This window comes from Camellia sinensis, chromosome 7 (assembly GCF_055761805.1).
Source record: "Camellia sinensis isolate YWXY chromosome 7, ASM5576180v1, whole genome shotgun sequence".
Taxonomy (NCBI): Eukaryota; Viridiplantae; Streptophyta; class Magnoliopsida; order Ericales; family Theaceae; genus Camellia; species Camellia sinensis.
Genome location: NC_138967.1, coordinates 145,873,989 through 145,995,000, shown reverse-complemented (window position 1 = coordinate 145,995,000; position 121,012 = coordinate 145,873,989). Strand labels below are relative to the sequence as shown.

General features: G+C 36.9%; 3 protein-coding genes across 3 annotated transcripts; 2 read left to right on the top strand and 1 right to left on the bottom strand.

Moving 5' to 3' along the window:
- Nucleotides 1–24,732: 24,732 nt before the first annotated feature.
- Nucleotides 24,733–60,943, bottom strand: LOC114258815 (F-box/kelch-repeat protein At3g23880-like). The gene is made up of 4 exons (XM_082881193.1): nucleotides 60,857–60,943; nucleotides 57,589–58,944; nucleotides 52,530–52,597; nucleotides 24,733–25,072 (listed from the first exon to the last, which is right to left on the bottom strand). Exons 1-2 carry the CDS (start codon nucleotides 60,941–60,943, stop codon nucleotides 57,607–57,609), a joined length of 1,425 nt encoding a protein of 474 aa, XP_082737319.1. The 3' UTR covers nucleotides 24,733–25,072; nucleotides 52,530–52,597; nucleotides 57,589–57,606.
- On the top strand, nucleotides 49,634–51,622 carry LOC114315924 (cucumisin-like). Its single transcript, XM_082879526.1, has 5 exons — nucleotides 49,634–49,826; nucleotides 49,920–50,159; nucleotides 50,264–50,361; nucleotides 50,479–50,637; nucleotides 51,209–51,622. The coding sequence occupies exons 2-5, from the start codon at nucleotides 50,074–50,076 to the stop codon at nucleotides 51,289–51,291; spliced, it is 426 nt and encodes a 141-aa protein (XP_082735652.1). The 5' UTR covers nucleotides 49,634–49,826; nucleotides 49,920–50,073; the 3' UTR covers nucleotides 51,292–51,622.
- On the top strand, nucleotides 54,586–55,209 carry LOC145796159 (receptor-like protein 32). Its single transcript, XM_082881194.1, has 2 exons — nucleotides 54,586–54,859; nucleotides 54,962–55,209. The coding sequence occupies exons 1-2, from the start codon at nucleotides 54,586–54,588 to the stop codon at nucleotides 55,207–55,209; spliced, it is 522 nt and encodes a 173-aa protein (XP_082737320.1).
- Nucleotides 60,944–121,012: the final 60,069 nt, after the last annotated feature.

Below are 121,012 nucleotides of genomic sequence, written 5' to 3'. Positions count from 1 at the left end.
TTGTTTATAGGTTTGCATAGTAGAGAAGAATTATTGATGATTATGGTTGAAAAGTCAAGAAATCCCATAGATTTTGATTTGTGATTATGTATCAATTTTAAGCAGAATATAACAATCCCAATCAAACAATCAAACAATCAAGACAAAGAGACACAACGATTTAACGTGGAAAAAACCACAATTGGACACCTCCAACTGTGATAAAAAAACCACGGGCAACAGCCACAAGACAATCCACTAAGAAGAATTAAAGGAATTACACAGGTATACTCTCAATTACCTAGCGAATCCACAACGCCTAATTGAACCAACCTTTATGTGCCTCTTCCAACCCCATCTTCACCACAGAATTGTCTTTCTGATGAGCCACTCTGGATTCCACCACAGCTTCAGGCTCGAATTCTTCAGAATACACAACTGAAGAACAACACTCTCTTTTGTAGAACAAATCACAACCTTTGATGTACTCTCTTTAGAACATGAGTTGAATACTCAATAAAACATCAAAGAAAACTAGCAAAATCTCTCCAGATATAAACCTTAAGATCCAAAAATAAGATCTGGAGAAGTCCCCCTAGTGTTGGGAGAAAACCAATTATTTATAGAAAACCAAAGCAATCCTAATTTCAGAAGAAAACCAACTCTTTAATCAAATCTGGAAATCTGGGATCGCGCGGTCCGCTCGAGCGCCCTTTTCCCCGCTCGAGCGGAGACTTCAAATTCTGTGATTTCATACAGGCTCCACGCTCGAGCGTCGGTTTTGCCGCTCGAGCGGCAAATCACACTATCCAATACTTTTGCAGGCGACTGCAGAGATGCTGAGAGCTTCCAATCCCCGCTCGAGCGTCCCTTTCCCCGCTCGAGCGGACAGGCCAATACTGGCCCCCTGGACCCCCGCGAGCTGACCGGGCAGCTCGATCCCCGTCATAATCAGCGAAGTGGCAATCTTGAACGCTTTATCATCACAAACTTCTCTGAAAGGCACAATTCGGGTTGGATTCGCATCTAAACGCTCATAGCCTTACTGAAATAAAAGTGCGAATAAAATTACAACTCAAAGGAGTTTTGTCAAACGGGATTGCCAATAAATAAAACCTAACAATGGTTACAATTGAAGTATCTATGTTCGTTCCATGCCAAGGATTTTGATCGGATTTTATTTTTTTCAGTGAAGACCATAAAATTGAAGTAAAAAAAATGGGCATCAAATTTTTTATTTTTTATTGTCATTTTATTTTATAAAAAATGTTAAAATTTATTGAAAATTCAAGATTTTACTATAGCATTAGATTTTTGTACAACTAAGTAAATTTAATTTTAAATATTATTGTGTTCTTTATTTTTATCCTCTTTCTATCCCATTAGACCATTACTGCTATTTATTAGTTTGTTAATTATAATTCAATTAATTAAAAATGAAAACTTAACATAACTTTTCATATATATTATAATTAATTTGTTACAACTATAATTGTATGTAAAAGCATAATATTGAAGGATAATCTCTAAATATAATTTTTATTTTTATTATGTCATTAAAATAGTCCATCTTAATAGTATATAGAAGATATGGTTTCTTTTATCTCTAAAAAATTCAATCTATTTTTTTTTTTTTAAATTGAAACATCAAGTGTTTATGTCCATAAAACAAAACTAATAAACATGTATAAAAAAGCTACACATTTTTTTTTTAATTTTTTAATATGTAGGATATTTACAAATGAAAAATGTTTGACACTCCAAATTTTTTTCATAATCCAACTCATAATAATGTAATCATAAGTATCAAATTATACATTTCAACCAACCACATACTCAAATTTTGATTATTTCAAGATATTATTTCACTATAATTCTAATTAAGAGAATCTTTAACCCTTAATATATGTTTTTATCAAATTATAATTTGATAAAAATTTAAAAAGATGAAACGTTGAAAATTATTGTTTTTTCCATCAAAATTGGTGAAAAAAAAAAAATTGGAATAACAATGAAAGTTCTTTTAAAAATTGATAAAAATTTAATGAAAAAGTTAAAGTAATTCATATCAAATCAAAAATTTTATTCAAATTTAAAATCAAATTAGATAAAAAAAAAATTAAAAGAAATGATGAAAATTTGAAAATATTTTGAAACCTTCTTATTCATAATGACTACAAATTCGTGTGTGTATTATATTCATATTGTATTTTTAGTTATTAAATTGAAATCAAAAGAAATATAACTTAAATTATTGGATTAATAATATAAACATCATATTAATTATTGTTAAATATCACTTCACTTTGTATTTAATAATAAAATTATATATTTGTTTTAATTATAACTTTTAAATTTGTATATTTTCATAACAAGAAGAGGTATGTCATAACTCAATTAATCTCATTTAATTATGTTTAACTTTTTTTTAATACAAATTATCAAAATTACACTAAATATATATATATATATGTATTTCAATTTTTTTTAAACTAATAATTTAAAAAGTTATAAATATAAAAGTTAATTTATAAATTTCACGTATACCGCAAGATAAAATATTAAATTACTTCAAAATAATTATAATAATTTTTTTAATTTATAAAATCTCGTGCATAGCATGGGTTACCACTAATATTATATAATACTAATTTGCATAGATATAACAAAACTTATATATTCTTAAACATTACCACCTCATATCTAAAATATTTTATTTTATAATGTAGAGGTGGGACTTAATATACCACAATTGCTGATTGTGACGATGAATAGATTATGAGAGTGAATGGTACTATTTGTTTGGTAGTGATCGTTTTAATTTTGATTTTGATTTTTTTTTTTTTTTTGGTATTACAATAATGCCTTTCCATGTAGAGATTTTCCTCTTTCATGGTGATTTTCTTCTACTTGCGTAGTGGTGGTTTACTTTTTTTTCCTATGTTAAAACTAATATACTTTGCATGGAGGTTATCTTTATCTTTTTTAGAATCTATTTTATATTATAGTGTACTTTATCTAACAACTAGCTATGACTCTTGCCTAAAGGCACTTGTCACATAATATTGACATGCTAAAAATATGGCACATCACATTAAAATTTTATTTGATAAATTTATATGTAAGAGTTTTGTTAACAAATATCCTTAGAACACTTATTAAGGATGCATTAAATTATCTTAACTAACCTCATTACCATAGAAAACTGAAAAAATTATAAATGTTATATTCTTAGAGGCCAAACTACCATTTTCTTTAGTTATCTCTATTTTAGTATTTTTATATAATGAAATATTTTCTTAACATTTTTTTATTATAAAAGCGAAATCCCTTTATTTTTTAGATGTCGTGTTTTTTTTTTTAAATTTTTAAATGCCTTTTATTTTTTATATTTGTTATAATTTTTAGATTTATTTTCTTTAAATCATATAGTTTAATTATAATTGAAAATAAATCAGTGTGTTTGGTTTAAGTTTTCTGGATTAAGTTTTTTGAAAACTGAATTTTTTGGTTTTTCGTATTCTTTTATTTTTAGTGAATATTTTTAAAATTTTAAACATTTTTTTTTTTACTTTTTTAGATGCACCTTAGTTAGATGTATCTAAAAAGTAAAAAATTTATGAAAAAATATTTTAAAAAATTAATAAATACATAAAAATATAAAAAAATGTACTAAATTCTTGTATTTTTTTTTTTGTATTTTTGGTATTTAGCGAATTTTTAAAAGATTTTTTTTACAATTTTTTTACTTTTTAGTGTTAGGGAAAATATATAATTCCCCACAAGTAAATCAATTAATGGGAATAAAAATTAATGCGGAAAAATTAAATCAAAAGCAACACAATAATTTTACGTGGTTCCCTCAATGTGCGATATGTCCACGGGATCGAAATCCGATTCCACTATCAACCAAATAAGTTTCCAAACGATTCCAAACGAGACACGAATGGTCTCACAAAATCACCCTTAGGTGAATTCCAAATAATCACAAATAAACAAGGAAAAATCTCACCAAATAGATAAACAAAAGTCTTCGAAACTAAAGTTGTAGAAGACAATTAAACTATACCAAATTTGTGACCCAAACAGTCCTTTCAAACACACCACATGAGACAAAAAATTTACCCAACCACAAGACCCCTTCACAGGTTGATTGGTCAATCAATCTTCGAAAACAAAGCACTAATTTTCCCCCAATCTCCGTTCCTCACACCGAATTGATTAATCAATATCTATGGCAGCCACAGCACACTGCTCCGGAAAACAAAACAATATATCTAGATATATTGTTGAATCTTGAATTTTGTAATCAAACTTTAATTGTTACCAAACTAAATTAGGTTTCTAAAAATTAGATATAATATATATAAAATATATTATACCTAAACCAAACCAAATTAGAATTTTTTTAACAAACTAATTGGGTCTCAAACTCCAATAAATAGATATACCCTAACAATTCTCCCCCTATCGACTTAGGCGGAGACATCAACCATACCCGCCAAAGTTCGACACTTTAAATGTTTGTCCCTCGACAAAGTCTTTGTCAACATATCCAAAATATTATCATCTGTGTGAACCTTTTTGAGTTGTAACAATTTCGAATCTAACACATCACGAATCCAATGATATCTCACATCAATGTGTTTCGATCTCAAATGAAAAGTAGAATTTTTACTCAAATGAATAGCACTTTGACTATCACAATAAAGCACATATTTTTCTTGCTTCAAATCCAACTCTTGCAAAAATTTCTTCAACCATAACTCTTCTTTGCAAGCTTCTGTAATAGCAATAAATTCAGCTTCGGTAGTTGAGAGAGCAACACATTTTTGTAATTTAGATTGCCATGCCACAGCTCCCCCTGCAAAAGTCATCAAATACCCCGAAGTAGATTTCCTAGAATCAACATCACCGGTCATGTCAGAATCCATGAACCCATCAAGCATCGGCTTACCATCCCTAAAACACAAACACACCTTCGAAGTCCCTCGAAGATACCTTAGAATCCATTTTACAGCTGCCCAATGTTTTTTACCTGGATTAGAGAGAAAACGACTCACCACACCAACGACGTAAGCAATATCCGGCCTTGTACAAACCATGGCGTGCATCAAAGAACCAACTGCTAAAGTATAAGAAATTTTCAACATCTCTTCGTTGTCTTTCTCACTTGTTAGGACATTGATTCGAACTAAGCTTGAAGTGACCTGCAAGTGGACAACTTACTGGCTTTGCTTTATTCATGTTGAACCTCTCAAGAACTTTCTCAATATAGCTTTCTTGAGACAACCAATCAGCCCCTCTTTGCAATCACGAACAATTTTCATACCAAGTATTTGCTTTGCCGGTTCCAAATCTTTCATAGCAAGACTTGCTTAACTCCAATTTCAACCTGTTTATCATGGTAGAATCTTGACCCACAATTAACATGTCATCAACATAAAGTAAAAGAATAATAAATTTACCATCCGGAAAATTTTTCACAAGCACACAAAGGTCCGAAGTGGTTTTAGAAAAACCATTATTCATCATGAAAGAGTCAAATTTTTTGTACCGTAGCCGTGAGACTTGCTTGAGGCCATACAAACTTTTCTTCAATTTGAAAACAAACTTGTCTTTCCGTTTCTCTACAAAACCTTCCGATTGCTCTATGTAAATTTCTTCTTCAAGGTCACCATGAAGAAATACGATTTTCACATCAAGTTGTTCAACTTCAAGATTCATACTTGTAGCCATGCCAAGTACAACCCGAATAGAAGACATCTTTACAATCGGTGAGAAAATTTCATCAAAGTCAATGTCTTTCTTTTGCCCAAAGCCTTTCACAACAAGACATGCTTTGTACCTCAGATTCTTACTATCATTCTTCAATTTGAAAACCCATTTATTTTTCAGAATTTTCCTCCCCTTAGGCAACTTCACTAAATCATAAATGTGATTTTCAAGTAAGGAATTCATCTCATTTTCCATTGCCTTTTTCCAATCATCTTTCTTTGTATGCTCAATTGCTTCTTGGTAGCTCTCAGGCTCCTCTTGATCGGAAATCAACACCAATTCATTAGGAGGATACTTTCTTGAAGGTTGTCAGTCTCTTGTAGATTTCCTCAACTCAAGTTGTGGTAGCAGTTCTTGAGTTGGATGCTCTTCCTCAATTTCTAGCTCAACTTCATTAGGATTAGCATCATCCTCTACATCTTCAATGGGTGGCTGTATATCTCTCCTATTTTCATCATCAACTGAAGATGAAGGAGATGGATCCATGTTAATGAGATCATTAGTTTTTGGCTCCGGTTGATCACCTTTGACAAAGTCTTCAATTGTTTGGTCTTCAAGAAACACAACATCACGGCTTCGAATGACTTTCTTGTCGACCGGATCCCACAATCTATACCCAAATTCATCACGCCCATAGCCAAGAAAAATACATTGTCTTGACTTACTATCAAGCTTAGACCTCTCATCCTTTGGAATGTGAACAAAAGCTTGGCAACCAAACACTCTCAAGTGCTCGTAAGATATATCTTTACCAGTCCAAACGCTTTCTGGAACATCACCATTCAAAGGATAAGAAGGAGATAAATTGATTATGTCAACCGCTGTCTTCATTGCCTCACCCCAAAAGGATCTTGGCAATTTAGCTTGTGAAAACAAACACCTTGTTCTTTCCACAATGGTACGGTTCATCCTCTCGGCAACGCCATTTTGTTGAGGAGTCTTTTTAACTGTCCTTTGGTACCGAATACCTTGGCTGCGACAATACTTATCAAATGGCCCAATGTATTTACCACCATTGTCTGATCGGATGCACTTCAATTTCTACCCTGTTTTCTCTTTCAACCATGGCCTCAAAATGCTTAAATACTTCTGGAACTTGATCTTTAGTTTTTAGTAAAAAAGCCCAAACTTTCCTTGAATAATCATCAATGAAAGTAACAAAATAAAGTGCACCACTATGTGTTCTAACTTTTAAAGGACCACAAACATCCAAATGAATCAACTCTAAAACATTTTCTTTTCTAGAAGCAACATTTTTTTGAAAAGAAACTCTACGTTGTTTACCCGCCAAACAATGAACACAAATTTTAAGATGTGTACCTTTCAAACCGGGTGTAGACGTCCCCGAACATCCTGGGAGAGAATCCTGTTTTGTTCATTTGGGCTTACTACAGTTCAGGACTCAATGTCACGGTCCTGTATCTAATCTCGCAGAGTGCAATGCAAGACCGATGAATCATCAAAGAGTCCAAATCTGGCAAATCGTTTTGAAAAACTGATTTTTAGAAAGAAATGCCAAACATGGACTGCTTTTCCAGATACATAGTCGCCACCTAAATATTTTATTTTGGGAGAATTTAGAAAACACTGACTCGTGCCTAAGGCCACGTGTCCGTCATCACCAAAGTTGCCTCGGCTCGGGAACTTGGGTACGATTGGGGAAGGTCACTTCGTGAGCACCCCCGCTCGCCTGATCAAAGATCGGCCTCTACTAACCATGATATCAAGCTTTTGAAAACACATGTGCTCTTATTCCGGTTTTATTAGCCTGGAATTACTATGTGATGCGCACAACATACAAGTATAGACTGGATTGCCTAAGTCGGAACAAAGTATTGCATATCCGTTTGTTTTGAAAATGGATTGAAGTTTGTTACTCGCAAGTAGGCTAAAACACGGGTTTCGACGAATTATTCCAACTTAAGCAACCCAACCTTCACCCACAGGCATTCAGGCAGTTATATCACATAAACACATAGCCTCATGGTAAGCATGCTATCATGGCAGTCACTCACACACATGCAAGAATGCTAAAGCATAAATACTTACCGAGTACTCCAAGCCAAAACAGAAACTAGTTAGTAATCAATGCATGATCCTAGTTCAGGTTAAGATGGCTAATGCAACACATGCAAAAATGCAACTAGGATAGGCTCGGCTATTCTAAACATGGCATATGAAATGCAATAGATAACATGTATTCAACTTAGAATTGAAATACAATGCAGTTAGTATGATGCGCCGAGCCCGGTGCATGCAATACAAATGAATGAATGCAAGCATGCGAACATATAGATGCTAATTGAAACATGCCCTAAAACTAACCATCATAAGCAGGTAAATAAAAGGGGAGAAAGACGTGGGGTTGGAAGACATACACCGCACACACGCACACTTATTACAACATTGCCCTCCTCGGAGGGTCCGAATAAATAATATACAACGAAATGAATAACTAACTACAACTAATTATTACACAACGCTAACTAATTAACAAATTTAACTAAGCAGGCAATGAAACTATCATGCAAAGTACATGAAATGGACTGCCTCAGCTCTGACTTGGATGGCAATGAATGCATGCATGCTCGAGTCGCCTTGTCGAGAAACCCATCGCGATGCCTCGTCTCGCCTTTGTGTGCAATTGATTTCAGAAACTTGCAAGAAGCTCCAAGAGGCTGAAACTCCACTCTGGGAAGTTGTGGGAGGGCTGCCGACCAGCCAATGGCATGGAGACCACCTGCCAACCACCCCTTTGTGGTAAAGACCAAAAAGGGTGGTCGGCCTTCCAGAAAACCTGGTCGGCCGACCACTTTCTGCCCCTGGATTTTGGTTTTCTGCAACACAAAACAATAGGGAAGCATGGCAAGGTATTTTCAACAAATGTGTGCTCGACTACTCTCCCTATCATAGCATAGGCTCTAGGGAGTGTAACCCTCGATCCTCGTGCCATCAATCACGCATCCCGATGCATGATGGCCGAGGAGTCGAATTGCACGACTTGATATGGAATGAATGCACATATGAACACATAAATGCCTAAACTCCATCATGTGTTAGTCAAGAGGGTCGGCGACCGGAAATTGAGACACGTTTCGTCACTTTGAGTATGAAACGCCCCTCGTTTCCTGTGTTTGGACTAACCCTACTCCAAACACAATGCAATGAGATGGCATACACAATGGGACTAATATGCAACCCTAAATGCAATGCAACCTAATCATGCTGGCATGCGAGGGATGATATGCACACATGCAACCTAGCATACGCAATTCTATGGACTAAAATGGCACACACAATACACATGAGCTATATGGCATACACAATGCACACATACGAAGATGGACATACACAAAGGCATAATCAAAACATACACAATGCGATGGTCAAACATGCAACAACATGAACCAAATGGCATACACAATGCAAGGTGGACTTAAACCAATATGAGTGGACCTCATCCACACTCAAATCAGTGGCCATATGATGAAAATGAGGCAATAAGATACATACAAACATGCACGAATGCAAATGACCGATCCTAAGGCACAACATGCAACTCTAACAAAGAATGGAAAATGATGAAATAAGGCATTGAATGGCACATGATCCAACTCTGAAATGACATGCTCAATGGCCCCAAAACATGCAAACACCTCACATAATGCATGCTAGATGACCCAGATACCGAAATTAGTGGAGTGGATTACACTATAGGTATACAAAGCGATGCTCAAATGATGAAACCAACCCCAAATAGTCCCTATGCAGACCAAAATCAGTGGCAAAATGTGTTGGGATGGTGGCTCGGAATGCATTCAAATGAAGCTCATGCAATGGCCGGTAATTGAGGCATTCAAGCATAACTCTCAAACGCATTTAAAGAGTGAAAATCATGGGAATATGGCATATATGTAAGCTCTGAAATATGACGTGCAATAGCCCCAAGACATGAAAACACCTCAGTATATGCATGTAATAGACCTCGAAACTCAAAGCTAAGCATGGATATTGCACTACAAGTATGCAAAACAAGCATCATTCGACCATGAGACCCAAAAATAGAGCTAAGGCAGTCCAAAATATGCACAAAATCAGTTTAAGGCATGGCCAAAAAGTGCTAGAATCAATGGTCAACATAGCATGCAATGTAAGCTAGTTAAAGAGGATTTGCACTACAAGTATGTGAGACAATCAAGAGGTCACCGAACCAGCAAAACTCAGAAGTATGCCATGTCAAATAATGCCCCAAAACTCATGGAAACAAGGTCAATGCATACAAGAATGATATGTTCCTTTGGAAGGCCAAAAAAAGGGTTATTCTACACATGCAAAATGGACACCCCACATGACAAAACCACCTCTGGACAGAGGTTATGAAGGCCCTAAAACTCAATGAAAAGGGCCTGTAATGAGGCTAGGAAGCATACAAGTAAAGGCTCCTTTGAAAGGCTATGATAAGGGTTACTCTACACATGCAAGAGGGACACCTAATATGGAAAAAAAAACTCTGGATAGAGTTCAGGCAGGTCCTAAAACTCATCAAAAATGTCCTGAAACATGCTCAAGAAGTGTGCAAATATGGGCTCCTTTGTAAAGCCAACAATGCTAGTAAACAAAACAAGGGGTGAGAGGGTCACCCCTCTCTGATTTTGGGGCTCAAAACAGCACACTAGCCACTGAAAATCCACTGGATTTTAGTGGCTAAGAGGTCAAACGAAGGCCAATGCAAAGGCCTAGATGCATGGCTCACGACAAAGTCAAAACAAGCATGCAAGGGGGAAGATGACCCCCAACAGAAAAATAACCTTAAACAAACTTCAAGAGGAGCTCAAAATAAGACTTTTTTCAGTTTATGACAAAGCCCAAATATGCTTTCAAATGGAGCTAAGATGTGAAGCAAAATGATGCTTAAAAGGGGGAAATGAGTGTTACCCTTGTAGAGAAGACCTCCAGCAGCTTCTGGACCAAAGTAGCAAACCTTCAACCTCTGAAAACCAGCTCCAAGGTGCTTGGATGGGTGGTGGAAGGGTTAAGCTAAGGGTTGGTGTGCAAAGGGCCAAGAACTATGGAGTATTTGAGCATAAAAGAGAGAGATATAGAGAGGTGTATATTGTATGCCTTAGAAGCAAAGTCTGAACCTTTGCAAAGGAAGAGGACCTCTTCCTTTATAGAGGAGAGGGGCTAAAGCTTCCTCAAGAAGCTTAAAACCAAGCTTAAAGATCCTCCATACACGTGTATGGAGGATCAATTCTGAGGCTTCCAGCTGGCACAACTGGTTAACACTCAGTGAGACAAAAAAGGAGAAAGCTGGCCGACCAGTTCAGGTGGTTGGCCGACCCCTTGCCCTGGTCGTCCGACCAGGTTCAAAAGGTTCAATCATCAAAAGCTGGTTGGCAGCCCTAATTGGTGGTCTCCCAGGTGAAAGCAACTTAGTGGTGGTATGGGAGACCAGAAAATGTGGCTCAAAAGTGAGAGAGACCACTTACTTGTCAAGAAAAATCGGCCGACCGGGGAAAAGTGGTCTCCAAGAAGAAAAGGTGGTCTCCCACCCTTGTACCACTTTCCTAACAATGAAACTAGGTCTATGCCAAAAATGAATCAAGACGGATGCAAAGCGAGGGTTCGGGGGCCAAAACGCGCAGTCGGGTGCCTCGAAAACTGACTGTTAAGCATCAAAGGTGGCGTGCGACCAAAAAGGTGGTCTCCCGGGCCATAGTGTCCCTCTAAAGAGAGGAAACAAGGTGTGTGCCAAAAACCGGAGCAAACAGAGGTAGTTAAGCGGTCCCGAATCGAGGCATACGGCCGACGGCTCCGAAAACCGGAAACTAGTCTCCAAACGGGAACAGTGGTCTACGACCACGAAAAGTAGCCTACGGCCACTGAGAGATGGTCTACCAGACCTCTCCTTCCCTTCGGGAAGAGAGAACAGAACCTGATTCGCAAACCGAGGCGAAGCACAAAAGAGTTCTGGAATCCGAAGGCAAGGCTCTCAGTCGAGACTCTGTAACCTCAGAACGAGCACAACATGCGTCATCACCGAGCGCTCAATCGATGACGTCTGAGTCTTAAGGTCAGTCAAAAATGGGGTGTCTACATCGGGTAGAAGCTCTTTCTTGAACAAAACTTGCAGCCCCTTTTCACTTATGTGCCCAAGCCGCTTGTGCCACAATTCAGTAGAAGTATCATCTTCAAGTGCATTGACGACACCTTTACAAATTTTTCCTTCTCGAATAAAGTGTATGAGTCTTCTTGCACTTAGCCACCACCAAAGAACCCTTTGTGAGCTTCCATATTCTATCACCAAATTTGTTGTTGAAGCCTTCATCATCTAGCTTTCCAGTAGAGATCAAATTGAGGCGAATGTCAGGAACATGCCTCACATCTTTAAGCAACAACTTGTAGCCCAAATTTGTTTCCAAGCAAACATCACCCATACCAATAATCTTGGACAAACCTTCATTACCTATTCGAACAGAACCATAATCTCTTTCGGTGTAGGTAGTGAAGAAATCAACTCGAGAAGTCACATGAAAAGAAACACCAAAATCAATCACCCAATTGGTCTCTTGGTCCACAAAATTGATACAAGCATCTTCACAAACGACCATGAGATCATCGGTAGTAAATGCCGTTGTGTCTCTTTACTTCTTATCCACACTTTTGTCACACATTTTCTCATTGTTCTTGAGCTTTCGGCATTCCCGCTTCATGTGCCCTTTCTCATGGCAATAATAGCACTCAATGTCTTTCTTTGAAAAAAAACCATCTTTTGATTTGTCAGGGCTTTGATCACAACCACGAGGAGTCTTACTTCTCCCCCTTGTTTTGCTTCAGCCCTCTCACAACAAATGCTTCTGAATGAGAGGAACTCGCTGATTTTCTTCTAGTTTCTTCATTTAACACTCTACTGGTGACTTGGCCCATTGTAACAACTCTATCGGGCGCCGAATTACTAACTGTCACAACCAAAGTCTCACAACTTTCGGGCAAAGAGCTAAGTAGCATCAAAGCCTGTAACTCATCATCAAAAACAATTTTCATAGAAGTTGGTTAAGAATACTCTTTATTTCATTCAAATGTTCTGGAATTGGGCTGCCATCTTTATATTTTGAATTAACCAACTTACGAAATAGAAAGGCTTTATTTGTGACTGATTTTCTATTATAAAGACTCTCTAATTTTTTTCCATAAATCATGTGCCGAAGTTGCAGTAGCAACATGATGAAACACACTGTCATCAATCCATTGACGGATAACACCAACGACTTTTTGATTAAGCCTATTTTATTCATCATCTTTCATACCCTCGGGTTTGCCGCTATCACCCTCAATGGGTCCATACAAATCTTTACAAAATAATAGGTCATCCATTTTAGTTTTCCAAGTTACCCAATTACTTCCATTGAAGATAGACATGCGACCCACATTCCCCTCCATTGATTTACACAAATAAATAAACCCAAATAAACCGTAAGCTCTGATACCAGTTGTTAGGGAAAATATATAATTCCACACAAGTAAATCAATCAATGGGAATAAAAACTAATGTGGAAAAATTAAATCAAAAGCAACACAAGAATTTACGTGGTTCCCTCAATGTGAGGTACGTCCACGGGATCGAAATCCGATTCCACTATCAACCAAATAAGTTTCCAAACGATTACAAACGAAACACGAATGGTCTCACAAAACCACCCTTAGGTGAATTCCAAATAATCACAAATAAACAAGAGAAAAAACCTCACCAAATAGATGAACAAAAATCTTCGAAACCAGAGTTGTAGAAGACAATTAAACTGTACCAAATCTGTGACCGAAACAATCCTTTTAAACACACCACATGAGACAAAAAATTTACCCAACCACAAGCCCCCTTCACAGATTGATTGGTCAATCAATCTTCGAAAACAGAGCACTAATTTTCCTTCCGTCCCTGTTCCTCACATCGAATTGATTGATCAATATCTATGACAGCCACAACACACTGCTCTGGAAAACAAAACAATATATCTATATATATTGTTGAATCTTGAATTTTGTAATCAAATTTTAATTGTTACCAAACTGAATTAGGTTTCTAAAAATTAGATATAATATATATAAAATATATTATACCCAAACCAAACCAAATTAGAATTCTTTTAACAAATCAATTGGGTCTCAAACTCCAATAAGGAGATATACCCCAACATTTAGGTATATTTATGTTAGGTGTGTCTAAAAAGTAAAAAAATTGCTTAAAATATTAAAAAAATTCAGTAAAAACAAAAAAAACATGAAAAATAATAAAGTAAAATTTTCTGAAAAGTGTTTTCTGAAAAATGAAAACAAACAAGCTGAATGGTATTTAATTTTTTTTTTAAAAAAATCTGTGTCATTTAAAAATAAAATTCTTTTGTTGATTAATATTATGAAATTTTTTATATTTGTTATAATTTTTAGATTCATTTTCCTTACACCACATAATTTAATTATGATTGAAATTTAAAAATTATAATAATAAAAAAAAGTTACAAAATGTCATTTAAAAAAATAAAGTGCATTCACTTTTATGATTAAATGTTTAAAAATTCCATTATAAAAATTATATAAAAATAGAGGCAATTAAAGAAAGGGTAGTTTGGCCTCTAACAATACACCATTTATAACATTTTGAGTGATTTTACTTACGTTATTAGTTTACTTCTTTACACTCTGCATCTCATTACACTGCTAAAAAAAAAAAAGAAGCGATTCTCATTACACCTAATATATTATCAAAATTAACCCTAAACTAAAAATCCTTCAAAATCCTTTCAGTTTTATCTCTTTACACATAGTTTTTAGTAATACAATGCTAAAAAATTTGAATTACTCCAGTGTCATGTTACCAGTCAAACCAATTTTTTCCAGCCATTTGTTGCCATTCAACTGGATGATTACTTTACTTTAACAAGAAACTAGTTGGAGCTCATTTGTGAAGTGTCTGTTCAATGATACATTGCGATACAAATTAGATTACTCTAATTTCATATTGCCGAACTAAAATAAATTTGTCCAACCACCTGTCGCTTTACGTTTGTTGTAGATTGTCTTCATTATTGTCACATTAAAGGTATCCTTGCGTTTCAATATAATCAATATCGTTTTTTATTATACCATACTCTTTGACATGTCAACTAATAAGGATGTTTCCTCCTCAGCTAATTTACTTTCAAATTAGTGCCCTTCAAGATATTTAGTAGCCAGATAATTGTACTTACATTATTACAATGAATAGAAGTATAATCCTTCCAAGCAATAAAACCAAAAAAATATATTTAAAGAAAAATGAAACTGGAAATGTACGGTAATGATTAACTAAATAAATTAAAAATGTTCTGCCTTATGTTACCGAAAATGTATCTTTTATTCGACAGTGGATTACCAGACATATATTTTTTATTCAGCAATATGACTCCAGACTATTTTATTTTGTTCAATTTTAACACATCAAATAAGTTGAAGAACTCTCTCAAAAAATGAAACAAAAACCTACCAAACAAATAAAAAAACTCACCATTTCACTTATTTTATGGTTCATCATTACTATTTCTTCATCTATTGCTTTCTTTTATGATCAAAATACTATGATTCTCACTTTTTGAAAACAGATATGCAATAGAAAAGAAAATCTGAGAAGGGAAAAATAACAGTAGGGATTGAAGAGCAATGGGTGTAAGGAGATAATAAAATATATTTAATTTTAGGGCTGACTTGGCATAGACTATATAATCCATCTTTTTATCTTTTTATCTTTTTTCCATCACATCGCCTCTCTACTTTTCTTCACATCTTTTCGTAAAAAGACAAAAAGTGCACTTTTTTAGGACACCCCAAACCAACCCTCTTTTATCTTTAAAAGGAATTTCACACATGAGTAAAAATAAAAAAAAAAAAAAAAAAATCTCTCATATAGAGAGTGCAAAGAAATAAACTAGTAGTGTAAGTAGAATCACTCTAACATTTTCAATTGTCCATAATAATGGGATTGGTTAAGATGATTTAATACATCATTGACAAGTGCCCTAAGTGCACTTATTGACAAAACCTTACGAAAAAATGAGTTGGGTGAAACCTTAAAAGAATTTCATGTTTTCTATGTAATAAAACACAAATGCATCACATTAGAATTTAAGTAAAAATTAAATAAATAATAATAATTATATAAAAAAAGTGATGCTACTTAGATCCAGAAAATTAAAAAGTAAAGGATTAATAAATCTTAAAATGTGATCTTATAAATTATTTAATCCTTCATTTTTTCTTATGAACTCAAAGGTCTCATTAAAGTAGAAATTACATAAAAAGGGTAGTTATTTACATGTTTAGATTTAATTTTTGAGGAATAAAAGTGGGTTTCTCTAAAGGTGAATTACATATTCGGGAAATCTGCACTATAGGGGTTTTGGGTTTTCTCTCCTTCTAGAACAAATTTTACATTACGAATAAGAACGTAGCACTCCAATATGATACACTAAAAAACACCTTTAACAACGTAACACTCCAATCCAATAAATGTAACACAAAAAAAAAAAAAAAAATTCTTAGAATACTTTTTCCAAATGTAATACTCCAATGTAATACACTAAAAAACTCCTTATTGTACATTTTTCTAAATGTAACACTCTAATCAATTTAACACACTAAAAAAACTCTTTAGTGTGTTTTTTCAAAATGTAACACTCCAATTAATGAACTCTAATGTAAGACACGCACACACAAAAAAAATCTTTAGTGTGTTTTTACCAAGTGTAACACTTCACACGTATGTATGTGTAGCTCGACTTTTTCGCGCCCCTTTTCGAAAGTTGAAATAAGCCCTACAGTTTGGACTCTCGCAGTTCTGAATCTAATCTCACAAGTGCAATGTGAAATTGATAAACACTAAAGAGTCCAAATCCGGCAAATCTTTTGGAAAATCGATTTTGAATCAAAAATGCCAAAATTGGACTGCTTTGCCAGATACAGAGTCGCCACCTAAATATTTTTATTTTTGGGGAAATTTAGGAAACCCATGACTCATGCCAAAGGCCACGTGTCCATCATCACCAAGATTGTCTCGGCTCGGGAACTTAGGTACGAGAGGGAAAGGTCATGAATGAATTTGAGTACCCCCGCTCGCCCGATCAAAGATCGGCCTCTACTAATCATGATATGAATCTTATGTACATTATATGCTCTTGTTCCGATTATTAGGCTAGCATTACTATGTGATGCACACACACACAAAAGTATAAACTAACTTGCAATAATTGAAACATTTCGATTCATGTTTGTTTTGAAAGTCGCTTCGAATATGTACCACTTGAACGCATATGAACATTACTGAAATTATTCCAATTCAAGCAACAAGTCTTCATCCACAAGCATTCAAGCAATTTATCACTTAAGAAATTAGCCTCATGGCAAGCATGCTAGACATAGCAACATCAACATTTATGCGACATGCTAAAGTGAGTAAAGGCTCACCTGGTACTCCAAGCCAAATAAGAAAAGAGTTAGAAAAAATACATGATCCCTAACTATGCAATATGACTAATGCAATGCATGCAAAATGCAACTAATAGGCTCGGCTACTAAGATGGCATATGAATCAATTCAATAGCATGCGGTCTAAACATGTATTCAAAGAAGTATTTAAACTAACAATACAAGTTAAAATGATGAACTGAGCCTCAGTGCATGCAATACTAGTGGATGCAAACATGAAGTATACTAAATAAAACGTGATGTCCCTAAACTAACCATCGTAAGCAATAAATAAAGGGAGAAAGATGTGGGGTTGGAAGACATACACATTATTACATTGCGCTCTCACGAATGAGAGTCTAAATAAACTAAGCTAATTAACTAACTAATTAAAGCTAAGCTAATTATTACAAAACAAATTAAATTAGCTAAACTACTTAGCTAATTATTACAACACTTGAATTAACTATTCTAGCTAACTAAAATAATTACGAAACGAAATCGAATAACTAGTTAGCTAACTAATTAATTACAAAACTTTGCAAAATTAATTAGATACAACTAATTAATTACAACAAATAGCTAAGCTAAGTATTTAAACTTAAATAGGCTCAGTATGCGAAGAATGCTCATGCACGTGCTCGGTTTTTACCTGAAAAGCCACTGTTTTGTTTCTAGAAGGCCTCTATTGCACAATAGAACACTAACACCTTTATCCACTTCCAAAATGGCTCTGCTCTACTCTGCTCAAAAAACACACTGCTGAATTTTGCATCAGTGGCCGGTCGGCCACCCAGCCAGCCAGTAGTGAGAACCTGCTGGCTACCAGTGATAGTCAGTCGGCCATAAAAGGTGGCCTACCAGCCATAGAAAGTGGCCTACCGACCACTGCTGCCCAATTCACCTTGCTGCAATAGAGGACAAACAAAGCATGCATAGGGTATTCTCAAGGGTTTGTTTGCACAACTCACCCCTCCTTTTCATGAACAAATCAAAGGAGTAGTAAGCTTGGTTCACAAACCATCAATTCAAGCAATTTCATTGCATGATAGCTCATGAACCAAAGTGTGCAAGTTCAATGAATGCAATAAAATAAGACTCTAACCTCCTCCCTTTCATGAATTGATCAAGGGAAGTGGTGACCTTGGATACTTAAGTCATTTCGTCACTAATGAGTATGAAATACCTCAAGCTTCCATGTGTTCAATTAACTTCCTATTGAACACAAAACCAAGTTATTATCTTGCTCACTTTTAGTCCCATTTTAATTACCAACCATTCTTTAATTCATTGAGTCCAATGGTGAGTTTAAGTCCTCTAAATGGAAAGAAGGCAAAACCAAGTGTTGTCTTAGGCATGAAAGAGATATTATACCATTGGTAATGAACCCTCTAAGGGATTAAACCATTAAGCATGACATCTCAATCGCTTGCTTTAGACAAACAAGTTATTTAAACCACTTTTAAAGCAAAACAAAAGCCAAGAAATGAGGGAGGTTGCAGAGATGATTAAGAGTGATCACAAGTATGGAAAGCCATAAATAAATGCAATCAACTCAAATAAGATGGTGTCTAAGGCTTAGAACACCAAACTCATGAGGACAATTACACTACAAGCATGCAAAACAAAGCTTGAATGCAACTATCAACCAAAAAAAGTGCTAAAATAGTCTAAAATAAGTCCTAAAACATGTTAGACTTGAACTAACAGTAGCTACATTAATATGCCAAAACATAGCACAAACTAGACTAGTAAGCAAGACACAAGGAGGGGAGACTAATCCCTCCAAGTTTGGACTTCAAAACATGATTTTGCCCACTGAAATAACTCTAAAAATCAGTATTTAAAAGCTCAAAAACAAATAGTAAAAGGATGGGAAACACTAGGGCAAAGGCCTCCAAAACAAGGTATAAAAAAGAGTGAACCACCCTTCAACCTTTAATGGCCTTAGAACCCAAGTTTCAGCTAAAAAATACAGAGTTTTATAGCCCAAAAACAGTTTGACAATTGTAAGAAAAAGAGTAAATCAAGCTAGCAAAGAGGCAAAGCCTTATACCTTTGAAGAGAAAAAATAATTCCAAGCAATAATCCAAGACAAACACACCCTTAAGAGCTCAAACAAAGCTCAAAGATACCTCAGCTCAAGTATGGAGAGGTTTGGTTAAGAATGTATAAGCAAAGGTTGAGGATTTGTAGGCTAAAATGTAGAAATTTGGAAGAGAGAGAGAGAATTGTAGAGAGAGAGAGAGTAAAAATTTTGCTCCAAAATTTTTCTAATCTTAAAACATGAGAGAGAGGCCCTCTATACATAGAAAACATGAATTCTCTTCAAGAACATTCAGCCTTACATGTAACGCCCTAAAAATAAATGCATAAATCAATCATTTTTAATATCTGTAGACATAGAAAAATAAAATATATTCATTCATTAGAGTATTATTTACAAAAAGTATTACATGTTGTCAACAAAAGTAAATGCCCTAGGGGCTTACAACTTTCCAAGTCAACACTTGGATACAACCAAAAGAGGGTCAGAAGCCCTTTACATATAAAGCCCTCGGCTTTGAAATAAAAACATGTAAGCATAAATAAAACAACAAAAAGGAGAGACTTCGGCCTCGAGACCTCCCAAGCTATAACCTTGGAGGCGACAAGTCACCTGTACCTGAAAATGGTATCCCAAGTAGGGTGAGCCAAAACCCAATAGAGATATGCTAAACCAAATATAAGAAATAACTAAAACATTAGCACTCAACAAATGGTTAACACTTATAAGCCAATTACACTCTTTACAAGGTCATCAACAAGTACATCCATATCTCGAATCCACTTCTGTTCATTTATCCAAGTTAATTCACAAGCGTGGGTCATTATTCACTCAAGTAATTCAAAATGAGGCTACAATTCATATTATTAATACTTCAATCATCAACAGTTCGAAATGAGACTACAACTCATATTATCAACACTTCACATATTCAACACTTCGTATATTCAACATGTCAATTATAAACATCATTCAGATATACATAAGCTTTCAGGACTTTCACCCTGGACACTTTGGCCAACTTAATTATCAATGGAGTCCATCCCCTATCTCCTTCCAAACAATGGAGTACATCCTCTATCTCTTCTCATACAATGGAATACATCCTCTATCTCCTCCCAAATAATATACATATACAATGTATTTAAACAAGTTGTTATATACAATGACCAATTCAATCACATATTCAATGTTATAATCCATTCGTCATATTCAATGACATATTTCAATCGATTAGTTTCAATATACCTAATCGTCATGCAGTTCTACAACAATCATGACTATCCTCCACCGATAGTCCAAACAGTTATTTCTAAACAGATAATTAAATTTATCAAACAGATAAATTAATACATTTTTCATAGGTAAGAGATCTTCAATCCAACTATACCAATAATCAAATTTTCCTCCAATTTCATCATTTCCAACTCAATTATGCATTCCCATAATTAATTTCATTATCTTGACAAATAATACATCTAATCCCAATTAGGGCATTTTTCCTTCTTTCTCAAATAATACTTCTAAGGCTCAATTTCATTAATTGTACACCCACAACCCTATTTCAAAATCTCACATTCACAATAGAGTCCAAAATCAAGAAACCCCTCTTTTATAATCCCAAATCAAACCCTAACTTTCCCAAAATCCCTACATTTATACAAATGCCCAACATTTATGTTAAAACTCATAAAAAGGAGTAGATTATCCCTACCTCAAAGTTAAGAGCCCAAAGGAGATGAAGAGTGAAACCCAAGGTGCTCCAAATCCACAAATTTTCGGATCAAAAGATAGCCCAAGCCAAACTCTAACTTTTATACAAAGGGACTAGGGTAGAGAACCACTAGAACAAGGTGTATTTATAGAGAGAATGAGCGTATAGAGAGAGAGAGGGTCGGATCTAGGGTTTAGAATGAAAGAGGAGATGAAAAGTGTTTATAAACACGCTGCTGCCGACTGATATATTCGAACCTCGCTCGAGTGAAGGAGTGGTCGCTCGAGCGACCAGACACAAAAGAACCTCGCTTGAGCGCAAGAAGCGTCGCTCGAGCGAACAATGCGAAGCTTCAGGTCTGCAACCCAGAAGCACGCTCGAGCGCAAGAGTTCTCGCTAGAGCGAAGAAACACAAAACATAGAGCTAGCTCGCTCGCTTGAGCGAAGAATACCAATCTTCAGGTCTAACAGAGACGCAGACGCACGCTCGAGTGCAAGACTGCTCACTCGAGCGGAAGCTGCATCTAACAAGAAAACCTGAAGACCCACAATACTAGCTTGAGCGCAAGAAAGCTAGATCGAGCGACGAAGCAAATACCCAGGCCTCGCTCGAGTGCAAAAAGCCTCGCTCGAGCGAATAAGCCAAATTTTGGGTAGCAACCATTCGTTTCAATTCACCACCAACCTGTTTCAAACCTGCCCAACGCATCCCAAAACTCAAATACAAGGAATTTAAAGGACGAAAATGAGATATAGACAACAACAACCACCCACGGAACCGAGTCTGGAATACAATGAATAAAGGAGGAAAAACCGGGATCACTATAACCTCCCCCCCTTAAAGAATTTCGTCCCCGAAATCAGATATATAAGATTCAAAGTTGTGAGACACGTGGGGGCAGATGCATGCATCTGTACAAATAACTAGCACAACTGTCACAAAATATCTGCAAAAGACACTAGTGACCAACCTGCCATCACTGGCGGACGGCAGGCCACATCAGTGGCCGGCAACCAAGAGTGATGGCCGGCAGCCCAAAAGGGTGGCTGACAAGCCACCGAGGGTTGCAGGCTTGAAGAACCAAGGTCTGATCCAAGAATGAGGCAACAGGGGTATAGGGTTTTAAAGGCTCAAAGTTGTGGCATTCCGCTGAGGACCTTGAGTACTTGACAAGCATATAGGCTCATCATCGGGTGTATATGCAATGATGTCCAAGTCGTAAGGGCCGTCAAAAATAGGGTGTCTACAATATGTAACATTCTGGATTTGTCATATTGATGTAATTTTACACCCAATATCGATGTGGTTTTGGGTGTGATTTTTTTGATGTTGTTCTTTAGTTGTAGTTCTGGATAATGATGTTAGGGTGGTCATGGTGGTGTGGATATTCAACACATCTTGCTAAACATTTACTAGAAGATAGGGATCACACACCAATCAAATTTGTGAATCCCCCACCGAAATCCCACGAAATTTTCCTTCTTGTTCCCAAATTTCCTTTTTCAACCAGAAATTCAAAATGAAATCAACATGGGTCAAGGCCATCAACATAAAAACGATCAACCAACATTTATCGAATTTGAAAAAGACACTCCATACAATATATAAAATCCATCTTACCAAAATTGATGAGACTAATCGAATCATAAGAAATTTCATAGGACTAAATGGACCACAATTCCTCTAGATGGGAATTACCCGGTAAATTTTTCAAAATTGAACCTATTTTTCAAATCCAATTATATGGCTGTCTATTAGAATATTTAAGACAATTCTCTCTTTTATATCTTTTCTAATTGTCAACCAATCAATTCACTTACACTTCATTAAATTTAGAACATTAGTCTAAAAAATGAGCTTGTATATCAATTTTCTTTTTTAAAAAAAAAATCAATAATCCAATGATTTATTATTGGACCTTAGCTATTTTCAAAATTTTATTTAAAAATTATGCATTGTAACTCGCCTTTTCTATTCAAATGCATATCGAAAATGATGGAGGGAGAGAACATCAAACTAACCATTAATTGAATTTATCTCACCCCATGTACCCAATTATATCTTTATTCAAAGTATGACAATTTCAACCATTAGATTGAACAAATCTTGATCCTTCCAAGTGACATGTAGTACGTTTTTTGGACTTTTTTTTCTCAAAAACCTAGCTACTTTATTATGTAGATAATAGTTTGAACAAATTTTAATTCTTCAAGGTGAATGTATGACATTTTTGGACATTTTTTTTTCTCAAAAACCTAGCTACTTAATTATGTAGATATAAAATTTTTATTCAACAATTATGCATTATAACCCACTTTTTCGTTTCAAATGCATAAATAAAATGATAGAGAGAGAGAGAATATCAAACCAACCATTAATTGGGTTTAACTTAACCCATGACTCTAATTATATCTTAATTCAAAGGAGGACAATTTTAACCATTAAAAGTGACATGTAGGACATTTTAGACATTTTTTCAAAAATCTAACTACTTTATTATATAGATTTACTGTTAAATGTGTAATGTATTAAGTCTCATATTTTTTCATTAAAAACAAATCTACTAATATTATAATGTCCTGTTTAGTTTACTAGAATTAAATTAATTCCTTAACCTTTCTACTCAAGACAATAATTTCATGCCAAATTCTCCCTAATGTGCCATTGGCATATTAAAAATAAAGAAATATATATAAAAAGATCCACAAATTGTGACAAATAAAGTTGCTGCACCTTAACACGAATAATGCTAAAGACACCAAAATATTTACTAATATTTCTATCAAATGTCTCACAAGGGTATGAATCTCACACTCATGTGAGACATTTAGTAAAAATATTAGCCAATTTCTTAGAATCCCTAACATTTTTCTTAACAAACCCCTCGCATCATATAATCATCCACACAAAAATAATGCATTAATGACCAAAATTGTATAAAAAATGAGAAATGCCAAGTGCACAGAATAGTGCATTCTGTACACCTAGCCTAGCTCATAAAAAATTATTTGTTGACATTGTATTATTAGTCAATGGAGTTTTCTTAAGTGTGCAAGTGCACACCATGTGCCACTTACACAAAAAGTGTAAGTGTAAGGTGTAAGTATAAGTATAAGGTGTAAGTGTAAGGTGTAAGTGTAAGGTGTAAGGTGTAAGTGGGTTGCACATGGTGTGCAACCTCAAAAAAGGTGTAAGTGTAAGGTTTAATTTTTTACAAAAGGTGTAAGTGTAAGGTGTAAGTGTAAGGTATAAGGTGTAAGGTGTAAGTTGCACACCATAACCAAACCCTTAGTCAATAATTGGGCATCATAATATCACTGTCCAGCACAAAATCGCATGCCACTTTCAGCCATTAAATAAATAAAATAAATCTGACTAATTTGTAATAGTCACGTAATTAGATCATAATTAACATTAATTTCGATTATAACTAAATGTCACTTTCATCATAATCAATACCACCGCAATAGATTGTACCTACTAGACCTAATTAAACGTTTAAATAATTTGTAATCAACACCAATTCAGACCTGACATCGCATTCCACAACTTAGCACAAGTAAGTGAAGCCGAGCTAGTGAAAAAAAAATTCAATAAAGATGTCATACTCCATGAATGTGTAAGCTTATGATCTTAGCATATCCAACTTTTAGCAAAATTTTAAAAAAGCCACAATCGGCATACGATTTGGCTATAAACTTTGCTAATCTACACAAATAAATTCCAACAAGTGGCTCAAATGAAACAATTGAAGAAAGAGAAACCAGATATTTAAGAATAATAAAAGAAAACTTCATTAACCTTCAAAGGGTGCAAAAATTTTGTCGATAAACAAAATTGGATTATAAACTAATACTGTTCTACTCTTAAAAGTTAAGACGATCTACTCCAAAAATAGAAAAGAAAAAGAGATATGTTTTGTTGTTTGATTGATGTCTCCTCTTGTTTGTGCCTTGCCGATTTATAGGCTCGTGTCCACAGTTTCCTTCAACTGCTCAACAACTGCTCTTCCTTCTACAGCCACATTACCACAAACATCATCAAAAGTTACTTCATCATCCACTACAGGAAATATTAGATTTGGCGGCGTATTTTTAACTGCGTTTTTTAAAACGTTACTGTTTGCAAGATTTAACGGCGTTTCATAAGCGTCGCATTTTTCTCTAATCAAAACGGTGCCGTTTCATGAATAGAAGACGTTTATCAACGCCTTGAAATGGTTTTGGCCCACACGCTCCTCTCCCTGTTTCACCTTTATTTTGAATCTGACTCTCACTCTCCCTCTCACTCTCACTCTCACTCTCGCTCTCTCTCTCTCAAAATCGAAATCGTTTTGGATCGGTGATCTTACATCGGTGATTCATCAGAAATCTTTCAAAATCGAAGTCAGAACTTCGAAGTGTTAACATAAATTTCAGAACTTCATGTTTCGGATCATTTACCATGTGTATTATCAAGAAATCAAGACAAAAAACATACCTGAATCCATCGATGAACGGTTAAACGGAAGCGTCTGATTGTCAATAAAACCTTTGATATTGACTATGTTATTGCCTTCTAATCCTTTCCCCTTTGGTGCCTTATGTTTCTCCTTGAGAGGATTTAGAAAAACAAAACAGTATTCTTGTTTTTTCACTCTTGGGAAGGAATAGGGACCATAACCTTTTAAAGGTTGTAATTGGTTTTCATAACTGAAAGGTAATGAAAACCAATAAATTAACCATTATTGGTTTCATAACTGAAAGGTAATAAAAACCAATAAATTAACCATTATTAGTTTCATAACTGAAAGGTAATAAAAACTAATAAATTAACCATTATTATTATTGGTTTTAAAACTGAAAGGTAATGAAAACCAACTTTAACCAATATGTTTTAATTTCTATTTCTGCCCCTCATAGAAATAGAAATTATACAACTAGTATCTACACATTAGGTCCATAACACATATATACCCTTAAGCCTATTAACTAAATTGAATCACTTAAATTGTAGGCTTCTTATAAATGATAAGACCACATTTAATTATGTGGTCCCATTGAGACATTATCTAACAATCTCCCACTGGACCACATATGTATCCTGAAAAATGTGCTTAACTTTAGTGAGCTCAGAAATTTGTTATCATAACTTGAGGGTATCCAAACAATCTTGTCCATCAACTATATTAATATAGGATCAAAGCGGTCTTCGTTACATTAATCGTAACTTGACCCACCAATGGTCACGTATACGAATACAGCTAAATGACATAGATCAATCATGGATGCGTAGCATGGAAATTACATGTGATGTGATCCATACATGCCTATTTCCAACTGGTCCTACTTAACTTTATTGAGATCAATACTTCACAGTACATAACAGAGTGTAATAAACTGAATACCTCATTTCTGCAGAAATTAATCTAATTACATAGATAAAACTCAAGGCTGACATAAAGCAGTAATATAAATTCAAACTCCCACTAAACCAGAATGTTCTCAAATAGAACAACACCCATATGAGCAGTGTGCTCATGAAAGACCTTGGGTGGTAGTTTCTTCGTAAGTGGATCCGCTATCATGGAGTTTGTCCCAATGTGCTCTATGGAAATCTGTCCACTATGCACTCTTTCTTTTACAACTAGGAACTTGATATCAATATGCTTTGATTTTGTCGAGCTCCTGTTGTTATTGGAATATAAAACTGCAGACTTATTGTCACAATATATCTTAAGTGGTCTTTCAGTGCCTTCCAAAATACGCATATCCCTTGGTTTGATGCCTCATAACATGTTACAAACTCTGCAGCCATAGTGGATGAAGCTATGAGCGTCTGCTTTGCAGACCTCCAAGAAATTGCTCCGCCAGCTAACAGATAAATATAGCCTGATGTGGATTTCCTACTGTCTTGGCATCCAGCAAAATCGGAGTCGGAATATCCAATGACCTCTAACTTATCCGATCTCCTATATGTGAGCATATATTCCTTTGTTCTCTGTAAATATCGCATAACACGCTTGACTGCTTTCCAATGATCCATGCCAGGATTACTTACATATCTGCCTAACATGCCAACTATAAACGCAATATCCGAACGCGTACATACTTGAGCATACATTAGACTCCCTACAGCTGAGGCATAAGGAATCTTCTGCATTTCTTGAATTTCAAGACTGTTCTTCGGGCATTGGCTGAGACTAAACTTGTTTCCCTTAGCAACCGGGGTTTCACCTGATTTACAATTTTGCATGCCAAATCTAATGAGTATTTTTTCGATATAGCTCCTTTGTGATAATCCCAGAATACCCCGAGAACGATCTCGGAGTATTTCAATTCCTAATACAAAGGAAGCATCACCAAGATCTTTAATTTCAAAATTCTTAGATAGAAATCTCTTGGTGTCATGCAATAAGTTTATATCGTTTGTGGCAAGCAATATGTCGTCAACATATAAAACCAAAAATATGTGTTTACTCCCACTGAACTTGTGATACACACATTCATCAACAACGTTAGTTTCAAAACCATACGAAGTGAGAACTTGATGAAATTTGAAGTACCACTGACGAGAAGCTTGTTTGAGTCCATAGATGGATTTAGTCAATTTGCAAACCATATTCTTTGGGTCTCCTGACACAAAGTTTTCTGGCTGCACCATATAAATTGTTTCTTTAATGTCACCATTAAGAAAAGCTGTTTTGACATCCATCTGATGCAACTCAAGATCAAAATATGCAACAAGCGCCATAATTGTCCTAAAAGAATCTTTCGAAGAAACTGGAGAGAAAGTTTCTTTAAAGTCAATTCCTTCTTTTTGAGTAAAGCCTTTGGCTACAAGACGTGCCTTATACCTCTCCACATTACCATTTGAATCCCTTTTGGTTTTAAATATCCATTTACAACCTACGGGCTTCGCACCAACTGGTAATGAGACAAGTTCCCAAACTTTATTGTCTTGCATAGACTTATATTCTTCATTCATGGCTTCTATCCACTTATGAGAGTTGGAACTTTCCATGGCTTGACGAAAGTTGATTGGATCATCTTTCGACATTCCATTTTCTACCTCATGTTCCTGGAGATATACAATATAATCATCTGAAAATGCAAATCTCCTTTCTCTGGTGGATCGCCTTAATGGCACAGATTCTTGAGGTTGAGGTTGTAGAGTTTGTTCCTCAGGAACAATTACCTCATCTTGAATGGGGGTTTGAACTATATTATCTTGAACAACATTGTCAGGTTCTCGAGCAATGACAGGTATAGGAATAGGAACCTGTGATTGGTCAAAAGTAGTAGGAAGTGGGATTACTCCTGCTTCCTCCTCAAAGACAATATCTCTAACTGGATTTCTCCCCCCAAACTCAACATCCTCAAAAAATGTTGCAATTCCCGTCTCAAATATTGACCTATTTGTGGGATCATAAAACTTGTAACCCCGTGATCGTTCGGCATAGCCAATAAAGTAGCTGCTAATGGTTTTAGAGTCCAATTTTTGTTCATGAGGTTTATAAGGCCTCGCCTCAGCAGGACACCCCCATACATGCAAATGTTTTAGACTAGGCTTTCGCCCAACCCAAAGCTCATAAGGTGTTTTTGCAGCTGCTTTAGTTGGCACCCGGTTTAAGATATAAGTTGCTGTCTTTAGAGCCTCACCCCAGAGGGACTCTGGTAAAGTAGAATGACTGATCATACTTCTTACCATATCCTTAAGAGTCCGGTTTCGTCTCTCAGATACACCATTCATGCTAGGTGATCCTGGCATGGTGTATTGTGGGACGATTCCACATTCCTCCAGGTATTTTGCAAACGGTCCTGGACGTTGTTCACCTGATCCATCATATCTGCCATAGTATTCACCACCATGGTCAGACCTGACACTTTTAATCCGTTTGTTGAGTTGTAACTCAACTTCGGCCTTAAATTTTTTGAATACGTCCAAAGACTGTGATTTCTCATGGATAAGAAATAGATACCCATATCTGGAATAGTCGTCTATGAATGTGATAAAATAATGTTGACCATTCCAAGACGCCATAGGGAATGGGCCACAAATGTCCGTATGAATTAATTCTAAGACATCTGTAGTCCTATGGGCACCATATTTCTTTATTTTGGTCTGTTTTCCCTTGATACACTCAACACAGACATCAAAATCTAAAAAATCAAGAGAGTCCAAAATTCCATCAGACACAAAAAGCCTACAATAATTAAATGTCCGTATGATTATATTGTTAGATATTGTCTCAATGGGACCACATAATTAAATGTGGTGTTATCATTTATAAGAAGCCTACAATTTAAGTGATTCAATTTAGTTAATAGGATTAAGGGTATATATGTGTTATGGACCTAATGTGTAGATACTAGTTGTATAATTTCTATTTCTATGAGGGGCAGAAATAGAAATTAAAACATATTGGTTAAAGTTGGTTTTTATTACCTTTCAGTTATGAAACCAATAATGGTTAATTTATTGGTTTTCATTACCTTTCAGTTATGAAAACCAATTACAACCTTTAAAAGGTTATGGTCCCTATTCCTTCCCAAGAGTGAAAAAACAAGAATACTGTTTTGTTTTCTAAATCCTCTCAAGGAGAAACATAAGGCACATAAGGGAAAGGATTAGAAGGCAATAACATAGTCAATATCAAAGGTTTTATTGACAATCAGACGCTTCCGTTTAACTATTCATCGATGGATTCAGGTATGTTTTTTGTCTTGATTTCTTGATAATACACATGGTAAATGATCCGAAACATGAAGTTTCATGTTATGAAATTTAAGTTTACAAGTGGTATCAGAGCGGTTATATCATGTGTATTATCAGAATAGATATGCTTTTATTCATCCTATTTAGTTTCTTGGAATCAGATTCTGTTTTTTGTATTTCTGTTTTTCCCTCTGCTGCAAATTCTGTTTTGTTTTCTGGAAATGGAACATAATTCGGATGGGTGGTTCATTTTTCAAATGGATAACATCATGTGTTTAAATATATATATATATATATATGTATATAATTGGAATTGCTGCAGATTATATAACATATACGGGGTCACAAATTTAGAAATCTTTAAATTTAATGTAATTTCATACAACGTCTACAGAAATTTAATTTTCTAATGTTCTCAATATAAGTCAATTCAAACAAGATGTCACAAAAGTGATCTCTCTTGTCTAGATTGTTTTATATGGAATGTTTTGATGTTCATGTCTGTGTATCTCATGCGGGTATTTATCGGTCCAAAGACATTATTAAGACTTGGCAGAATTACACACACATTTTGTGGTGATAAACATGTGCCAATTGTCAAGGAAACCTAATGTGAATAATAAATCCATCCAAAGATAGATTTGTTATTTGACATAACTTATTGTCAATGTTTGATCATTACAACAAGAATACCACTTACAGTTAATATCACTGCCCAAAGGCTTGGTATTAATGTTGTGCTAGGTATCTTGAGATGTTGTTATTAAATTAATTTATTTAGAGATTATCTGTTTGGTAACTTAAGGTGAGCATAATTGTTTAAAAGGTTATCCTGTTGAGGCGAGGCCTTATAAACCTCATGAACGAAAATTGGACTCTAAAACCATTAGCAGCTACTTTATTGGCTATGCCGAACGATCACGGGGTTACAAGTTTTATGATCCCACAAATAGGTCAATATTTGAGACGGGAATTGCAACATTTTTTGAGGATGTTGAGTTTGGGGGGAGAAATCCAGTTAGAGATATTGTCTTTGAGGAGGAAGCAGGAGTAATCCCACTTCCTACTACTACTTTTGACCAATCACAGGTTCCTATACCTGTCATTGCTCGAGAAGTAATTTCGGATCCTCGACCAGACAATGTTGTTCAAGATAATATAGTTCAAACCCCCATTCAAGATGAGGTAATTGTTCCTGAGGAACAAACTCTACAACCTCAACCTCAAGAATCTGTGCCATTAAGGCGATCCACCAGAGAAAGAAGATTTGCATTTTCAGATGATTATATTGTATATCTCCAGGAACATGAGGTAGAAAATGGAATGTCGAAAGATGATCCAATCAACTTTCGTCAAGCCATGGAAAGTTCCAACTCTCATAAGTGGATAGAAGCCATGAATGAAGAATATAAGTCTATGCAAGACAATAAAGTTTGGGAACTTGTCTCATTACCAGTTGGTGCGAAGCCCGTAGGTTGTAAATGGATATTTAAAACCAAAAGGGATTCAAATGGTAATGTGGAGAGGTATAAGGCACGTCTTGTAGCCAAAGGCTTTACTCAAAAAGAAGGAATTGACTTTAAAGAAACTTTCTCTCCAGTTTCTTCGAAAGATTCTTTTAGGACAATTATGGCGCTTGTTGCATATTTTGATCTTGAGTTGCATCAGATGGATGTCAAAACAGCTTTTCTTAATGGTGACATTAAAGAAACAATTTATATGGTGCAGCCAGAAAACTTTGTGTCAGGAGACCCAAAGAATATGGTTTGCAAATTGACTAAATCCATCTATGGACTCAAACAAGCTTCTCGTCAGTGGTACTTCAAATTTCATCAAGTTCTCACTTCGTATGGTTTGAAACTAACGTTGTTGATGAATGTGTGTATCACAAGTTCAGTGGGAGTAAACACATATTTTTGGTTTTATATGTTGACGACATATTGCTTGCCACAAACGATATAAACTTATTGCATGACACCAAGAGATTTCTATCTAAGAATTTTGAAATGAAAGATCTTGGTGATGCTTCCTTTGTATTAGGAATCAAAATACTCCGAGATCGTTCTCGGGGTATTCTGGGATTATCACAAAGGAGCTATATCGAAAAAATACTCATTAGATATGGCATGCAAAATTGTAAATCAGGTGAAACTATTGTTAGATAATGTCTCAATGGGACCACATAATTAAATGTGGTGTTATCATTTATAAGAAGCCTACAATTTAAGTGATTCAATTTAGTTAATAGGCTTAAGGGTATATGTGTTATGGACCTAATGTGTAGATACTAGTTGTATAATTTCTATTTCTATGAGGGGCAGAAATAGAAATTAAAACATATTGGTTAAAGTTGGTTTTCATTACCTTTCAGTTTTAAAACCAATAATAATAATGGTTAATTTATTAGTTTTTATTACCTTTCAGTTATGAAACTAATAATGTTTAATTTATTGGTTTTTATTACCTTTTAGTTATGAAACCAATAATGGTTAATTTATTGGTTTTCATTACCTTTCAGTTATGAAAACCAATTACAACCTTTAAAAGGTTATGGTCCCTATTCCTTCCCAAGAGTGAAAAAACAAGAATACTGTTTTGTTTTCTAAATCCTCTCAAGGAGAAACATAAGGCACATAAGGGAAAGGATTAGAAGGCTCTAACAAAGTCAATATTAAGGTTTTATTGACAATCAGACGCTTCCGTTTAACCGTTCATCAATGGATTCAGGTATGTCATTTTGTCTTGATCTCTTGATAATACACATGGTAAATGATCCAAAGTGTAAGGTTTATGGTCTGAAATTTTATGTTTACAATTGGTATCAGAGCCAACATATCATGTGTCTTATCAGAATTGATATGCTTTATTCATTCTATTTAGTTTCCTGGAATCAGATTCTGAATTTTCTTATGGATGTAAATTATGTTTTTTCCTGTTTTGTTCTGTGAAAATGGCAATCTATTTTCTGGCATTGTAAAATGATTCGGTGGGCAGTTTTTTTTGGACCCGTCAATTCTATTTATATATGTATATATATAATTGGAATTGCTTCAGATTATATAACATATACGGGGTCACAAATTTAGAAATCTTTAAATTTAATGTAATTTCATACAACGTCTACAGAAATTTAATTTTCTAACATTCTCAATATAAGTCAATTCAAACAAGATGTCACAAAAGTGATCTCTCTTGTCTAGATTGTTTTATATGGAATGTTTTGAAGTTCATGTATGTGTATCTCATGCGGGTATTTATCGGTCCAAAGACATGATTAAAACTTGGCAGAATTACACACACATTTTGTGGTGATAAACATGTGCCAATTGTCAAGAAAACCTAATGTGAATAATAAATCTATCAAAAGATAGATTTGTTATTTGACATAACTTATTGTCAATGTTTGATCATTACAACAAGAATACCACTTACAGTTAATATCACTACCCAAAGGTTTGGTATTAATGTTGTGCTAGGTATCTTGAGATGTTGTTATTTTTTTATTTAGAGATTATCTGTTTGGTAACTTAATGTGAGCATTCCTTTTATTTTCTTGTCTATTCAGCTTTAATGTCGACTACTTCAATCTCTGCCAACATGAACAATGTTCCAATGTTAAATGGAACAAACTTTAAGGACTGGAAAGAGAACATATTGATTGTTCTCGGCTGCATGGACATAGACTTGGCATTAAGAATGCCAAAACCGAATGCTCTCACTGCACAAAGTACTCCTGAGGAAACTGTGTACTTTGAAAAGTGGGATCGTTCTAACAGGCTAAGTCTTATGATCATGAAGCGTGGGATTCCAAAAGTTTTTCGGGGTGCAATAACAGAGGATGTTACCGTTGCCGGTGAATTTCTTTCAGAAATTCAAAAGCGTTTTGCTAAAAACGATAAGGCTGAAACAAGCATGCTTTTAGCAAGCTTGATTTCAATAAAGTATAAAGGCAAGGGTAATGTTCGCGAGTACATCATGGAAATGTCTCATCTGGCTTCAAAACTTAAGGCACTAAAGCTCGACTTATCTGATGATTTGCTCGTGCATTTAGTTCTCATCTCTCTTCCTGCACAATTTAACCAATTTAAGGTCAGTTATAACTGCCAGAAGGAGAAATGGACTCTCAATGAGCTCATTTCATTTTGTGTGCAAGAGGAAGAGAGATTGAAGCAAGAAAGGACTGAAAGTGCTCATCTGCCAAGCACCTCCAAGCATACGGGCAAAAGAACGCATAAGGGAAAGGAAGTTGCTATTCCTCAGGGTCCGGAACCAAAGAAACAGAAAGTGCAGGATGGTTGTTTCTTTTGTGGCAAGCCCGGACACAGAAAGAAGGATTGTGCCAAATACGTCGCCTGGCGTGTAAAGAAAGGTACATTTCATGTTTTGGTCTGTTCTGAAATAAATTTAGCTTCAGTACCAAGAAACACTTGGTGGGTAGATTCTGGTGCTACTACTCACATATGTGTTTCTATGCAGGGTTGTCTGAACTACCGAAAGCCAACTGATGCTGAAAGATACATCTTTGTGGGTGATGGCAAGTCGATAGAAGTGCAGGCAATAGCGCACTTTAGATTATTACTAAAAACTGGTTATTATTTGGATTTATTAGACACTTTTGTTGTACCGTCCTTTAGACGGAATTTAATTTCTGTTTCTGTATTGGACAAATTGGGATATTATTGTTCTTTTGGAAATATGAAGTTTAGTATGTCTATTAATTCCAATGTTGTTGGTACTGGTTTACTTAATGTGTTTGATAATCTATATTTGCTCGAAACTATTGCATCTTATAATGCAACCTTGCACGTGGAATCACGAGGTACAAAGCGTAAATTAACTAAGGAAAATTCAGCCTCATTATGGCACAAACGCCTAGGTCACATCTCTAAATCTAGAGTTGAGCGCCTTGTGTCTGATGGAATTTTGGACTCTCTTGATTTTTCAGATTTTGATGTCTGTGTTGAGTGTATCAAGGGAAAACAGACCAAAATAAAGAAATATGGTGCCCATAGGACTACAGATGTCTTAGAATTAATTCATACGGACATTTGTCGAAAGATGTCTGTGTTGTGTTGATTTTATGTTTTCTGGCTGCACCATATAAATTGTTTCTTTAATGTCACCATTAAGAAAAGCTGTTTTGACATCCATCTGATGCAACTCAAGATCAAAATATGCAACAAGCGCCATAATTGTCCTAAAAGAATCTTTCGAAGAAACTGGAGAGAAAGTTTCTTTAAAGTCAATTCCTTCTTTTTGAGTAAAGCCTTTGGCTACAAGACGTGCCTTATACCTCTCCACATTACCATTTGAATCCCTTTTGGTTTTAAATATCCATTTACAACCTACGGGCTTCGCACCAACTGGTAATGAGACAAGTTCCCAAACTTTATTGTCTTGCATAGACTTATATTCTTTATTCATGGCTTCTATCCACTTATGAGAGTTGGAACTTTCCATGGCTTGACGAAAGTTGATTGGATCATCTTTCGACATTTCATTTTCTACCTCATGTTCCTGGAGATATACAATATAATCATCTGAAAATGCAAATCTCCTTTCTCTGGTGGATCGCCTTAATGGCACAGATTCTTGAGGTTGAGGTTGTAGAGTTTGTTCCTCAAGAACAATTACCTCATCTTGAATGGGGTTTTGAACTATATTATCTTGAACAACATTGTCTGGTTGAGGATTCGAAATTACTTCTCGAGCAATGACAGGTATAGGAACCTGTGATTGGTCAAAAGTAGTAGTAGGAAGTGGGATTACTCCTGCTTCCTCCTCAAAGACAATGTCTCTAACTGGATTTCTCCACCCAAACTCAACATCCTCAAAAAATGTTGCAATTCCCGTCTCAAATATTGACCTATTTGTGGGATCATAAAACTTGTAACCCCGTGATCGTTCGGCATAGCCAATAAAGTAGCTGCTAATGGTTTTAGAGTCCAATTTTCGTTCATGAGGTTTATAAGGCCTCGCCTCAACAGGATAACCTTTTAAACAATTATGCTCACATTAAGTTACCAAACAGATAATCTCTAAATAAATTAATTTAATGACAACATCTCAAGATACCTAGCACAACATTAATACCAAGCCTTTGGGTAGTGATATTAACTGTAAGTGGTATTCTTGTTGTAATGATCAAACATTGACAATAAGTTATGTCAAATAACAAATCTATCTTTTGATGGATTTATTATTCACATTAGGTTTCCTTGACAATTGGCACATGTTTATCACCACAAAATGTGTGTGTAATTCTGCCAAGTCTTAATCATGTCTTTGGACTGATAAATACCCGCATGAGATACACAGACATGAACTTCAAAACATTCCATATAAAACAATCTAGACAAGAGAGATCACTTTTGTGACATCTTGTTTGAATTGACTTATATTTAGAATGTTAGAAAATTAAATTTCTGTAGACGTTGTATGAAATTACATTAAATTTAAAGATTTCTAAATTTGTTACCCCGTATATGTTATATAATCTGCAGCAATCCCAATTATATACATACATATATAAATAGAATTGACGGGTCAAAAAAAAACTGAATCCATTTGGAAAAATGAACCGCCCATCCGAATTATGTTCCATTTCCAGAAAACAAAACAGAATTTGCAGCAGAGGGAAAAACAGAAATACAAAAAACAGAATCTGATTCCAAGAAACTAAATAGGATGAATAAAAGCATATCTATTCTGATAATACACATGATATAACCGCTCTGATACCACTTGTTAACATAAATTTCAGAACTTCATGTTTCGGATCATTTACCATGTGTATTATCAAGAAATCAAGACAAAAAACATACCTGAATCCATCGATGAACGGTTAAACGGAAGCGTCTGATTGTCAATAAAACCTTTGATATTGACTATGTTATTGCCTTCTAATCCTTTCCCCTTTGGTGCCTTATGTTTCTCCTTGAGAGGATTTAGAAAAACAAAACAGTATTCTTGTTTTTTCACTCTTGGGAAGGAATAGGGACCATAACCTTTTAAAGGTTGTAATTGGTTTTCATAACTGAAAGGTAATGAAAACCAATAAATTAACCATTATTGGTTTCATAACTGAAAGGTAATAAAAACCAATAAATTAACCATTATTAGTTTCATAACTGAAAGGTAATAAAAACTAATAAATTAACCATTATTATTATTGGTTTTAAAACTAAAAGGTAATGAAAACCAACTTTAACCAATATGTTTTAATTTCTATTTCTGCCCCTCATAGAAATAGAAATTATACAACTAGTATCTACACATTAGGTCCATAACACATATATACCCTTAAGCCTATTAACTAAATTGAATCACTTAAATTGTAGGCTTCTTATAAATGATAACACCACATTTAATTATGTGGTCCCATTGAGACATTATCTAACACGAAGATCTTACATCGGTGATTCATCAGAGCCATTTCGAAGTTCTCTCTAAAAATCGATTCAGATCGGTGAGCTACTCTCTCTCTCTCTCTCTCTGTGTTGTACAGGTGCCATAACGTAGCGAGTAGTGACAGCAAACTCCTACTTAGAGTAGACAATGTGAATGTTGCTCTTGGATTTGAGGAATATAAGATTCTTGTGACAGATGATAACCTTTAATTTGTAGCACCGAATGGCCATTTTATCTAATTTTAAGGGCCATGAATGTTATAAGCTTAAAAGCAATCAAAGACACAAAGATTACTTAACACAACATAATGGAAAGAAGTTAAAACAGAACATCTGATGGATTTTTTTATTTTTTATATCGTCATTGACATCATTTTTGCTACTACATTGAATACTTTTGTTAGATTTACCTTCTCTAAATACGTCTAAACGTTTCAGATGCTGAGGGATTGATTTTTTGTTTTTCCTTATTGAATTATAAGTTTGTCTCTCTATTGAGAACTACTGTTAGTATAAATTTCTACTACTTGGCTGAACCTTTGCTAAATACATTAGTGTTGTTGTTGCTCCTATTTTAGCATTTTAGCCAAATCTGCTAATGCATGAACATCTTTATTATATTCAGAAGTGTGTAGATTTTTTTCCTAATTGATGGTAATTGTTTAGTAATCAAGTAACATGAAGTTCGTATAGGAGATAGAATTTTCTTGCAATGAAATTAAGAAAATTAGTGCTTCATTAGGTTAGTTGGAATAACAATACTTCAGAGTTTAGACACATTAATTATACAAGTGGGACTTGCTTGTGCCACACATATTCTTTTCCCCCCTTCCATTGTGGCTTTGTGAGAAGAAATCTGAGATAGTAATGATGTTTAGTATGGTTTCTGGTCAAACAGAACTGGACAGTGATTACTGAAATTTGAACTCATCGTAGTGCTGTTAATTGTTTTGGTAGCTATCTTTAAGTTCAAGTTCTGGAAGACAAAATGAGAAATGGATTGACCAATGGCCATTCCTAGTAATCTAAAAAATCAGTGAATCAGTTGGTTGTAGTCAAAATTTTCTGCATGATTTTAGAGTGAATCTATAGCGATCCCGGGTTTACCCTTGTTGTACAGTGATCTGGACATGTGTCCGTGGATGTTGGTAGTTGTTTATTATCTTGTTTGCATCCTTTTTACTTCGTATTGAGTTATAGGATGTGTTGGGCAGGTTTGTTACAGGTTGGTTGTGTTTGGGAGCCTAGTGTTGCTGCCCAGATTTTTGGACCCTCGCTCGAGCGAGGAGTTGGTCGCTCGAGCGAGAGTTGAGTTGTGTCTGGTGGGTCGAGCCAGGGTGGCTTCGTTCGAGCGAGTGTTGCGTCTGGTTCTGGACCTGAGTGTTGCGTCTGGTTCTGGACCTGAGTGTTGCGTCTGGTTCTGGACCTGAGAGTTGCCTTTCTTGGCTCGAGCGAGCTTCCTTCGCTCGAGCGGTCTGGGTTTTTCTTCGCTCGATCGAGAACTTCTTGGCTTGAGCGAGAGTTTCTGTGTCTGGTCGCTCGAGCGACCAAGTCTTCGCTCGAGCGAGCGTGTTTTATATCAGCGGACAGTAGCGATTTTGAACTTCAGTTTTTCACTTCTTTTTTTTGATCAAACCTAGATCCGAGACCCTCTCTCTCTAAACTTATATTCTCTCTAAGATTTGATCTTCCTAGAGTGTGAATCTAGCCTAGGGCCTTTGTTAAAAAGATAGAGGGCGTTGAGAGCTTTGATTTAATCTGAAAAAGTTTGGATTTGGAGCAAGTTGATCTTCGAGTCTTCATCTCCTTTTTGGCTTAAACTTCGAGGTAGGGATATCCTACTCCTCTCTATGGATTTTGTCTTTAAATTTTGGTATTTTGAGATGCTGGGGTTGGTTTGGAAATTTTGTGAAAGTTTGGGGCTTTTGTGCAATTTTACAAAAGTTGGGGTTTTATTCATAATAAACCTAGATGCATGTTTGGAATAGAGAAATGGAATAAATGTTGAATCATTGATGAAAATGGGACCTAAGGGTTGAAATGGTAATTATGGATAATGACCTAATTACATTGTTTAATTAATTGGGATAATTAATTGTGAGAAATGAGGAAATGAAATGTTGATTGAATATCCATTGTGCATTTATTTTCTGTTTAGAAATAACTGCTTTGGGCTATCGGTGGAGGATAGTCGTAATTGTTGTAGACAATGCATGATGATTAGGCAAACTGAAACTAATCAATGGAACGTGTCATGGAACTTGACGGTTGATAGAATACATTAATTATATGTATTGAGTGATTGTATATAGAACCAATGTGTTTGTATACGTTATGTGTAGAGGATGAGATGGGGGATGTACTCCGCGGTTTAGGGGAAGATAAGGGATGTACCTCTAAACCGGATAGTGTTGGGAGAAGATAGGGGATGAACTCCGTAGATACAGCTCATATGCTTGTCTAGAGAAGTGAAGATAGAGCTCATATGCTTATCTTTGTGAAATGTGGATATAGCTTATATGCTTATCGGTGGATATTGTTGTTATACATATCTGTTGTAGAATGTGGATATAGCTTATTTGCTTATCTGAGAATGTGGATATTGTTGTTATACATATCTGTTGAGAATGTGGGTAGTGCTTATATGCCTATCTGTTGAAAAAGGGAAAATGAAAGGAAACTTGGACTCATAAGTCGTATGACATAAATATGTGATTTATGTGATTGTATCAGTGTTGACCATCTATCAATTGCTAATATTTTAGTCATTGTTCATGGTTGGTTTAGTGTATTTCTACTGGGCTATGGCTCACCCTATATGGGAATATAATTTTCAGGTGCAGGAAGCATGCCACCTCTAAGGACATAGCTTGGGAGGCTTGAGGCGGACATAATGTTGTCGTTTTACTTTTTGATGTATTACATGTAAATACAAGCCAAGGGCTTAATGTGTATGAGTTAGTACTCTTTTGTTGTAACCAAGTGTTAACTTGGAAAGCTGTAAGCCCGTAGGGCATTTTGTTTTGATGCTAACATGTAATACTTATGTAATGGAACTCTAATGAATAAAGAATGTGGTTAGTTTATATGTAAATGCATGTTTTATCTGATGGGTTTAATGTTGTTATTTTGAGGGCGTTACAACTTGGTATCAGAGCGTACCGGGTTCGAATACTTTGGGTACGTGGGAAGTGATTAGGATCACAGTGGGTTTGTCTCGCTTGATAGAGACTTAGATGTAGTATCATATGCTATGTGCTTAATTGATAACATGCTTATGTGACTATGTGGGTATGGGATTTAATTTCTAGGATGTTGATTGGATCCTTGGGTTTCTGGGAGTCTTGTTGGAAAAGCACTTGATCAATGCTATTTCTAACCGGAACTCTAGTAACGCCTCGGGACTATCATTATCCAGAAATGAAATTCGTAAGTGCTTATGTGTTTATGTGCTTACGTGGAGTGAATTACTGTTGTCCATGCATTAGGACGTGAGTGTTTAGTTTCGGCACATTTATGAATGTGCTAATGTTCTGTGTTACCTTTATTAGGATGTCAGGACGAGGAAGAGGTGCTAGGCGTGGTAGACCTGCGAGGCAGGAAGTACCGTTACCGGGTGAGATTCCGGCAGTACAGGAGGGAGTTGGTCAGGCCAATGTGGCCGAGCCAGTGGGTCAGCAGGCCATGGGTGCCTTGGCCAGAGAGATAGCAGGAGCTTTGGGTATTCTTAGAGCTGGGAATCAGGCAGCTGAGGCAGGGCCTTCTTTCTTGAAGAGGGAGTTCTTCCGGTCTAATCCGGATGAGTTTATTGGGGATCCGAAGGAGCCACTGAAGGCTGATGAGTGGCTAGAGCAAATCAGTAAGACGTTCGAGATGCTTGGCATCGAGGATGGAGCACTGAAAGTGACCTTGGCATCCTTCCAACTGAAGGGAGATGCGGGTCAATGGTGGAAGTACGAGAAGGCTCGTGTTGGTAGTACTTGGGAGGTGTTTGTGAATGCTTTTCAGGAGAGGTTTTTGTCTGCAGCAGCTAGGGAGAAGCTGAAGGATCAGTTTAGCCGGCTTAATCAGCAGGGCTTGTCAGTGGCCGAGTTTGAGGCTACTTTTACCAGTCTGTCCAGGTTTGCACCTGAACTGGTGGCGTCTGAGGAACGCCGTTGCTATGAGTTTGAGCGGAAGTTGAGGCGGGGCCTCAAGTTGAGAGTTGGTGGGTCTTATATCCGAGAGTATAGACACCTGGTAGATGCAGCAGCTCATATGGAGCTTATGATGCAGGAGGAGGATGAGGGGCAGAGAGGCTCCAAGAGGAGCCAGGATAGTCAGGGTGATGGCAAGAGGCAGAGGGGTTCTAACCCTCAGCAGTCGCAGGGTGGTGTTGCTAGATCGACCTTCCCAGTGCCGAGTGCAGGCTCCGAGAGAGGTGGTCAGGGGGATTTCACCTGTTACAAGTGTGGCCAGCTGGGCCAAAAGGTTTCTGTTTGCCCGCAGAAGGGTGGGGGTCAGAGAGCTGCTTCTTCTTCAGCTAGACCGCAGAGTCAGAGTTTGGGCAGGGGGCAGCCCTTGACTTGTTATCAGTGTGGACAGCCTGGGCACCTGAAGAGGTTTTGCCCGCAGTTGAGTGCCACTTCGGGAGCGTCTGGTTCTAGGCAGACGCAGGGTTTTCAGCCAGCTCAGTCTGTGCAGGCCTCGAGGGCCAATCCGGGAGCTTCGTCATCCCAGTCTGTGCAGCAGTCTTTTGCTCCGAGAGGTGAGCAGGTAGACCAGGGGCCTACGGGGCGCGTGTATGCTGTTACCGCGCAGGATTTAGTACCGGCTCCATCTGTAGTGAGAGGTACTTTTCTGTTTTGCAACTCGGTTGCTAGTGTGTTGATAGACACGGGTGCATCTCATTCTTTTGTATCTGCTGCATTTGCATCTGTTTTGGAATTGGAGTTAGCACAGTTAGCATCTCCTATTTGTGTGGTATCACCTTTGGGTGGTGAGTTGATCCTGAAACAGGGTGTTAGAGGTTGTGATATAGAGGTCGCCGACTATAGACTTCCTTTTCCGTTTGTTGTCATGTCCATGAAGGGTTTTGATGTTATTTTGGGTATGGACTGGCTATCGTCATACCGAGCTGTTATCGATTGCTACCGCCAGAGGGTCACGTTATGTACCTTGAGCGGGGAGTGGTTCCATTTCTTGGGAGACCGGGTTGGTAGTGTTTTGCCACCGGGGTATGATTCGCGAGGGCGAAGTGAGCTTAGTGGTTTACTTGCTAGCTTTGAGAGTAGTGAGTGTGTTGAGACTCAGATTGTGTTGCCGAGGGTGGTTTGTGAGTATTCGGATGTCTTTCCCGAAGATCTTGTTAGTTTGCCACCTCACAGAGAGATAGAGTTCTCTATTGATTTAGTGCCCGGCACGGCGCCGATTTCTATGGCACCTTACCGTTTTGCTCCAGCAGAGTTGGTTGAGTTGAAAGTTCAGCTCCAGGAATTGCTAGATAAGGGCTTTGTTCGCCCTAGTGTTTCGCCGTGGGGAGCACCGACCCTCTTTGTTAAAAAGAAAGATGGTGCCTTGAGATTGTGTATTGACTACCGGAAGTTGAATCAGGCTACGGTTAAGAATAAGTACCCTATGCCCCGTATAGATGATTTGTTTGACCAGTTGAAGGGTTCCCGTTGTTTCTCTAAAATAGACTTGAGATCGGGTTACCACCAGTTGAGGGTCAGGGAGGAGGACATTCCTAAAACGGCATTCCGTACGCGGTATGGCCATTACGAGTTTCTGGTGATGCCATTTGGGCTTACCAATGCACCGACAGTCTTTATGGACTTGATGAACCAGATTTTTCGGGAGTTCTTAGACCGATTTGTGGTCGTCTTTGTGGACGACATCCTTATCTTTTCGCCTTCAGAGGAGGAGCACGAGGAACACTTGAGAGTGGTGCTTGAGTTGCTTAGAGCCCATAGGCTGTATGCCAAGTTTGGGAAGTGTGAGTTCTGGCTGAGGAAGTCAAATTCTTAGGCCACGTGGTATCCGGGGAAGGGGTGTCTGTTGATACATCCAAGGTTGAGGCAGTGCAGGATTGGGCACAGCCTAAGAGTGTGTTTGAGATCCGCAGTTTTCTGGGATTAGCTGGGTATTATCGTCGGTTTGTGAAAGATTTCTCCAAGCTAGCGTCACCGTTGACTAGACTGACTCGGAAGGGAGTCAAGTTTGTGTGGAGTGAGACTTGTGAAAATTCGTTCCAAGAACTGAAAATTAGATTGACCACCGCTCCGGTGTTGATTATTCCGGAGAGAGGGTTGGGTTATGCGGTTTATTGTGATGCCTCACGAGAGGGTTTGGGTTGTGTGTTGATGCAAGAGGGAAAAGTGGTAGCTTATGGTTCACGTCAGTTGAAAATTCACGAGAAGAATTACCCCACACACGACCTAGAGTTAGCGGCTGTGATCTTTGCCTTGAAGATTTGGAGGCACTACCTTTATGGTGAGAGGTTCGAGGTGTTCTCGGATCACAAGAGTTTGAAGTATCTGTTTACACAGAGAAACTTGAATTTGAGGCAGAGGAGATGGATGGAGTTCATCGAGGATTATGATTTTGAGTTGCACTATCATCCGGGAAAGGCCAATGTTGTGGCCGATGCCCTTAGTAGGAAGACCATTAGTGATGTTGCTAGTATAGCCATCCGGGAATGGGAGATGTTGGGAGCACTTGGCGAGTTTGATTTGCTACTGGGCGAATCTGTTGAGGCTGCGGCCTTGTTCTCTGTTGTTGCGCAGCCTACACTTGTGATTAGAGTGTTAGAGGCACAGAGAGGTGACCTTGAGGTAGAATCCCTCCGAGAGAAGATCTCCAGTGGGAAAGTTGAGAAGGGTTTGACGGTGTATCCCGACCTGAGTGTGAGATACCGAGACCGTTTGTTTGTACCGGAGTCTTGCCGTGAGGAAGTACTCCGAGAGTTTCACCATTCGCGCCTTGCGGTGCATCCGGGAGGTACTAAGATGTATCAGGATTTGGGTCGCCAGTTCTGGTGGCGGGGTATGAAGAGAGATGTGGCTGTTTTCGTATCGAAGTGCCTTACTTGCCAGCAAGTGAAGGCCGAGCATCAGAGGCCAGCGGGTTTGTTGCAACCCTTGCCTATTGCCGAGTGGAAGTGGGAGCATGTCACTATGGACTTCGTTGTAGGTCTTCCGAGGACTCAGCGGGGTAGTGATGCTATTTGGGTGGTTGTAGACCGGTTGACTAAGTCGGCGCACTTTATTCCTATGCGCGTGAGAGATTCGGTGGATCATCTTGCCGATTTGTATATTCAGGACGTAGTGAGATTGCACGGGGTTCCAGTGACGATCATCTCAGATAGAGATCCTCGTTTTACTGCTAGGTTGTGGCAGAGTTTGCAGAGTGCCTTGGGCACTAAGTTGACCTTTAGTACGGCTTATCATCCTCAGACTGACGGGCAGTCCGAGCGTACTATTCAGATCCTCGAGGATATGCTTTGGGGTTGTGTCCTGGACTTCAGTGGGACGTGGGAGAGGCACTTGCCCTTGGTAGAGTTTGCCTACAATAATAGTTTTCAGTCTAGTATCGGTATGGCACCGTTTGAGGCCTTGTATGGCCGACCTTGTAGGTCTCCAGTTTGTTGGGCCGAGGTGGGTGATGCACCTTTGTTGGGTCCGGAGTTGGTTAGGGAGACGACGGAGAAAGTTGAGCTTATCCGTAGGAGGCTTGTTACAGCCCAGAGTAGGCAGAAATCTTATGCTGACTGTAGGAGGAGGCCTTTGGCGTTTGAGGTAGGTGATCATGTCTTTCTGAAGATATCACCTAGGCGAGGCTTGATGAGGTTTGGGAAGAGTGGGAAGTTATCCCCTCGGTTTATTGGTCCTTTTGAGATCCTTGAGAGGATTGGTGAGGTTGCGTATTGGTTAGCCTTACCGCCGCAGTTGTCTGGAGTACATGACGTGTTTCATGTGAGTATGCTTCGGAAGTATGAGCCAGATCCATCACATGTGTTGGATTGGACCGATTTAGAGGTAGATGAGGATGCCTCGTATGAGGAGAGACCGGTTCGGGTCTTGGATAGGCGGGATCAGGTCCTGCGTGGCAAGACCATTCCTTTGGTGAAAGTCTTGTGGAAACATCACGGAGTGGAGGAAGCCACTTGGGAACGTGAGTTGGAGGTCCGCGAGAAATATCCGGACTTGTTTGTTGATATGTGATCTTGTATTTAAATTTTGCACAATTGTTGAACTTAAGAGCTTTCATGTATGTCTTAAGTTGTGAAACATTGAAAATGTTTTGGTTTATTGGAAGTATGTTTTGGAACTTGCCTCATATGGAAGTTGAATGTAACATTATATGTGTTGAATGTATTGTTGAAATTGGAAAGTTAATGCATAATGTTGATGCATGTTGAAAGTACATATGTTGTTTACATATTGTGAAATGCCTCTTGTTAAAGGGAGGGGGTGACCGGTAATGGGTCGAATTGTTGAATGTTAAGGTGTAACATTGTTTAAAATGAAGAAAAACTTGTTTTTGCAAACTTGTGCTTAATTTCGGGGACGAAATTCTTTAAGGGGGGGAGGTTATAGCGATCCCAGGTTTACCCTTGTTGTACAGTGATCCGGACATGTGTCCGTGGATGTTGGTAGTTGTTTATTATCTTGTTTGCATCCTTTTTACTTCGTATTGAGTTATAGGATGTGTTGGGCAGGTTTGTTACAGGTTGGTTGTGTTTGGGAGCCTAGTGTTGCTGCCCAGATTTTTGGACCCTCGCTCGAGCGAGGAGTTGGTCGCTCGAGCGAGAGTTGAGTTGTGTCTGGTGGGTCGAGCCAGGGTGGCTTCGCTCGAGCGAGTGTTGCGTCTGGTTCTGGACCTGAGAGTTGCCTTTCTTGGCTCGAGCGAGCTTCCTTCGCTCGAGCGGTCTGGGTTTTTCTTCGCTCGATCGAGAACTTCTTGGCTCGAGCGAGAGTTTTTGTGTCTGGTCGCTCGAGCGACCAAGTCTTCGCTCGAGCGAGCGTGTTTTATATCAGCGGACAGTAGCGATTTTGAACTTCAGTTTTTCACTTCTTTTTTTTGATCAAACCTAGATCCGAGACCCTCTCTCTCTAAACTTATATTCTCTCTAAGATTTGATCTTCCTAGAGTGTGAATCTAGCCTAGGGCCTTTGTTAAAAAGATAGAGGGCGTTGAGAGCTTTGATTTAATCTGAAAAAGTTTGGATTTGGAGCAAGTTGATCTTCGAGTCTTCATCTCCTTTTTGGCTTAAACTTCGAGGTAGGGATATCCTACTCCTCTCTATGGATTTTGTCTTTAAATTTTGGTATTTTGAGATGTTGGGGTTGGTTTGGAAATTTTGTGAAAGTTTGGGGCTTTTGTGCAATTTTACAAAAGTTGGGGTTTTATTCATAATAAACCTAGATGCATGTTTGGAATAGAGAAATGGAATAAATGTTGAATCATTGATGAAAATGGGACCTAAGGGTTGAAATGGTAATTATGGATAACGACCTAATTACATTGTTTAATTAATTGGGATAATTAATTGTGAGAAATGAGGAAATGAAATGTTGATTGAATATCCATTGTGCATTTATTTTCTGTTTAGAAATAACTGCTTTGGGCTATCGGTGGAGGATAGTCGTAATTGTTGTAGACAATGCATGATGATTAGGCAAACTGAAACTAATCAATGGAACGTGTCATGGAACTTGACGGTTGATAGAATACATTAATTATATATATTGAGTGATTGTATATAGAACCAATGTGTTTGTATACGTTATGTGTAGAGGATGAGATGGGGGATGTACTCCGCGGTTTAGGGGAAGATAGGGGATGTACCTCTAAACCGGATAGTGTTGGGAGAAGATAGGGGATGAACTCCGTAGATACAGCTCATATGCTTATCTAGAGAAGTGAAGATAGAGCTCATATGCTTATCTTTGTGAAATGTGGATATAGCTTATATGTTTATCGGTGGATATTGTTGTTATACATATCTGTTGTAGAATGTGGATATAGCTTATTTGCTTATCTGAGAATGTGGATATTGTTGTTATACATATCTGTTGAGAATGTGGGTAGTGCTTATATGCCTATCTGTTGAAAAAGGGAAAATGAAAGGAAACTTGGACTCATAAGTCGTATGACATAAATATGTGATTTATGTGATTGTATCAGTGTTGACCATCTATCAATTGCTAATATTTTAGTCATTGTTCATGGTTGGTTTAGTGTATTTCTACTGGGCTATGGCTCACCCTATATGGGAATATCATTTTCAGGTGCAGGAAGCATGCCACCTCCAAGGACATAGCTTGGGAGGCTTGAGGCGGACATAATGTTGTCGTTTTACTTTTTGATGTATTACATGTAAATACAAGCCAAGGGCTTAATGTGTATGAGTTAGTACTCTTTTGTTGTAACCAAGTGTTAACTTGGAAAGCTGTAAGCCCGTAGGGCATTTTGTTTTGATGCTAACATGTAATACTTATGTAATGGAACTCTAATGAATAAAGAATGTGGTTAGTTTATATGTAAATGCATGTCTTATCTGATGGGTTTAATGTTGTTATTTTGAGGGCGTTACAGAATCGTTTTGATTTTGCAGAGAAAAGTTTAAAATCATGGAGACCCAATAGATCTGTGCTTGTTTATCATGTCTACGGAAGCATCAACAAAACAAGACTGTGATTCATACACAACTCATACTGTTTGCTAGTTAGTTCAGTCAGTGATTCATACACAACTCATACCGTTTCCTAGCTCATTTCTGTGTTGTAGAGAATTGAATATTTATCATTTTCACATAATGATGTAATTTGATCAAGTTGGAAATTATATTGACTGAATAAAATAATAGGAAGGCTTTTAGCATCCTAACAACAATTAATCTTGAAATTATTAATTCTCTCTCTCTCTGCCTCTTTGTGTGTTTCTCTCTGTATTGGTTTCATCAGATCAGCCACAAATTTGAAGCATTATTTACAGATTTCAATTTACAGATAATTTAGATTCCATCACTTTTGGCATTGGTCGCACAATCATCTCTGTTTGTTTGCTGAGAAAAACAAAGGAATGAAATCAAAAGGAGGTTGATCTGTTTTGGTTATAATTTGGTTTTCAAGCGCAGTGTACTATGTTATTATACAAAAAATTTGAGACTTAATTGGTTGACTAGGAAAATAGTTTTCACATTTCAAACCCTGTAGTCCTGTAGAGAATAAAACCAGCCCTTGAAATTGCCTTGGAATGCCATAACAATTGAGCCCAGCTAACTCAAGATGATCACAAGTTTCAAAGCCGAAGCAACAGTGATCTTATCTTTAAAAGGATGCAGCCCACTTAAGCCTATCGTTTGTAGAAAATTTAGCTGAAATGTGAATAGCACTTAATTCCTAATTTTCGTAAGCTGAATTGCATTTGCAGATGGCCATCTCAATGTACCATTATCAGTAATAACACTTTACTATTGCAGCACATGACAAACTGAATCATTGGTTACTTTTCTCCATCTCTCTAGCGGCTGTAGAAGATGCCAGTTATTGAAACCAAAATGGAAATGGAAAGTGGATAATGAGGTCACCCTCATGGTCTTTGTCACGAGCTCTCCTTTAAATTGGTCCACCTAGGCAATGAAACATTCCACATGCGCCATGTCCTTATCTCCTCTCAGAAGAAAGCACCCAAAAATGAGGCCACATGTGCTTGATTAAATTGCTGAGATTGTTGATATTTGACATGATGTCTGCTTTTATTGAAAAATTGAATACAATATAATAATTATAAAATCAATTTTTCATATGAGCAATTCTTGAATCTCTATACCTTAATTACACTTCTATGCCTTGAAAAAAATAGCAGTTGTGTTATTGTTTTCTACAGAGATTGAATCAACACAAGATTGCTCTGGTTCATACATAATAAAAATCTTCTTTTCCATAGCAATTGCAAAATGGGATACGGAATTCTATGTAAAGGTGGATGATGATGTTCATGTCAATTTGGGTATGTGCTTCCCCCCCCCCCCACTTTTTTTTATTTTTATTTTTTTTAATAAATTTTGCCCTCACCATTATTTAGAAATTATATATTAGTTTAAAAGTTAGTGCGCAGTTTACTTTTTAATTTTCTAGTAGGTCCTACAAAAATTTCATTTGCAATATCAAGTCTAAACTGCTTATGTTGCCCATGTGCTTTTCCTTTTCACACTTGATATGCTGAAGTGTGAATGCTATAGTTTTCCCTTTCTATGAAGTATAGATACGGATACGGGACACATGCATAAGATATTAGATACATCAAATTGATAAATTATGAAAAAAAGTAGGGAAGTATCTAATACATATCCACAAAGTATCCGATATTTTCATTCATGAACTGAACCACCTTTTCGACTTTCTCATTTCCGACTACTTGTTTCCTCCATAGGAATGTCAAGTATCATGAACCCGAATATTGGAAATTTTGAGAGGAGGGGAACAAATACTTTCGGCATGTGTCATGCATGCTTTTTTTTCTTAAAAGACTACGTTTTATGTCTCTTATTTTATTAATAATAAACTTATGCCCATGTGTCATGCATGCTTTTTTTCTTCTTATTTCACATAAATTGAATTTGTGTTATTGGCAGCTTAGGACACTACTAAAAATCTCTTTCTAGTGCAGGTGTTAGTTTACCAAGATCTACTAGGAATGATGCAACACCCACATCATGCCAAGGTCAATTCCATTGTTGCCACTCTTGCTTAACAATCTCATGTTCTTCATATGTTATATGTCCCACTAAAACAAAAACTGCTTTATCTTTTGCAGGTAACCCCCAAATTCTGCAAGCAGTATGGGCAAGTTGGAGATGTCATTAGTAAGGCTCTTTCAGAGTACAAGGAAGAAGTAACAAATGGTTCATTCCCAGGCCCTGCCCACAGCCCGTATAAAATTAGTGCCACCGATGTTGATGGTTTTTTAAATGAGCTGCAAAAGTTGGGTTTGGACAAGGCTGCATCAGCAGCTGCTACAGCGGCTGAGAAGATTGAGAATGCTGAATCACCTGATGTAGGGAAATCATTCTGAACTGAGAAATCATTCTGAACTGAGAAAATTAAATTATATTCGACATGGCCTAGGGAAATCATTGAATCATTCAATTGGTGACACAGTGTTGAACAAGCCAGGGCATCTCATGTCTACAGTTACAGACATGGTTTCAGAGGCTTTGCAGCCAAGTTGACAGAGGACCAAGCTTCTGAAATTGCCAGTATGTCAATACAATAGTAGTATTTACTATTATCTTTACCATTTCTCATCATAATTGATTGATTTATATCTATGGCTCTGAAAAATCAATGTCATGGTTTTAAAAATTGAAACACAGAGATGCTTGGAGTGGTGTCGGTGTTTCCAAACAACCGCAGGAGGCTTCACACGACTCATTCATGGGATTTCATGGGTCTTTTGGGAGAAGAAACCATGGAAATCCCTGGGTATTCCACCAAGAACCAAGTTAATGTCGTTATCGGCTTCATTGATACCGGTTAGTTGTCTTTCCCTTTCTATCGAGAACAATTGGTTTCATTGATTAGTATCACTGTATGTGTATGCATAAATTAGACAATGTTCATTTATTAGTTCATTATGGAGACATGACCTCTGGGCTCTTCCTAGGATTAGGAGTAGAAAACAAACTGACTCTCTGTGCTCATTGAATACAACACTTGCTCATTCTTTAATGAGTACCCATTATCATTTTCTTTGATGCCCTGTTTGTTTGAAGTCACAAGTATGTGAGCTAACAATGCCCTTCCTCACTCTTCATTATGATTTCGAACTAAAATGAGACTTTTCATTATGATTTTAGAAATTATAGGTTCATTTTGTTTAATCAAAAAACACTCATCATTCTAGTCCACTTTTCTTTTTAATCCTCTTTTTGTCACTGTTTTTGCTAACAAAGGCGTGCCGGTCTCTCTTGCCACTATTAAGATTGTAGTAGAGTTCTTTTTCACACACACAACTCTCAAATTGTTGTGAAACATATTGAATTGCAACATATCTCTCTCACACTCTATGAAATTGCAATTAATTTTAAGCACGGCTTAAAGCAGGAATTTGGCCTGAATCCCCAAGTTTCAGTGATGCTCACATGCCTCCATCGGCTATTTATTTAGGTATGTATTTTGTTTCCTGACTTTTATTGGGTTTTTGATATTTGTTGATGTCTTTTATTTTCTTGAATGGTTGCTTTTGAGAATTTCATATCAATAAATATTGTAGATTTTGGTATTTTTTCCATGCTATATACCATCTTGAGTTTTAATTTAATGTTATCATTCTTTGAAATGTCCTAATTTAGAAAATATTGAAATTGCAAAGCTCTTGTTGAAGTTGAGAGATTGCTAACATTGTCTGAGAATAGGGAGATACATGATGTAGAGAATGCAAACTAGAAAGTGAAAGTTTGGAATTTGTAAAGGTTTTAGTGCCTAGGGGCCTGATCCAAGCAAATTTTTGGTCAATTTGGGTCTCATTTTACGTCCTTTACAAGTTATTTGATGCTAGTTTGGTTTTACTTATGTGTTATCCGGCTTTGGGGTATGTATTAACAAATTTAATTTTTTTTTTTTTTTTGTATTATACTTCTTGTATTATTAAACTTATTTTTCATTTTTGAGTCTTTCCAGATGTTTAATTCAATGCTTTATGTTATCATATTGTCAATGTTATAGGTTTTGTTGGTGAGCTGCATCGTGACAAGAACAGTGATAACAAGAAGCATGTGCTTTACGCACATAAAAACATTATTGTAAAATACAAGGATCAGGTCCTTTGCTTATGAATCATTTGATTTTTTGGTTGAGAATTGTAAATTCAATTTTTGGATATGTTATTTTGTGAGTAATGTTAAAACATCATTTGTGGATATGCTATTTTGTGGGTCATGATGATTGGATATTAAATTGAATGGGAAAGTGAATTAATGCTACATTTACTATTTGAATGCAAGTTATTATTTCATATTAGTGCTATTCAATTTTATTAAAGGTATTTTTTTAGTTCAATCACATAAAATTAGCACAATTTTTATAAAAAAAAATTAAAAAAAAAGAGGATATCACGGCGTTTCGAGAAATGCCACCTAAATTCTAAAGCTAATGGTCAGCTTTTTAAAAAAGATATGACGGCGTTTTGAAAAAGTCGCTAAATCATAGTGATGTCAAAATGTTGTTAGGGTAGGACATTTGGCGGCGTTTTTAAAAACGCCGCCTATACTCAATATAGCGACGCTTTTAAAGTGTCATAAAGCTATGGCGACGGCCGCATCTTCGACGTTTAGTACTAAACGCCACAAAAACAATTAGCGGCGTTTTTGATAGATATAGCGGCTTTTTTTAAACGCCACTAAAAACCTAATTTCTAGCAGTGATCATCCAATATGATAGCCATGGTGCCACACTTTCACAACTTCCTTAAACCACTTGATGCCTTCATGGCTCCTGCACAAAGCATAACAAAAATAGTAAATAATAATAATAACAATAATAATAATAATAATAATAATGTGACCATAGTAGGTCTTTAAGGATGGTCATGGTCTCAATTGACAAATCATAATTGATACGTCACAATCAACATATCTGGATTTGGCCATAATTGATAGGCCACAATCGGTACGAAATATTTTATGGTGCAACCACCAACACTCAAATCTTGTCTATAAAAGCTCTTGATTAACATTGTCTTGCTCATCCAAGAGTGCTAGAGACATCTTTATAGTTAAGAGAATAGGGGTTCCTCTTTGTATCTCCTTGTGTTCATGCATTTACTATTCTTATTTTCTTGCTTTCATTGTATGATAACAGCTGACTCTCTTCTGCACAGCCACTATGCCATGCAGATGAGAGCTCCGCCCTGTTGCAATTCAAGCAAACCTTTTCAATTGATAAATTGGCTTCTCCTGATCCTTTTGCTTATCCAAAGGTTGCATCATGGAAGCTCAAAGGAGAAAGTGGTGATTGCTGCTCATGGAATGATGTGGAGTGCGATGAAGATAAAGGTCATATGATTGGCCTTGACCTCAACAACAGTTTCCTCCACGGTTCTATCAATTCAAGTAGCAGCCTCTTCCACCTAGTTCACCTTTGGAGTCTTAACCTTGCTCATAATGACTTCAATTACTCTCAAATTCCATTAGAAATTGGCCATCTCTCAGGGTTAACAAGTCTCAACCTTTCCCGAGCTCTACTTTTCAGTAAAATCCCTCTGAAAATCTCAAAATTGTCCAAACTGGTTTCCCTTGATCTTTCTTACAATGTTGACCCATCAAATTTAGGACTATTGAAACCTGAAATCCCTGATATGAGAAGCCCACTTTAAAACTTGACTAACCTCAAAATGCTTTATCTCATATGTTCTGAAGTACCTGACATATTGGCCAACTTGTCTTCTAAGACAACTCTCGCTCTGACAGATTGTGGGTTGCATCGTGAATTTCAGTAGGCATATTCCACCTACCAAAGCTTTAAGTTCTTAGTGTGTGCTTCAATGAAAATTTCACTGGCCATTTGCCCGAATTTCACCCAAGAAGTCCCCTTCAAAAACTGGCACTTACTTCCACCAGTTTCTTGGTTAAGCTGTCCGACTCAATTGGAAATCTTAATTTCTTGAATGTGTTAGATTTTAGAAGATGTGACTTCTCAGGGAACCTTCCAGCTTCACTTGATAACCAAAGCCAGCTCACCCATCTGGACCTCATGTTGAATAATTTTAGCAGTGATATTCCTTTTTAGCAGGACTATCACAACTCCATTATTTATCACTTTCCTTCAACAAATTCAGTGTAGGGACCTTGCCATGGCTTGGTAAGCTAACTGAACTCACTGAATTGTATCTTCGTGACATCAATCTATATGTTTCAATCCCATCATTTCTTGCAAACCTAACTCAACTTACTTCTGTAGACCTTTCCTCCAATCACTTAAGTGGTGACATTCTATCTCAGTTAACGAACCTAACCCATCTAATTGCTCTAGATCTTTCAAATAATCAATTGCGAAGCCCAATCCCAAGCTCATTCTCTGAGCTAAAGAATCTTGAAACTCTCTTTCTTCCAATTAACTCTGTGGCATGAAGCTTGAAATTTTTCTTAACCTCAAATATATTATTGATCTCTATTTGTCTGGTAACAAATTAACAGTGATGACCTAAAACACTACGAATACCACTCTACCAAAGTTTAAGAAGTTAGCATTGGATTCATGCAACTTGAAAGAAATCCTAGATTTTTTGCACTTCCAAGATGAACTTCAGGGGCTATTTCTTGAGGCAAACAAAACTCACAGCTAAATTCCGTCGTGGATGTTAAACACAAGTAAAGAAACTTCGGAGATTTTATCCCTTAAAAGAAAAATTTCTAACTGGCTTTGACCATCATCCAAATATTATTCCTTGGGTTAATTTAGGCATTTTAGACCTTGGCTATAACATGCTGCAAGAGCAACTACCAATTCCACCACTATCCACCCTCCTTTATTATGTCCCAGACAACAGATTGACTAGAGTAATTCCACCATTGATCAGTAGATTGAGTTCTCTTTACAGACTTGATTTGTCTAATAACAACTTGACTGGAACTATTCTTGCATGTTTGAGTAACCTCAGCGATTGTCCGTCAATCCTAAATCTCAAAGGCAACTACTTTCAGGGCCCCATTCCTCACTCGTACAATAAAAGAAATAAATTGAAGATGATTGACTTCAGTCAGGGGAAGGTGCCGAGATCATTAGCAAGTTGTACCGTGCTTTAGATTCTTGATCTCTCAAATAATCTTATTGAAGATACATTCCTCTTTTGGTTGGCAGTTCTTACAGAGTTGCAGTTTCTTATCTTGAGATCCAACAAATTCTATGGTGCAATAGGAGGTCTTGAAACTAAGTTCGTGTCACCAAATCTGCGAATCATTGACTTCTCTCATAATGGTTTTACAGCTGATTTGCCAACTAATTACTTTCAAAATTGGAACGCAATGAAGTTTTTTGACATGGACAGGATGGCAAATATGTATGCAACCACAAAATTCCCAGCGCATAATCATATATTGATCGAATAAAGTTATTTATAAACAATGAACATAGAAAACAAAGGTGTAAATACAGAGTATGAGAAGATCTTGAACATCTTCACTGCCATTGACTTCTCAAGCAACAAATTCAAAGGGGAGATTCTAGAATCTATTGGAAAACTCAAAAGGCTCCAGCTGCTCAACCTTTCCAACAATGACCTTGGCGGTTAAATCTCAGCATGCTTAGGAAACCTAATAAAGCTTGAATCATTGGAATTTTCTCAAAACATGCTTTCAGGGGAGATCCCTCAGAACCTAGCACTTCTTACTTTCCTTGCATTCTTAAATGTCTCAAATAACCATCTCATTGGACCATTCCACAAGGGAAGCAATTCGATACATATGAGAACAATTCCTATGGGGAGATCTAGGATTGTGCGGAGATCCTTTGTCAAGGAAATATGCAAAGGCAGAGGCACTACCACTATCACCACCACTGAACTCAAAGCAAGGTAATGATTCAGTATTCCCAGCTGCAGTTGATTGGATTGTCATATTAACGGGATATGTGAGTGGGATAGTGGTCGGGATGGTTATTGGGCACACATTGACCACAAGGTGTCATGAATGGTTCATTGACACTTTTGGAAGGAAGCAACACAAGCTAAGAAGGGAAAAAAGGAGGAGACGAGGAAACTAAAGTCAATTGGGCATTGTCTCGTGATAAATTTTATACTTATGGATACATTTTTAGTTTTACTAATTTGTTTTTTTTTTTTTTTTGGCATACTAAATTGTTATGTACAATGTTGTTGTGATTTGTTTTACATGAAATCAAATGACTCTAGCTTGTATTTATGACACTACTATATGTATTTTGTTTGACAAGACAAGTTGCGCTGATGCCCCAAGGTAGCGTTGCAAAAATTCTAGTACGCATCATGTATCATCCGAAGACATTGGTTATTTCTTTTTCTTCTTCATTCGGAGAGAGAGAACATATGTGACTTGGAATAATGTTGAGTCTTTGTTTGCGTTTATTTTGATTTAGTATGCTGTTGGACAGATTTTAATCATTATATTAAGTTTTAACAGTTAGGAGTAATTTGATTATTTTATTGGAGCAAATTACACATTGTACCATTGAACTTTCATCTAAATTTCACTTTGGTCTTTATGATTCAATTGTAACAATCTTAACCTTGTACTTTTAAGCGAGTTTCAATGTGACCCTTCAATCAACTCCCATTACAAAAATTAACAGTTATTATGTTGACTGGCCAAAGGTAGTTTTGACATTTTAATCTTTTAGACCAACGACTTTTAATGTATTTATTTAGTTATTCATGTCATTACCAGTCAACTAAGGAAGAAGAAGTCTTTGTATATTGTAGAAAAAGTAAGGAAAGGTAGTGGAATTCTAGAACCAAATGACAGGTCATGTAATTGTTAGAAATCTCATGGGAAATCCATGTAATAATTCAAAACTATTTTATAGAACTGCTAAGGCCAGCAATGCTTGGGTTATCAATTGATATCAATGTCTCAAAACAGCAAAGATTGGAAGACAAACGTTGTAAATATGAAACATCAAGGAAAATGAATAAAAATAATGTTTGCTACTAAGTAAGGTGTCATACCCAAACTACGAATACAACAGATTTAAGATATCAAAAACTATTTAATATCTTCATCATATTTGTATAAATATTTTTAGAAATCATGATTTCCTACTTTCCTAATATTTCACCTAAATCCAATCTTGGCTTTGCTTGGTTCATGTGTCAGGCAGGGTGTACATAGACCCAGAGTTCCGACAAGGGATTCCTCGTCATAAAAAAGTTACATACTTTTCTCAAGGTCGACAGACATTTTATTGATGAATAATGGCACCAAAAAGCATGTATCACAATAATATATCTTCAGCATAGCATCTAAAAGATAATTTGCATATAGTTTCATCCTTTCCTCTATTTTCCAACCGGAGATGTTCATGTGTGAGTACAACGTTCAACAAGTATTATATTTTCCCAATTGACTTATATACTATTCTATACAAACATATATGAGAGGAACCCAGCACATTTCAAAACCAAGAATTAAAAACAATATGTGAAAAGGAAATCAATCTATATTAATTTAACCGATATTCTGATTTTAAGTTCTTCCTCATTTCTTTTTAGCCGATCCCCTGATCCAACAACAACCCTGTAAAAGGAGTCAACTAATGTGAGATATTGACAATGTCAAGTTACTAAAACCTGAATATGAATAGTCTGCTTGACCTTATCTTTATGTGCACAGAACAGAATATTGATGCAAGTTTGATGTTCATATGTAGCTCATGTCACTAAAAAAATATATGAAAGTGCTACAAACTATAACAATTAAAGTACTACAAGTGGGGTATAATTTAAATAATCTTGCCTTCCTCTTCTTTCGCCGTTATGCTTCCTTGTTGGCAATTGCATCAGGAGAATTGGGATGCACTTGCTCATGTGATTCCCAGACTCCATCAGCTCCATCTAATGCAACTAAGCTCTCCATGTAAGTATACACATTAAATGAGTGGCCATAGACTCCAAGATTCTTGATTTGGTGACTTTGTGGATCATATGAAAGAAGTTCATCATCATCAATTAACACATCGCCATTCTTTCTAAAACCCAGTACCTTTGAAAATATGTTTTGTCCAATGATTGTGTATCGTTTAGTCCATGACTCTATGACACCATATTCTTCCATTACCCATATATGTAAATTACACACTAAACCAGATGCACAGTCGATTACAGCAAGTGACTCACCCAATACTGCAACAGCCGTGCTTGTATGAAGCCTCCCATCAGGTTGATAGTTTGGCAAAGAGATCTCCCTAAACACCTCATTGCCCATATCAAATGCCACAATCAAGATCCCAAAACCATGCTCCTTTGCTGGATCAAATGCAACCCAATGAACAGCCCCATTCACAAACACAGACCAGGTATTTATAGAAAGTTCAAAGCGAAAATCAACAACACAAATGGGTCTCCAAGAGAGCGTGCTAAGTGCATAAAGCTCCATCTTACACAGAACACTACCACGAGTCTTTTCATTGAGGTACCCAATTTTCACCACTTTGTAGTCATTACTAATGCGGTCGAACCCAAACCCAAAAACAAACTGAAGATCGCTATCGGTTACAGAATACCCAGATTCAGGAAGTGTCAGGAATCTCCTAATTGATGGGTTCCAAAGAAAAGCAAATTCTGAGCCATAATGAGGCGATATACACAACAACCCATTACAAGAACCCACAATTTTGAACGAAATACCAGGGCTGTGAAATGGGTTTTCAAGTTCCACAAAATTACCACAACAAGTTTCGTCATCGCTACATGAAATAAAGCGCTCTTGATTCGGAACATGGGTATACTTGATGATAAGTAGTTGGGTGTTTGATTTAGTTTGATTGAGGTGTGTGGTGATGAAACTTGGGTTTGCAATTAAGGAGTTCCAAGATTTGCAAACTGACCTGAATTGAAGCAGAGACTTCACTGGTAGTCTCGCAAGGATTTCGATCAATACTTCGTCAGGTATGTAATCCGATATCGTTTGCGTCCTTTTTCTTCTTATGTGTTTTGAATTTCTTGTACAGTTGAGAAAGATTGAGACTTGAGAGAAGAGAACTAGAAAGGGATGTGAAAATGAAAGAGAAGGAAAACAAGGTGCGTTGAGAAAGTTGACTGACTTTGGGGGAGAGGAGGAGAGAGAGAAGGGCCTAGTGTGTTTCGAAAGGGTCTATCTCAGTTGTTTATTTTATCTTTTTAAAAAAAAGATGCATAAAAAAAATAAAAATAGTGATATAATTAGGTGCCGTTTGATAACATTTATGTTTTTATTTTTCAATTTATATTTATAAAAATTTAAAAAATTGAAATAAAAACTTGTTTGGTAAAATTTTTGATTTATAAATCAGTGATCTCAGTTTATAAATTTGGCCAAAAAATGAAAACAACAAAAAGGTGTTTCTGTTTTGAGTTTTGAGTTTTTTTTTTTTACCACCCAACACTAGCTACCACTCGCCACCATTTTCCACCACTGTCTTCCGCCACCACCCCCATCCCCCACCAACACCTGCCACCACCACCCACCACCCACCTGCCACCACCACCCACCAGTCACCACCCACTTGCCACCTACTCGCCACCACCACCCACCCCTCGCCACCAACACCACCACCCACCTGCCATCCACCTACCACCACCCACCACCATCCACCGCCCGCCACCACCACCCGCCACCTACTTGCCACCACCACCATCACCCACCCGCCACCCACCTGCCACCACCACCCACCACCACCACCACCACCACCACCCACTCGCTACTACCTATCACCCGCCACCGTCACCCACCCACCCACCACCACCACCACCACCACCACCCGCCACCTACCTGCCATCCGCCACCACCACCCACCACCCACCACCACCACCACCTACACCTACTCGCTACCACCCACCACCCGCCACCGTCACCCACCCACCCACCCACCACCACCACCCGCCCACCCACCCACCACCACCACCACCCGCCACCACCACCCACCTGCCACCACCCACCATCCGCTACCCACCTGCCACTACCACCCACCCGCTACCACCCGCCACCGTCACCCACCCACCACCCACCACCACCACCACCACCACCACCACCACCACCACCCACCGTCACCACTTTCCACCGCCACTTGCCACCACTTGCCATTTCTCACTATTTTTTATATTTTTTAATTTTTTTAAACATTTTGTCAATTACCAAACGCGTTTGTAGTTTATGTTTTTCTAAAAATGAATAAAAAATAAACAAAAACCAGTTTATAAAATTTTTATAAATTTAAACTGAAAACGTAAACTTTACCAAACACACCCTTAGATTTTTTTTTTTTTTTGATTATTTTAGTTAAAAATTCAATACCCTAAATGGGGCTTCATATATTATTTATGAAATAAAATTAGTTTGATTCAATAGTAGTAACTCTTTTATTTTGTTGTATTGTCTTCAAAAAAATAAATTATAAATATATTTTTGAAAATAAATCATCTATTTTTTTTAAAAAAAAGTATGAATATCAGGTCGAGCTATTTTTTTTTATAAATTATATATATTGAAAGCCTTATAAAATGAATGATTTTGATTATCAAAATAGGATCCGTGATGGACTTTGCGGCTCAAATTCGCTCATATTGGAATGTGAAATTGAGAAAAGTTCAACCTTTTCAAAATTACAGTTGCAATGAAAATAGAAATATTTGAAATTAAGAGGAAATTACAATTCATTGTAGGTTTTAGAAATAATTTTAGATTAGTGGTAAATTTTATGAATATTAATTATTGAAGTTATAAAATTTTTGATGAATTTATAATTGTTTTGTAAAACACCACTGAATTATATAATTGTTTCAATTAATTGAAAAATATGAAATTTTTAATTTTTTTTTATAAATATTTGGTTCTCTTTTCTTGCTCTCTTTATGCTACTCAAACAGCTAGCCTCAACCCTTCTTCCACTCTATTTTTACCATTGTCAACTCTTCTTTACCCTCTGTGTCCTTCGACCATCCTTATCCTACCACAAATCTCAACCCTTCTCAACCCTATGCATTCTTCAACCATCTCTACCCCACCACAAATCTCAACTACTTCTTACCTTTACATCGCTATTAATAGCCTTTTCTATATTCGAACCTTTCTTGTCTTCTTTCCTTTCAACCTCTCCTCCCCAATCAACCACCATCACGACATCCAGGATTCCATTATCTTAATTCTTCTCAAATTTGGATTATATCTGAAAACCCTAAAATAGAGAGACCTGGTTGTTGGGTCTCATGAGAGAGAAACATAGTTGCTAGTTGGTTACGAGGGTCGTGGTAATGATTGGATGTCACAATCAAGATACAATGGTGACTGGGTGTGGTAGGAACGTACCGTGGTGAAATAAGGAAGAGGGCTAGGAATTGTAAAACTCAAGTTGTGTGTAAAATTATTTTATTGGATAGATTAGTAATTAAATTAATTTGTATTAATCATTTAGTAATATCAAGGAACTAGTTATAAGATGATTTTATAATTTCTATAACTTAGATGGGTAATTTGATAATTTTGAGAAACTAAGTTAATAAGCCAATATTTTAGCTTTAAGTCTTGGGGCAAACAGAGGTCTCGAGATTGGTTACGGAGGGTTTTGGAGGCTGCCGCTCAAGGGTTTGAAAAAAAAAAAAAAAAAAAAAAAAAAAAAAAAAAGAGGAGGAGGATTCATAGAATGGTGGTGTTGCTCTATTTATCTCTTAAATGTAAGATTTATTTTATTGTACTTCTATCTATGAATTTAGTTTCAATATATCGATGATTTGTATGGACATATATGATTAAATTAATATATTGGTGTAGTATATGTTGGGGTCTCAGTTTTGCCAAAATTTAGAGTGTATCTTACATTCCGTTTGGGTGGTTTGTATTTTGGGATTGATATGTAATAGGTTAATTTAATGATGGTGTATTTGTAGAACACAAGACTAACTAACATCAAATACAAAATTTATATGTATATGAATAACAATAAAATAGTATGAGTTTTGAAGGTTCTCATAGTGCTGTGTTTCGAAGTGGCTGTTCGGAAATCTCTAATTGACTAAGGTCCCGTTTGTTTTCAGATGTAGAATGGAGGGAATTTATAATGAGGAGATTCATAGTGAGGTGATTGATAGTGAGGGCATTAAGTAAAATTGTGTTTGTTTTGATGATAGTTATTAGTGTAGAAATTGTTAAATTATTTTTATATAAAATAAATATAAAACAATAAAACAAATAAAAAAATACAAAAACATTAAACATTAATGTTTTAAAAAAAATGTCCAACATGTAAAAAATTTTAAAAAAATAAAAATAAAATAAAAAATTTTCAGAAAAAAAAAACAAATAAAATAATGATTTTTGCTTAACAAAAAATACAAAAAATTAAACATTAATGTTCAAAAAAAATGCCCAAGATGTAAAAAATAAAATAAAAAATAAATAATAAAAAAAATTTCTAATCCGGCGAACTATTTTTCTAATAACAAGTCTTGGAGGCCTATCTGAATCCCCTTAGAGAGGCCCATCCGAATCCGGAGCTCACTATCAATCTCCTCCCCATCTCTCAAAACAAACACAATGTTAGTGGATCTCACCTCACTACCAATCCCAATCCCCCCTCTAACTCTCCAAACAAACGGGGCCTAAAGGAGTAGTTTTTTTTTTAATTCTTAAAGAAAATGATGATTATGGTAGACATCAATAATTGTTTATGTGGTGTAATATTTTATTAGGTTTGTGAGATTGAGGTGGATCTTGGTAATTTGAAATTAGCTTAGAAAATTTTATTTTAGCTGTTTGAGATAAGTAACCCTCTGTTACTGTTGGTTCATTTTTATTCTTATCGAATCGTTTGAAATTATAAATATTTATTTATAACCTTTCTGTTCTCTTAAAATAAAATATGGGTCAAGTATAAAATAGTATCGAAAATTATTTGAAAATTATTTGAATATTTTGTGAAACTATTATGAAAGTTTGTACCAAATATTTATTCTGAAAATATCGAACACTTTATTTCAAAGGGTTTATTGCTTGAATTTTGAATATCACTTTAGTTTGACTATGATTTGGACCATAGCCAATAACGGTTATTTATTGGCGCAAAAACGAATTTCTTTTGGAGCTTCACCACCAGCCATGTGTAGTTCTAGGTCTTGTTACGGGCTATGTGTCCATAGTCATCAAGACTTGAGTTTTGTGAATCGAATCATCGAACCATCTATTTGAACAATGAAATTACTTTCAATTAACTTATTGTCTTCTTAACTATAATGTATTTATTTTCAGCTATGAAACTATTTTGCAAAATAATTGTTCACTTATTGAATTGTAGCAAAAATACATTTATTGGTTATCGCTTATTTTCTTTATTTACTTGATTGAGCTAGCCTTGATAGTTGGTTATTTACTAGACTGCCTAGGTTACCCTTCTTTATTTTTTTTTCAAATTCTAAGGAGTAGCTGCACGGGGTTTTACTTGTGGGAGTGTCGAGAGTATAAATGTTATTTTAAATTACTTTGGATTATTATTTTGTTAGTTGATTATATTAGTGAACTTGGTGGACAATTTCATATGATAAAGATTGTTTATTATTTATAGATTTTGGCATTATGATAATTAAAGATTTATTTTGAGTATTTTATTTTGATGGTTTATTTGATTGGACTCTTAGCCTTGCATAATCAATTGTATGGGTGTGCGGCGTTATCACGGGGCTTTAGGCATGACAAGAATGGATGACGAAGGGTGGGGGATGATGTCGCCATTTGTAGAGAGGAGACGAGTTTGTGGATATTGAGGTAAATAAGGCAAAAAAAGAGAGAGCTAGGAATGAGCGACAAAGAGTAGGGGATGTTGCCATGTGTGGAGAGAAAATATGTTTAATGATGTTGGAATGGGTGGGAGAGTGCAGAAAAAGGTGAAAGGAGGTGTTGGCAGCTGAAGATGGTGGTAGGGGAGGGGCTTGCAATGGTGTGGAAGGAATTGTTAGCTTGTTAGGGTTGTAGGGAAAAGAAAAGAGGAAGAGGAAAAACGAAAGGTTTTTTTGGTGAATTTCTTTTTTGATCTCTTTGCAATTTTTTTTTTAAAGCATTCATGTATGTTATAAAAATCTTGATACCCCAAATAAAGTGCAATAATTATTTGATATTTTACTATAATTTTACATTTAGTATACCTAAATATTATATCTAAACGTCTTCATTTTGCACCACTTTAAGCTTCATAATTTTAATTTTGTCAATTTAATCATCAAAATTACATTTGACTCATTAGCCAAATTTCAAACCTCCCATCTAAATCATTAACAGAATAATTTCACCAATTTGACAAAAACTTTACCCTAAATTTTGATATTTGTAGAACTAATGCAAACACCAAATGCATAGTTTTAATTTATGGATGATAAAATGTATTTTTATCCAATACTATATGATCATTTAAAATATCCAATACTACTTTTTTTAATTTTCAAATTCCTATCTAAATTCATGATCCAAATACAACTTTGGTCATGCAATTAATCAGGAAGATTACAATGCACACTCATGACATTATGTATGGTGATACAAGTCGTATGGAAGTTTGACATTATATAAGTTTAAAACTTATTTGTCTCGTGTATATTTTCGCAGCTCAATGGACCTTGTATTTTGTATAATTGCTTCCGCAACCCCTTATATTCTGTTATTCTATTAAGAGGCCTTTTGGTAATCCTAGGATTACTAGCCGGTTACGTCGCTAAACCCAAAAGGAGCGGGCTTGGGTCGTGATAGAGTGGTATCAAAGCACATGTTATACCGCACACATGAGTCCATATGAGCTATAGGGTGTCCTAGAAATGAAGTAGGGACATTTCATGTGCATGTGTGAGTGTATGAGTTGATTATTGTGACAACTAGATCTGAACATGAATTCAACTTGACCTCACATAAAGGAAACAAATGAACTGAAACTGAATATTCTGAACATTGTGAAAGGAATTACTCGCCTATGTTTATTATTGTTTTGTTTACCTATAGCTAATGGAGAATGCGAGAAGTAATGATACAAGTGAATCCTTAGAGGCTCGCATGAGTTGAATGGAACAAATGATTACCGCTCTAACTGAAGCAATAACACAGCAACAAAGACAGCAACCAACGCCTCTTCTGCCTTCTCTGGTCCAAGTTGAGTTAGATAATAATGACATCATCAACCTAACTCAGAAATTCATGAAGATGAAATCGCCAACTTTCTTAGGCGGTATTGAATCGTTGAAAGCGGAGACATGGTTACTTGAAATGGAGAAGTTATTTGAAGTGTTTCCCTGTACTGAGACTCAAAATGTTTTATTGGCCACCTACACTCTTAAAGATGAAGCTCGGAGATGGTGGTTATTAATCCAAAATAGTAATGGGAATATGACCTGGGCTCAATTTAATGAGATCTTCAACAACAAGTATTTTCCTCAGTATCTTCGGGATCGGAAAGTTTTTGACTTCCAAGAATTAAAGCAAGGCAGGATGTCCGTAACCGAGTATGAGGCTAAGTTTACTGAGTTGGCCAAATTTGCTCCTCATATGGTCGACACAGATTATAAGAAGGCTCAAAAATTTGAAGGGGACTTAGACCTGGACGTGTATGATCAAGTGAGTGTATTGAAATTGTTGACTTATGCGAAAGTACTTGATAGGGCATTGATGGCAAAGGCCATACTAGCAAGAAAGAAACAGACCAATGCCCCAACAATTGAATGGAGAGGCAAAAGATCTAGATCCAAGTTTCGGAAGGGCCGCTCATCCTTTGCAGGCAAAAAGCAAAATACTAGATCTTCAAGTAGTTCAAGCCAAAGCAGTGGGTCTATGCCAGTTTGTCCAGAATGCAGAAGGAAGCAGAAGGACACGTGTCACCGTGCATCTGGTGCTTGTTTTCAATGTGGTAAGACAGGCCACATGATTAGAGATTGTTCGATAAGACTCGACACGACTACCCCTCCTGCGGCAAGTTCAGTCGAATATGCTCCTGCACCAAGAACGAATGTGAGAGCCAATACTAGGGAAGAAACCTTGAGACAAGGCCATGTTTTTGTATTAGTACCTGGGGATGTACAGAATACTGAGTAAGTGGTGTCAGGTATAATCTCTATTTGTGCTCAGAATGCCTATGTGCTGTTTGATTCTGGTTCTACGCATTCATTTGTATCGCATGCTGTTTCTCAGAAATTAACTAGATCGTTAGAACCTATGAACTGTTTACTATCTGTATCTACACCATCTAGGGGTTCTATGATATGTGCTTATGTTTATCCGCCATGTGATATTATGATTGGTGATATGACATTGTATGTTGATTTGCTGCCCTTGAACATTGATTATTTTGATTGTATTTTGGGTATGGATTGGTTGACTAAATACTGTGCCACCATCGACTATGTAAGTAAATATGTTGTGTTTAGACCACCTGGCATCCTTGAGTTTGTTTTTACTGGAAATGGGGTAGTTCCTCCACCATACTTGATTTCATTTATAAAAACTAGGAAATTGTTAAGGAAAGGTTGTCAGGACTACTTGTGTTGTGTGTTGACTGTGTCTCCAAATAGAGATAGTGTGGAAAATATTTTCGTGGCCTGTGAATTTCCTGATGTATTTCCTACTGACCTACCTGGGGAGATAATTGATAGGGAAATTGAGTTCACCATTGATGTAGTACTCAGGATGCAACCAATTTCTAAAACCCCATACAGAATGTCCACTTCTGAATTGAAAGAACTGAAAACTCAACTTCAGGAACTGTTAGACAAGAAGTTTATTCGCCCAAGCACTTCACCTTGGGGTGCTCCAGTGTTATTTGTCAAGAAGAAAAATGGGTCTTTGAGGCTATGTATTGACTATCGTGAATTGAACAAAGTAACTATCAAGAACAAGTACCCACTACCCCGAATAGATGACTTGTTTGATCAACTTCAAGGAGCACAAGTGTTCTCTAAGATAGATCTTAGATCTGGATATCACCAGCTAAAGGTGAAAGCAGAAGACATTGAGAAAATCACTTTCCGAACTAGATACGGACATTATGAATTCTTAGTCATGCCATTTGGGGTAACTAATGCACTTGCAACGTTCATGGACTTAATGAATAGAGTGTTCAAACAATTCCTTGATGAGTTTATTGTTGTGTTCATCAATGATATATTGATTTATTCTAAAAATAGGGAAGGACATGAAAATCATCTAAGAGTTGCTTTACAGACCTTAAGGGAAAAGAAGTTATATGCAAAAAATTTCAAATGTGAATTTTGGCTTGACAGCGTGACATTTCTGGGGCATATAATGAACAAGGATGGCATCTCCGTTGACCCACAGAAAATTGAAGCTATTGTAGACTGGCCTAGACCGACAAATGTATCAGAAGTTCGAAGTTTTCTAGGACTTGCAGGCTATTATCGTAGATTTGTAAAAGATTTTCCAAACTTGTTTTGCCACTCAGTCAATTGACACAAAAAGCTACACCATTTGCTTGGACTGGTCAAAGAGAGACTGCCTTCCAAGAGTTAAAGACCAGGTTAGTAACTGCACCAATTTTGACTTTGCCTAATGGTACTGATGGGTTTCAAATTTACAATGATGCTTCCTACAAAGGCTTGGGGTGTGTTAATGCAAAATGGAAAAGTGATTGTTTATGCTTCTTGACAACTTCGCCCTCATGAAAAGAACTATCCAACCCACGACCTTGAATTAGCGGCTGTGGTATTTGCTTTGAAAATTTGGCAGCGTGACTTGTGAAGTGTACACTGATCATAAAAGCCTCAAATATTTCTTCACCCAAAAGGAACTAAACATGAGATAGAGACGATAGCTTGAGTTAATCAAGGATTACGACTTGCAAATCTTGTACCATTCGGGAAAAGCCAACATCGTTGCAGATGCCTTGAGCAGGAAATCCATGGGTAATTTGTCATGCTTACTCACCGGTCAGAAGGAGTTAAAATATGATCTAGAAAATAATGAGATTGAAATTGTACTGCATGAACAAGGCGGGATCTTAGCCGCCATTTCTGCTCAACCTGCACTCATTGAAGAGATTAAAGAGAAACAACATGAAGATGAGTTCTTGAAGAAATTTTTTGATGAAATTGACTCAAAACCGAGGTCCGGGTTCATGATTGACCATGCTGTGTTAAAATTTCAGAATAGACTTTGTGTGCCAAATTGTTCTGATTTAAGGAAACGTGTTATGACTGAGGTTCACAATTTAAAATTTGCTATGCATCCGAGGAATACGAAGATGTACCATGACATGAAACAAAATTTTTGGTGGCCTGGAATGAAGAAAAGTATTGCTGACTACGTGGCTAAATACTTGCATTGCCAACAAGTTAAAGCTGAACATGAACGACCCACTGGATTGCTTCAACCGCTTCCAATACCGGAATGGAAATTGGAGCATATTACCATGGATTTCATTATCGGGCTACCTCGCTCTTCTCGAGGTATGGACTCTATTTGGGTTATTGTTGACCGTTTAACTAAGTCTGCCCATTTTTTGCATGTTAAAACTATTTATAACGCAGACAAGTTGGCTAACGTTTATATGAATGAGATTGTGAAACTACATGGTGTACCAATATCTATTGTATCTAACAGAGATTCAAAGTTTACATCAAGATTTTGGCAGAGTTTACGACAGGCTTTGGGAATTGAATTGCGATTAAGTAGTGCTTACCACCCACAGACAGATAACCAATCTGAATGAACCAATCAGACTCTAAAGGATATGCTTAGAATGTGCGCCCTAGATTTCCAAGGCAATTGGGAGACCTACTTACCATTGGCTGAATTTGTGTATAATAATAGCTATCACTCAAGTATTAGGATGGCTCCTTATGAAGCTCTGTATGGAAGGAAATGTCGATATCCGATCTGTTGGACTGAAGTAGGTGATAGACCTTTGTTAGGACCGGAACTGGTATAAGAAACAACTGAAATTGTGAAAGTAATTCAACAGAGATTGAAAACTGCACAAAGCCGCTAAAAGAGTTACGCGGATGTCCGAAGAAGAGATTGAGATTATGAAGTCGGAGATCATGCGTTTATCAAAGTGACTCCTATGAAAGGGCAAATGCGGTTTGGGGTAAAAGGCAAGTTGGCACCGAGATATATTGGGCCATATGAAGTTCTTGAGAAAATCAACCCGGTGACATATCGGGTAGCCTTACCGCCAATCATAGAACATATGCACAATGTTTTTCATGTATCTATGCTTCGGGATTATTTGAGAGATCCGTTACATGTCATTGAACCAACTCAAGTGCTTTTGAAAGATGACTATACGTATGAAGAAATGCCAATTCAGGTGGTAAATCGCAGAATCAAGAGATTGAGGAACAAAGAAATACCATTAGTGAAGGTTGATTGGCAAAACCACGGAGGGACTTATGCAACTTGGGAAATGGAAGAAGATATGATGAAGAGATACCCTGAATTGTTTCCTCTGGATCCGATATTCTTACAGACCGAAGGTAATTCGAGTTTGGAGGACCAAACTCTTTAAGGGGGGCAAACTGTAACAATCCTGACCTCTAATTAACATTAATTCATGATTAAATATGCCTAATCAGTAATTCTGAATTAATTGCATGTGTGTGTGTCGCATTATTGTGCTTATATCTGTTTATCGTAGAAATATTTGTTTGTATTTCTACTTCGTTCTGCGAATTGAAGGCCTTATCGGCATCTGATTATGAAATTGACTTGATTTATGTGCTATTTAAAATTTCTATAACATTATGGTAGGTTTAATTAAAATTTGATTCGGAACAATTAAATTAGAATAATTTAATGTCTAGTTGATTAGTTTGATCAACAATTTAATTATACTATTAACTAAGCCTATATAAGGCATAAGTTACACTTTCACACACTCTTATATCTTCATTCTTGATGTCAAAAACGTGAGAGAGAGTGAGAGAAGGAAGGAAATTGAGATCAAAGCTAGGAGATGGGAGAATTGCTAGGAATAGTTGGAGAATTTAAGAGAATTGGGAGGTGAAACTTCTACACTTGTGCAATTAAGACTCTAGGTAAGAATTGTCCTTAAACTTAGTAATCAAGACTTTAATACAAGAATTCTTGAGAATTTAGCTAAGTGATGCAAGAGATGAGTTAATGAATTATAAAGGAGGATCATTACATGCATGCATGCATATGTCATGATATTTTGAGTAGATTTCTAAAGAATTTTTCACATGCATGTATCTATCTTGACTTGGTTTTGAGAATCCATCACATTTCTTGCCATTTGACCTTCATTGATGATGTTTTGGAAAACCTAAGCTCAAAGTAATTCATGCATGCCATGTTCATGGCATATTCATAAATTTCAAGTTGGAGTTTTGATAAATTAACATGCTTTGGGGCCTTGATTTAGTGAAATGATCTTCAAATCATGGTATTTTACAAGTTTCTAAATGTTTTCTAGAATTTTGGCCCAAAAAGATGAGTTTTAAGGTGTGTGATTCGAGTTTGGAGCTTGGGAGTGCAATTTGGAAATTCCAGATTCTGTACTTCCGCTCAAGCGACTGACTATATGCTTGAGCGACAAGTTTGATCTTACACTTCCACTCGAGCGACCAAAAGTTCGCTCAAGCATGAAATGCAAACCCCTAGAAGTTTACACATTTTGTAGACCGCTCGATCGACGGAAGTTGAGTTCGAGCGGGGACCTCAGTCTCATGCTCGAGCGACCTTCGAGCGGAGATTTCACACAACCAGTACTTTTGCAGAATTTATAGACCACTCGAGCGAGGGAATCTGCGCTCGAGCGATCCCTCACATGTTTGCAGGTCCACTCAAGCGAGGGAAGTTGCGCTTAAGCGTGACCCCTGTTTCCAGCAAGTTTTGTTAAATGTGTTAAAGTGCATTTTCGCATCCACATTGCATCCTAGGCATTCTTAGGCCATGATTAAGACTCAATAAGAGGTTAAGACCTAGAAAAACACTAAGAACGAAGTGAAAGAAGTTAAGTACCAATCGAGTATGTGTTTCATTGTGTGTTTTTGTTGTATGTATGTGTAGGTCACACGCCACAAGTTATCTAATTTGTTTGTTCCGCAAGTGGAGCCATCTGTGAGTAATAACTCTGTAAAATTATGTTTAACTTCAATTATTTTCTAATGCTATGAAATGATCAATTTTCTGAAATGCGATGTTTTATATGGATGAATGATTGTCCAAATTTCTGAAATGTATTCGTGACATCCTTAGCACAAGGCCCTTGTTTAGGGGTAATAATAAAGTGGCCTATAATTACAAGGCCCTTGCCCGGGGGTAATAATACCATGGTCTCAAGGCCTTTTCCCGAGGGTAATAATACCGCGACTCAAGTATATCACAAATTTCCCGGTACCAGCGGTTCCTTAATGGAACTGACAAGCATGATAACGCTAATGGATGTATCATGTATGATTAAGCATGAACTTTGATTTCTATATATGATTCGAACAAGAATATGAATATAAATCTGTTTCTAATATGAACTTTGATTTTTGAATCTGTTATGGACATCATTCATTTAAACCCCTTTATTCTGTTATTATTCACTGGGCTTCCGCTCACTATTTATATTATGTATGTAGATGAGCAGGCGCGTGACCAGGCCTAAGTTGCTGCCTGGAGTGTTTTCGATTTAGCCAACCACTGTGTCTCCCGAGGAGGTTTCTTTTGAGAAGTCAAGTTCTGTGAACCTCATGAAGATGTTTTTGTTGGTTGTTTTGCTTATCTGCACGCTGGGCTAAGTCCCTCATGACATTATGTATGGTGATACAAGTCTTATGGAAGTTTGACATTATATAAGTTTAAAACTTATTTGTCTCACGCATGTTTTCGCAACTCAATGGACCTTGTATTTTGTATAATTGCTTCCGCAGCCCTTTATATTCTGTTATTCTATTAAGAGGCCTTTGGTAATCCCAGGATTATTGGCCGGTTACGTCGCTAAACCCGAAAGGGGCGGGTTTGGATCGTGACAGAGAGTTCAAATCAACAGGGTGTAATTCAACCACGAAGCACAGGATACTTTCTCTATTGGTTGGTTGGTCGTCTTCTCCAGCGAACCAGTTCACTTTCTATGCAAACTTTGATTGGCCTGTATGGCTTCGTTTTAGCTTCAATTTTGATGTGGTTTGTGGCATTGGACTTGTCTCAATGAGGACTTCACGCTGTTATGGTCAAAACTTGAGTTTGATAGCTTCAAAAATTTTAGTTGTCGGAAAATGTGGTTCGTATCGCAACTTTCAGCGGACTTTGGTTACTTTTTGGCTCGGCGGGTTGGTGGGTTTGGACTCTTTGAGTCGATGCGAGTCCTCTAGCATTGTCAAATATGGACTTCGGCAAGTCGAGATACTAGTTCTGTGCCGATGCCAAGATAGTAGTGCTGGGCAATATTGTGTAGTTGGTTGCTGAGAATATCTATGTATGGCCGAGTAGTGTCGAGTAAGCAATGAGCCGAATAATGTTGCCGAAAATGTTTTCCAAATAATGTTAGCCAAATAATGTTGCTCTATTGCCGAGTAATGCGGAATAGTGTTAGCCGGTTAAGATTCTTTTTGGTGAGCATAGTGATGCCGAGAAGGGTAGAAGAGCTGCCGAACAGCCTTGTTGGATTGCCGAACAACTCCATTGTTTTTAAACTCATGAACTCGATGGTGTATGAACTTCGAGTACACATGGCAATGGTGCCGTCAATCCGCTTTGCAGTCAGTTAATTTAATCACTTGTGTTGGTGATACTTCGATTTCCATGGCCATTCTCTTGGTGCTTGCCGAGCTTGACCCAACTGTTGGTGTCGATCAACACTTCGCTTGGCTTGCCGAAACACTAGACGGCGTCTCTTAGCCTGTCGAAACGCTTGGTCGGCAGTTCTTGAATTTTTTTCTCTTTGATGTCACTTGGTCAGCCATCAGAGAAATGGTGGAGTACTGAACTCTATCTCTATAAACATCTTCTAGCAAAGCATAAAATTTTTAATTCAATTGAAGGTTATAAGCATGTATGTATATAGAAATCATACTGAGGACAATAGTTATTTAAAGAGAAAAGAATAGAGGTTCCATTTTAGAAGTGGGTTTCCCTTCAATCATGCTAGTGCAGCATGTCATCATTCGTGCATGTGCTTATTAAAAAATGCAATGTGGATATCTGAGCGTTCTTTTGGCAATTGACAATGGTTATTATTTTTCGAACTTCATATGGATTTCGGCGGTAGTTTTACTGAGGAGTAGGTTGGCTTGGCCAAGATGGTTAATTTTGATGCTGAACTAAACTGCCAAGCAATGAAGCTGAGGTGCTGGTGCTATACTAAGGCGCAGTGCCGAGTTTTGTGGTGCCGGTCTCTCTGAAGTGCTGAACTTTCTGTGTATGAGGCCGATGATAAAGCTTTCAAACCTCCTTTATGTACAACAAAAATTATTTGGGCAAAAAGTCATGCCGAAGAGAGTGAATCAGTCAAATGCAACATGTGTTCGCATAATCTCAAGAAGTAAACTACTTAAAAGTAAACTGAACCAAAGAGGAAAAAAAAAAGAAATTACTCGGTCGAAAAAAAGAAATTACTCGGCCAACATATTAGCCGAACAACATGAGCTGTATAGATGGCCTCAGTTTACTTCGTTGTTTTTTTTTTTTTTTTGGCCTCAACACGAGCCATGTAGATTGCCTCAATAAAATGTAAAAAATGATGAAGTAAAATTATGAAAAAAAGTCACACTATAGATTGCCTCATACTCTCACAAATTATGGAGTAAAAAATGTTAAATTACTTGTGATAATAACTCATGGCCTTATTTATGTCAATTTAGTCTAGAGAGAGAAAAAGTGAAGACTAACTTTTGTAGCATAGGTACACGTGCATGCATGTTAACTTTAAGATAAGTTTGAGAAACAAAGAATAAATAAATAAATGGATAGACCATGCATGAATTTGGTCGATAAACTCTGTTAGTAATGTCGAAAAGATGTTATCACCAAGAAAAGTGTGAAACCTACTTTTAGAGAGAGAATGAAAATTCAAAAATAAATACAACGAATATGAGCCGACTACTCTTCTAGAGAGAATGTCGAGATCGATATTAAATAAATGTTTGGACCAAATCTATGAGCATCAATATATATTGGATCAAATCTATGAGCATAAATGTATATCTATATATCTGTGTACATGTATATGCATATAGACAGCAAGATTGAAATTTAAAAAATAACTTTAAACAAAGAGGAAAAGAATAGGATCAACCGTGGGTCTTGTTTCTAGTAACGTGAAATGATGATCTGAGCATCTTGGGTGTGGTGTTTGTCATCTCCTTTGTTGAATTCTTGTAGTCGATTCCCACAGACGGCGCCAATTGTGAGACCAGGAAAATCCTCTCACATGGATTGTAGAGATCCAACGAAGAGATAAGCTTTGCCCCAGTATTTCTGCAAAGATGAACATAGTCGGCGCCACTCAACCGGGGTTGCCACCCGGAGACACTCTGATGATAAAGTTAGTTACAAATCCAACGAAAGAAGATTAAGGAAATGAAGTGTTTGTGTGCTGTGTAGGGCAGAGAGAACATACCTACATTCCTTGAACTGCCCTCATTTTATAGATGGGGAGTGGGCCGAATAAGCCCACCAATTGGCCCCTTGGCAGACTTTTTTTGGGTTAGCCCAATCAGCTAATATATTTTTTTTTCTGGCTCCCACAAAACTAAATTCTTTTGGGGCTTCACCACCGGTCTATGTGTAGTTCTGAGTCTTATCACGGGCTAAGTGACCATAATCACGAAGACTTGAGTTTTATAGATCAAATCATTGAACCATCTAAATATCGAACCATCGATTTGAACAATGAAATTACATTGAATTATCTTATTGCCTTCTGTAACAACCCTCATACTGTTTACTGATTAATGACTGACCGATTACTGTTAAACGAAACTGATAATGACTGATAACTGACTGATAATCGAACTGAATGAAATACTGAACTGACTGACTGAAATTGAAACTGAATTGACTGAGTATATGTTAGTTAATTGCATTCTATCTGTTTGATTGTCTGATTATCTGTTCATGTTTATATGTTTAAACTGCTAATTGAAGGCCTTATCGGCGGCCGAACTAGAAACCGATTGATGTTCCGTGACCCTCATATTTAATGTGATTTTATGGTATAAGTATCTGAAAATTGATTAGGTATGATTAAATTAGATTAAATTAAGCTAATTAAAGAGTTGGACTTAATTACCTTTTTGCCACTTAAGTGGCCCACTACTTGGATCATCTTTGATTCTCATTATGCTCACACATACACATTTCATCAGCTCATCTTGAGCACACCACCGACTAGAGAGAGGGAGGTAGGGAGTTAGAGTGAATTCACCTTGAATTCCTTGGAAACTTGAAGAATTGCTTGGTAATTGAAGTGTATCTGCATATTTGAGCTCCCTCACTCCTAATTCTGCAAGACTAAGGTAGGACATCCATCTTCTTGTTGCTGTTCTTGAGTTCATTCTTGCATGATTCATGTTAATTTGTAGAGCTAAGTTATGATTTGGTTCATTAATGATGGATTGAAGATCATTTCTTGCATGCATGTTGGTATTGTTGCATTTTGAGGTTGATTACATGGACATTAGTGCATGCATGCTCATATTGTTGTTATAGACCATGTTTTCATCTGGTTTTGGAAAGAAATGAGCTCATTTGAGCAAGCTTTGGAGCTTCAATTTGGTTTAAAACTCATGCATGACATGTTTGAATGTTGTTCTTGAAAATGGGTTTGAATGTGGTTTTAATTGACTCACCTTTGGGGCTTGAATTCATAAATTGAGCTTTGAAACTTGTTATACATTGAATTTAATGATGTTTTTCAGAATTTGGGCCCAAGAGGTCGAGTTTGGAATGGTAGAATGCTTGGTTTGAGCTTGGGAGGCAGATCTGGAAATTCCAGATTTGGCTTGCTCGCTCGAGCGAAGGATTCCCCGCTCGAGCGAGCACCTTTGTCCAGGGCTCCGCTCGAGCGACCATCGAGCGACCATCGCGCGTAAAATTTCAGCATCCAGTACTTTTACTGTTTTGCAGACCGCTCGAGCGAAGGATTACTCGCTCGAGCGAAGCCTTTGATTTTGGACTTACGCTCGAACGGAGAAAGTCTCGCTCGAGCGAAGCCCCTATTTTCAGCAAAGTTTGCGAAATATTTTCTAAGTGTATTTTTGCATCCTCATCCCATCCTAGGCATTCTTAGGCCTAGTTTAAGACATTTAGATGAGGATATCGTTGTAGAACACACCAAGGCAAATTAGGGATTAAGTTATGAGATTTCCCAACTGTGTAGCTTAGTGTGTTCAACCTGTGAACTGTGTAGGGTTGGCAACTGGGGAGACACGCTCTAGCATACTGTAGCCCAGAACTCTGTGAGTAACAATTGTGTAAAGATATGTTCAACTGATTATCTTTTGAATACTGAACTGAACTGTTTACTGAACTGGTATTATTTACTGAATGAATGTATGTCCTTTATTTCTGAACTGTACTGTGGCATCCTTAGTACCTACGGTTTACTGTTACTGTTACTGTTACAGAGATCTCTGTCGGTTCCCTCGTGGAACCACTACTGTTTACTGACTGATGGCCATCATTACTGTTCGGTCTTTTAAGACCTACTGTCACTGTTATGCTAATGGATGTACCACATATGACTGTTTACTGTACTGAACAACTGAAATACTGATTGAATTGAACTGTTTTCATTACTGTAAGGACATTCATTCTAAACCCCTTTACGCTTTATGTTATTCACTGGGCTTTAGCTCACTGCTCATATATATATGTAGGTGTACAGGCACCAGACCGCAGCTAGAGGCGTCAGGGTTACTCCAGTTTTGTCAAGCCAGCCTTTGTGCCTCACTGCGAGGTTCCGAGTTGCCATGCTATGGCTTGGGGGTGTTTTGTCTGTTTTTCCCCCTTCTGTACTGTTTTACTGTTTTGTATAGACCGTACTGTTTTGTACAGACGGAATGTTTTCTGTACTGTTCTGTAGGGTTGAGTCCCTAGTTGAATGGATGTGAATATTGTACATACTGTTCTGTACTGTTCATGTATAAATGCATGAAAAGCCTTTTCGCATACAGACTGTCACAGCTCAATGGACACTATTTATTTACTGTATTGGCTTCCGCCAGGCCCTGTACTCTGTTTTACTGTATTACTGTTCTGCAGGCCTTCGGTAATCTCGGATTACTGGCCGGTTACGGTGCTAAACCCATAGGGCCGGGTTTGGGTCGTGACAGAGTGGTATCAGAGCGATACTTAACCACGAGTTATACCGCACACACGTGTCCAAATGAGCTATAGGGTGTCCTAGAAAAGTGATTAGGGCATCTCATGAGCATGATGAGTGTGTGGTTATGTTATGACTGAATACATGCTATTGTGGTAAACTGTTAAACAAATGACTGCTTATGTTTAAAACTGTTATAACTGCTTATAGTGAAATGGACAATGCAAATGAACCTGAATCCTCGTCTACCGAGGCAAGAATGGAAAGAATGGAAAGAATGATAGAACTGATAACTGCTAGACTGGAACAACAACAGAACCAACAGCCCCCACCTCCTCCTCCTCCGGTACAGCCGGAACTTAATGCGAATGTGAATGATGGGGACATAATTGCTTTGACCCAGAAGTTCAGCAAAATGAAACTGCCATCCTTTCAGGGAGGCCTTGAACCGCTAAAAGCTGAAGCTTGGGTTCTGGAAACAGAAAAATTATTCGAAGTGTTTCCGTGCTCAGAAGCGAACAAAGTATTGTTAGCTACCTTCACCCTACAAGAAGAGGCTAGAAGGTGGTGGATGTTGATCCGCGACGCAAATACTGTTATGACTTGGGCTCAGTTCAAGGAGTCCTTCTTTGAAAAGTACTTCCCACAGTGTGTCAGGGATAGGAAAGTAACTGAGTTTGAACAACTGAAGCAGGGCACAATGTCCGTTGCAGAATATGAAACAAAATTCACTGAACTTGCCCGTTATGCACCGCATATGGTGGATACTGAATATAAGAAGGCCAGGAAATTCGAAGGTGGCCTTAATGTTGCGATCCTTGATCGAATAAATGTCTTGAAACTACCGACTTTTGTGGGTGTTCTCGATCGGGCATTGATGGCCGAGTCGAACATTGCAGCAGTGAAACAATCTGAAACACCAACAACTGAATGGCATGGAAAAAGGCAGGGTTTCAAATTCAAGAAAGGCAAGCACAATCCAGCCAATAAGAAACAGAATACGGGGACGACAACTAGCCCCAGTCAAGGGAGTGGATTCATACCACCCTGTCCTGAGTGTGGCAAGAAGCACAAGGGAGTCTGTTACAGAATATCTGGAGCCTGTTACAGGTGTGGCAAGGTGGGCCACATGGTTAAAGACTGCCCCTCTGCTCCACAAGCCAGTAGTAAAGCTGCACCAAGCGCAGCAGCATCAACTGTAGCACCAAAGCCTAACCCCAGAGCTACCGGGAAAGAGCCCATGAGGCAGGGCCGAGTGTTCGCCCTAGTACCGGGAGACGTGCAAAATACTGAGACTGTTGTGTCAGGTATCCTCTCTATCTGTACGCAAAATGCATATGTATTGATTGATTCGGGGTCTACGCATTCTTATGTATCGCATGCTTTTTCACGGAAATTGAATAGACCCTTAGAACCTATGAACTATCTGCTGGCCGTATCATCACCCGTAGAGGGATCCATGACATGTGCTTATATGTACCCCGCATGTGAAATCATTGTTGGGGATATGCATCTGTTTATTGATTTACTGCCATTGAACATTGATCATTTTGATGTAATATTGGGGATGGATTGGTTACAAAAATATCATGCCACTATTAACTGTGTGACCAAGCAAGTTGTTTTTCGTCCACCTGGTTTGCCTGAATTTGTGTTTAATGGGAGTGGAGTAGTACCTCCTCCGTATCTGATTTCGTCTGTGAAAGCTGTTAAACTGATTAGAAAGGGATGTAAAGGATATCTGTGTTCTGTATTGACTGTATCTACTGATGTTAATGTTAATATAAACTGTATTCCTATAGTCAGAGAATTTCCAGACGTTTTTCCAGATAATTTGCCAGGGGATTTGACCGACAGGGAGATTGAATTTACCATTGATGTGATTCCCGGAACACAACCAGTTTCTAAAGCTCCCTACCGAATGGCTCCAACTGAACTGAAAGAACTGAAAGTGCAACTGCAAGAACTGTTAGACAAAAAGTTTATCAGACCTAGCACTTCGCCATGGGGTGCTCCTGTTTTGTTTGTCAAGAAGAAAGATGGCTCACTGAGACTGTGCATTGACTACCGTGAACTGAATAAGGTAACTGTAAAGAACAAATACCCATTGCCACGCATTGATGATTTATTTGATCAGTTACAGGGTGCACAAGTGTTTTCTAAGATTGATCTCAGATCGGGGTATCATCAACTGAAGGTTAAACCGGAAGACATTGATAAAACTGCTTTTAGAACAAGATATGGACACTACGAATTTTTGGTTATGCCTTTCGGAGTCACGAATGCCCCTGCTGCATTTATGGACCTCATGAACAGAATTTTTAAACCGTACCTTGATGACTTTATTGTTGTATTTATTGATGACATATTGATTTACTCCAAAAGTATAGAAGAACATGAACATCATCTGAGACTTGCCCTGCAAACCTTAAGAGAACAGAAACTGTATGCTAAACTGTCTAAATGTGAATTCTGGCTTGACCATGTTATGTTTTTGGGGCATGTTGTTAGCAAAGATGGAATTTCTGTTGATCCGCAGAAAATTGAAGCTGTAGTGAACTGGCCTAGACCAACAAATGTGACTGAAGTCCGAAGCTTTTTGGGATTGGCTGGATATTACAGAAGATTTGTCAAAGATTTCTCCAAAATTGCCCTACCACTGACACAGTTAACACAAAAGGGGACATCATTTGACTGGACTGACCAAAGAGAATCTGCGTTCCAGGAATTGAAAACTCGACTTTTGACTGCACCAGTTTTGACCTTACCTTCAGGTACGGATGGTTATACTGTATTTAGTGATGCTTCTCATAAGGGTTTGGGATGTGTTCTAATGCAGAATGGGAAGGTTATTGCTTATGCTTCCCGACAACTGAGACCACATGAAAAGAACTACCCGACCCATGATCTGGAACTTGCTGCAGTAGTATTTGCACTGAAAATCTGGCGTCACTATCTGTACGGGGTGACATGTGAAGTGTACACCGACCACAAGAGTTTAAAGTATTTCTTCACACAGAAAGAACTGAATATGAGACAGCGGAGATGGCTGGAACTGATTAAAGACTATGACCTACAGATATTGTACCATCCGGGAAAAGCCAATACCGTTGCCAATGCATTGAGCCGGAAATCGATTGGAAACTTAGCCTGTTTGCTTACAGGACAGAAAGAGTTGCTTTGTGACCTTGAAAAATCTGAAATAGAAATTGTTTTGAGAGAACAAGGTGGAATCTTAGCTGCTATTTCTGCTCAACCGGCACTGATTGAAGAGGTTAAAGAGAAACAGCAACTGGATGACTTCTTGAAAAAGATCATCGAAGAAAGAGAATCTAAACCGAGGCCGGGATTCAAATTTGAGAATAATGTACTGAAATTTCAAGAAAGATTGTGTGTACCAAATGATACTGAACTGAAAAGAAGAGTTCTGCAAGAGGGCCACAATTCGAAATTGTCTATCCATCCGGGGAATACGAAAATGTACCAAGATCTGAAACAGAATTTCTGGTGGCCGGGAATGAAGAAAGAAATTGCTGATTTTGTATCCAAATGTCTTCATTGCCAACAGGTCAAAGCTGAACATCAACGACCTGCCGGACTATTGCAACCCCTACCCATACCAGAGTGGAAATGGGAGCATATCACGATGGATTTTATCGTCGGATTACCTCGCTCCAGAAAAGGTATGGATTCAATATGGGTTATTGTTGATAGACTAACCAAATCTGCTCACTTCTTACCTGTCAAGACAATCTATAATGCGGATAAATTGGCTGTTGTCTATATTGATGAAATTGTAAGACTACATGGAGTGCCTGTGTCTATTGTTTCTGACAGGGATTCGAAGTTTACATCGAGGTTTTGGCAAAGTCTACAGACTGCATTGGGTACTGAACTGAGACTGAGTAGTGCCTACCATCCTCAGACAGATGGCCAATCAGAAAGGACCATCCAAACTCTGGAGGATTTACTGAGAATGTGTGTCCTTGATTTTCAGGGAGACTGGGAAAGTCATCTGCCATTAGTTGAATTCGCCTACAACAACAGCTACCATTCGAGTATTGGAATGGCGCCTTTTGAGGCATTGTATGGCAGAAAATGTAGATCTCCAATTTGCTGGGCAGAAGTTAGAGATGGGCCTTTGCTTGGACCCGAGATTGTGTATGAAACAACTGAAAAAGTGAAACTGATACAGCAAAGACTGAAAACTGCACAGAGTAGACAGAAAAGTTATGCAGATGTCAGAAGACGGGACAGAGAGTATGAAGCGGGTGATCACGTTTTTGTGAAAGTGACACCAACGAAAGGCCAGACTCGTTTTGGAGTCAAAGGCAAGTTAGCACCGAGATACGTCGGACCATATGAGATCATTGAGAAAATCAATCCGGTGGCGTATCAAGTTGCGCTTCCTCCTGAAATGGAGCATATGCATAACGTCTTCCACATTTCTATGTTAAGAGATTACCTCCGGGATCCCTTCCATGTGATTGAGCCTACTCGGATAGTGTTGGGAGATGACTACACTTACGAGGAACGACCTATACAGATTGTAAACCGACGAATCAAGAAACTGAGGAACAAAGAGATCCCGTTAGTGAAAGTTGACTGGCAAAACCACGGTGGCGTGTACGCCACTTGGGAAAGGGAAGATGACATGGCCAAACGATATCCTGAACTGTTTCCACTGAATCCTGTTTTCTTCCAGAATGAAGGTAACTCGAGTTTAGAGGACTAAACTCTTTATAAGGAGGGGAGACTGTAACAACCCTCATACTGTTTACTGATTAATGACTGACCGATTACTGTTAAACGAAACTGATAATGACTGATAACTGACTGATAATCGAACTGAATGAAATACTGAACTGACTGACTGAAATTGAAACTGAATTGACTGAGTATATGTTAGTTAATTGCATTCTATCTGTTTGATTGTCTGATTATCTGTTCATGTTTATATGTTTAAACTGCTAATTGAAGGCCTTATCGGCGGCCGAACTAGAAACCGATTGATGTTCCGTGACCCTCATATTTAATGTGATTTTATGGTATAAGTATCTGAAAATTGATTAGGTATGATTAAATTAGATTAAATTAAGCTAATTAAAGAGTTGGACTTAATTACCTTTTTGCCACTTAAGTGGCCCACTACTTGGATCATCTTTGATTCTCATTATGCTCACACATACACATTTCATCAGCTCATCTTGAGCACACCACCGACTAGAGAGAGGGAGGTAGGGAGTTAGAGTGAATTCACCTTGAATTCCTTGGAAACTTGAAGAATTGCTTGGTAATTGAAGTGTATCTGCATATTTGAGCTCCCTCACTCCTAATTCTGCAAGACTAAGGTAGGACATCCATCTTCTTGTTGCTGTTCTTGAGTTCATTCTTGCATGATTCATGTTAATTTGTAGAGCTAAGTTATGATTTGGTTCATTAATGATGGATTGAAGATCATTTCTTGCATGCATGTTGGTATTGTTGCATTTTGAGGTTGATTACATGGACATTAGTGCATGCATGCTCATATTGTTGTTATAGACCATGTTTTCATCTGGTTTTGGAAAGAAATGAGCTCATTTGAGCAAGCTTTGGAGCTTCAATTTGGTTTAAAACTCATGCATGACATGTTTGAATGTTGTTCTTGAAAATGGGTTTGAATGTGGTTTTAATTGACTCACCTTTGGGGCTTGAATTCATAAATTGAGCTTTGAAACTTGTTATACATTGAATTTAATGATGTTTTCCAGAATTTGGGCCCAAGAGGTCGAGTTTGGAATGGTAGAATGCTTGGTTTGAGCTTGGGAGGCAGATCTGGAAATTCTAGATTTGGCTTGCTCGCTCGAGCGAAGGATTCCCCGCTCGAGCGAGCACCTTTGTCCAGGGCTCCGCTCGAGCGACCATCGAGCGACCATCGTGCGTAAAATTTCAGCATCCAGTACTTTTACTGTTTTGCAGACCGCTCGAGCGAAGGATTACTCGCTCGAGCGAAGCCTTTGATTTTGGACTTACGCTCGAGCGGAGAAAGTCTCGCTCGAGCGAAGCCCCTATTTTCAGCAAAGTTTGCGAAATATTTTCTAAGTGTATTTTTGCATCCTCATCCCATCCTAGGCATTCTTAGGCCTAGTTTAAGACATTTAGATGAGGATATCGTTGTAGAACACACCAAGGCAAATTAGGGATTAAGTTATGAGATTTCCCAACTGTGTAGCTTAGTGTGTTCAACCTGTGAACTGTGTAGGGTTGGCAACTGGGGAGACACGCTCTAGCATACTGTAGCCCAGAACTCTGTGAGTAACAATTGTGTAAAGATATGTTCAACTGATTATCTTTTGAATACTGAACTGAACTGTTTACTGAACTGGTATTATTTACTGAATGAATGTATGTCCTTTATTTCTGAACTGTACTGTGGCATCCTTAGTACCTACGGTTTACTGTTACTGTTACTGTTACAGAGATCTCTGTCGGTTCCCTCGTGGAACCACTACTGTTTACTGACTGATGGCCATCATTACTGTTCGGTCTTTTAAGACCTACTGTCACTGTTATGCTAATGGATGTACCACATATGACTGTTTACTGTACTGAACAACTGAAATACTGATTGAATTGAACTGTTTTCATTACTGTAAGGACATTCATTCTAAACCCCTTTACGCTTTATGTTATTCACTGGGCTTTAGCTCACTGCTCATATATATATGTAGGTGTACAGGCACCAGACCGCAGCTAGAGGCGTCAGGGTTACTCCAGTTTTGTCAAGCCAGCCTTTGTGCCTCACTGCGAGGTTCCGAGTTGCCATGCTATGGCTTGGGGGTGTTTTGTCTGTTTTTCCCCCTTCTGTACTGTTTTACTGTTTTGTATAGACCGTACTGTTTTGTACAGACGGAATGTTTTCTGTACTGTTCTGTAGGGTTGAGTCCCTAGTTGAATGGATGTGAATATTGTACATACTGTTCTGTACTGTTCATGTATAAATGCATGAAAAGCCTTTTCGCATACAGACTGTCACAGCTCAATGGACACTATTTATTTACTGTATTGGCTTCCGCCAGGCCCTGTACTCTGTTTTACTGTATTACTGTTCTGCAGGCCTTCGGTAATCTCGGATTACTGGCCGGTTACGGTGCTAAACCCATAGGGCCGGGTTTGTGTCGTGACACCTTCTCAGCTATGATATATTTATTTTCAACTATAAAACCATTTTACAAAATAATTGTTCATTTATTGAATTGTAGCAAAAATACATTTATTGGTTATCGACTATTTTCTCTGTCTACTTGATCAAGCTAGCATTGATAGTTGGTTATTTACTAGGCTATCTAGCTTATCCTTATTTTATTTTATTTTTCAGATTCTAAGGAGTACAGCTACACGGGGTTTTACCTGTGAGAGTGCCGAGAGTAGAAATATGATTTTAAATTACTTTGGATTACTATTTTGTTAGTGGATTATATTAGTGGACTTGGTGAACAATTTCATATGATAAGGATTGTTTATTATTTATAGATTTTGGCATTATGATTATTAAAGATTTCTTTTGAGTATTTTATTTTGGTGATTTATTTGATTGGACTCTTAACCTTGCATGCTCAGTTAGGTAGGTGTGTGGCGTTATCACGAGACTTGGGGTGTGATAGGAATGAACAACGAAGGGTGGGGGACGACATTGCCATTTGTGGAGAGGAGATGAGTTTGTAGATGTTGAGGTAAATAAGGCAGAAAAAGAAAGAAAGCTAAGAATGAGCAACAAAGAGTAAGGGATGTTGTTGCCATCTGTGGAGAGAAAATACGTTTGATGATGTTGGAATGGGTGGGAGAGTGTGGAAAAAGGCGAAAGGAGATCTTGGCAGCTAAAGAGGGTGGTAGGGAAGGGGCTTGCAATGGTATGTAAGGAATTGTATAGCTTGTTAGGGTTGTAGGGAAAAGAAAAGACGAAGGGGAAGAAAGAAAGGGTATTTTTTCATCTCTTTGTTGATGTAAGTTTTATGCTTGTATTGCTTTCTTCATCAATAAAGTTCTTTTGCTTATCAAAAAAAAAAAAAAAAATGTGTTTTTGTCCAATACTATATGATCATTTAAAATATCCAATACTATTTTTTTTTTTTTCAAATTTCTATCCAAATCCATGATCCAAATACAACTTTAGTCATGCAATTAATCAGGAAGATTACAATGCACCAACACAAATATCCTGTAATATATAGATGGATTATCAGTGAAGTCAAATTTGCACATAAACTTATATATTGAGCATATTACCATTTGCATATAATGGCAAATATATGTGTATATATATGTTACAATTCCTTTTACGATGAATCCCATAAAGATTTTCAGCGACCAAGAAATTACAAGAACAGTGAGATACTAACACTAAGGTCATAGACAGCACAATAGCGAAAACCAGGTTGAATACAAAATATCCTACATAGATTTCATATCTTAAATGCATTGTTACGATGCTAATCAAATCTTATCGTAAAAGGGCCTCCTGTACATAATCTTCACTTCTTTTCTTTAGGTTAATATGAACATAAAGCGATATAATGTCAAAAAATACCATATTTTTTTTGGATGAATAAATAACCATATTTGAATCTCAATAAATGAAAATTTTATCTATCACCCTCTCAGAGTTGCAGTGACAGTGGCATTGATCCTTCCACAAAATCTCTAGAAGACGAAAGACGAATCTTTCATTTCATTCCTTACTTTTTATGCTTAAACTTGCTTCAAGGAAGAATGGAGAAAACAAGGTACAAGAAAATAGAGCACAAAGACGCATCAAACGGAACGGGTTATATACAAACTTTCCCCATCTCTCTTATTTTGTACCTGACAAGTGATCGTGCGGTGAAGAACGATGACAAATTAGGCGAAAGTTGTCAATTTCTTTCCTAGCCTCATTTATGCATCATGAACCAGTTATGATCATAACCTACCACTCCCGAAAACAAAACAAAAAAAAAGAAAAAGAAAAAGAAAAAGAAAAAGAAAACGTCATTAAGCATCCATGCACAAATTGAAAATTGTTCACTGGATAGTAAATTGGGGGCAACCCCAGTTGACCAAAACCCCTACACCTCACTAAGAGTTCAAGGGTTCATCAGAAAACAAGAAATTGTAAAATGTGTGGTATTGATGGAGATTCAAGACCTACAGCCTAGGAAGAACAGACACACCAGCATGATAATTTTCAAAAAATGCAAGACATACATAAGGAAAACATGCAAAATATATGATTTACTATATTTATTATACATATAAATGAATATCTCATTTAAAATGTAGAAATACATATAACATAACTAGAATGTCAATAGTTTAAAAGATAATGGAGTAATAGAAATAAATCTACAATGTTTTTTTTTATCATTAGATCCAAAGTTATTTTATTTAACCTTGCAATGTGTTTTATGTGTGTAAGCAATGGACACAAATGTTTCCAAAGTCCCCAAACCACATTCGAGTCAAATTTTATCAAAAAACAATAGGACTTGTTTGGACTTGTATTTGACATGTGTTTGAAAGTGTCTAACAAGTGCTAGTGTTTGACACTTGTCCGACTCCTTTGTCAGACACAGATACATTCCTTAGAAATATTTGAACTTCTTAGCCTACAACATAGCATCTACGCCTGTAATGTTAAGAAATTACCATATAAGGAAGGGCAAAAAGAATGCAGATGGAAAGTTCTATCATAACACCTCATAGTGGTGGAGGATGTCAGTAGATAGACCAATTGCTTTAGGATTTAATCCAAAATAACTCAGATTAAACACTTCCAATGAACAACTGCTTCCATATTAGTCACCTTACCACTCCAATCAACCAGACTCAAAGAATCGTGCCACTGCTGAATATAGTTGTTCTTCTGCAAATGGCTTGGACACATAATCATCCATACCACACTTCATGCATTCCTCATTAGTAGCTTGAATCACATCGGCTGTCATTGCTAATATTGGCGTGTGCCAATGGGCCACATTTGCAAACATCTCGATAGTTGCTTCCCCAGATTCAATTCTTTCATTAACCTCACGCTCAAGACTACGTATTTTCCGTGTAGCTTCAAAGCTGTATGATTAGAGTCAAACAATATATAAATCACATTCCTATACTTGCAAGCAATAATCAAAGGTGAAACCTATCAACACCATATGTGCAATAATCAAACAGGAAACCTGTCCTACAAGATGGTATAGATTAAATATGATGCAAAACTTAAAGGGAAAATTGTATTTAAATGGTAACAACTCAATATGGTGCAAGTAAATCTGAAACAACTCAGTAATTGCACTTTCATAGAGGTGCGATGTGAGTAAACCTATGTCTGGTGCAAGTGAAAGTTGTGGCATGGTACAACTTGCTCTGACTTGCACCTCCATGAAAATTTTGAGTTGTTTCCATTTAAATGCAATTTTCCCACAATTTTGCTAGAATTCAATGGTATTGTTTGCACTAGTGTCTAAGGAAAATCAGAAAAATTTAGAATAGAGACAAAGTTAATACCCATCCATTTCTGGCATTTAGAGATCCATGAAGCAAGCATCGGAGTTGTGGGGTGGCTTAAGCTTTTCTAAAGCAGCCTTTCCACTATCTACACAGGTAACAATTGAAAGTTTGCGGAAAAATAATTTATTTTGAAAAACACTTTTTCAAAGAAATGCCACCTGATTACACAATCTAAAATACCTTCTCCAAGTGTGTTGTTGATAATATCTCACCAAGCGATCCAAGTGTCTCGCCTCCAAAGTGATTCACCTTGCACCCTTTTTGATTTATTTTTGTGTATATATTTTCTACAGACCTTAAAAATTCTGATGGCCAATTTTTGTATCAAATACATCTGATATATATACACAACACATGATAGAGTTTGCATGTAGGTTGGATCCTTAGGGATCTCTATCTTTTATTTGTGGGGATAAAATAAAATATGTATCTTTTATCTTAAATATGCAGGATACAACTTATCCAATTTTTCATTAATTATCTTTTAAATAGATAATATAGAACTTCCACTAATTGTAATAATGTCCATCAACACATTACAATTAAACCCCTAAAAGTAGAGAATTACAAGTGAGGCCCTTTCTTACAATTAATCACAAATTTTCTTCCACCAATCTATATTCCACATGAGCTGTTAGGTATTGACAAATGTATCACTATCAAAAGCCCTAACTCATGTAACTGAATTCTTAGATTTTCCTTCTTCTAATTGGACCCTAAAAGCATTTTTCAAAAATAGTACTTTTGTAATAATATATGTATAAAATATTTTTACGAAAAAGTTACCGGCCGGTTTTCTTTTGGTCCAACATTAATAGGAAAAATTTCTTGAATATACATTCTCACTTTAAGAATGGTGGATTCCATGTTAAGCACTTATATAAACCAATTACCACTCACATAACCCAACATGTCCGTGTATAGCCTTTGGTTCGGCGTCACTGATTGACAATATCAAAGTTAAATGAATAGTTAATTAATTTATACAAGCCTCTCAGGTTAAAGGAAAATAAGTGTATTGTAATAGAACTACCTTTTAAACTGACAGTGATCATTCCATAGGTGTTCTCAAAACTGATCCTGTTCAGTGCGTGTACTTATTGCATTACATCCACCTATTTGCCTAAGGTCACTACCTCAATGATGGAGCAAATCATTCTATCATATAGCAGCAAAACAGGTGTAGGCCATAGTAGTGTGACGCCCAATCAACACCCATAGCCTAGAACATTAATTGGGTCTACAAGGCACCGAAAAATCATAACTCCCAGCTTTTGGTTTATTAACCATTAGCATATTTTTTCTACAATGTTATCCAAGGGACCTTATGTTCACATCATATGTAACATTAAATATAACATTACCCATAATAACATACAAAATGCAAAATAAAATGCCAAGCAATTTATTTAATCAGTGAATAAAATCGACAAATTGGTTTTTGAGGGCACCAATGCTAACAACAATTGCTTCATACATCTTTAGAACACCTTCAGCCACTTTTCTATTAATAACATTGTCATCCACCACCAAGATTCGCTTGTTTCTAAGAAGGTTTCCAGTCAAGGGTTTTCCTCTATTTCGTTGCCTCTTCTTCCCAATTCCAAGCACTTCTTTAAAGCAGAAAATTAGCATATTTAATCGAAGAGGCTTCATTAGCACATTATCTACTAAACCTGCTAATTTGAGTTCATTGCGCTCGGTGTGGCTTATGGAGGTTCTTAAGAGAAATATCTTTGGCAGTCTTTCCAGGACTTCCTTTCTTCCATTTGATCTGAGCTCTTCGAGTAGACGATGGAATGGAAAACTCGCATCCATCCCCCAAACATCTTTGTCAATAAGAATCATGGCTACGTGGTGGTACACTGGACATTATAATAACCAACAAAGTCATTAGCATGATCAAAAACAAACTGCCTGATTAACCTTTTGAAAAACTATTCATAATTCCATAATCCAAAGATCAACCACATTTTATTAAAATTACTTTTCTGATAATAAAACAAGGGCAAATTACAACGGTAGTCCCTGTAATTTACCTTTTTTTCATTTTGGTTCCTGTTATTTCAATTTGCTCAATTTTGTCCCTTAATTTTACAGATGGTGCATATTAGTCCAATAAATAATAACAGTTAAGTTTGATGGACAGATAATCATATGATGATTCAATTTGGTCCTTGTAGTTTACAGAATGTTGCAATTTGGTCCCTGTTGTTTTGACTTTCCTATAAATTACAGGGACCAAATTGACACATCCCATAAACTACAATGACCAAATTGAAACATCATTTGATTTTCCGTCCATCAAACTTAACCGCCGTTATTTATTGGACTAATATGACACAATCCATAAAATTAAGGAGCAAAATTGATCAAATTGAAACAACATGGACCAAAATGAAAAAACGAGTAAACTACAGGGACCATTTGCATAATTTACCCATAAAACAATACTTTTACTAATCACATGGATATTCTTCAGTATTTAACAATTAGTTTGTTTGGGCAGAAATTTTTTTTCGCATTTTCTCACATTTGGTATGACAAAAAAAAAAAAAAAAAAAAAAAAAATTAAAAAAAATGAATTGAACGAAAAATGTTTATTAAAACACGCCTAAATCATTTTAAATTATAATCAAAGTCATTACAATGGGCCGTAATCACATTTTAAAATATAACTAAACACCACCACAACTCATAAATCAACAACAATTTAGACTATAATTTGCATATGATAAACATTGTGTATTGCATGTAACATGACCATATAATTAATTCCAACGGATTGGCCTAGTAGTTAAGGACTTATTTATGATTATCTTTATAGGAGTGCAAAAGTATGTTTAAATATATAAATCCTTATAACTTTAAATTATTTTAAATTTTTTAATATGATATTTTTCAAATTTTTGAGGGTGCTGTCACTCTCCCTCTGCTCCCTAGATTGGTGTGCTCCCTCCACCCACGAACTTTGTCTAAAATTTGTCCAATTCACATAGAAAAGATATTTTACGTCAGTCTCAAAATTAGTCATGCTGCGTATAAACTGACCGATATACCTACTAAAAAAAACCATGACTACATGATTGACATATGGAATTCCACTAGCCGTGTTTCTCACAATAAAGCTTCGGCTGCAGAAAATTGATCCAGAATGGTTAAGTGTGATTGGAATTCAATAGATATTTTGTTGAGTTTATCTACGAAATAAATTTGAATCACACATTGATAATTTTAAACAAAAATCCAAGTAATAAAATCCAAGTAAAAATTGTAATTATATAGTATTACTGTATTTACTATCCAACTATCCCAAAACATGTTACTCGTCTATGTGAAGTCAAGCTGGTGAAAAATGACAGAGGAAATATTATTTTGTTTTCAAATTATCACTTAAAAATCAATTCAATTTCTATTCTTTCAATATATCAATTTTACATATAAACTATTGATTTTAGATCAATTTTACCCTTACCATTAGCTATCATTTATAATCAAACAGAAGTTGCTGACGTAGCACCGAAATTTCACTTTATCCCCCAAACCTTCTCTAAAATATCAATTAGATCCAAAATTTCATTTTATTCAGGGGTCTAATTGATATATTGGGATAGTTTGGGAGATAATATAAAATTTTAAATAAAAATTGAGTGTCACATCAACACCTTCTGTTTGATCATAAACGACAATTGGCCGTAAAATAAAATAATTTAGGTATAAAATTGATGTTATAAAAAAAAAGGATTAAATTAATTTTTGAGTAATAATTTGAGAAGAAAAATGATATTTTCTCAAAATGAAATCAATAAAGAAGCCATACACTACGGGCGTTTGACATAATGATAATAATAATAAAATAAATAAATAAAAAGATTACAATTTTTAGAAACTATTTTTAAATCACTTTTCGTTTGTATTTACTGATTTTTTTTTTTATATTTTAGTTAAAATTTTATTTTGAGAATATATTAAGATAAGATCCATTTAAAAAGTAAAAAAGCTTAAGTAAAATATTAAAAAAAATCACTAAAAATAAATGAAAACTCAAACAAAAATGCACATAGATTTTTATTCTAATTTTTATCTATTTCTAATGAATTTTTAAATATTTTAGTTAAATTATTTTACTTTTTAGATGCATCATGATTATGTAAATTTAAAAGATATAAAGAATTAATTAAAATATTAAAAAAAATTCACTAAAATTAAATGAAAACCCATCTAAAAATATTTTTTTAAAAAATCAGACCAAAGAGACGGTTTTTGCCAAACAAGTTAGAAAGTCCCTAAATTGTTTGTCATCAGCTTATAAAAATCAGATATTACATCAATTTTTTTATCCACAAAAAAAATATTTTTTTAGCAACTTTCTAAACACATTAATTGATTTTTTTTTTAAACTTTTAAAAATGCTAAAAAGCCACAAAAACAATTCAGTGGTGCTATCTATATCAATTAGTGTATTAATTAGTGTACCAACACTAGTTCTAACATTATTATTGACTACACTCATTATACAAATTACAAAGAATAATACTATATGCACCAATTAGTGTACTAAATTGTGTACCAATTGATGTGGCATAATTTAAGAGGTTTTTTAGGATTTGTAATGTGATTAATAAGTGGGGTCAATAATAATATCATAACTAGTGTTAGTACACTAGTTAGTACACTAATTAGTATATGTAATATCACTGAATTACAAATATCAAAAATCTTTTGAATTATATCACATCATCAATTAATACACTAATTAATATACTAATTGATATATATAGCATCATTCAAAACAATCAATCTAATACCTGCACAACAAAAAGCAAGTATGAATTATCTCAACATCATTATTTTATTTCAACTCCCTAGTTTACTTTGTAGAATAGAATAGGAATCGAAGAAGCAACACAAGTCACGACATGACTAAGGGTTGGTTTGGCATGTTGAGAAAAAGTTAAAAAGTCAAAAAATTATTTAAAAATTTAAAAAGTTATCACTATTCATAAATTAAAAATATAAAAAAAAAATTAATTTCTACAATATTAGTACAATCCAAAAAGCTACACAGTGATGGTACTAAAGTGATGGGAAATTTACGTAGTGATGGTACAAAAAAATATATATATATATATATATATATTCATTAAGTTGGAGAGCACTGTTGGACTTGTGGGGGTCCACCACGGATCCCGTTTGATAATCTGAACCATTGAAATGTAGAACTTGTCGAATATTATATGCCTGAAAAAAATCACATTGATCAGATATGGATAGCTATGTTATCAAATTAGATTTTTTTCCAACTGTTTATTTTTTACCGTCCATTTTTCTCATACAAAACTGTTTTGATCACATAAGTATCGATATCCGATCAAAGTGATTTTTTGCAAGAATATAGTACTCAACTAGTTCTACACATTGAACGGTTTGGATTATCGAAACGGGACCCGTGGTGGGCCCCTACGGGCCCAATAATGCCCGTGAGGCCTCATGCTATATATGCATATAGTTCAGATTCTTCTCACCATTTCAACCATTCCGTGCAGTCCTTCTGCAGCACTATCACTGATGAGTCTAGAACGTAGGGGTAAAAACATAATTTTGCTATTTTATACAATATTTTAATACACATTTTTTCGTAAAAAGATAAAAATTTATCCCAAATAACTATTTTTTTTCTCTACTTTTTAGTTCAAAAATTCAAAAAGTACACTTATTTAAGACATCCCAAACAACCCTTATAAAAAGACTATTTTGTATTCCATGGAATTTAATAGTCATGGATTACGTTTCTTTAATGGATAAGATAAGGAGGGACTATAATTTATTCAACTATTTATTTCACGATACAAAGTTTTTAGACTATTTTATTGAAAATGATATATATTTTATTAAGTGATGACTTCAGAAATTTTTAGAGATGGTCACCTCGTATGTTCAGGTTCCACAAATTTTGAAGAAGAAGAAGAAGAAGTCAATTGCCTAAAGTCCTATTTACAAACATTATGATAGCTTAGGTCTAGGGGTGTAATTTTGGCCCGGCCTATGCAGGCCTTGCGATCTCCCGCCAAAAATTGGGCTAGGTCGGGCCGGCCTACGAGCCACAAAAACTAGGCCCAGGCCCAAGCCCAAGCCCAAGCCTAGGCCCAGGGGTATTTGGGCTTTGGGCGAGCCAGTGGGCCTGGGCTCGGGCTTTGGGTGGGTCAAAACAATTTTTTTTATTTTTTATTTATTTTTTCCACCAAAATTTTATTATTTTTCATTAAAAATAACATTGGGCCATGGGCGAGTGTAGACACCCCACTTTTGATCGACCTTAAGACTCAGACGTCATCGTTTGAGCGCTCAATGATTGTGCATGTTTGTGCTCGTTTCGAGTTTCTGGAGTTTTCGACCGAGTGCCTTGCCTCCGAGCCTCTGAACTCTTTGTGTTTTGGCTTGGTTTGTGGACCAAGCCTCGTTGACCTTCCCTGGAGGAAGAGAGAGGTCTATAGACCACTTTTTATGGTCGTAGACCACTTTTCCCTCTTGGAGACTAGTTTCTGGTTTTCGGAGCCTTCGGTCGCGCGCCTTGTCTCGGGACCGCTTAACGTTCTCCTTTTGGCCCGGTTTTGGGACCATGCCTTGTTGCCTTGGTCTAGAGGGACATAGAGGTCTTGGAGACCACTTTTCCCTCGTAGACCACTTTTGGTGCCCGTAGACTAGTTTTCGAGGCTCCCGGCTGCACCCCTCGACCTCCGGACTCTTATCTTGCATCCTTTTTGGTTTGTTTTTGGCACAAACCCTGTTTTCTTTGCTTAGAGGGTGGAATAAGGGTTGGAGACCAGTTTCTCTCCCCGTAGGCCACTTTTCTTCTCTGCCAGCTAATTTTGCAGCTGGAAAAAGTGGTCTCCCACCATGCCACCACCTTGCTTTCCTTGTTCAGACCACCCCTCCCCTTGGCTGACCACTTTTCTTTCTGGGAGACCACTTTCACTGATCGACCGACCAATGTAAGTAGCTGGCCGACCACAGTGTTCCTACACCTTTCTGAAGATCTTTTCTTGCCAGCTGTGACAGCTGGTGAGCACAGAAACCATCCTCCATACACGTGTATGAAGGGATGGCTTAGATCTTTTAGCTTTCTCAACAAGCTTGTTGCTTGCTTTTTCTATATAAGGGAGCCTCCTCCCTCTTCTCCAAGTTCAGAATTTTGGCATTGAGCTATAGATACATACCTATCTCTATATTTGCTCCTTCCCTCTTGTTTTGTGTTTAAAAGTCCATTTTCTTCTTATTTTTGCACACAAACACATAGTGAAACACCACCCTTTTGTTGCTAAGGCACTTAGAAGCTGATTTTGGTGTTTTTAGATTGGTTTGAGCTCAGAAAGATTGCTGGAGTTGCAACTTTGAAGTGGTTCTACAAGGGTAAGCTTCTGTCACGACCCAAACCCGGCCCTATGGGTTTAGCACCGTAACCGGCCAGTAATCCGAGATTACCGAAGGCCTGCTTAACAGTAATACAGTAAAACAGAGTACAGGGCCTGGCGGAAGCCAATACAGTAATTAAACAATGCCCAATGAGCTGTGACAGTCTGTATGCCAAAAAGATTTTTCATGCATTCACATACAACAGTACAGTCTATACAAAGTTTACAGTCACACAGTACGGGGACCTAATCCCCTGATAACAGTACGGTAAGCAGTCAGTCTATACAAAACAGTAAAACAGTACAAAAGGGGGAATTGTAAAAGACCCCTAAGCCTTAACAGATAGGCTCGGAACCTCGCAGTGAGGCACAAAGGCTGGCTTGACAAAACTGGAGTCTAACCCACGCTCCTAGCTCCGATCTGGTGGCTGAGCACCTACATATATATATAAGCAGTGAGCTAAAGCCCAGTGAATAACATAAAGCGTAAAGGGGTTTAGAATGAATGTCCTTACAGTAATGAAAACAGTTCAATTCAATCAGTATTTCAGTTGTTCAGTACAGTAAACAGTCATATGTGGTACATCCATTAGCATAACAGTAACAGTAGGTCTTGAAAGACCGAACAGTAATGATGGCCATCAGTCAGTAAACAGTAGTGGCTCCACGAGGGAACCGACAGAGATCTCTGTAACAGTAACAGTAAACAGTAGGTACTAAGGATGCCACAGTACAGTTCAGAAATAAAGGACATACATTCATTCAGTAATACCAGTTCAGTAAACAGTTCAGTTCAGTATTCAAAAGATAATCAGTTGAACATATCTTTACACAATTGTTACTCACAGAGTTTGGGCTACGGTATGCTAGAGCGTGTCTCCCCAGTCGCCAACCCTACACAGTTCACAGGTTGAACACACTAAGCTACACAGTTGGGAAATATCATAACTTAGTCCCTAATGCTTCGGTGTGTTCTACGTCTATATCCTCAACAAGATGCCTTAAACTAGGCCTAAGAATGCCTAGAATGGGATGAGGATGCAAAGATGTACATTAAAAGCACTTTCAGGATTTTCAGAAAAACAGAGTCCCGCTCGAGCGCAGGTTTCCCCGCTCGAGCGTACAGGCAAACAAAGGTACACGCTCGAGCGTAAACTTTCTCGCTCGAGCGTACTGTAAAAGTACTGGATGGGTGAAATCCCCACTCGACGCCCGCTCGAGCTTGAGACATGACTCCGCTCGAGCGCCCAATCCTCCGCTCGAGCGGACTGTAAAACAGTGCAAGATGCTGGAAGCTCGATTTTACCGCTCGAGCGGCACTTCCCCCCCGCTCGAGCGGACGACTGAAATCTGGAAATCCCAGATTCGAGCTCCAGGTCCAAAACCAAGCTCAAAAGCATCAAAACCAATCCTCTTGGGCCCATTTTCTGGAAAACATTTATAAACACATAGAATATCATGTTTCAAAGCTCAATTTTAAGAAATCAAAGCCCAAGGGTGTTTAATTCAAACTCAATTTAAACCATTTTTCGAGCACAAGATGAACATGCAAACATGCATGAATTCAAACCATTTCAAAGCTTCGATTTGATGCTCTAAAGAGCCAATTCTTTTCAAAACATGATGAAATCATGGACCATTACAAAATCATGGACATGCATGTAACCTTTTGCCATGAAAACAACTCAAACATCTACATTACTAACATGCATGCATGAAATGGGTTCCAAATCAACATCAATGAACCAATTCTAGACTTGAATCACTAGAGGCTCAAGAATCTTACATGAATGAGCTTAAACACAACAAAGAGGGGTTGAATTCTCTTACCTAGAGCCTCAATTACAAGTGTAGGACCACAAAGCAACAATCAACCTTCAATTCTCTTCAAATTCTAAGCAATATTGAAATGAACTCAGGACTCTCACTTCCTCTCTCTCTAAATTCGGCTAGAACAAGAAGAAATGGCTGAGCAAATGTGTTTTGATTCAAGTATAAGGCTCAAGTGTGTGTATTTGAGATAGTGGCCCACTCAAGGGCATAACGGTAAATAAGTCCAACTCGTTAATTAGCTTATTTAATCTAATTTAATCATACCTAATCAGTTTTCAGGTAAATACACCACAAAATCACATAAATTATGTTGATCACTAAACATCAATCAATTTTGGATTCGGCCGCCGATAAGGCCTTCAATTTGCAGTTTAATCACTAAAATACGAACAGATCAAATAAACAATCAACAGATAGAATGCAGTTCAAACATATGCATTCATTCAATTCAGTTTCAATTTCGGTTTCCAATTTCAGTCAGTTAGTTCAGTACTTTTAATCAGTTCAATTATCAGTTAGTTATCAATCATTATCCGTTTCGTTTAACAGTAATCGGTGATTATCGGTAATCGAGCAGTCATTAATCAGTAAACAGTATGGGGGTTGTTACAGTCTCCCCTCCTTATAAAGAGTTTAGTCCTCTAAACTCGAGTTACCTTCATTCTGGAAGAAAACAGGATTCAGTGGAAATAGTTCAGGATATCGTTTGGCCATGTCATCTTCCCTTTCCCAAGTGGCGTACACACCACCATGGTTCTGCCAGTCAACTTTCACTAGCGGGATCTCTTTGTTCCTCAGTTTCTTGATCCGTCTGTCAACAATCTGTATAGGCCGTTCCTCGTAAGTGTAGTCATCATTCAACACTACGTGGGTAGGCTCTATTACATGGAACGGATCCCGGAGATAATCTCTTAACATAGAAATGTGGAAAACATTATGCATGTGTTCCACTTCAGGAGGGAGCGCAACTTGATACGCCACCGGATTGATTTTCTCAATAATCTCATACGGTCCGACATATCTCGGCGCTAACTTGCCTTTGACTCCAAAACGAGTCTGGCCTTTCATTGGTGTCACTTTCACAAAAACGTGATCACCCACTTCATACTCTTTGTCCCGTCTTCTGACATCTGCATAACTTTTCTGTCTACTCTGTGCAGTTTTCAGTCTTTGCTGTATCAGTTTCACTTTCTCAGTTGTCTCATACACAATCTCGGGCCCAAGCAAAGGCCCATCTCCAACTTCTGCCCAGCAGATCGGAGATCTACATTTTCTGCCATACAATGCCTCGAAGGGCGCCATACCAATACTCGAATGGTAGCTATTGTTGTAGGCGAATTCAACTAATGGCAGATGACTTTCCCAGTCTCCCTGAAAATCAAGGACGCACATTCTCAGTAAATCCTCCAGAGCTTGGATGGTCCTTTCTGATTGGCCATATGTCTGAGGATGATAGGCACTACTCAGTCTCAGTTCAGTACCCAGTGCAGTTTGTAGGCTTTGCCAAAACCTCGATGTAAACTTCGAATCCCTGTCAGAAACAATAGACACAGGCACTCCATGCAGTCTAACAATTTCATCAATATAGATGACAACCAATTTGTCCGCATTATAGATTGTCTTGACAGGTAAGAAGTGAACAGATTTGGTTAGTCTATCAACAATAACCCAAATTGAATCCATACCTTTTCTGGAGCGAGGTAATCCCACAATGAAATCCATCGTGATATGCTCCCATTTCCACTCTGGTATGGGTAGGGGTTGCAATAATCCGGCAGGTCGCTGATGTTCAGCTTTGACCTGTTGGCAATGAAGACATTTGGATACAAAATCAGCAATTTCTTTCTTCATTCCCGGCCACCAGAAATTCCGTTTCAGATCTTGGTACATTTTCGTATTCCCCGGATGGATAGACAATTTCGAATTGTGGCCTTCTTGCAGAACTCTTCTTTTCAGTTCAGTATCATTTGGTACACACAGTCTTTCTTGAAATTTCAGTACATTATTCTCAAATTTGAATCCCGGTCTCGGTTTGGATTCTCTTTCCTCGATGATCTTCTTCAAGAAATCATCCAGTTGCTGTTTCTCTTTAATCTCTTCAATCAGTGCCGGTTGAGCAGAAATAGCAGCTAAGGTTCCACATTGTTCTCGTAAAACAATTTCTATTTCAGATTTTTCAAGGTCACAAAGCAACTCTTTCTGTCCGGTGAGCAAACATGCTAAGTTTCCAACCGATTTCCGGCTCAATGCATCGGCAACGGTATTGGCTTTTCCCGGATGGTACAATATCTGTAGGTCATAGTCTTTGATCAGTTCCAGCCATCTCCGCTGTCTCATGTTTAGTTCTTTCTGTGTGAAGAAATACTTTAAACTCTTGTGGTCGGTGTATACTTCACATGTCACCCCGTAGAGATAGTGACGCCAGATTTTCAGTGCAAATACTACTGCAGCAAGTTCCAGATCATGGGTCGGGTAGTTCTTTTCATGTGGTCTCAGTTGTCGGGAAACATAAGCAATAACTCTCCCATTCTGCATTAAAACACACCCCAAACCCTTATGAGAAGCATCACTAAATACAGTATAACCATCCGTACCTGTAGGTAAGGTCAGAACTGGTGCAGTCACTAATCGAGTTTTCAACTCCTGGAACGCAGATTCTCTTTGGTCAGTCCAGTCAAATGATGTCCCCTTTTGTGTTAACTGAGTCAATGGTAGAGCAATTTTGGAGAAATCTTTGACAAATCTTCTGTAATATCCAGCCAATCCCAAAAAGCTTCGGACTTCAGTCACATTTGTTGGTCTAGGCCAGTTTACTACAGCTTCAATTTTCTGCGGATCAACAGAAATTCCATTTTTGCTAACAACATGCCCCAGAAACATAACATGGTCAAGCCAGAATTCACATTTAGACAGTTTAGCATACAGTTTCCGTTCTCTTAAGGTTTGTAGGGCAAGTCTCAGATGTTGTTCATGCTGTCCTATACTTTTGGAGTAAATCAATATGTCATCGATAAATACAACAATAAAGTCATCAAGGTATGGTTTGAAAATTCTGTTCATGAGGTCCATAAAAGCAGCTGGTGCGTTCGTGACTCCAAAAGGCATAACTAAAAATTCATAGTGTCCATACCTTGTTCTAAAAGCAGTTTTATCAATGTCATCTGGTTTAACTTTCAACTGATGATACCCCGATCTGAGATCGATTTTGGAAAACACTTGTGCACCCTGTAACTGATCAAATAAATCATCAATACGTGGTAATGGGTATTTATTCTTTACAATTACCTTATTCAGTTCACGGTAGTCAATGCACAGTCTCAGTGAGCCATCTTTCTTCTTGACAAACAAAACAGGAGCACCCCATGACGAAGTGCTAGGTCTGATAAACTTCTTATCCAGCAGTTCCTGCAGTTGTACTTTCAATTCTTTCAGTTCAGTTGGGGCCATTCTGTAAGGAGCTTTCGAAACTGGCTGTGTTCCGGGAATCACATCCACGGTGAATTCGATCTCCCTGTCAACCAAATCCCCTGGCAAATTTTCTGGAAAAACGTCTGGGAATTCTCTGACTATAGGAATACAGTCCACATTAGTATTGTCATCAATAGGTACAGTCAATACAGAACACAGATACCCTTTACATCCCCTTCTAATCAGTTTTCCAGCTTTCACAGATGAAATCAGATACGGGGGAGGTACTACTCCACTCCCATTAAACACAAATTCAGGCAAACCAGGTGGACGGAAAACAACTTGCTTGGTCACACAGTCAATAGTGGCATGATATTTTTGTAACCAATCCATCCCCAATATTACATCAAAATGATCAATGTTCAATGGCAGTAAATCAATAAACAGATGCATATCCCCAACAATGATTTCACATGCGGGGTACATATAAGCACATGCCATGGATCCCCCTACGGGTGATGATACGGCTAGCAGATAGTTCATAGGTTCTAAGGGTCTATTCAATTTCCGTGAAAAAGCATGCGATACATAAGAATGTGTAGACCCCGAATCAATCAATACATATGCATTTTGCGTACAGATAGAGAGGATACCTGACACAACGGTCTCAGTGTTTTGCACGTCTCCCGGTACTAGTGCGAACACTCGGCCTTGCCTCATAGGCTCTTTTCCAGTAGCCCTGGGGTTAGGCTTTGGTGCTACAGTTGATGCTGCTGCGCTTGGTGCAGCTTTACTACTGGCTTGTGGAGTAGAGGGGCAGTCTTTAACCATGTGGCCCACCTTACCACACCTGTAACAGGCTCCAGATAATTTGTGACAAATCCCTTTATGCTTGTTACCACATACAGAGCAGGGTGGAATGAACCCACTCCCTTGGCTGGGGCCAGTTGTTGACCCCGTATTCTGTTTCTTGTTGGCTGGGTTGTGCTTGCCTTTCTTGAATTTAAAACCCTGCCTTTTACCATGCCATTCAGTTGTTGGTGTTTCAGATTGTTTCACCGCTGCAATGTTCGACTCGGCCATCAATGCCCGGTCGAGAACACCCACAAAAGTCGGTAATTTCAAAACATTTATTCGGTCAAGTATTGCCACATTAAGGCCACCTTCAAATTTTCTGGCCTTCTTATATTCAGTATCCACCATGTGCGGTGCATAACGGGCAAGTTCAGTAAATTTGGTTTCATATTCTGCAACGGACATTGTGCCCTGCTTCAGCTGCTCAAATTCAGTCACTTTTCTATCCCTGACACACTGAGGGAAATACTTTTCAAAGAAGGACTCCTTGAACTGAGCCCAAGTCATAACAGTATTTGTATCGCGGATCAACATCCACCACCTTCTAGCTTCTTCTTGTAGGGTGAAGGTAGCTAGCAATACTTTATTCGCTTCCGAGCACGGAAACACTTCAAATAATTTTTCTGTCTCAAGCACCCAAGCTTCAGCCTTTAGCGGTTCCAATCCTCCCTGAAAGGATGTCGGTTTCATCTTGCTGAATTTATGGGTGAGAGCAATAATATCCCCATCATTCACATTCACATTAGGCTCCGGCTGTACCGGAGGAGGAGGAGGGGGTGGGGGCTGTTGGTTCTGTTGTTGTTCCAGTCTAGCAGTTATCAGTTCTATCATTCTTTCCATTCTTTCCATTCTTGCCTCAGTAGATGAGGATTCAGGTTCATTTGCATTGTCCATTTCACTATAAGTAGTTATAACAGTTTTAAACATAAGCAGTCATTTGTTTAACAGTTTAACATATTAGCATGTATTCAGTCATAACATAACCACACACTTATCATGCTCATGAGATGCCCTAATAACTTTTCTAGGGCACCCTATAGCTCATTTGGACACGTGTGTGCGGTATAACTCGTGGTAAGTAACTTCGCTCTGATACCACTCTGTCACCACCCAAACCCGGCCCTATGGGTTTAGCACCGTAACCGGCCAGTAATCCGAGATTACCGAAGGCCTGCTTAACAGTAATACAGTAAAACAGAGTACAGGGCCTGGCGGAAGCCAATACAGTAATTAAACAATGCCCAATGAGCTGTGACAGTCTGTATGCCAAAAAGATTTTTCATGCATTCACATACAATAGTACAATCTATACAAAGTTTACAGTCACACAGTACGGGGACCTAATCCCCTGATAACAGTACGGTAAGCAGTCAGTCTATACAAAACAGTAAAACAGTACAAAAGGGGGAATTGTAAAAGACCCCTAAGCCTTAACAGATAGGCTCGGAACCTCGCAGTGAGGCACAAAGGCTGGCTTGACAAAACTGGAGTCTAACCCACGCTCCTAGCTCCGATCTGGTGGCTGAGCACCTACATATATATATAAGCAGTGAGCTAAAGCCCAGTGAATAACATAAAGCGTAAAGGGGTTTAGAATGAATGTCCTTACAGTAATGAAAACAGTTCAATTCAATCAGTATTTCAGTTGTTCAGTACAGTAAACAGTCATATGTGGTACATCCATTAGCATAACAGTAACAGTAGGTCTTGAAAGACCGAACAGTAATGATGGCCATCAGTCAGTAAACAATAGTGGCTCCACGAGGGAACCGACAGAGATCTCTGTAACAGTAACAGTAAACAGTAGGTACTAAGGATGCCACAGTACAGTTCAGAAATAAAGGACATACATTCATTCAGTAATACCAGTTCAATAAACAGTTCAGTTCAGTATTCAAAAGATAATCAGTTGAACATATCTTTACACAATTGTTACTCACAGAGTTTGGGCTACGGTATGCTAGAGCGTGTCTCCCCAGGCGCCAACCCTACACAGTTCACAGGTTGAACACACTAAGCTACACAGTTGGGAAATATCATAACTTAGTCCCTAATGCTTCGGTGTGTTCTACATCTATATCCTCAACAAGATGCCTTAAACTAGGCCTAAGAATGCCTAGAATGGGATGAGGATGCAAAGATGTACATTAAAAGCACTTTCAGGATTTTCAGAAAAACAGAGTCCCGCTCGAGCGCAGGTTTCCCCGCTCGAGCGTACAGGCAAACAAAGGTACACGCTCGAGCGTAAACTTTCTCGCTCGAGCGTACTGTAAAAGTACTGGATGGGTGAAATCCCCACTCGACGCCCGCTCGAGCTTGAGACATGACTCCGCTCGAGCGCCCAATCCTCCGCTCGAGCGGACTGTAAAACAGTGCAAGATGCTGGAAGCTCGATTTTACCGCTCGAGCGGCACTTCCCCCCCGCTCGAGCGGACGACTGAAATCTGGAAATCCCAGATTCGAGCTCCAGGTCCAAAACCAAGCTCAAAAGCATCAAAACCAATCCTCTTGGGCCCATTTTCTGGAAAACATTTATAAACACATAGAATATCATGTTTCAAAGCTCAATTTTAAGAAATCAAAGCCCAAGGGTGTTTAATTCAAACTCAATTTAAACCATTTTTCGAGCACAAGATGAACATGCAAACATGCATGAATTCAAACCATTTCAAAGCTTCGATTTGATGCTCTAAAGAGCCAATTCTTTTCAAAACATGATGAAATCATGGACCATTACAAAATCATGGACATGCATGTAACCTTTTGCCATGAAAACAACTCAAACATCTACATTACTAACATGCATGCATGAAATGGGTTCCAAATCAACATCAATGAACCAATTCTAGACTTGAATCACTAGAGGCTCAAGAATCTTACATGAATGAGCTTAAACACAACAAAGAGGGGTTGAATTCTCTTACCTAGAGCCTCAATTACAAGTGTAGGACCACAAAGCAACAATCAACCTTCAATTCTCTTCAAATTCTAAGCAATATTGAAATGAACTCAGGACTCTCACTTCCTCTCTCTCTAAATTCGGCTAGAACAAGAAGAAATGGCTGAGCAAATGTGTTTTGATTCAAGTATAAGGCTCAAGTGTGTGTATTTGAGATAGTGGCCCACTCAAGGGCATAACGGTAAATAAGTCCAACTCGTTAATTAGCTTATTTAATCTAATTTAATCATACCTAATCAGTTTTCAGGTAAATACACCACAAAATCACATAAATTATGTTGATCACTAAACATCAATCAATTTTGGATTCGGCCGCCGATAAGGCCTTCAATTTGCAGTTTAATCACTAAAATACGAACAGATCAAATAAACAATCAACAGATAGAATGCAGTTCAAACATATGCATTCATTCAATTCAGTTTCAATTTCGGTTTCCAATTTCAGTCAGTTAGTTCAGTACTTTTAATCAGTTCAATTATCAGTTAGTTATCAATCATTATCCGTTTCGTTTAACAGTAATCGGTGATTATCGGTAATCGAGCAGTCATTAATCAGTAAACAGTATGGGGGTTGTTACAGCTTCTAACCCCTTAAACCTTGGTTTTTGTTTAAGCTTTTGGCCCTATTTACATGCTGATTTAGGCCTAACTTTTAACTGCAAAAAGTTCTAATTTTTCATGCTTGAAATGTTTGTTTAAGGCCTTGTTGGTGTTGGGGGTGGTCTACCTCCACTTGTGCCTTGTTTGGCCTTGGTTTTGTGCTATACTTTTAAGCTATTGGGATCACCTCCTTTTGGCCTTCTCACCACTGAAACTCAGAAGAATTTTAGTGGTGGAAAGGTAGTTTTGAGGTCCCAAATAGGAGGGGGTCATCCCCTCTCCTTGTATTTTGTGTGCTTGCTCTATTGGGCTCATGTTTGAGCATGTTTGTTAAGCTTGGGTTGGCTTGTTCTCAGCCTACTTTTGGCATTATTTCAGTATGGCATACCTCTGTTTTGGCTTGGTAGAGTCACCCTTTGCATGTTTTATACACTTGTAGTGTAATCTTGCATGCTAGTTTAACATACATCATGCTTTTGGACCATCATTCTAGTATGTTTTGGCTTAACTCCAAGAAGATTTTGTTCATGTTTTATCATGCTTAAGGTCTGATTTATGTTGTTTTGATCATGCATGCCATGCCTTGTATAGCTATAGTGCAAATGCCTATGCTAGTTTCAAGCTTTGAGTGTCCTAGCATGCTTCATTTGTAACATGTGCATGATTTGACATCATTTTACATGTTATTTCAGAGCATATAGCATTGCCATGTTCCCATTTATTTCACCCTTTGAGTGCCTCTAAGGGTCATGCCTTTGTTGCCTTGTTTGTGACCTAGCTTGTATGCATGCATGCCTAGACCTTTGAGCTCTTCTCTTAGCATGTTTTGATCTTTGTTTTGACCTAATTGAGCTTTGTTTGTGGCTGATTCATCCATTTGTGCCATGCATTGCATACCTCTTGTCTAGTCTCGTTCACTAGCTTTCATGTTTAAGGGCTCTTGCATGCCATACCTGTGTTGTTTGAGTGGTTTGGCACCATTTCATACATGAATTCAGTGCATTTAGTGTTTTCACACTTCTATGTTTGTCACTCTTTAATCATGTTTGAGAGTTATGTTGTTATGCTTAGTTGATGGGCCCTCACATGAGCATGTGTTCTTGCCCCTTTTGTGCCTTAGTTTTGATGCATTTTGGCCACTGTTTTGGGCGTAATTGAGGTTTGTCCATATTCGGTTTAAGTCCATTGAACATGTTTGTTTGCATGTTGTTCGCATGTTGTTACATTCCATGTTGTTTGCATGTGCATGCATTGCATAGTGTGTGCATGCCTTGCATTATGTTTGGAATTTTGTGCATGCCATCCTAGCATTGGTAGAATAACATGTTGTAGGCTTGTGGCATTGCATTATGTTGTTGCATGCTTGTTACATTGCATTAGGTGGTTGCATGCTCATGTTGTTTACATTATACTTGTCGTGCTCATGTTGCATTGCATTGTATTTCCATGTGCATACATTGCATTGTGTTTGGATAGGGTGCTAGTTCAAACACGTCCAAACACGAGAAATGAGGGACGTTTTATACTTGAAGTGATGAAATGTGCCTTGATTCTCGGTCGCCGATCCTCTTGATTACGCATAATAGAGGTTAAGGCTTTATGTGTTATTTGTGCATTCATTTACATTGAATTGTGCGATCTTGGCATCTCGGCTATCGTGCATTGCGATGCTCGGTTGGTGGCCCGAGAGTTGAGAACCGAACTATCTTGAGATCATGAAATGATAAGGAGGGTAGTTATGCACACATATCTTGCAAATATATTGTCATGACCTTTCTTGTTCTCTGTTGCAGCAAACTGGAGAAGTGCAGCATTTTCTGGTTGGCAGACCAGTAAAAGTGGCTGGCCAACCACTTTTTCTAATCTGCAACAAAGGCAAGTGGTCGGCAGGTGGTTGGCAACACCAACAAGTGGTCGGCCATGCTCCTGGAGGTCTCCATGGTGGAGCAAAAGCTATTTGGAGCTTTGTACAGTGTTTTGAGAACAATTGAAAACAGAGGCAAGTTGGGGCATCGCGATGGATTTCCGAACGAGGCGACCGAGCATGCATGCGCTTCTCGCTCCAAGGCCCCTTCTATTTGCTTTACTTAGTTGCTTTGCTTAAACTAGCTAATGCATTCATTTTTGTACATAAGTAGTTAATGCCCTTAGCCATTCAATTTGTGCTGTAATAACTAGTTAGTTAGCTTGTTAGTTAATTAACTTGTTTTGTAATAATTAGTTAACTAGGATTAGTTAATTAGTTTTGTTTTGTAATAATTAGCTTAGATTAGCCAGTTAGCTTATTATTCGGACCCTCCGTTGAGATGGCACAACTGTTGTAATAAGTGTACGTGTGTGTGATGCATGTCTTCCAACCCCCATTTCTTTCTCCCTTTTATTTACCAGCTTTCGATGGTTAGCTTTAGGGCATATTTCAATTAACATCCTTATGCTTGCATGCGTATATCCATTCATCTGTCTTGCATGGGGCGCATCATACTAACTGCATCTAATTTCAATACCAATTTGAATACATGTTATCAAGTTGCATTCACATGACATCTTAGATAGCCGAGCCTACTTAGTTGCATTTTTCATGTGTTGCATTAGGCATTCTTGATATAGTTAGGATCATACATTGATTACTAACTAGCTTCTTTTTTGGCTCGGAGTACTCAGTAAGTGTTTATGCTTTAGCATCCTTGCATGCGTGTAAGTGTTGCCATGTTTAGCATGCTTGCCATGAGGCTATGTGCTTAACTGCCATAATTGCATGAATGCCTGTGGATGAAGGTTAGATTGCTTGAATTGGAACAATTCATCAAAATGCGAGTTTTAAGCCCACTTGGAGTGGCAAAAATCATGTTTTCTAAGTTCACTTGAGGGTGGCAAAATCCGCGTCTTAGCCTACTTGCGAGTAGCAACTTCAAACTATTTTCAAACAAACAAACATGAAATGTTTTGTTCCAACTTGAGCGATTTAGTCTATACTTGTATGCTGTGCGCATCACATAGTAAGCTAGCTAATAAACCGGAATAAGAACACATGTGTTTTCACAAACAACATATCGTGCTAGTAAAGGCCGATCCTTTGATCGGGCGAGCGGGGGTGCTCATTTCATGACCTTCCACCCTCCTACCCAAGTTCCCGAGCCGAGGCAACTTTGGTGATGATGGACACGTAGCCTTAGGCACGAGTCAGGGTTTCCTAAATTTTCCAAAACAAAACATTTAGGTGGCGACTCTGAAATTTGGTAAAGCAAACCATGTTTGGCACTTCTTAATTAAAAATCTATTTTCCAAAATAATTTGTCGGATTTAGACTCTTTGGTGATTTATCAGTCTTACATTGCACTTTGTGAGATTAGATTCAGAATCGTGACATGAGTATGAATTGTAGTAGCTAAGAACAATGATTCGCGCCCTAGCGCGCGGAGCGGAGTTCCGGGCTGTCTACAGCGAGTCGGACGGGCCAGGCTTTTGAGTGGGCTTTGAACGGACCGATGGACCGGGCCAAGTGGGTTAGGTTTCAGAACGATGGCCCAAGGCCTCGGGTAGGGCTTGGGCCCGGGCCTAAACAGGCCGGCTCACCTCGAGCTGTGATCGGACTTAGGGCTGCCCATGGACCACAGACCATTTTTACACCCCTACTTAGGTCCTATTTAAGATTAGGGCAAATTACAGCGGTAGTCCTTGTAATTTACCTTTTTTTCATTTTAGTCTCTATTGTTTCAATTTACTCAATTTTGCCCCTTAATTTTGTGGATTATGTCATATTAATCCAATAAATAACGGCGGTTAAGTTTGATAGACGGAAAATCAAATTATATTTCAATTTGATCCATCTACTTTCACTACAACATATAAGACTTTTGGTGACTACATATTTTGGTCCCTAAAACCATTGTTTTGGTCTCTATATAGCTTTTGTGACAAAATTAAGGGTTGGTTTGGGATGTTCTAAAAAAATGCACTTTTTGACTTATTGGCTTATATGGATTGGGTTTGGGTTGGGTTTGATGTGATGTGTTAGAGAGGTGATGTGATTTAAATAAGATGATATGACTTAAATAGGATAGTGACTTTTTGTATTATTTAGTTTATGTCAAACCAACCGTAAATTCGTCACTAAAAGTACGTCCAGAAAAGTTTTTAGTGACAAATTTTTGAAAATGTCATTGAAAATGAGAATTAGCGACCAATTTTATATTGTCACAAAATATTTGATTTTAGAAGACTAAACATTTGGTCGCTGATACTTCGTTACAAAATATCCTAATTTGGTCGCGAAAAACAAAATAATGACATTTTTAACGACAACGATATTTGGTCGCTAAAAGACAAATAACTTTCTTTACCACACATTTTCGTCGCTAAAAGTCAATTTAGAAAATGTTTTGTAACCCTTTAATTTCATAGCTTAAAATGCACAAAAATTAAATTTGTCATCCAATCAAATAACATAAAATAAAAATTTAAAATCCACACACGAAAGGCACTTTACTCCCAAATCACAAAGAGTATATAGAAAATAAAATTTTACAAAAATTAAAACACAAAGTACCCAAATTCACTTCAACATAGTTTATTATATGATTTAAAACTCAAAATAGGATCAAAATAGTTCAACATAGTTCATTATATGAATTAAAACTCTATGAAGATATCAACCACAGTCAACTTCAACACCACGCTATGGCTTTGCATTTGCCATGCCCAGTTTGAGAATGCTGGCAAAGGAAGGGCTTCGGTGGCCTTCCCTAATGCTCTTTCCTGGCAAACCAAAGATGATGATCAACACCATTTTCTTAGAAATCCAAATGAAAACGTCTAGGGACAAAAGCATGAACTGAAAGGAGTTTTGTCAAATAGGATTACCAAGAATAAAAACCTGACAATCGCCCCCTTTGGCAATGAAGTGACAAAACACACCTAACAAATAAAATCCTAATCACCCCAACTCGTTACAGCCAACAAAAGCAAACTTCTTTCTCAAGGTCATGACCTGTAAAACAGCTATTAGTGCCACAATCTCTAAAACTACTATTAGTGCCAAAGGAGTATATGAAAAAATAATAGGCATATGACAAGATTATCTTGAAACATGAGATGGAAATATAAATAAATAAAAATCCTAAGACACATGCACCCTCAAAGAAGATCTGGAAGCCGTATCCTAAAATCTGACTGAAACACATAGTTATAGAAAACTGAATCGTGATCTCCGCTCGAGCGTAGGAATGGATACTCAAGCGGACCTCACGCGAGCGTAAGAAAGTTAGCTCGAGCGTAAAATCCCAACTTCCAATACTTTTGCAGACAGGTCAAATTTTTGGAACCAAACGTTTTCCGCTCGAGTGCACAAACGGCCGCTTGAGCGGACAAGCAACTTCGACTGCATTTTTGCTTCTGGCTTCAGGGCGCTGCCCCTTGACCCCGTCTAGGTGCTGCCCCGGACTAGCCATGTAACGCTCCCAATATAATGCAAATAATCCAATACGTAAAGAGAAGTGAACACAATAGAATTGATATCATTTCATTTATCAGAGTTCGTATTACAAAAGATAGTAGATGCATTATACATTCATAAATGTTCATCTTGAATCTATAGCATGTAACACTAATTAATAATAACAAAATAAATGTCCTGCGGGCTTACATCTTTCCAAGGTACTTCTTGGTTGCAACAAAAGAGAGTCAAAAGCTCTATACATATAATAAACCCTTGGCGTGAATAAACATTTAAAACGTAAAACACCAAATAGAGCCTCCAACTCCTATGCCTTCTTAAGCTACGTTATTGAAGAAAGCATGTCACCAGTACTTGAAAATGGTTCCCCAAGTAAGGTGAGCTAAACCCCAGTAGAAGCAGTCTATCACAATATATGAGGTTTAATTAAGATATAAGTGTCAAATAAACGTTCAATATTTCTAACCAATTTACAATCTTTCCATGACTATTCAATGCTGATACTCACATCACAATCAATTTCCATCTATTCATTTCAAGATGATTCATTTCATTTCAAGTCATTTGACAAGCGTATAATTTTCCAAATAACCCAATTGAGATTACAACTCTGGGGTTCTCAATCAACATAACTACCATACAAGCAATTCAACCTTGTCATTTTACGAAAATTTCTTCCGCGGGATCGACACCCATGTATACATAAGATTTCGGGACTTTCACTTAGGACACTCCAGCCAACTTAATTTTCAATGGAGTTCATCCCCTATCTCCTCCCAAAACATGGAATACATCCCCTATCTCCTTCCAAAACATGGAGTACATCCCCTTTCTCCTCCCAAAACATCATACATATACAACGTATCTAAAAGTTTCGTTCTATTCAATGACTATCAATTATGCATAGTCAATGCCTTATCATACTGTCATATTCAATGACTCAATTTAAATGATTAGTTTCAATTCACCTAGTCCTCATACAATTTCTACAACAATCATAGTTATTCTCCACCGATAGCCGAAGACAGATATTTCTAAACAGATATACAATTTTTAAAAACAGATAATTCTTCAAATTTCCATAGGTGAGTGATTTAATAAATCCAACTACACCATTTATACATACATCCTCTCAATTTCACATTTTTCATACCAATTTCATTATTTATACAAAATAATTATTCAAGATATATTAGGGCAAAACTTCTCATTCTTCCAATATTGATCCAGAGGCTAAAATCAACTATTTTAACATAGGTTAACTTCAAAACCAAACCCCATGATCAATTATATAACATCACATAGAAACTCCTCTTTTAGATTTGAACCTAAACCCTAGGTTTCTTCCAAAACATCCCCAAATCTCACTATTTATCCATAACAATAAATAACTAGGTAAAGATCATTAAAAAGTGTAGAATATCACTACCTCAAGAAGAGAAGACCATGCAAGACAAGATTGAAACTCTAGCAACCCGAAACCAACTTCCAATCGGTTGAAAATGAAGATCTTGAAATGCTCCAACCTTTTAACAAAGGCACTAAGGTAAGGAGACCACTAGATTAAGGTCAAAATGTAGAGAGAGAGAGAGAGAGATAGAGTATTCTAGAGTGAGAAGGTTCAAATTTAGGTTTTTGGAAAGTTTTAGCGAGAGAGGGAAATGAAAAAGTGATGTAAAACGTCACTTTCGCGATATGATATACGCACAGTCCGCTTGAGTTGAGAAGTTGACGCTCGAGCGTCAGACACAAAGTTTTGTTCCACTTGAGCATAGAAGTGGCCCACTCGAGCGTAGAATACACACATCCAGTATTTATGCAGACAACAGACAACCTGTTCGAGCGCAAGTAATACCGCTCAAGTGTTCACCCGCTCGAGCATAGGAAACGCCGCTTGAGCGTGGAAAACACCCCTACAGTATTTTGCAGACGTGTGAAGTACTGAGTGTTTGCGAACCCCACTCGAGTAGAAGACCAAAATTCTGGGCAATAACATTCAAGACCAACAAGCAACCAACATGTTATAAACATGCCCAAGACATTCCAAAACTCAAATTCAAAGAGGAAAAGAAGGAAAAGACATCAATAACCATATTAAACCACAAGACCCGAGTCTGGAATACGACAAAGATTGGGTCAAGACCGGAGTCCCTATACGCCAAGGGGCGTTGCCCCCTTGGACCCCCGTGAGTTGACTGGACAGCTCGATTCCCGTCATAGTCAGCAAAGTAGCAAATATGATAGGATTAAGCTCACAAACTCCTTTGCATAGGCAGAATTCGGGTTGAATTCGCATCTAAAACTCATAGTCTCACTGAAATAAAAGACCGAATAAAATTACAACCGAAAGGAATTTTGTCAAACGGGATTGCCAAGAATAAAACCTAACATGTGAGATAGAAAAAATGATAGACGATAGTTACCTCAGTTTGGTGTGAAAATGGGATAGATGCTGGACCATATCGGAGGGTGCTGGGGCCATTGTTAGACCACAGGTGTTTCGTCCATCCGTAGGAGCAGAAACAGAGCTCTCAACCTATAAAATACACAAAAGACATTGATCTATTAAGAGGTTATAGTAAACACAAAGATCACGACCTATGTGATTACAAAAATTCAAAGACGAGAGAATTCAAACCAGCCACACATTTGAAAAAAGGCTAAATTGAATATAATGAGTTAAATCAATTCTATTAACTTAACATTAAAACTAATTTTTGGCAATAGTTATTTTTTTCTCCCTATCTTCTTGTCCATCATTTTGTCTAGAAATCTCAATTAAATGTCCTCTTAAATTGCTCTATAGAAAAATTTACACAATAAGAACTTTATGAAGTACATTCATTCTTCCATCACGCACCATCATCACAAAAGTCAACTTATAATCAGTAATTACCTAAATTAAGCTTATAATCCGAACTACCATATTATGCTTTTTTCAAGTAACAATGGAGACATTTTATAATTGTGTCAGTATCCACTATATTTGGACAAAATTATAACCTTCTTATACTTCAAAATGAACTATAGAACAAACATATTTATTCCATAAAAGAAAGGTGGAGGCATAAACCTTGTACAACCAAAGCACCTAAGCCTATAAACCTATAAGCATATACAAATCCCCCATAAAATCAATAATCGAAGAGAAACAAAATGGAGCACTCTCACATCCAACAAAACAAGAAACAAGTATAATTTTCTTTAAACAATGAATAGGGTGTTAACAGTTACTCTCAAGAGACAGGAAAATTTTAACCTTGAAATTTCAATGGCTGTGTAGTATGTAATAAGCAAAGGCATTGCTACATAAACTAACATTATGACTGCTACATAAACTAACATTATGACTGCTACAACACACATGAATGGAGAATGTAAGGAGAAAACTTATACATATTAATAGTAAGAATACCATTAATTCAGTAAAAAACAGCCCACCAATAATACATAGAACTATTTTAGATTATACACTTAAAGTTTATAATTACTCAAATTTTAAGAAACTTAGGTAAATACCTCATCAATTCGGAAAATGGTTGTAGTGCGTGTAATTTGACCGGCCAACTGAAAAGAAACAAATGAAAATGAAGTCAATATAAACACATTTACATATTACTTCTCTAAGTCACATTCTAGAATTATAAAAGCAAAAGAGAAAGAGTTCCTAACAGTACCACAACAAAACAAATACACTAATACTTCAACAACAAGTGCTAATTCAATAGCAATTTTCAAACCATCTAGCAACAAGAAAATTTAGAATTAAAAAATTTCCCAAAATAGCAAGAGTCCCACCATCTCTTAAACATAAATCCTCTGTTGTAGATCATATATGATTGTTAGCACAAGTCCTAATTTACTAGATTTTTACCCAAATTAAGGGAGACTCAAAATTTTCAAGGCCATATTTTGTAGCTCTCAAATTTGGTTTTGTTATGACCCAAATTGGTGAAACTTATGAGTTATTGTGGTTCAAATTTTAATTATGTGACAATGCCATTTTAAAGTGTGTATAGATGCACTTTCATAAAGTTTTCTTTCTAAAAATATAGGGTCATTCTATACACACCTACAGGCTTATAACTAAATCATTTTTAATTATAACTAATAACAATAATAATAAATTATAATCAATATCACAATAAGTCATAACTAACAATAAAAAAATCATAATCAAATATCACAAATATCATAATCAGTGCAAATGTTACATACTTCAAAAGGCCACTATTGTAGAATTTTCCAAAAAAATACAGCGCCTGACTTGAGAGGGGGCCATTTTTAAGGCTGTCTCAATTTTTTTTATTTTAAATATAGTATATATATATATATATTAAATGTTTGGAGAATTGGATGTTAGACGCTGCCTTTAATCACCAAGTAAAACATCTAGTTTAAAATATGGCCCAAATAATCTAATTGATTTTTCATCCATAATACTAAACTAGTAATTCACTTGGCAGATCTAAACTCACACTGCAAGGTAAATCAAACAACGATATTTCTAGTAGGCCAGTAGATACTCTCAACCACGCTGGAATTGTGTACACATTGAATAACAATCCCATAGCTTCTTCAATGTTGAAAAGAAGAAACACAAAAATAAAATGACAGGAAAGTTCAGTGAGATAGCTAACATCGCTGAAATTTCTAGTTGTTTATCATCTATAGAATTCTAAGCAAGTACAAAAAGATATATTAGCAACAATTCCAACCATTCATATTGAGAGTGAGAGAGAGAGAGAGAGAGCTCTTTCAATGCTCATTGAAATTACTGATGAAATAACATAACTAATTAACATATACCAATCAATGTTGTCATACCAAAAGTAGAAGAAGTCCATATACATAAATGTATGACAGAAGAAGAATTATAATTAACTACACCAAGAAAAAGATCATAATGTATCATCAAAAAGTTTATATTAAATGTAATTATTCCAAAACCCCAACTAGAACACTACGAGAGAAGAAAAGGATGGTAATTAAATGAAGTATGGGTCATTGAATGAACACAAAAAACAATATTTAGAAAGAATGCAACTAGATGCAAAAAACGGAAATTAAGCTGTAAAAATTCATGGCAGATCAAAACAAGAGAACCACACCACTATAACTGCATTGCATTCAACTACCAAGGCTCCAAATTACAATACACTGAACAGGAAATTTTAAAGCCAAGCACTTTAAAATAAAATTAAATAAAAAACAGTGCAATGCAATAAACATAAGCTATTGAATACATGCTATCTCGTAATTCAATGTAATTCAATGTACTCTGTTACTTCAATTTTTTATTTTTTATTTTTTTGTGTTCTCATCTACTTATCCTCTGTAGCTGTCTTAAAGGCATATGACATGCAATCTCATATTCACCTGTAAAAGACACCCTCACACACTTCCATAATAGATTTTTCTTTTTCTTTTTTTCTTTTCCATAATTGGCTTCTAAATCAATGAAAACCAATCAAGTAATAATCAGAAATTGAAAATCCAAAAAAGAAAATGATAGTGTAACACCTGAAAACTCACTGAAACAACAAATTAACAGCATATGAAATACAATATTGATCGAACTGTGTGAGAAAACAATTCTTCATCTCCAACACGCATTAGATTAGATATACATATGTACAAACATGCAAGTTCAATCTATGTAAAGAATTCTTCAATTCCAACACGCATTAAGATATATATATATATACACACAAAAAAAAGTTCAATCTATGAAATAATAAGAAATTGAAAGTTCGAATTGGAGCTCTTACAGGTCGATTACGGAGAGAGAGAGAGAGAGAGAGAGAGAGAGAGAGGGGGGGGGGGGCACCAAAATTTGAAGAAGATTGAGCTCCCAATCTGCCTTGGAGCTCCAGACTTTAGGGTTGAAGATTGAGCAAACCCGTTGCAAAGAAAATCAGCAAGTTAGGCTTGGAGTGAGTCCCGACTATTTAATTGTTAAAATGATACTCAAAATGTTTTTAATTGATAATGATGATAATATTTGGTCCTAAAGATGTTAATAATATATTAGCAATCAAATTTATTGGTATAAAAAAATTATGTACATATTAAGTGAGAATATTTTATAGGAAAATTTACCCATAAGTCCTAGTTTTTGAAACGTTGAACCATTTAGTTCTAAAAGTTTTCTTATACTCCATTTAGTCCCATTTTTACATCAACATGATGTGAATGATGTAAATGATCTGATGTTTCATTCTATAATTTCAAAATTTATTGAAATCTGATGAACATTAGATGTTTTTCATCCTATATTTTCAAACATTATTGAAATTTGATGAACATTAGATGTTTGAAATCTAATGTTTGTAACATGACTCTGATGTTATTAACATTGTATCTGATGTTATTAACATTGTAATGGGACCTTTCAGTCTATAAGAAAATTTTTAAGACTAAACAGTGCATAAGTTATTAATTTGGGATTTATTGGTGCATCCCCCTATTTTATAATCTTATAAGTAAATTATTATAGGTTTAAATTTGTTCCTAAAAAATTATTTTTAGCAACCAAATTTAATTAGTCTCTAAAAGACTAATTTCTTGTAGTGTTTACAGAATGCATCAATTTGGTATCTGTTTTTTGACTTTTCTTATAAATTACAGGGGCTAAATTGATACATCCTATAAACTATAGTGACCAAAGTGAAACATCATTTGATTTTCCATCCATCAAACTTAACCGTCGTTATTTATTGGACTAATATGACACAATCCGTAAAATTAAAAGGCAAAATTGGTCAAATTTACAATAAAAAATATTTACCCTAAAAAATAAAATTAAGAAATTTTTTAAATATTTAAAAAAAATAAACCCAAAACAATTTCAAAATACAACTCAAAACTTAAAAAAAAAATAAATAAATAAATAAAAATAAAAAAATTCAAAACTCAAAACCAAACAAGTTTTTTTTTTTTTTTTTTCAAAACTAATTTCAAAAATTTATCTTGTAAAATACAACTCCATACTCAAATTTTGATTCTAAAATTAAACCAAACAATTTTTTTTATAAAAAAAATTACAAAAACGAAAAGCTAAAAGCTGCTAAAAAAATAAGTTATACATACCAGTCAATACGATTTTTCATTCAACTGAAAAAAGTCATTATCAAACACATTTGACTTTTTTCACCTATAAAACAACCAAAAAGTTCAAAAAAAATATATATATATTAAAAAAGCCAAACCCCAAATGATGCCCTAAACTTCTCTAATTTTTATTTTCTTTTTAGGGAGATTTACCAATAAATCCCAAAATGTAAACTTATGAACCAATTGGTCCCATTTTTATTCTAGTAAACCGTTTAGTCCTAGAAAATTCTGAGAGACGTAATTACCCTCATTTAGACACCACTCATCTCTCTCAGCATTCTCTCTCTCTCTCTCACATGGATACCCAGCCACACACATATCTTCTCTCTCTAGCAGACACAAGACACCATGCACACACACACACACACCAAACCCAGCTATCTCTTCTCTCTCTAAGACACACCTAGCGCATAACACACACACACTGATACACGCGCGCGCACACACACACACACTGATGGCTTCAACACACACCCACACATACACACACTGACACACACACACAGCACATACAACACACACAGTATACACGGCACAGACTGGGACATCAACACACATGCATCTACACGCACACACTGATACACACACACACACACACACACACACACACACACACACTAATGGCTTCAACACGTAGACACACACACTGATGGCTTCTGTCTTCTCTCTCTAAGACACACCCAGCGCATAACACACACACACTGATACACACGCACACACACACACAGAGCACACACCAAACCCAGCTCTGTCTTCTCTCTCTAAGACACACCCAGCGCATAACACACACACACACTGATACACGCGCACACACACACATACACACACACACAAGTAGAGGCAAAAGCTGCGGTGGCTCCGATCCTCTCGGCGTCGTAGTTCTGGGCGATGGGTGCAAGTAAAACCCCTTCTCTGCAATCGCTTTCTCTTCCTCCGAAGAAGAACTCCCAATCGATGGCGAACAAGACTTGTTAAATGGGTCTTTAATCAATGGCGTCACAGGACTCAGAACCAGCGATGGAAAATCTAGTATGCTCAGCGATAAGATCTCAGGGTTTCCGATCAAAAACCCAACTCGATTTTCTCTCTCTATAATTCAATTTTCTAAGTGTTTACTCTTTTTGGTTGTGTGGAAGGGTTTGGAGGGAATGAAATTTTAGAGAGAGAGATGCGCGGGTGGGCTTGCAGACAGAAGGGGGGAAGAGTTATAATGTGGGAGGTGGTGAAGTGATGGTGAAGTGAGGGATCACATTGATGGCCCGAACAGTATATGGAAACATAACAATAATGGGTAAAATCGTCCACACAGTTACACTAAATATGGAAAATAGGATCAACAAGAAACAAACTTCCCCACTGATAGGACTTATCCGAACAAAAGAATAAAGTTGGGACTAATTGGTTTAATAGTTTATGAAATGGGATTTATTGGTAAATTTTCCTTGTTTTTATAACTAAACTTCTAAAACTTTAAGTAGAATACACTGCAAAAACGTTATACTATTTGTCTTAAAAAAAATAATAATATAAACTTGGGTAAATTACATTTTGCAACCCTACACTTTGTATTAAGTCCCACTTTGACCCTTACACATGAAATCATGACAGTCAACCTCTGCACTTCCAGTCAAATCTCACTTTAGTCCCCACACATAAAATCGTAATAGTTAACCCCTACACTTTTGGTCAAATCCTACTTTAATCTCTATACAAATGTCAATGTATCCCTTCTATTACTCCATTATTTAAATCTTTAATAAAATGCAGTCATAAAATAAGAATGTGACTATGAAAAGAGGATAAGAGAGAAAAACCACCCCCATTTCCCACCAATATACACTTTGTCTCAAAATTTACTTTAAATTATGATTGTATTAGGCTAAAACAAAGCGCATATTGTGATTGATTAAGAAGATGAATTAGGATTTTGCATAAATTAGAATCACATAGTAACACACTTTTCTGTCTATTCCTCTTCCTTACAACAGAAAAAGTGTAAGGGTAACTCTTTGATTTCTCTACTGTCATTGTTTATTTCGAAAGCCCTATTTCCTTGCCTCTTTGTTCCAATTTTCAACATACGAGCATATGTATGTTGTATTACATAACTCTTATGTGCTTATCATGTAGGACAAAATATGTGTTGGTGAGAAATATGGATGATTTTCCTCTCATATCCTTATTTTGTAGTCACATTATTGTCACATAACAAGATTTTGTTCAAGATTTTAACAATGGAGTAACAGAATTGAGACATTAATAATTGTGTAGAGACCAAAATGAGATTTCACCAAAAGTGCAGGGGGGTAACTATCAAGATTTCATATATAGGGACCAAAGTAGGATTTGACTATAAGTGCAAGGGATTGACTATCATGATTTTATATGTAGGGGCCAAAATGAAATTCGTTGCAAAGTGCAAAGGTGCAAAGTGTAATTTACCCTAAAAACTTTTACAATTGCATTTGATGAGGTTTTATTTTTTTGAATTGTTGCATAATAACTTCATTGTTAATAATGTCACACAAATTTTATTGTATATATATAATTAAGAAATTATCGATTCATTAATGTCAAACTATATGATGATGTCCTTTAATTTTTTAGGGTGACATATCAATAAATCCCAAATAGTGATCTTACGAATTGTTTGGTCCTCCCTTTTTTCTTATGGACCCAAAACTCTCATTCTAGTGTGAATTACATAAAGGGCCAAGCATAAACGCGTATGTTATGTGTTGCGGGACAAATGTGGGTTTTCTCATAATATTAAAATCATTAAACATAACAGTTAAAAAAAACTCCTTAGTGTACTTTTTCCAAACGTAACACTCCAATGTAACACTTAAAAAATGTAACACTCCAATATAACACACTAAAAAATTCTTTAGTGTATTTTTCTTAAACGTAACAACGTAACATTTCAAAAAAACTATCTAGTGTCCTTTTCTCAAACGTAACACTCTAATTAATGTAACACACAAAAACTTCTTAGTGTATTTTTCACAAACATAATACTTCAATCAATGTAATATACAAAACTCCTTAGTGTACTTTTTTTAAATGTAGCACTCTAATATAATACTCCAATGTAATACCAGAAAATCACAGTAACTAAAATATAGATTTTCACGCTCGACAATCAACACTTCAGCTACTAATCTCTCCAAAAAAAAATCTTCCACGCCTCACCTTTCCTTTCTCATCCTAAAAACGAATAATAAAATTGAAAAAATGAATCACAAAACGGCATTCACTTAAACTCAAATGGCACCAAATCAAATAGATACAACTTTCAAAACAAAAAGAACTAATTGGTTCATAAGAAAACTCTTAGTACTAAATGGATCAACATTCCCCATATGGGATTTATGGGTATATTTTCTAATTTTTTAATATGATTAAATCATATTAAATACAATATTACTAATATAAATAATTTTTTTATTAATAGTTTTTGATAGGTTGATGGGGGGGATAGGACCCCATTAACCCCATGCTAGCGTCGCCACTGATCCCATTTTTGTTCTCATGAAATTAGATGTTTGGAAATGACTATCTTAATAAATTCAATGTTTGGTCGGAATATTATGAAGAATAATAAATACTCAAAAGACTATTTTATCATTTTCAATTGTTTACTGAGTAATAACAATACTAAATATATATATATATATATATATTTGCTAGAACTTTTAAAAAATTAAATAAATAAAACATCAACAAAAATTTAAATAAATTTATTTTATTTTTTAATTGAGACTTTTAAATTT

Bases quoted from the DNA above. Each gene is read 5' to 3' on its own strand.
- LOC145796159 (XM_082881194.1), top strand. From the start codon at position 54,586: ATGCTGCAAGAGCAACTACCAATTCCACCACTATCCACCCTCCTTTAT. The intron at 54,860-54,961 runs GTCAGGGGAAGG...TTTGGTTGGCAG, and splicing joins ATTGAAGATGATTGACTTCA to TTCTTACAGAGTTGCAGTTT.
- LOC114258815 (XM_082881193.1), bottom strand. From the start codon at position 60,943: ATGGTGGTTGATTGGGGAGGAGAGGTTGAAAGGAAAGAAGACAAGAAA. The intron at 58,945-60,856 runs GTAAGAAGTAGT...CAACTGAGATAG, and splicing joins CTATTAATAGCGATGTAAAG to ACCCTTTCGAAACACACTAG.
- LOC114315924 (XM_082879526.1), top strand. From the start codon at position 50,074: ATGAGCTGCAAAAGTTGGGTTTGGACAAGGCTGCATCAGCAGCTGCTA. The intron at 50,362-50,478 runs GTATGTCAATAC...ATTGAAACACAG, and splicing joins CCAAGCTTCTGAAATTGCCA to AGATGCTTGGAGTGGTGTCG. The intron at 50,638-51,208 runs GTTAGTTGTCTT...GGCTTAAAGCAG, and splicing joins TATCGGCTTCATTGATACCG to GAATTTGGCCTGAATCCCCA.